General features: G+C 39.2%; 17 protein-coding genes across 31 annotated transcripts; 10 read left to right on the top strand and 7 right to left on the bottom strand.

The window, feature by feature from the left end:
- Positions 1-3,322: 3,322 nt before the first annotated feature.
- LOC116248609 (receptor-like serine/threonine-protein kinase ALE2) lies at positions 3,323-12,546 on the bottom strand. 6 transcript variants are annotated; one of them, XM_031621498.2, is made up of 16 exons: positions 11,767-12,538; positions 9,771-9,902; positions 9,495-9,695; positions 9,231-9,398; positions 9,010-9,156; positions 8,813-8,926; positions 8,578-8,667; positions 8,211-8,477; positions 8,013-8,114; positions 7,860-7,922; positions 7,615-7,725; positions 6,790-7,161; positions 6,425-6,709; positions 5,908-6,297; positions 5,562-5,805; positions 3,323-4,794 (listed from the first exon to the last, which is right to left on the bottom strand). In XM_031621498.2, exons 1-16 carry the CDS (start codon positions 11,876-11,878, stop codon positions 4,095-4,097), a joined length of 3,498 nt encoding a protein of 1,165 aa, XP_031477358.1. In that variant the 5' UTR covers positions 11,879-12,538; the 3' UTR covers positions 3,323-4,094. The 6 variants fall into 6 exon arrangements, with proteins under 6 accessions (XP_031477358.1, XP_049932433.1, XP_031477356.1 ...); XM_050076476.1 differs by having other exon boundaries at positions 5,562-6,297; positions 9,495-9,689; positions 9,771-9,899; positions 11,767-12,546; XM_031621496.2 differs by having other exon boundaries at positions 5,562-6,297; positions 9,771-9,899; positions 11,767-12,545.
- A 4,300-nt stretch (positions 12,547-16,846) lies between these two features.
- On the top strand, positions 16,847-21,286 carry LOC116248728 (protein ASYMMETRIC LEAVES 2-like). Its single transcript, XM_031621683.2, has 2 exons — positions 16,847-17,761; positions 20,896-21,286. Exons 1-2 carry the CDS (start codon positions 16,986-16,988, stop codon positions 20,999-21,001), a joined length of 882 nt encoding a protein of 293 aa, XP_031477543.1. The 5' UTR covers positions 16,847-16,985; the 3' UTR covers positions 21,002-21,286.
- A 673-nt stretch (positions 21,287-21,959) lies between these two features.
- Positions 21,960-30,301, bottom strand: LOC116247624 (uncharacterized). 2 transcript variants are annotated; one of them, XM_050075962.1, is made up of 4 exons: positions 30,123-30,301; positions 26,999-27,073; positions 24,261-26,598; positions 21,960-22,542 (listed from the first exon to the last, which is right to left on the bottom strand). In XM_050075962.1, exons 3-4 carry the CDS (start codon positions 26,594-26,596, stop codon positions 22,533-22,535), a joined length of 2,346 nt encoding a protein of 781 aa, XP_049931919.1. In that variant the 5' UTR covers positions 26,597-26,598; positions 26,999-27,073; positions 30,123-30,301; the 3' UTR covers positions 21,960-22,532. The 2 variants fall into 2 exon arrangements, with proteins under 2 accessions (XP_049931919.1, XP_049931920.1); XM_050075963.1 differs by having other exon boundaries at positions 30,150-30,290.
- Positions 30,302-30,746: 445 nt separating this feature from the next.
- LOC116249135 (developmentally-regulated G-protein 2) lies at positions 30,747-37,013 on the top strand. The gene is made up of 11 exons (XM_031622289.2): positions 30,747-31,020; positions 31,544-31,611; positions 31,752-31,828; positions 32,124-32,304; positions 32,386-32,442; positions 33,097-33,171; positions 34,278-34,397; positions 34,969-35,139; positions 35,395-35,508; positions 35,619-35,789; positions 36,569-37,013. The coding sequence occupies exons 1-11, from the start codon at positions 30,951-30,953 to the stop codon at positions 36,662-36,664; spliced, it is 1,200 nt and encodes a 399-aa protein (XP_031478149.1). The 5' UTR covers positions 30,747-30,950; the 3' UTR covers positions 36,665-37,013.
- Positions 37,014-38,230: 1,217 nt separating this feature from the next.
- LOC116248258 (30S ribosomal protein S20, chloroplastic) lies at positions 38,231-40,348 on the top strand. The gene is made up of 3 exons (XM_031620944.2): positions 38,231-38,433; positions 38,612-38,781; positions 39,958-40,348. The coding sequence occupies exons 1-3, from the start codon at positions 38,283-38,285 to the stop codon at positions 40,177-40,179; spliced, it is 543 nt and encodes a 180-aa protein (XP_031476804.1). The 5' UTR covers positions 38,231-38,282; the 3' UTR covers positions 40,180-40,348.
- Positions 40,349-49,366: 9,018 nt separating this feature from the next.
- On the top strand, positions 49,367-53,304 carry LOC116248440 (zinc finger protein GAI-ASSOCIATED FACTOR 1). 3 transcript variants are annotated; one of them, XR_007572589.1, is made up of 5 exons: positions 49,367-50,409; positions 50,588-50,984; positions 51,266-52,237; positions 52,615-52,816; positions 52,970-53,304. XR_007572589.1 is itself a non-coding variant. In XM_050076247.1 (4 exons), coding segments are annotated over exons 1-4 (1,491 nt in total). In that variant the 5' UTR covers positions 49,368-50,288; the 3' UTR covers positions 52,614-52,708. The 3 variants fall into 3 exon arrangements, 2 of the variants coding, with proteins under 2 accessions (XP_049932204.1, XP_049932203.1); XM_050076247.1 differs by lacking the exon at positions 52,970-53,304 and having other exon boundaries at positions 49,368-50,409; positions 52,613-52,708; XM_050076246.1 differs by lacking the exons at positions 52,615-52,816; positions 52,970-53,304 and having other exon boundaries at positions 49,371-50,409; positions 51,266-52,587.
- A 6,351-nt stretch (positions 53,305-59,655) lies between these two features.
- Positions 59,656-65,814, bottom strand: LOC116247088 (putative hydrolase C777.06c). Of its 3 annotated transcripts, none has more exons than XM_031619043.2 (12): positions 65,341-65,808; positions 64,694-64,821; positions 64,471-64,583; positions 63,987-64,028; positions 63,674-63,729; positions 62,445-62,521; positions 62,071-62,190; positions 61,733-61,809; positions 61,558-61,621; positions 61,382-61,432; positions 61,259-61,307; positions 59,656-59,903 (listed from the first exon to the last, which is right to left on the bottom strand). In XM_031619043.2, exons 1-12 carry the CDS (start codon positions 65,507-65,509, stop codon positions 59,845-59,847), a joined length of 1,005 nt encoding a protein of 334 aa, XP_031474903.1. In that variant the 5' UTR covers positions 65,510-65,808; the 3' UTR covers positions 59,656-59,844. The 3 variants fall into 3 exon arrangements, with proteins under 3 accessions (XP_031474903.1, XP_049931730.1, XP_031474900.1); XM_050075773.1 differs by lacking the exon at positions 59,656-59,903 and adding an exon at positions 60,024-60,302 and having other exon boundaries at positions 64,694-64,826; positions 65,415-65,814; XM_031619040.2 differs by lacking the exon at positions 59,656-59,903 and adding an exon at positions 60,024-60,302 and having other exon boundaries at positions 65,341-65,805.
- A 2,773-nt stretch (positions 65,815-68,587) lies between these two features.
- LOC116247684 (probable phospholipid-transporting ATPase 4) lies at positions 68,588-76,250 on the bottom strand. Its single transcript, XM_031619936.2, has 11 exons — positions 75,854-76,250; positions 72,230-74,203; positions 72,023-72,133; positions 71,447-71,723; positions 71,254-71,342; positions 71,080-71,170; positions 70,764-70,973; positions 70,503-70,628; positions 69,893-69,991; positions 69,618-69,809; positions 68,588-69,506 (listed from the first exon to the last, which is right to left on the bottom strand). Exons 2-11 carry the CDS (start codon positions 74,044-74,046, stop codon positions 68,820-68,822), a joined length of 3,699 nt encoding a protein of 1,232 aa, XP_031475796.1. The 5' UTR covers positions 74,047-74,203; positions 75,854-76,250; the 3' UTR covers positions 68,588-68,819.
- A 6,760-nt stretch (positions 76,251-83,010) lies between these two features.
- LOC116248868 (serine/threonine-protein kinase KIPK2-like) lies at positions 83,011-85,869 on the bottom strand. Of its 2 annotated transcripts, none has more exons than XM_031621876.2 (2): positions 85,561-85,869; positions 83,011-84,075 (listed from the first exon to the last, which is right to left on the bottom strand). In XM_031621876.2, the coding sequence occupies exon 2, from the start codon at positions 83,814-83,816 to the stop codon at positions 83,061-83,063; it is 756 nt and encodes a 251-aa protein (XP_031477736.1). In that variant the 5' UTR covers positions 83,817-84,075; positions 85,561-85,869; the 3' UTR covers positions 83,011-83,060. The 2 variants fall into 2 exon arrangements, with proteins under 2 accessions (XP_031477736.1, XP_031477737.1); XM_031621877.2 differs by having other exon boundaries at positions 83,011-83,993.
- Positions 85,870-86,059: 190 nt separating this feature from the next.
- LOC116248867 (uncharacterized) lies at positions 86,060-87,825 on the top strand. Its single transcript, XM_031621875.2, has one exon. The coding sequence runs from the start codon at positions 86,262-86,264 to the stop codon at positions 87,705-87,707; it is 1,446 nt and encodes a 481-aa protein (XP_031477735.1). The 5' UTR covers positions 86,060-86,261; the 3' UTR covers positions 87,708-87,825.
- Positions 87,826-90,057: 2,232 nt separating this feature from the next.
- Positions 90,058-98,216, top strand: LOC116248234 (uncharacterized). Its single transcript, XM_031620900.2, has 9 exons — positions 90,058-90,583; positions 92,178-92,728; positions 93,075-93,844; positions 93,968-94,126; positions 94,850-94,918; positions 95,130-95,261; positions 95,416-95,466; positions 96,519-96,665; positions 96,759-98,216. The coding sequence occupies exons 2-9, from the start codon at positions 92,359-92,361 to the stop codon at positions 97,470-97,472; spliced, it is 2,412 nt and encodes an 803-aa protein (XP_031476760.1). The 5' UTR covers positions 90,058-90,583; positions 92,178-92,358; the 3' UTR covers positions 97,473-98,216.
- An 8,126-nt stretch (positions 98,217-106,342) lies between these two features.
- LOC116248273 (uncharacterized) lies at positions 106,343-110,924 on the top strand. Its single transcript, XM_031620966.2, has 10 exons — positions 106,343-107,180; positions 107,263-107,357; positions 107,658-107,725; positions 107,836-107,879; positions 108,204-108,281; positions 108,360-108,513; positions 109,364-109,513; positions 109,591-109,704; positions 110,393-110,458; positions 110,552-110,924. Exons 1-10 carry the CDS (start codon positions 106,903-106,905, stop codon positions 110,660-110,662), a joined length of 1,158 nt encoding a protein of 385 aa, XP_031476826.1. The 5' UTR covers positions 106,343-106,902; the 3' UTR covers positions 110,663-110,924.
- Positions 110,925-115,203: 4,279 nt separating this feature from the next.
- On the top strand, positions 115,204-121,473 carry LOC116247277 (BTB/POZ domain and ankyrin repeat-containing protein NPR1-like). The gene is made up of 4 exons (XM_031619344.2): positions 115,204-116,190; positions 116,930-117,671; positions 119,298-119,462; positions 120,979-121,473. The coding sequence occupies exons 1-4, from the start codon at positions 115,672-115,674 to the stop codon at positions 121,242-121,244; spliced, it is 1,692 nt and encodes a 563-aa protein (XP_031475204.1). The 5' UTR covers positions 115,204-115,671; the 3' UTR covers positions 121,245-121,473.
- Positions 121,474-122,907: 1,434 nt separating this feature from the next.
- Positions 122,908-126,031, bottom strand: LOC116247278 (uncharacterized). 2 transcript variants are annotated; one of them, XM_031619345.2, is made up of 3 exons: positions 125,563-126,031; positions 123,463-123,553; positions 122,908-123,385 (listed from the first exon to the last, which is right to left on the bottom strand). In XM_031619345.2, the coding sequence occupies exons 1-3, from the start codon at positions 125,915-125,917 to the stop codon at positions 123,313-123,315; spliced, it is 519 nt and encodes a 172-aa protein (XP_031475205.1). In that variant the 5' UTR covers positions 125,918-126,031; the 3' UTR covers positions 122,908-123,312. The 2 variants fall into 2 exon arrangements, with proteins under 2 accessions (XP_031475205.1, XP_031475206.1); XM_031619346.2 differs by having other exon boundaries at positions 123,463-123,544.
- Positions 126,032-126,698: 667 nt separating this feature from the next.
- LOC116246964 (uncharacterized) lies at positions 126,699-128,500 on the top strand. Its single transcript, XM_031618888.2, has 2 exons — positions 126,699-126,889; positions 127,975-128,500. The coding sequence occupies exons 1-2, from the start codon at positions 126,844-126,846 to the stop codon at positions 128,292-128,294; spliced, it is 366 nt and encodes a 121-aa protein (XP_031474748.1). The 5' UTR covers positions 126,699-126,843; the 3' UTR covers positions 128,295-128,500.
- A 2,793-nt stretch (positions 128,501-131,293) lies between these two features.
- On the top strand, positions 131,294-132,266 carry LOC126409837 (EPIDERMAL PATTERNING FACTOR-like protein 6). The gene is made up of 3 exons (XM_050076353.1): positions 131,294-131,792; positions 131,908-131,978; positions 132,055-132,266. The coding sequence occupies exons 1-3, from the start codon at positions 131,663-131,665 to the stop codon at positions 132,256-132,258; spliced, it is 405 nt and encodes a 134-aa protein (XP_049932310.1). The 5' UTR covers positions 131,294-131,662; the 3' UTR covers positions 132,259-132,266.
- Positions 132,267-132,852: 586 nt separating this feature from the next.
- LOC116248512 (mitochondrial carrier protein CoAc1) lies at positions 132,853-137,125 on the bottom strand. 3 transcript variants are annotated; one of them, XM_031621349.2, is made up of 8 exons: positions 136,598-137,125; positions 136,289-136,507; positions 135,730-135,815; positions 135,435-135,642; positions 135,067-135,184; positions 133,664-133,848; positions 133,455-133,586; positions 132,853-133,285 (listed from the first exon to the last, which is right to left on the bottom strand). In XM_031621349.2, the coding sequence occupies exons 2-8, from the start codon at positions 136,487-136,489 to the stop codon at positions 133,187-133,189; spliced, it is 1,029 nt and encodes a 342-aa protein (XP_031477209.1). In that variant the 5' UTR covers positions 136,490-136,507; positions 136,598-137,125; the 3' UTR covers positions 132,853-133,186. The 3 variants fall into 3 exon arrangements, with proteins under 3 accessions (XP_031477209.1, XP_031477210.1, XP_031477208.1); XM_031621350.2 differs by having other exon boundaries at positions 136,628-137,125; XM_031621348.2 differs by having other exon boundaries at positions 136,289-137,125.
- Positions 137,126-137,830: the final 705 nt, after the last annotated feature.

The following is a 137,830-nucleotide window of genomic DNA, read 5'->3' as shown; positions in this document are numbered from 1 at the left end:
GAGAGAGAGGGGGATTAAGTTATAATCTTTGCTTTTTAGGTTCTCGCGTCTGCTCTTCTCGGCCTGACAGGCTTCACGTGAATCCGTAATTGATGGTGACGTTAAATGCTCCCTGGTAAAACGCCATCGCCGCATAAATGCTTCCCTACTAAGCGGGGATAAGTCTGCTGAATAACGATCTTCCTCATCACTCGCTTCTGCTTTAAAGCAAAGTTGAGTTTTAGTCTACACCCATCCTCTGAATGCTTTCAATGGACGTTTGACAATTTCGAAGGGTTAGATATCTTAATAATACCTTTCCTAACATGATCAGTTTCATTCACCTTGTTAAAGAGGTTGGACATAAATCCTTTGAATAGATCAATACTTGAACTTGGGTGACAGTAAACTGCATTAGAGATCGTCTCTAATGGGGTCGGCGCAACAAACAGGGAAGGGGCTGGCAGGCAGCAGTCTTCGTTTTTAAAACTATGAGGTATCAATGCTTTGTGCTAGAAAACTGGAGTTACCTATACGCAAGTTGAAGTACTAGGAAAAAAGGAGGGGGGAATTCTGGCACTCTGAAACACTAAAAGCAAGCACTATACCCCATGAAACGAGGGGTTTGGTTGGTTTTTTCCTTGGAAGTAGGATGAATACTCATGCTCATCCATGAAACTATATTAGACATCAAACAGAAAGCGGTCCGATGCACTAATAACTAATAGAAAATCTTAGCATCTAGAACACACGACCAATAACTTTAACCCAAAATTTGATTTGGGTTTGTGTACTCCTGAAGTTACAAACTTTGATGCCTTCAACTTGGTCTTGTTCAAAAGTTACTCATATCAAATGGGTAGCAGAATATGTTGAAACAATGGCGGGCTTTGAAGATCACCTTACAAGATATGACGAACACTATGAGTATTTCATGAGTTTTGCTCAAATCTTGGGGCACATTTATGAAACACTTGTTCAAGTGGTAATATTTAGTGCAGATTCATTAAAACACTCATTTAATATTCCTCATGCCAAACGGCCCCTTTGAGATACAAATTCTTCGTTCCAATAAGAACTGCAGAGTGACCCTAATTTCTCCAGCTTCCGTGAGAAGCTAGCTTCTTCATCAGTACAGAGTCTGCAAATTACTACAAGAAGTATAGGGTTTGATTAATGTGGTTGGTAGTACAGAAGGACTAAGGTTATTTAAAGATATCCGACCAGACAGTTCTCTGCAAAAGCTCAACCCCACCTAGCAATGAATATTTAGACGGCACTGTCCAAACGCTCTGATCGTCCTTCAGGTTCTGAGCTGGAATGGGGCTCACTGATGCAGTTCAACCCCCGCCCATGTAGATGCATTCAATCGTTGGATCTGAGACAGGAAAGCTTAGAGCCCTTGTATTTAAGAGTGAATTAGGGAGTTATTGATCTCAAATGCACATCGGTGTCTCTTGGTCCTCGCCATAATGGCAAAAGCTTCAACCGCCAAGTTCACCTTTCAATTTCTTTCAAGACAAATAAGGTCTTTTTCTTAGTTTTTCAACTAAAAGTGCTAAGCAAATTAAAATGATTTTTAACAAAATAAGAGAATCAAAATTCAATCTGAAATGAAACTTTTAAGTGGGTATTAAATGATTTTGTTTTTTTAGTACCATAGAGTGAAGGAGCTCTGAGAAAGAGTACTGCATGCTGTAGTAATTCGTGGAAGACACTTCTTATTTTTTATGATAGGCAACTAAGCAGGCGTTAGAATTGACCCTACCAGATTATGCCAAGTGAGGCAGTGTATCTCATTCTTTTCAAGTTGTGCTTTCTAAAGGAAAACTGTGGTATCTGTCTGCAGAGTAATTGGTAACAATCTGGTCAGGCCAATTACACCGACCGGTTCACAACCTTTAGTCAAGTGATTTATGCGTCACTTCCATTTCCTCTTAGCCGTCCTCATTAATAGGAGTAAAAGAACTATCAAATGCATGGAGATGGATGGAAGCAACCTCTTTTAAGTATATGGGACCTGCCTGCGATCTTGTGTGCAAGTTGAAAATTCTTAAAATACTTCATGAGCATTCGAAAGTAGTGCAAAAATTGTGGGGGGCATTTAATTGTCTAATGGAATAGAGAACGAACAGGACAATAACAGGCACATTGGAACACTCTAATTTGAAAAATGTAGAAGGTAGGTGTTGAACTTACTGAGTTTGGAGGTCCCACTGGGCACCTGATTTAGTGGTTGCATACTTAACATACTGTGCCCTTCACATGCCCGCACAGTCTAAAAACCCAAGTGGGGCGTAAGAGTTCCTGGCTGTCTGCTAGGTGGGTCCTCGTCATGCCTGTTAAGTTGGGGCTCTGTTTGGAGCCAGACCTTTGCTGCCTGCTTCATCTGTTTTTTCAGGAACTAGCACAAAATAGACATATAGAGAGGCCAAATATGCTGAATGAGCTCAGCATTCTTCAATATGAGCCAAGGTTCTTTTACTCCAAACTTCAGATTGAGCATGATCACGACACTGAACCACCTGCCCACCTCAGCTGGATTTGGAAACTAATGAAAAGCTCATCTGAAGATACTAAACCCATGTTAGAAACCTCGTTTTAGCTCCTGAACCGTTAAGAAAGGACTCGTTATGACAATAAAATCAGGTTTAAAACAGCATTTCAGCGTCACCCGCGCAGGTCCAAGTCCTTGGAAGAAGGAAATCAGAAAACTGAGTTGTACTGCAGCTTGTTTTTTATTAATTTCTTTTCTAGGACTTGATAGTGCAAGCCAGCGTGTAATGGAGAAGATGCTGATAATTTGTAGATTTTTGTTCAATAAAATGATAGATGGGGAATAATGATATCCTATCCACTAACTTTAATTTTGTTCACTTCTGTAAAAGCAATTTTTTTTTCCTATGTTGTACAATGCTTAAGTGCGGATCAGCTTGCATCTCAATCCAGTACTTTGAAGGCCTTTGCCATGTTAGACGCCCCAGTGCGTCATGCATCATTCTGATCTCAATCCATAGAAAGATTTACGTCCTTCTTAGAGGTCCGCTGTTATATATTATATTAGACATATCATGGAGGGCCGGATGGGCTTCAAAGTTGTGCCATATAACACACTGTTAACATATCGCACGCTTAAGGCAGATTCTGTCTTCGGCCAAAACCCTTTCGAAGGGACCTGACATCCTCACCAGCACTTGGTCTCAACTAACCATTACCATTGCAAAGTCCCGGTGCAAATAGAGGCGCCTATGACAACTACCTCACTAAGAAATCGTCCCAAAAGAAAAATAACCTCATCAAATAGTGACGACTTCCAAGCCACCAGACAACTGAAGACTGTAAATCTTCCTCAAAATGTTCTTTGGCGGGTCACGCGACCAGCTTTAGTAAAATTATTTTAACTGGACAGCAACTGCTCAAATATTTACATATTCGATGCAGATGTAACATACAATTTCAGAAAGGAGAAAAAAGAAGACAGACATTGGTGAGGTTGGAGGAGAGGACTGGGTGCAAAATATAAACGGCCGCAGTATCTAAGCTATCTCTCTGGCCTTCTAAGAATGATGATCTTCTTTCTCTTCTTCCTCTCTTTTCTGAGATTTTAGAAAAGGCAGTCCATTGTCGGATTACTGCACTGATATGATTTAACCTGGCCATTCCTGTCCAGCAAATTTAACTGACAACATCAAGCCCATCACACATCAACAAAAAAGGCTGCCACTGAAATGAACGCAAGCAGAGACATGTCGTATCTTCAGCCCAAGAAAGGGAGGAACAATGAACCAACTGACTTGAGGCAAGAAGCCATGAACATAACTGCCACGCACTTGAGACGAACATGCCAAGCAGTCCGATTCGAATGGTGCAGGAACATCCTAACAAATGCCCCCATGTATAAGTACCATGAATTAATGACTCTTTCCCTCCAACATTTCCACTGAACAACAGGGCAACGTGGTTTTTATGGTCCCAGATGGCAGTATACATCCCATAAAAGAGACATTTTCATTGCTTTGCAACTTCAACATGCACGGCAGTTTCTTGTGTCTGCACACATTTGAAATCGGCCTTCAGTGACCACCAATTGCAAGTTACCTTCCCACTAATTACAGCTAAAGCTCATCTGAGTGGCTATATAAACCAGGCCACGCTCTTAGTGCAACACCATGTTCACTCACCGTGCCACTTGATAAACCTCTAAGTCTCTGCCAGAATGGCTGCCTTCTACTTGTTCTTAGTGGGCCAGAACTAGAGTGCCTCCTGTAGGAAGTTGTTGGTCGGGAAACCCTTGCTGAGCTACTAAGGACATCTGAAGTAGATAATGCTCTACCAGCTTCCAGATTTTGACTACAATCGTCTGCAATAGGTGAAGTATGTGCCAAATGCACCGATGTCACAGAGCTGGTCTTGGTCTCCAAGTCATGCAGGGAGAGCTGCTCTTGGCTGCAGCTTCCTGATCCTCCATTTTTCTCATCAGTGTCACTGCACACTAGTTTTAAAGCTTGCACTACCTCACCCATAAATGGCCGATGAGAAACTTCAGGCTGAACACACATAGAAGCTATTGCCGCAACTTTGGCCACAGTGTCAAATGGATAACTACCTGACAAGGCCGGATCAACAATGATCTCCAGCCCGTCCTTGCTTGTAAGAAGTGGACGAGCCCAAGCAACCAAGTTTTCTTGCCCTTGTGGCTGTGACATGTCAACAGGCTTTCTTCCTGTAAGTAGCTCAAGAAGGACAACTCCATAGCTGTAAACATCACTCTTTACAAGAAGATGACCTGTCATTGCATATTCAGGAGCAACATATCTGCAGTAATGAAACCAAAATATCATAGTTTGTTAAAAATATGTCCACATATACTCGAGTTATACGAGTATATAGAATCATAGATGTGAATGTTACATGTATATTAGATTTTAATTTGTTCTGCATATAGGATGCTTTTTCTAGAAACTTGAAATGTTCAGATGCAAAGAGGTTGGAATAGTGGGAGTGAGTCATTGTGTGTTAGCCTGTTAGGCAGGCAGTCATGGTTCAAATTACATAGGTGCCACTTCTTGTGCAGGCCGATGCCACAGGTGTACAGGCTGGAGCAGAGAAGGCACACCCACAAGGGGCATGTTGCTCTTAACTCTTAAGAAAGCTCAGATCTAGGTTTCTCTTCAAACTTTTGTTGAAATATGAAAAACTAAACAAACAAAAAAATTTGAAATATTCACCACCCTTGCCTTTTTTACTTCTAGGTATCTTGTAAACTTTAGACAGGCATTGATCTAATGCTTTCTAGCTGTTAGGAGCACCTAATTGCTAGTTCAACTAGCTACTAGGTACTCCACACCCCTAGTGGCTGATCTTCCTTCTCCTGGTGGGTAGATATGCGGCTTAGGCACCCATTGTGGTTATGTATAACTCAATACATTTTTAGAAGGTGAACAAAACTATCTGTTTCATACTTTTGCCCTTATCATAGTGGATAGAATTGCTCTCTAAACACGTTTTCAGAAAACTTCCTGTTTTGATGAAGACGTGACATGGTCCAGACAAATATTGAACTGTGTTGGCACGGTTCATACCCAAAGGTTCCCATAACACGTGTAGAAATATGCTCACTTCCTTCCTCTACTGCTGCTCTAGCTAAGCCAAAGTCAGATACTTTTGGTGTAAAATCATCCTCCAACAATATGTTGCTTGATTTAAAATCCCTATGGATAACACGGGGACTTGAATCTTCATGTAGATATGCAAGACCTCGAGCTGCACCAAGTGCAATCTTCATTCGTGCACCCCAATCAAGTGGAGCGATGTCCTTGTCCACCCCTGTAACACGGTGATTAAAGTTCAGGAAAAGTCCAGCAAGAATCTCAGAGCAGAATGTGTAGAAGTGGTTAACATTATGTGCTATTACTGTACAACTCGTACCATGCAAATGTGATTCCACACTACCATTAGGAACAAGTTCATACACCAAGCAACGGTAATGCTCCTCTGTACATATGCCGATTAACTTCACCAAGTTTCTGTGATGCAGACGACTAAGCATCTCAACTTCAGCCAGGAACTCTCTACCACCTTGTTGATCATCTCGTTTGAGAACCTTTACTGCCACCTTTTTCCCATCTTCAAGACAGCCACTGTACACACGTCCAAAGCCACCCTCTCCAAGGACTCTAGCAGGATCAAAATTATTTGTAGCTCTTTCCATCTCAGCTAACGAAAATGTTTTAGCAGATCCTTTATATGTTGGAACACTAGAGCCAAAGGATAAAGATACCGAACTGGGTCCACTGCCAGATAATGGAGATCCTATGCCTGTGAATTTTCAGCCAAGCAAGTCAATGCATTAATAAGTGACAGGAAGGAAGCTGCCTTTCATTGCTTCATTAAAGATGGCTGAATTAGAAATGAAAGGCTATGCACACTGGATGTGAACATGTACCTGAGGACTTCCTGAAGGTTGAAATCATAACAGGTGGCAATGGCTTGGAACGTTGAGAGCGGTTTCTATGCTTGAAAACGAAGAACCAAAGCACTCCAAGGCATATAACAAAAGCTATAGCGGATGATAGAGCTATGATAGTTAGCAAACTACCTCCCAATTTCTTCTTCCTTTTGCTCACATCAACTCCAATTGGTTTCAATATTGGCGAACCATTTCCAGGAATATATGGCCTGCCATTGACCGCAATATCTGCTTGTGCTGAAGGTGGTGGGGGAGGAAGCCCTGAAAGAAAGGAAGGTTAAGCATGGCAATGCTAAATATTGTTTCACCTAGATAGTAAGTGCAGAGTACATGAATTTTACCTGGATAACGAATATATAATACTTCATAGTCACCAAAAGAGACATTGTTTATAGCAACTTGCTTGTGCCAGAATTTCTCGTAGATTGAGAGTGCTGTATTAGTACTAAACCTTGGGGTAAGAGGTACCAAATTGATCAGCACAACAGTTTTGTCTTGTTGCTGGCTGTCTGCATTAGCACCCATTATGCGGACCTGGCTTGCATTCATCTGAACACCATTTGCTACTTCCAATGCCAGCTCTGAAACTAGAGGGAAAAATGTATAGAGTGCAACACTGAGACGCAAGCCAATCTGCATAGGCAATACACAACCACAAGCTGATCCTGGTGGAGAATTTGTGTAGGGTTCTCTGCACTCAAATTGCTCACAATCTGCACATTTGAACAAATCCCCTGAAACTTATCCTTTAAATTTGAACAGTTTGTCTTAGATCATTAATGAATGTCAAGTATAGCTTGTTTTGGATCATCAAAAGATATCCAATCAAGATCAATATACACACACACACACACATAAACTCATAATATGTACACAGTCACTAATAAACAGTATGTTCCATAAAACAGGTATTAATTACAATTTACAACTCAGTTGTTTCTTCACTATTCTGTGTATCATGTTCTTTATCATGTCTTTTTGTCCCTTCGTCAAGTAGAATCAAACAATTTCAGGAGTAACAATGGAGAAAAAATACAGAAAATTTGTTAAGAAAGCAAATATATATTTCTGCCCTATGATGTTACAGCCAAACTATGTCCCAAGTTCATTCACCAAGGCAACGCCAGAATGGAAATAAATTCTCTGAAGTACACAAACATATGTACCTTGGTTAGGAGGAGGTGGTGGTAATACTCGAGCAGGTAGTGGCACTGCTGGTTTTCTTGGTTTCTCTGAGGGTGATGGAGAAGGAGAAACAACAGAAGGATAACTGGAGCCTGACACATGCAAGTGAAACAAATAATATTACATGTCAATTTAACAAGGCAAAGGAACATTCACAAATTAAACAAAAAAATTCAACCAACATTCCTCATAACTTGAAGAACACTTGCAGCAGTAACTAACAAACCTGAAGGAGATCCTGAACTCTCTATGGAAGGAAGTGGTGATTTAGCAGGGGAATGGGGAAGACCTACAAGAACAGTATAAAGCTTGTGAGCTGCCTTGTGTGGATGGCAAGTGTTCATAATAGAAAAGTCAACTTTAACTTTGTTTGTAGTACCTCTATGTAAGGAAGGGGCAACACGTGGCATGTGTGACCTCCAAACTGGAGATACAGCTGGTGGAAGAGGATTTTGAGAATAAGCTGGCGAGGTAGATGGACCTACAGATAAAAACAGAGAATTTGTATTTGTAAATCCTTAACATTTGAGAATTAGATGAGAACACATAAATAGTTTATGCAGCTCAAAACTAGTACCTCTTTCATTGGGTGGGGAAACTGAAGGTGGAGAAGGAAAATGATTTGTTGTCTCCTTATGATGTTTGGAAGCTGATGGTATGGACCTGTTCACTTGCTGTGGAGCTGGAGCTATAACAGGCAATGGAGAAGGCAACAAATTAGATGGTGCTGACACAGGACTTGAGCCTTCTGTTATAAGGGACTTGGAAGGTGCATTTGGTTGCGGGTGTGTTACACTTGGAGGACTTGCTGTCCTTTTAAATGTAGGATGTGCATGAGGAGTACCTTCAGAAATTCAGAAACAAAATTCAAGTCCATGAAAACCTTTTTCTCCAAAGAATGGTATTGTATTGATAAAAGAAACATATTAATCTAGACGTAATACCTTGCTCAGGGGCAGTTGGAGGCCACGAATGACTGTTGTGTTGCCACCAATCAATAGGAGGAGATACCCAGGGTGGTGAAGCAGCTGGTTCTGTTAACAATAGGTGTCACTGTCCAAACTATGCAAATTGCCTATGATATGAAAATGGTAATATGACAAAGTAGTTTCCCTAATAACTGGATGATGAATTATTGAACATGCATGGTTCCAGATGAGGTCATTCATGCAAGCTTACCTTGTATATTTAACCCAACTGAAGGACTAGCCGCAGAAATAGATGGAGCTGTGTCTTGCATGCTTGAGAGCTTTAATGGTTGCTTTGGTGGTGCAGCCAATGGAGCTGATTCAACTGGATTTCAAACAAACAAAGAAAATAAGCAACACAACCATCTGACAGTATAAAAAATTTGCACCATTCTTTGTCAACCTTACCCATAGGTGGTGGTGCCCTCTCAATCATGGCACCACCAGGGGAAAGTATATGAGTCTTTGGTGCTGTTTCATGGTTTCTTTTGCCAGATACCCGTTTTCTAGCATGGGGAATTGAAGGAGACAAACTTGGCGGAGAAAAAAGGAATCCTGTAAAGGTGCATATTAAGTACAAAAAATTCATTTGATGAAAGCATTTTACAGCCAGAGGTCAGACAAATAACCATTTTCAGCATCCTCAACTGGTGGTAATGCTTTGTTAGGAGGGGAAGCTGTTGCCAAATGTGATCTCTCGCTTCTTACATCCGGTGGTGGGGTTGGGACCATTTGATCCATGGCGACCTGTGGTGCCAAATTGCTATGTGAAACAACTGCAGGAGGAGATGCGATGCCTGGATCACAATCATAAAATGATAAAAATTATATAAGCATGTGAAAGATATATAAAAGGAGGAATATAGACTATAGAAAGCTTATCCAATTGTCACCTTCATGTGTGGTTGACTGAATTGGTGCTTCAGACATTGGAGGTCTTCTCCCATCTACTACTGCTGGATTTGGATGAGGTGGCGCAGATGGACTTATTTGTGGAAGGAATGGATGATAAGCATTATAATGGAATAAGGCATCTGGGGGCAGAGAAGGAACTAGCTGTTGCATAATTCTTGGTGTCGGCTGTTTAGCTGAAACTGTAGCAGAGTCAGCGATTCATAGAAGAGAATCTTTAAAATGCAAAAAAGTTAGGTCAGTAGGTGGAATAAAACCTGTGAGTGCAATGGTGAGGGCTGGCATTTGCAGAATTGGTGATTTCACAAGAGATCCTTCACCAAAACCTCTTTCATCAATATATGGTGGCAGAGATGGATAAGTTTGCCAGGACAGTGTGCCAGTGCCTGCTGAAATTTATACTAGTCTCATCAGCAATAAAAATATATAAACAGGTAAAAAACTTTTGGTAATTGCTACCCATTTTGCAAAAGCCTAAAAGGCATATCAGGGACAAGATTATGTCAGGAGAAGGTGAACCTAATGTCCCCACATCATGCTTTATTGGAAGGAGGAATAAAGATTTTCCTGGGGGATGCTGTTCAAGAAACCACAAGCAAAATAGAAACTCAACGGACTACTGACTATCACAACTGTATTACGTGGCAAATAAATGTATTATGAGTCTATGACTAGTTCCTAACTTCGACATATTGAGAAATTCCTTGCGTCAGTATGACCAAAAAGCTTCTTACTTCATTGAGTTGTTTACTTGCACTATTATTTCCAAATTCTACAACAGAATACATGCATATTCCCATTGATAAGAAAAAGAAATTTGCTGTCAATGCTAGAAACTATTCATTGTGCATCAAAAAGTCAAAGCTGCAAAAAAGGCATTAAATCTGCAATACTTTCAAAGATAGGTCACCATCTCTCATTTTGAATGGCATTAAGCTGAGCAGAATTTTAAATGCTGATGTGCAACAAACGTTTCATCATTATTGTTGTTTAGAAGGTACTACTGTAAAAATGCATTACTGATCTCCTAGATTACAATAAATATTTTTGTTTCCTAAGAGCTATATGCTTGAAATTTGTTTGAATCTAGAAAAGAAGGCATTGGCTCCGCTAGTTCTTCTCATTGTAGGTGGTGGCTTTGACGGATTAAGCTTTTATCCTAAGCCACATGGGTGCGCCAACCATGGTGGTGACCAGCATCCGCATCGGTGCGGGTGCGGGTGTAACCCGACACAGCGTCAAATGAGTTTTGGCTGTTCTGGAAAATATTTTGGCCATTTCATTGGTATATCGATTCAAGGTGACCCACACCCGCACCCAGGTGACATAGCTTTTGTCAATGGGCTGAATTTTGGCTGTAAACATGGAGAGTTTCTTCTTTACCAAGCTAGTAATGACTCCGAAATGAATCAAAAGATTAATAACATAAGCATCACGTTCTGGTTAGGTTGAGAAAATTAGGCACACAATCATCCCAAAAGTCTAAGAGAAAAGTTGAGATATTAACAAGGAGAACTCTCCAGAGCAACCAGAACAAGAAACTGGAGGATGTTAGAACAAGGCATGGCTCAGACCCTCCAGAACAAGAAAGAGGCATAATTCTAGTCTCTTTGCAAGCTTTTGCATTATAGACATTCCAAATCCTCTAATCATGTAACTCTTGCCATTTATTCTGATTGAGAACTTCGGATCAACATATCAGCATAAAGAAATTTTACCACCTATACTGTTATCCATGGTTTATAACACTAATTCCAGACATACTTCGATCACCCTGGACCTCAGACTGCTAGATATCCTAACATCTGTTACATCAAGCTCCTCAATAAGCCAAATGGTTTCTCATGACTTTAAAATCCACCATGTCATGTTGTTCGCATGCACGCATCAACTAGAATTTTTTTCTTTTCTCAGAGGATGGGATCTTTGAAGCTGCTGCATGCGACCCACCCATGCAATGATACTGCAAACACAAGTGCCCAACACGTGAAGAATCGATGCCTTGATCACCCCTTGAGCGGGATCAAGTAAATCTAAACTCAGAAATAAGGTTACATCATAAAAAAGACAAGCTAAATTGCTATTAACTCGATAACCTTTATCCTAATAACAATTAAAAGAAGGAAAAACACACACACACGCACACACAAACAGAAAGGAAAGCAAATCCGGTTCTATTGAGCAAATGAAGATGACCAAAAGTGCATCACCAGCAAAATCGATCAATGAGAAACCAACGAAAGCAACAGTTACCCAATAATCCATGGAATCTCGGAAGAAGAACTGCACATAGGAAACAAACAAGAAGCACGATCACCACGGCAGCCCAGAGAACCCGCTTTCTCACAGAGCTCTCCCCTTCCATAGCCGGATCAAGAACAGCATCCGCAGCCAAGCAAGGCCACCAATTTCACATCATGCAACGCAACTGAACCACCAAACAGGCCAACTCCCACGCCCTTCAACCACCTTGACACCCAACTCTTCCCACAAATCAAAGCCAGGGGCTACCGCCACCACCATTAACCCAGAAAAAAGCAAGCCACCCAAGTCATCAAAAAAGAGAAAGTGGGCACTCGGCCTTGGAACTTCTGCAAGGGATTTCAGAGATTTGGTAGGCAAGCAACTGTCTCAAAGCCATTATTTCGGGCGAAACTGAAGCTCCAGAAGGAGATAAACTTAAAACAAAAGCTGCCCAGTTCGACCTCTTTCTTTTACCATGTAGCAAACTCCTTTGCTGAAGCAACTCACCAGAGGGAATCCTCTTCCGTCTCAGTGGGCGTTCCTCTTTCTGCCTTTTGTTTAAGCAACAAAAAAAGGAAAAAGTAAAAGAGAAAAGGAAAAAAAAAAAAAGCAAAGAGAGGAAGATGATGGTGAAGCAATATGCTTTTTTAGTGGGCAACGCTGCTTGGACTATTAACGGGGCATCGGTTTCAGGCACCACCCTGAACAGAGATGAGCGGACTTCGGCTCGGAGCACCACTAGACGACGCTCTGAAATCAACCCATTTCTTTAATCGCGTCCAAGGATCTGGTCGGCCGACTCGGCCCCCACATGAATGCTGCAGAGTTTTTACCGTTTCACTTCTTACCAACGTCTCCAGGAACTGGAAACGAAAAGAAAATAAGAACATTTTACAAATCGCTGCTCAACATTAGAGTCGTTCGCAGTTAGTACTTAATGTTTGACATTTTACAAGTGAGCGGTTAGGTTAAAGAATTCTCTCTCAAACAATCGACCTCACGTGACAATATATTTTTTCATTTGGTTGCTCTACCTTTCCCTTTTCTAAATGTAGAGAACGACGACTAAAGAGATGTTCTCCCATTAACATGCAGCTTCTAGCATGCCTTCGTGGTGGCGCTAGATTCTTACATTGATTTGATAAGTTTTGTTTCTTAATTTTTCTTATATTTTGCTTTAACGTTTATATAGCATTTAACTTAGTGACATAAATGAGAGAGAGATAAAGGAATCTCCTTCTGCTCAATCTTAGCATTATAAAAAAGCGTAGCGTTTAAGATACTCGAAAGGAAGAAAGTGAAAGAGAGCGCCTAAGCTATAACCATTTAATGGTAGTCAGTTTGATTGCCTTAGGAATGGTTTAAGAGGAAGAAAGATTCTCATTCGATGCTTGTCGTTTGGTTGGCATAAGAAGGGTTTTAGAGAAAAAGCAGGTCGACAAAATGAAAAAATCAATTAAAATTAAGATTAGAAGATGTTGTCAAAGTTTCATAAGACAAAAACAAAGTGGAAAAAAACAAAAGCAGAAAGAGAAAGAGAGAGAGAGAGCCGATAAAATGAGAATATATAACAAAATCTAAGGATAAGAGGTCTCCTACGTACAAAAACAATTCGCAAAAAATAAACAGTAAAAACAAAAACAAAAAGAAGAAATATACAATACACAAATACAGAGGAAGAGAGAGAAACCCCAAAAAATGTTGGCCCTCGACGCCTCGTGCAGAAAAAGTAACGACGTAAACTATCGTTATTGGCAAGCCGGAGCGGGCTGTTTGAGAATTGCCTTCAACTTCCGGTGACTCGTTCGTTAAATTCCTAAAAGTGGAGGTGCTACTCGTAAATGACTGATAAATTGCTCCTTCATTTGTAAAAAGAGAAACGCGGTGGAAGGAGTGGGCCCCACCGAAGCAGGGGGTGTGGGACCCACTCCATGGAAGGAGCGGAAGTGCATGTTCACTTACCACATGTTGACGGCCTTCTTTTTTCAAAGCAGCAGAAGGCAGGTGGGACCCTTCTTCTTCAAATTTACTTTTTCACCCTCCAATTTCGGGTCAGATATCAGATCCACCTCTCTCTCTCGCTCACATGCTGCTGCTAGAGTGGATACAAGCGATGCTGTAAAAATTGGTTTCTAGCTCACGAATTGATTAATTAATTTATTAAACATGTATTTTTTATTAAAAAAATTAAAAATTTTATTAAGAGTACAAAAAAATTAACATATTTAAAAAATAGTTAACATGCAACCCTTAAACCAACCATATAACACGGAAATAGGTGAGGGTTTCATGAAACGTAAAGCATTTTTACAAAACTTGGGTCATGATCAATTGAAAATTTGTTAATTATACTTTTAATGTTCTAATTTTTTTTTTACATAAAATCATTTCTTTGCCGTATCAATTGATTCAGGCTGGTAACGGCAATCTTATTAATAACATAGAATTAAATTATTTAGGTAAGTTTTAAAAAAGACTAAGCTAGGTATTTTACTGACTATGTGTACTATATATATGCTGTTTGGCTTTTACCGGAATTTTTTTTCGGCTCATGCAAAAGGACAAACACTCTTTAACATATGCGCGACGTGAGTTGAAATTGCTCAATAAAGAAACTTATTGAGAGCAACGGTAGAAGAGCCCAAACCACGTGAATATAATTGCTTCAATTATAATTATTCTGTTAATCACGGTACAAAATCTCAGAACAGCTGCAAGGCAAATTGTATATATTAGAAGAGATAAGTGGAGCAACGTACCTTCCATCCACTTCAACTCAAACTCTTGCTGAGAGATTTAAAATTTAAATATATAATCAAGTAGCTGCAACGAATATACCTAGTTGGTCGGATTAAAGGACATATGAAAAGACATGTCTCTAGCTTGATTGGTGAACGTTATATTTATCTATCATAAGTAGTAGTTAAATTGAAAGATACACCATCGCCATCACTGGCTCCACCCATGCAGTATAAAACTATGGAGGGAGGAAGCATGTGAGGTCCTTTGAGCCTTTCTCTTACAAGTTGCACGCGCATTGGGCTGAGCTGGGTCACAGCATGTGATTGTGGCTCGATCCTGTCTCGATACCTGAAACCAAAGCTCAGGCCCATCTCGACCCAGTTCAATTATATTTTTAATATAACATAATATCTAAATACAATTAATTGTAATAAAGTATATAATTATATAATAAATTAATAAAAATATTATTATAAATAACTTATCGAACCGAGTCGGGCCTAACGAGGCTAACTAGATTGGCCTGACAACTTATCAGACCGGTCAAGCGGGTACCACAGCCGATGTTTGAGTCAAAATGTATATAAGAGTGATGAGGGAAGTAAAGAACTAGAGATGCAAAACTTACTTACGACAGAGAAAGCCCCAAACTATTAGGGAGAAAAAAAGCGAAGGCCGGTTGAACTTGTGAAATTACATATAATGCACTTGTGTATATATAAACATATGTACCAATCACATTTTTCTCTTTGTTTTTTTTCCTAATCATCCGTTATGTTAGATTGAACGACTCTAGTTAGATGATTGAATGTTTCAAAAAACGAGAATCACCATTCAGTTTTCTTCTCTCTCTCTATATCTAATATATATATATATATATAATTGGGAGACGTGGATCCAATTCAATCCTATCGTTTCTACAAGTAAATAAATGCTTAATCAGGTAGGGAACAGCGAAGTTAAGGATCCCTACAAAGGCTCATTATTAAATTGTTAAGGAAGCAATATGAGAGTTAATTTGGAGATATTTGGTCTCTCCATTTACACTATTTGAAGAGTTAGTGGCTTCAAATGAGACATCTCATCCCTTGACAGCTTTCACTTCAAGGACGGCCACCATGTTCTCCCTCTTTTTCTTAAGGATAGCAAGAATCTTTGTCCCTTGTCCAACCAACCCCTTACAAACAAACAATGTGTACTTTCTCTCTCTCTCTCCCCATGTCTCTCTCTCTTCTCTTGTTTGTTTCTTCCCCAAAATTTGAAAATGGGTGACAACTTATCACCCAATTGTTTGGTTAATTTAATGTATCTTCTCTTTTTGCTTGACTCACTTGCTTTCTCTCTTCATGTGTATACGTGTCCCTTAATATTTTGCTTCTTCTTTTTTTCTTTAATATTAATATATAGCTGTAGTAAATGAATGATGATTAAGATCATCTCAGTCATCTAATCAGAATTGTTCATTTAAAATAGATAAATGATGTAGAGAAAAACAATAAGAAAAAAACATGAACTAATGCTAGAAGCGACTTTCAAAAACCAAAGTCACTATTTGATTTATATATATATATATAATTTTGTAGCCATCTCTCCATTGTATATCGTGAAATTTCAGTTTAACGAAAAAGAGCAACTTAGGTTCAAAAAAAGAAGAAAGAAATGGCTTTTTATTTCTCTCGTTTCCTTTTTACCCCAGTAACTATTCATCGCACCTATCTTTCAGGCTATTTTTCCGGTAACCGTTCCGTTCCGGTTTGAGGGGCTGTGACCTGGTATGGTATGGTAGAGTACCACTGCAAACCAAACCATCTTCCCACTTACTCCCTTTTCTAAAAACAGACCCCGACGTCGTTAAAAGTCCCACAATGGGTTCCACTCATTGTGGCATTGACCAGCGACCACGTTCCCTCTCTGGGATCAACATCTTATCATCTACTTTCTTAATTCACACTAAATCTTCAACATCGAGACATTAATCTTCAAGAAAACAGAAGCATTTACGTCAGTATGTTCCATCTTAGTGAGTTTCTTTATTAGAAAGGATACAGAACTTGAAGTTGGCTAGTAATTAATGAATGCCTCTGGTTCTGTAAGACATAAACAGTGGTTCATTTGTCCGAATTAACTGCCTTCCCATAAGACTAAAGTCTGCTAGCATGAGAGCAGAGACACTTTGTAAATGAGTTGCACCCGAGAGAGAGCAGAGCAAGATTTGGTTACAAGCAAGGGTGTGCCAGCTTTCCAAAGACATCCCATCCAGCCTTTCACTTCGCCATTTTTTTCTCAGGTCCATCTCTATCTCTCTCAACAGAAAAGGAGGCAGCAACGTCGCAAGCGGGGCTGGCCTTCCGCCACCCTCCCACCAACAGCGCCGTGGGCTCCCCCCCTCTTCCTCCTCCGGCGCCGAGACGCATTCCTCGCAACCCCATCACGTTGTTTCTGCTCCCCTCGCTTATCCCTTTATATCGCAAAATCCGGTGGAGATCATGATGAACAATAGCAAGGCTGGCGGCAATGGCAGCCAGGCCTGCGCCTCGTGCAAGTACCAGCGCAGGAAGTGCAACTCCGACTGCCCCCTAGCCCCTTACTTCCCGCCTGACCAGCAGAAGCAGTTCCTCAACGCCCACCGCCTCTTCGGCGTCAGCAACATCCTCAAGATCCTCAAGAACCTCGACCCCGCCCAGCGCCCCGAGGCCATGAAAACCATCATCTTCCAGGCCAACATGCGCAACAAGGACCCCGTCCGCGGCTGCCTCGGCGTCATCGAGGATCTCAAGAAGCAGATCGACTGGATCAAGGCGGAGCTTGACATCACCCTCGGCCACGTCCACACCATCAAGCAGCAGTTGCAGATCCACAATGGCGCAGCCCCTCCCCACGACGTCGGCATCCCCGCCTCCTTCAGCATGCACCAATTTCACGCCCCTCCTCCTCCGTTTATTCAACCGCAGCAGCAGCAGCACCACCACCCCCACATGGGTGCTGTCGCTGTTGGCCACGTCAATCCGGCTGCCATGGCCATGGCCGGTGGCATGGACGCGGGCTTCGGACCTGCCAACGGCATGAGCTTCGCGGGTGGCTCACCGTGGGTGCAGCAGCCTCAGATGCACGGCGGCGAGTCGTCCGTTAGTCCCAAGCCTGAGCCGGCAGGTCTGTCGTCACCCGGCGTCGGCATTCAGGACTGCGACGAATTCAAGCCTTTCATCGATTTGTTCGACGATCGGCAGCCGTTTGTCAATCCGAAGGAGACATTAGAATGCAGGTACGTACATAATAAACCCACATGTTTCCCTTACATAATAAACCCACACGATTTGTTCGACGAATTCTATGCATGGTTTTTTTTGGTGCAATTTGGCTACAAGGAAATCGACGCAGATCGTTCGTGATGATTTTCAGAAACTATATGTTACACCTCCTTGCACACAAGCAACGATAACTCTGAACATTTAGATCTCAATCGAAACCTAACAGTCAAAGATCTAAGAATTTTGCCGTGCACAAGAAGATGATAATTTGAGGTGAAGATATAGCAAATAAGCAGAAAACTGAAAAAATATTGGCCTGTTGATAATGTAAAGTTCCTATTTTGATCTCTCTCTATATCAAAATAAAAACTAAATCTGTTGGTAGTCAGCTAACAAGAAGTTCCAATTAACCATGACTACAATCTGTTCATGTGGTAGAATGTTGCTACCAAGCTTATATGAATTCATAATCTGAAAGTTCATGACGAGTGTCCTTTGCAGCAACCCTAGGGAGAAAATTAGGATTGCTTTTGATGCACTGAAAGAAAGTTTGGTGGAAGAAAATTTTCTGGATCTTCAAACGGCCCTCCGACCTTGACCGACCAGAAAAACCTTATAAAAGACCTTCAAATTGGAGAACTAACTCCCACGTTTGATTAGACCCTAAATAACCTTCAGCCAAAGTAAAATAAAATTCATGGCATCAAAGATACCTAAAGCATTTAAGTTAGAGCCATATGATGTGCTTTTTGTGATAGAAGGGCCGGGGATCCCCATTAATATTAATTTAAAGGAATTAATTTGTCCTGATAATTGGCGATCGTTTGCTCGAAGGATCTGCCAACTCTGAACCAATCAAGCTTGGCTAAGATGAAGTGGAGTCATTCAAGATTCTGGTAGCCCCATGTAATGCACAGTCATGGAGAAGTTCCAATGAAGGAACAATTTTGTAGGATCTTTGTTCACCCCTTCCGACCACTCATCAGTGTTGATCATGCAATTGAGTTTCAGTAGAAATGTAAAACAGTCGTTATTCATAACGTAGAGTTGGGCAATGTCATTTAGAGTGGTCATTTGGAGGATTTGGAGATTTCACAATGAGGCAACTTTTGAGAACAAGCAAACCCAAACGAAAAGGAATTGGTTAAATGCTTGGTTAGTATCAAGTTTTTCTTGAACAAAACCTTGTCTCATTGAAGAGTCAATAATATCGACTCTGGCAAGAAAAAGATCGAGATGAGTGGGAATCTCCTTCTAGGCATTAACAATGAATATCTGTGGAGTTTTTTCTTATTAATGGAAAGTGTGGTGCACATGGGAGCAACGATGCCAGAATAGGTGGAGCTGGGTTCTAGTCTAACTGTACAGTCTTCAGAAACAGACTTGGATGAACAAACTAAGATCGGAATTCTGGACAACAGAAAGAATGTAGTAGGTGCTTGTTCAGACTCGTTATTGCACTGATTCCAAACGATATCTGTCATTGTTGTAGTTAAATTACATTTGTTGGCCTCTCAAATTACTATTGACACCTTGTTTTCTGTGCAATCAATGAAAGTTCATTGCTAGATCTTTCAATTCATAAAATCATCAACTCATAAATCTCAAAATTTCATCGGAACACGCTAGTCATGTCGTTATTACAGCAAAACTAATTACCTCAACAGATCGTCAGAACTTCATCTGCTTTCACTTTTTCATTCTATTATATCTAAAGCGATGCCTTCAGTCTAATATATACCACAAATTATCACTTCCTCCCTACCCTCTCTCGTCAAGTTGCAACACTCAGATCCCGGATTTTTTTAATGCTTCCACTTGTACCGTGCCAACATGCGTCATTGGAGCCGTAGTAATTCCCTGTACAACAAAGCCCAAACATATTTTAATTTTTTTGTTGGTAAACTAGGTAACAAGCATCTGATATAGTCATCTTTAATCTTATCTTAATCTATGAATCTCTATAGCATGAATTCTCTCTATCTTGCTTCTCAATTAAGTTAATTTCTGCTCCATAAGTACCAGTCTAACCTGTGTACATGGAAGAACTTCACCTGCCCGGATTGTAGAAGAATTGATTAGTATCTACCAGTAGGTTTGAGTCGGAAGCCTGGTGGTTTTATTTCATCTTCTTCGCATCCAGAGCACATACGAAGACGTGGACGATGTAATTTGACATGGTGATAAAACATTTTTACGTAATCAAGTTTCAGGCCTATGCTCTCAGATGTTGGCTAGGATACCCATGATGTTAGAGATAGAGGAGGTTGGAGATCAAGAACTAGTTCTGTTAGAGCTAATGTTTAGATGTTTCGAACCAAGGGATACTTGGTCTAGGCCTTCTCTTTGATGAAATTTTAAAAGTCGAAGATTTACAGTGATGCATCAGGTTAATTGGAAGATGGATTGCTTGGAATTTCATCAACTTTTAGGCTATATGTTGTTCACAATAGAGGGCACGCTTATTAAACTCCAAGAGTGAAGAGAATATGAGTCAAACCCACGAGAGAAGGTCCCTCAAAGGAGGGACTTGGCATACAGAGAGGCCTCTAAAGAGTGTTGTGTTGCTTGGTGTTGAACAATATGGTTTAAAATTTTAGAACTTTTTTCTTTGCTAAGATGATTATTGGAACCACCTAGATCTGCCAATCTTTTATCTGAAAGGCTTTCCTAGTGTTTTAGCCTTGCAGCGTACAACACAAACACACTGCCAAAGTCGAGGCATGGTTCAACGTGAAGGCTTTTCGGTGATCAACAAACAATGGGTGAAACTCCTAGTTGAGATTCACACTTTTGCATTAAGAATTTTTGGACAGTAAAAAAATTTAGTGTGTAACTTAATTTTGATACTGAGAACTTTTTTTTGATAATAATGCTAGACATTTATTTTGCCTTTTACTTCTATTTTGTTGTTAGGTAGAAATTAAGTGGCAAGGAACGCATAATAAGCCGCATCATTTGTTTGCAACCATATTGTCTTTTATTCATCAAGTACTTATGGAACTGGTTGTCTTTATAAAGATTAGTGTGCTTTCAAGTTGTTGAATTACAATATTTTGTACGAAAGGGATGATAATGGCAATCTTTTTCCCTTCTTCTTCAATCTTTACATTCACTAACGAGGGATGTTATATTTTTTTTTACGCAGCGGCGAATCATCGTTTAAAGAGGAGCAGCAAGACCATGAATTAAAACAAGCAGCTCAACTATTTTCTCTCCGAAACAATATAGATAGAGATTCACAACACATGTAAGCTATGAAGATGTAGACGAATGATTCTAGGGCAAGACCATCAAGTGGATGAATTTGATAGCTTGGGAGATCTTAGCACTCAAGTTCAACATTCCAGCGAGGATATGGTGGAGAACCTTCTTGAATCCCTAAATTTTTTTGAGCTCCCTATCTTCTTTCAAGATTACTTACCAATCCTATCACCGCCAGAATATGTGCAACTAAAGGAAAAGCACATATGCTTATTAGATGTCCGGCCAAATTCCAGGAAATTGGAGATTTTTCTTTGTTCTCTCATGAGCCTTTTCTTTTTAATTATAGCTTTTTGTGAATAGAATGAAATACTGCAAGGTACTGATTTTGATAAATGCAAGAGACAATCTCGGACACGATGTTCCGAGGTTAGTACACATCCCGTAATAGTGAAAAACGGAACCCCGTTACAGCGACAAGGAACATGATGATATAGTGGATAAGAGGTGAGCGATATGATGCTCCATCATAAGAACATGACAAAGTGACATGATGCTCCATCATAAGAACATGACAAAATTTGGCCATTTACCAACGGAGATCCGCTTCTAGGGATAGAAAAAAAGTATAGTTTTATTAAAAGGAGACTTTAACTTTTTTATTACTGGAAGCACAAAAGGTAACACAACTTTGAAAATTTTTTCATCTAACTGTTTACTATGTTTGAGGCGTACCTTATTTAAAGTGATTAAATGCAAACATTCAAGCACGAGCAGTTTCTTGTTATTTCCTCAAAATTAAGGCTGCCCTGCAGATAATAAATAAAAATCACTGTACCATGGAGTGGTATCTAGGGTGGTGTGGCGGTTCATCGTCTCTCTCATGAATAGACCATTAACATGTGCGAATAGAGTTGATCAACCTCTTTCTCAAGCAATGCAGTTGCAGCTTTCTCAATATCTCCCTCTACACTCTTGAAAAAGTTCCTAAATTGTGCAAGTACTCTATTAACCTCTAGCAAAATACAAGTTTTCCTTCAGTCTTTTGTTACACTTCCCATCTAAGACTGCAATGAAGCATGGCAGGGATCGATTGCAGCCAATTGTTTGTCATAATTCAAGTACCATTTACAAAACAACTGAAAAACAGAGAGCAGAGGAACCACATGAATGCTTGGCATTAGTTTATCATCGCATGTGCACGAAGGCATACATCCAAAAAATCATTTACACACTGAAAAGGAGAAGCACCAGCATTTGTAAGATGAAACAGTTCTGCAAGATCCACATCGATTTCCGATGACAAGGATTACAGAATCTCCATGCAGGAACAACTCGCTGATAAATCTATCCCTATTTACAGGCTAGTTCTTCTTATTGACTTTACCAGTCTTTGGCATCTGCACAACTGAAGCATATTAGAGGTAAAGGAATAGGTAGAATGTTCCAAGCTTCCAACCTGTCTGGTCACACAATCCTTTAACCACATCTCGGTAACATTCCCCAGAACAATATTGCAGTGTCCGTCAAAAGCATGAATGCGTCCAAGAAGTTTCTTGTTGTTCCGAGTCTTCCGACAGTTTAGCAGTGCCTAACAGCAGACAAAGTTACACTCTCATTTTGCTAAAAGAACAAGGCTTCATATCATTGATTTGAAAGACCTCGTTCACAAAGCCGCTTGACACAAAGAAGAACTACCATTTACAAAGGAAAAAAAAGGCTACAAAATTATGAGCACACTGACCTGTGAGTTGCCCTTAAAATTTATCATTAAAACAGAGAGAGGACCAATATTGAACTTTCCTCCCTCATGACCTCAACAATCAATTGTATCCATGCGTAGGGGTGTGGGTGTGTGTGTGTGTGAGAGAGAGAGAGAGAGAGAGTAAGAGCGAGAGAGAGAGAGAGAGATGATTCAGAACTCATTTCTACAAACAGAATCCTGAAAATCACTTTTTAGAAGGCTTCATATTTGAAAAGTTGAAAAGAAGAATGAAAAGAAATATTTCCTACATATAGGGAAATGCATTCAACCAGTTGAGCGTGGGACTGGGTGAAGCTGCCCCTCCCTCTTTCTCTCTCCCTTCACGTCCTCTCCAATGGGAAGAGAGAGGACAGATGAGAGCCAGTGGCAGAGCTACAAATCCAATTGAGTGGGCACTTAAGTTAGTAGAACAGGTCTAGGGAGGGCATTTCACTACTTGGACCCAGCCCTTCAATGTATTCTTAAGTGTTTCACACCCCTCCAGCTACTTAGCAAGAGGTTTCAACATTAAGGTTTTCAAGGATAAGAAAGGTCAAGAGTTTAATCCAATGCGCAGCTTGTGTACATCAAAAAGAATTTTATATATGACTTTGGATTTCGTTATGTGCGTGACCTAAATCCAATCCATTCACATCTACTCTACAACAACCATTAAGGGATTAAAATTAGACTGTGATCCAAAATGCACATCTTTTCCAGCTTGAACACCATATGGGTGTGTGATTATCCTGGGGCAGAGATTTGAGCGTCACATCGTATGTGGAACCTACTTTATAGTGATTATTTATTAAACTGCGGATTTTCAAGCATGGACTTGCAATCCTTTTTGTCCACTATGTCATGCATCTTTCAAACAAGAGACCTAAGATCCCTTTTCAAATCCATGAATTTGAGATCAGAGGCATGCAAGCATGGTTCATCTGTGTCCGAAGCAGATGAGATTTGCAGGTTGACAGAAGTGCACCATGGTGTTTATTCAATGTGGTAGAGTACTTTACACACACACACACACAGATATATATATATATATATATACATCCTAAGTTTCTAACGAATGCATTTTCTGTAGACTTACTTTTTCAGAAAATGACAGCTTATACTTTGACTTTCTGAAAAAGTATCTTTGGATCACATAATGGAAAAGATGAACCAGGAGAAATTTTTTACGTCTTAAAAAAGAGGTGATGAGCAAAGTCCAAGATCCACATCATGCATGATTCCTTATATTTGTAGCTTTTTACCCATAATGTGGATGGTATTGAGATCAGCCCATATCCAAAGTTTATTTTGCCCTTCTATTTGCCTTCCTAAGATTTGTGCATCACGTCGTTGATTTAAATAATAATTTTATCATGTTGAAAGTTGAAACCAACACCCTGGCCCATTAGTCATCCTCTTGTGTTGTCAACATCTTCTTGTGCTGTCTACAATGGCGGAGAGAGACATTTTTGGTTGGGAAGTGACAACACATACTAAAATAAAATAAACAAAATATACTTATGAATTAAAGTGAAACAAAACAGCTAAAGTCGTGAAACACTTACAATTGGCATCGCCTGCTTTTCATATTCTGAAAATAATTCATGATAGCTTCATTGCTGATGGCGTCACATATATCCTTCTCAACATAAGTAACCAAAGCATCGCTGATCAATTCATCTCCTATCTCATTATCTAGCCGAGTATTGATGTTGCACATGACTGAAAATGCCTTTACAACACTTGTTGTTGCAACTGGTAAAGTTAGTGTCAATCTGATCAACAAATAAACTAAAGGAAATTCTTCATGCTTTTGAGTTGCTACCATCATTTCTGCAAGTTCTGCCAAAGAATTTAAACTTGAAAACTTCACATTATTCTTCATTTCTATAATATATTCATCCAACTGCTTTTCAAGTTTATCCAAGTCAGCTCCACAAAAGTCCTTAGGATAAAGATGAGCAAGATGAACCAACTTATCTTTATCAAAAGTAGAAAAAGAATGCTTGGGACTTAAACATGCCACAGAAATGAGGAACTCCACATTTGATTCAGTGAGATGAGCATTCAATTCCTGAAGTTGCAAATCAATGATAGTGTAAAATACTTCATCGCAATAACGACGCAAACATGTAATTCTGTCAGCCACACGTCTTGGTTGTCCTTTAACTGTGCACAAGTCCTCTAGATCAGGAATTAGAATATCAAATTTCTTGCAAAATATGGATATTTCATTCACAAGAGAGTCCCAACCATTGTCTCTCATATTTTGAAGGCCCTGTTTTGATGCAGCAACCAAACTCATTACATGAACAACTTTTTGATCATTTTCATGCAGTGCTTCTGAAAGCTCATTAGTTAGCCCCAAGACTCTAAACATCAAATGTAAGCAAAACACAAATTCAAAACCTTGCAACCTCTGTAACAACAGAACTGCATTTATCCTTTTTCCTGAAATTGTATTATCTGCAAAGTACTCTAATACCTTGATCACAGAAGAATACATGTTGAGTAAATTGATCAAAGCAACATAATGAGAACCCTGAGTATAACCAGGTTGTTTGAAACTTATCTCTTCATTTAATCCTTGTCCTATTTTAAGTTCACCTAATTCAAGTGCTTTAGCAATTTCCATCAATTCCACTTCTTGAACCAGCTCAAGTCTGCCACACAAAGTAGTAAAAAAGTTAGACAACTCTTCTAATGTGCTGAAAAACATATCAAGTAGCCAATGGGTTCTAAAGGCCGCAACTAATGCCAATTGGAGTTGATGTGCAAAACAATTAATATAAAATGCAGACTCATTTTCATTTAATATAAGGGTCTTCAATCCATTAAAGGCTCCCCTCATACTACTTGTTTCATTGTAACCTTGTCCGCGCAAATTTGATATGCTTAATCCATGCTTAGAGAATGCATCTTCGATTGATGCTTTGAGTGATACAGCATTTGTCTCAAGAACACATATAAGGGCAAGAAATCGTTCCACTACTTGGCCTTCTTCATTAACAAATCGTAAAACAATAGCCATCTGTTCTTCAGTTGATGCATCCCGAGAATCAAGTAATATAGAGAAAAATGTATCCCCAAGCTCATCTACAATAGCATTTCTTGTTTCCATAGCAACAGCTTTGATAATATCCTTATGTATATCAGGATATATCAACTTGTTATTTTCTAAAGCATTTTTCAGTACACCATCATTTATTTCATTGCTAAACTTTGCAAAAAGCTTCAACAAATCAATGAAAATGCCTTCACTAAGAGATTCTTCATCATGTGCAGACAATGCCAATCCTTGCCTCAACAAATATCTCATTGCAATAATTGCCCAAAGATGAATCTTGTATTCATCATTTTGCTTATTAAATATAGTCACAAGATGTTGCATTTGTTGCTTCAATGCTTCACACTTGATTCGTGCTAAATTATGAAAACTGTTAGGGCCTCCAACATGCTTATCAAGCCTCTTTTTCTCTTTCCAGTTATCGAATCCTTTAGATACAAATGCCTCTGTATTGAACTTATTTGTATGCTTTGGCTTGAAGAGGTAACAATATCGACAATATGCTTTGTGTTTAGTTGGACTATACTCCAACCAGTCCTTATACTCATCAAACCAAGCTGGATTAAACTTCCGCTTTTGATGGTTTCGTTGGAATACACAATTACGAGGTTGATAAAGATCTTGCAAAAGATATGCTTTGCGAACACTATCTTGAATATTGGGATGATAATTGTATATAGGAAGACGAAGTGCAGGATCTGTAGGCAAGTTTGCTAGATCAACTTCAATATTAATTGGAACCTCACTTGATTCTCCTTCTTTGCATGATGCATTTTCTTCTTGATTTGCAGAATATTTATCAAAGACAAACCTTTTCATCAAAAACTTGTCCATTCCTACACATTAAAAATAAAAAAAATTGATAAGTATATAATCCACAATGTCTTGTCTAAATTTATAATGATTATATAATCAACAATAGTCAATATATGTCTTTTAACAATTTTATATCAATAGAAATATATCATCATATTGTGTGACAGTAAATAAATAAATAAATGCATAACCAATGACAAAAATACATATTCAACAAAACATTTTCTACCATAAATACATAATGCTATTTATCTCTTGAGACAATATATTATAAACAGAATATTCATTGATCAATATATAATTGACAAGTAATTCCTTATAGCAATATGAAATTGACAATTTATCTCCACTTGCAGTACATAATAAAAAATATTTCCTGGAACAACATATGTACTTAATAATGCATAAATAGTCACTGACCTCAACTGAACCTTAATTTCTTGATAGATCCAAGACGAAAGGCAAGTAGTAAAATGAACTAATTACCCAGGGAACCTGAACAAGTACAAGATATTAGATGTATCATAATTCCAATAACGTACACAAAAAGATCAAGCAGAATCAAGGGACCATTATTTACCCGTTGTTCAAGAGCTATGGGAACATCACAAAGTTTGTGCTAGGAATATTTGTTGGAATATGTAATTGTGGCAGGACTATATTACATTTCACAAAGGAGAATTCCTAACAACCACGTAAGCTACATAACTTTTGGGTGTTCATTGACAACAATGGCATGCCAATCTAGATATTTGAAAGACAACATTACAAAAAAAAAACACCGAACATTTGGCCAAATAACAAATCACCTCTCAACATTGAAAAGTTAACAAATACGTATTTGACTTTTGAAAGATATTCGCAAACAGCCACCTACTGATAAATAGATGAAAATAATGGCTTTTATGATGGATATTTTTGCCATTTTACCTCAAACATATAATGTTTTAATTCAGTGTTGTACGATACGTACGATACTGGGCCGATACGTACGATACGATACGTATCTTTTACAAAATACGATACGATACATGCCCTGTATCTTACGATACGGGCTGATTTCAAAAAATGAGGGCTGGAACCCCCTTTTCGAGTTTTTTTTTTATAAAAACCCGGCCCTTATTCATTTTTAACCTAGAGATTGTGCCGCCGTGAAGGGAAATTATAGATTTCCATTGTTAAATCATCGATTTTCAAAATGAAATCATCGATTAAACCATAGATTTGTGCGTGGGTGGCTGATTCTCGTTGGGAGGAAAGAGGTTTTTTTAAATCATGAAGATTAAAATGAAGAAGAAGATGGAGATGAGGATGAGAATGAATATGATGAAGATTATGAATGAGAGTCGAGAGTGCTTTCATTTTATATGTATTGACATTGAACATTTTCACAATTTCATTATCATCTTGTGATGTAAACATAACATCTAAAACTTGTTTTTTGATGTGGTATCTCATAGACTTATGGACCTTATGACTTATAAATCTATGTGTTTTTTATGAAGAACATATTATTCTTGTTTTTTACTGATTTTTTATGAATTTTTTTATTTTTTTTCCTATTTTTTCTGATTTATTAAAAAAAATGATACGGTTACGATACGTTACGATATTTTACGATACAGCGTATCTTAAAGCCAGACCGATACGGCTTACGATACGCTTTTTACAACATACTTTTATTTTAATAGGCAGATCTTTGAGAATTCCTCCCAAAGTTGAGAACCTATTTGTTAACTTTATAAGTTCAGCGGTGATTTGTTATTTGCCCAATATCAGGCACCCTTTCATAATATTTTATATTCTAAACCACACTAACATGGAGATTAGCATTTTCAAATCACCAGAAGATTTGACGTAGAACAAGGAATTTCTAACTAATTTAGCAAAAAGTTAGTGCCTTCTCAATGCATCCACCAAATATAAGCCCCTAGCATCCCTTGGGATAACTTGTACCCTATGTTTATATTGGACAAAACAGAATCTCTGATTCTCTACATCATTTTGAAGACCAATGGAAAGATACTACCAAGATTATGTACCAAACTTGTTTAAGATTCCTTCATGTTTTAAGGGGTATCCACGATAAGTTCTGTAAAGGGCAAAAATAGGGTTAAAAATATGAAACTAAAACAAATTTTGTTCAAGGCAAGACAACAAAAAAGAATCAGGAGAGAAATACTAACACCTGAAAGCAAATTCAGAAACATAATTTTGTATGTTATTGTTGACCATTAAGAAAGAAAAAGGTAATTTGTCATCAATAGTATAGCCACAAGCAGAGATTTTCATCTAAACCAATGTTTCCTAACTATCGAATAACAGATGGAAATAATAATGTCACTCATGAAGAATGACTAATCAGATGGATTATGGACTAAAAAACAATCCTTTAGAGAGTTTAACCCACTAAAGTATCAGAAAGATAAATGCTATGCCATGATTGACAGTTGAATCAAACCCCAGCCTGGCTTGTTGTCTTATTAACCTTTTAATGTGTTTTAGATGCAAATAAAAATCCATCATTTTTCTTGAAATCATGAAGGATGCACCTAGAAGCAGAAGACAACGGAAAGGTGAAAGCTCAAAAGCTCATCCATAGACTTGAATTTTTTCTTTAAACCAAAAACATGACTGGTTAATCAACATTTAGCTTCATTAAATCGACAACTAATACAATTAGCTCCAGGAGATGAAAGAGAAGGAAAGACTTAAAAGATCTTGAATGCAAAACAAAACAAACGAAGAGCGAGAGAGAGATAACGGTCAGATCCCATATTTTTGTTTCTTACCGTTGATTTAGTTATGCATCAAGTTTAGATCACTGTGTTTCAACAATTCCGCAGGTTTTATAAAATGCTAAAACAGTCAGAGACCAGCAAATTTCTGCGCTATCATACGCATGTCTAGGTGTACAAATTTATAATCTAAGGCATTGCTTTCTTTAAATATTGCCTTTTCTTTCAACGTTAACAATGTAATATCTACTATTCCTCAGAATTAATCAACCTATCTTGACATATTAGGAACTCCCAGCAACAAGAGAAGCTAAGAGCCAAACGTTTAGAGAACTGATATTGGCATCATCAATGGCGGCTAAAATGCAATAAATTAAGAGAATAAACACGTTAATTAGATTTAGGCAACCATTTGAAGGACAACCTGAATTCCGAGAAGCGTAAAAAGTAAGTGACATGAGATAAATGAAACAGACAGATATATTAACTAGAATAATATCAAAAGTCACTAAATCCAAGAAGCAAGAAAGAAATCCAGAACTGCACCGAAAGCTACCAACCAAACGACAGCGATTCATCCTCAACCTGATCGGCGTTCCATTAATCGTCCGCAAAACCAAGCATGCAACTAAACTTTAAAAGGAAACTATTTAAGAACATTTCAGCCTCACAGCTTGGTCACTTGCCCTCACTCATTGAATCACTTTAACCAAGTAAAACCTATACTAATACTCTTTGAAATTGCCAACAAGTCCCTTATCTGACACTTGGGTTCTTGACTTCGAGAAGAATACAAAATTGAATACCATAAATGGAGAGAGAGGGAGGGAGACCGTAAACTCCCCGGCTAGTCCTCCTGCCGGAAAGTGCCTCGCCGGCTCCAACGTCAATGGCAGATCGGGTCAGTCTGGCGCTGAGACAAAAAAGGCAGTGGGGGTTTCTCCGCTGTTTAGGGCATCTTCTCGTCGTATGAGCGTCGGGTCTAGACCTCCGGGATCCGTTTTTCTTTTCCATTTTGATCGAACCTTCAGACAGAAAAAGGACTTCCAGTTTTAGGATCCAAATTCTTCTTTGTCGTCCCATTTTTTATTCTGAATTCAAATTTTGACATAAAAAAGAAAAGAGAAAAATTCCCAGTCATGTAATTTACATGTACATAAGAATTGGGTCATAATTCACATTGTCCAGATTTCTTTTCCATATTATTAAAAAATTATTCATTTTCTAAAGGAAGAATATACTTAATAAATGAAGATGATAAGGCGTTACACATTTAATGTAAGTTATTTAATCTATTAAATAATTTCGGTTGAATATTTCTTGGATATTGCTGATTTTGTCCAGACCCGACTGGACCGATCGGGATTCATATTTTATATCACATAGAGGAGAACTAAACGGGTCCACTGACTCTGGGGCACGTTGTAACGGCGAGGAATCGCGTGGGCTTTATTGGCATAGGGAAAAGGAAGAGGGAGGTTTCCAGCACTCAGCACCACCTTCCATTTGCTGCGAGCGACGTTCGAGCGGCCTCCCTCTGGATCGGTGTAACTTGCCGCGAAAATTTTTGTCGCCGGAGCTAGAAATTCCACCAAAAGGCTTGTTTTTTCCAGTGACTTTCTTGTTGGTCAGGGATGGGTATCATCGAGAGGATAAAGGAGATTGAAGCCGAAATGGCGAGGACCCAAAAGAACAAAGCCACAGGTTTCCTCTTTCTCCCCCTCGTTCTTACTGGCGCTGAATTTGGGATTGTTCATGTTGTTTTTATCGCGTATACTTTCGATAATCTCTGTGGTGGCAAATTTCGTATAACTGATGTCTGTAGTGGTTGTGGCTTCTTATCCGTGAAATCTACAGTGGAACTTTGAAATCTCTAGTGGTTGATTTTCCGGCCTAAAACTCGTAAATTCTCTTCCGATATCCCTATCACGATTCTGCATCATTGTGGTGCCGCCAGATATCCATTTCTAGATTCGTATATTAGCTGTGATCGTCAGTGGCTCTCTTTCGAGGATATTTCATCATTTGCTAATTAAAGCATGATAGATGAGATGTTCTATTCTGGAGCGTGGGCATCGTCATTCGATTACTTTAGCCTTGAAATTTAGACGTGCCCCTTGCCAAAAAGTTGCTCGTGCTCCTGGTGCTTAGTCACCGAATTTATCTGTTTTATTCAAGAACTTCTAAGTAAATGGCTTGACTTCACTTGATGGTGGAACATTTGCAGAGTATCATCTTGGGCAGCTGAAGGCGAAATTAGCTAAATTAAGGACTCAACTTTTAGAGCCTCCAAAGGTATGAAGAATTCCTTATGTCATACATGTCTAGGATAAAAGTTTTGGATACTGTTGAAGGGAAAACATGGTCATCATGTGGACCATTGTTTTGATGTGGCGTTTTAAACTTTTGAGTATACTACATGAACCCTGAAACAGGGATCTACTGGAGCTGGTGAGGGTTTCGAAGTCACCAAATTTGGTCATGGCCGGGTTGCATTAATTGGATTTCCCAGGTACCAAGAATAAATACTACTAGCCTTCTTTGCTTTTCATGCCTAATGGTTTGATATCTCCGCAGCTCTATTGAGTCGACTCTTAATTCTTTTCAAAGCATCGCAAAAGCAATTGAACTTTTTAATAGTTATGGACTTATAGTCCTTCTACCAATTTTCTTTGGTGGTCTGAAAGACTATTTCTGTATGTTTTAACCTGTGCAGGCGCTTTTAGCTTTCTTAGATCCTATCAGCTTCAATTCCATTAAAAAAAAAACTGCCTCCCAATTAACAATGGTTTCTTTCTTTGTGATAGTGTAGGAAAGTCGACGCTCCTAACATTGCTAACAGGAACCCACTCAGAAGCAGCATCGTATGAGTTCACAACGCTTACTTGCATTCCAGGCATTATCCAATACAATGATGCTAAGATACAGCTTCTTGATCTTCCTGGAATCATTGAGGGTGCCTCTGAAGGCAAAGGTCGTGGTAGACAGGTATACCACTTTGTGGTTACGTCATTTTGTTACTTTTCCACCATGTGTGTGGATATTTAATTTTTTACTTCTATCATTCAGGTCATAGCAGTTGCTAAATCATCAGATATTGTGTTGATGGTTCTGGATGCCTCAAAAGTAAGTTTTCCCTGCCATTGGAAATTTCAAACAAATAATTTTGTCTTGTACGCTTTATTGTTTTATATCTCAATCTAATTGAATGTTGCCATGTTAATTGAAGGTTGCATTTCTTCTTTCTTCAAACATCATCCTTGTGCCACAAACCATCTATTGGTGCTGAGAGTTTGGTACCAGTACCACACCATAATAGCATTCTAAATTTCTAATCCAAAGTATGTTCATGTGTTTTGAGAATTGGTTACAATTTTGACTAATGATAATTTTTTTTATTCTTCTGATTCATTAACCAGTGAGATATTATTATTGATTCTGGAGATTTCCGATCAACCCCTTAAATTGCTTCAAGATTTCATAAAGGCCGCGTGGGTAGAGCTTTAAGAATTTGCTGATGTTGTATATTGAAACTTCCCTTGAACTTTATAACCCAACTGATATTTGTATTGTTTAATGTCATAATACTTTATTTATGAGAGGGCACAGCTAATTCTGAAGTACATTCATTTTCATTGATTTTAAAATTGTTTGATAATTTTTAGCAAAAATATATTCCACTCTCATAAGCTTCTTTCTTGGTAAGTTTCTGTAGAATGGTTCCTTGGTGTCTACTGTCCTCTTTGCTGACCATATGAGTTTCCACCTATGATTCTGCAGAGTGAAGGCCATCGACAAATCCTAACAAGGGAGCTAGAAGCTGTAGGCTTGCGTCTAAACAAGAGGCCTCCTCAGGTATGCTCTCCTTTTCTTCTATACTTGATATTTCAAAATCATATGCTTCCTCCTTTTGACATCAGGGCAAGTTCCATTATCTTACTCAAAAGAGTTTAGCAGCACTACATTGTAGTTGGTTGCAAGGACTTCTCCATGGTGGAAAGAAACTGTTCATGGGCTTACTGGCTCTTTCATTCTTAAACTGTAATAGGCGCCTATTTAAAATGGATTAATAGTCTAAATTCAACATGATGTCCCCATGTACCTTTCCAACACAGCACTTGTTGACAATGAGTTTAATCCCTATGTTTAATAGATCATTTCTTATTTGTATGTCTCTTTTTGGTTTGGATTGGTTGGTCACTATGCTGGAAAAGCAGCTGGATATCTCTTCATGCACTGATATATGTGTGTGTGTGTGTGTGTTATTTATTTATATATGTCAGGAGACTGAAAAATTCATTTTCTGGTTTTCATCTTTTGTCCCATTGATATTTCTAGCCTCACTAGTTTTCTTTATTGTCATTTTTTTAGTCATAAGTAGGAACCTCTGGATATCACGCACCATTAGTCCCTTTTAGTCTTCACCCTTTTCATGTCACTACTATGGATTGCTGCAAGTTGACCGTTGGGTTGGGTTTAATCCCCATCTAGGAGAGTCAATCGCCTTTGTTCACAGATTTTATGATGATTTGTCTGTATGTTGCTCAGATCGGAAATATGAGACCCTAAAAAATTTAATGGTCTTTGATGCAGAAAACTGGTGCAAATTTTACAAATGTAGGCATGTAACATGACTTCTATAGCACATAACCCTCGACGGAGCTCCTCCACACCCACACTCCCGCATATCAAATATTTGTTTTATGTTTTTATGTATGATTTAACATTACTTTGCATGTCTATGTATTCCAACATTAGGAAGCCCACTGACATATACATTAGTTTTAAAATGTAGTTCGTTTCTTATTTCTATTTGTTTTATTTTCTTAAAACCAGCCGGACCATCTATCACAAACAACAATAGAAATTGTTGATTGATTTAGAGAAAAGGAAATACATCGTTGACTCTGCTTTTTGTTCTCATATATCATGACCCTTGTACCTTTTCTTGGCTTTTACAGATATATTTCAAGAGGAAAAAGACTGGTGGAATCTCTTTTAACAGCACTCTGGCCTTAACTCATATTGATGAGAAACTTTGCTATCAAATTCTCCATGAGTATAAGATCCACAATGCAGAGGTAGATATATGTCCTCTTTTTTCCTTTCAACAGTTTTAAGTATATTCGATCGCTTTATTATTTGACCTGTCGAGCCCACCTTCTTGGCATGGTAACAATACATCCGAGCCTGAGGCTTCCTCAGGTTTAATTTTGTCTTGAAACATTGCTGCACAGATGTATCTTGGTCGTTTAAATGATGGTATGATACTTCAGTGAGGTTGGATTGTAATGCAATCCTGAGGAGCAGATTTCATCTGTAGATCTGGTGTAATTAATTCTTTCCTTGCGATAAGACAGATGTTGTACAAAGACTTGCCTGACATTGCTTTCCTTGTCTTGATATCTGCTAACCATATTTTGATGGTATGAACTATGAAGTCTTAACAGGTAGCATGCAAATATGTTAAACTGGGGTCTTAATTGTAAATGATCATTTTTTTGTGCCAGATCCCTAAATTTATTTCCCTTTCGCTTTTGAATAACATGATATCTCTGTACAATTCTTCAAAGTTCACGTGATCATGTGGTACCTGGTTCTGGCTTCTGATGAATTAGGTATTGATATTCTCTTCCCTCGTATCATTTACAGGTTCTGTTTAGAGAAGATGCCACTGTTGATGATTTTATTGATGTCATTGAAGGGAATCGGAAATACATGAAATGTATCTATGTCTATAACAAAATCGATGTTATTGGTATCGATGATGTTGACAAACTGGCCCGCCAGCCTAATTCTGTTGTCATCAGTTGCAACTTGAAGGTATGTACCTTAGTTTTCGCAATATCTAATCTTCAATTGTTGTTTAATGTTCTCCATGAGCAACGCATTGTGACTGACAAGTGTTTTATTTGTTGTTGTTATAAAAGCTTACCTCTGTGAAGTTGTGGACAATCTTTGATAAAATCTGTAGAAACCCATATAATAGATTCTAGATTTATTCTTTTGTCTAACAATATCGGTAGTGCTTTTATGTTTCCTTTGTGCCAGCTCTTAGTTGCCTTTTTCTTGTTGCAGCTCAACTTAGACAGGTTGCTTGCTAAGATGTGGGAGGCAATGGGGCTTGTTAGAGTATATTCGAAGCCTCAAGGACAACAGCCTGATTTTGCAGAGCCGTTTGTTCTGTCTACTGTATGTTGAATGTATTTATTTTATTTTACTATTCACTAGTTGCCTGGAATTGAGTTATTGTGATAGTGGCATTAGCATTATTGTTCACTTTCTGTGCTCATAAATTTCAGGACAGAGGAGGCTGCACCGTAGAAGATTTTTGTAATCATATACACAGGAATCTTTTAAAGGAATTGAAGTATGTCCTTGTGTGGGGTACTAGTGCAAGACATTATCCACAACACTGTGGGATTTCACATGCTCTTAATGACGAGGATGTGGTGCAGATTGTAAAGAAGAAGGTAATTGAATGATCTTGTCATATGTGAAATGTAGCAGTTGAATTGAGAGCAAGTTTCAAGGATGAAGTGAATTAAAATGGATGCATTAGAAAGCTTGGAAATGCAGACAACTTTCATATGATTTCTTTCACTTTTTATTTTGAATCTTAATGTTGGTCATTGAAACCTCAAAACAAGTCTTTTGTGTTTCTGTCAGTATTTGCATGTAAATCTAAATTACCGTAACTAATTACCCGTCAACTTTCATATCGTAGACTTGAAGTCTCGTCTACCATTCTTGTAGATGGTATCTGACCTGCTATTTTTAACATGCTTTGTCTGTTATGCAATTTATAAATTTGACAATGAATCTTTTGTTTAAGTTGTATCTTCTGGTAGCTGTAAAGGGCACATCCCATCATGAAGGGAAAAATCTCATGAAAATATGTTTTTGTATAAGTTCTGATATAGGAAACTTTCTTTTCTTTGAGTTCATGTCAGAATCTGATTAGAAAAGGGTGGAATGTAGTATAGAGCACCTCTTCGTATGAACTAGATGAAATTTCTTCACATGGAAAACTTCTGAAAAATATTTCATATGAGAATTTTTCTCTTTAGTCTTTTGGAAACATGAGAAAGGGTGATATTTTTTTCCAGATGCAATTTTATCTCACCAGATGTAATTGACTATGGCCTGACTTCTGACATATTGCTTTAATGTTCGACCAAAGAGATGTTGCTTTGGTACAAAAAGGTTGTTCATGAAAGCTTATTTAATCGGCTTTTTCGGTGCTCTTCAGGAGAAGGAAGAAGGGGCAAGAGGGAGATTCAAGTCACATACGACAGGACCTGCTAGAATATCAGATCGGGTGAAGAAGGCTCCATTGAAGACATGATCTGTTCGAAGTTTGATTTTCCTGTGACCTACTCCATCAATCAGTCTTACTCCTTAGCTGGAGCCATTTGAGATTTCATGCTTTCCCTTCAGTGCTGGCGGTGGCGGACAATCCTTCAGGCATCTCGGAAGCTTTAGCTGTTGAGAAAATATTATTAGTGAGCATGGACTGTAGTCTCTCTTCATATTATGATCAAACAGGGGTTGTTTCGTACCCCTTGTCATTATTGAACTTTCATATGGAGATCGTATGAACACATAATGAGCAGTTTCTGTCTCATTATTTGTGAAGGCTAGTCTGAATCTTTTAGTAATTGAAATGGCAGATGGTGCCAACATTTTTATCAGAAGTTCTTGTGGTGCGTATCTGCTGCCCATTTGCTGGTGGGAGAGGTTTTTTTTTTTTTCAATGGAAAATGCACTCTTGGGAGATCTACTACCCATGCTGGTTTAACGTGTCATATTTAAACCTCAAAATAAACGTCTCTTAAATCTCAAAAACCTTCATACGGGCAAGAAGGAAGGAAGTCTGCCCTACCTGGAGACCATATGAAGCTTGAACCTATGAACTGTCCAGGTATCTGCTAAATGGTGCTATTTAATGTTGGAGTTGTCTTCCAAAGGTGCAGCAATGCTGCTTTGGAGGATAAGGGAAATGAGTTATCGTTGGGCAGGTATGAATAACATCATAATTTCCTGCCTCATAAATTTTGGCCGTATGCAACTAATTGTTTCATCTCTTCAACTAGTTCTTGGAAAAACTTTGAGGGAAATTTCGTCCAGCTTTCGAGGGGGGTCCCCTTGGTTATGTCAAATCCCGCTATAGCTTATTATGAGAGGAACAAATGAGCCTCGAGGGCTGTATAGGCCCAGCCCAGCTCTAGCTCAGTTCAGTTCATATATGGTTCGGCTTGTTCATATATGGCTCAGCTTTAGCTCAAGTCGAGATGTATAAAGTCAACTTGAACTCTACTCAATGGATGGTGTCGGAGCTCAAGGTTGACTTATATGAGCTAGTGAATCAGAACCTAAGTGAACTCGAGCTCAATAATCCTTTAGCTGGATTTAATAACTCGAGCTAAAAAGGTGTATAGAGATCTTCAGTTTAAACAAATTTAGATTTAATAACATGGATTTGGAGGGGTGAGGGAGTGTTTGATCCTAAATCTATGGATTTGGATCACTGCATATCTCATATCCATAATAAAACAAATGCAACGACTCAAGAGAATTGGGTAGGCGATGCAAATCGAAACATAGCAAGTAAGCCCTAGAGAAAGGGGGTTTCTGTTTGTGGATTGTTAATTAATAAATCTACTTTGCGTTGCGCATCCTTCTCATCACGTATTTGATTTGAGTATGTCCTGGGGCTCAGACTCGAATCAGGTGACATCCGATCCTGGATATGTCTTCAGGCAGTTGTCCGATCAACTTGGTGGCCCCAATTTAAAGATCATCTGTTTATAATGCCAAATCTGAAGTAGATCTGGCTAGTTGTTACTTAGGCGGACCCGAGAAAACCATGACCCGACCCAAACCTACCCACTTCACTTTCCTGCCGACTACCGTCTGTGGATAAACCCCCATCCACACAGAAAGAGCGAGAGAGCAGAGAGAAGATGGCTCTGCAGCTACTTCCATCATGCGTTGTAATACCATCTAAGCCCAAACCACTTGGTGGCATCTGCTTGATGCGTTTCCCAAGCAGTTCCCTCTCTTGCCAGTCCCTCAGTTTTGCCGCTAACCTTCAGGGAAGCCCATTCAATCGAGGTGAATTTCTTTTCGCTTCTCTCTGTCGTTTCTTCCTCCTTTCCATGGTTACCCACTGGCCTATGTCAAGTGTAGTGATGTCTTCTTTGAAGACTTCCTCGTTTTTTGCGAAGCCCTCGACGCCTCTCTGTGAGTTTGAGCTGAGGTTGGTCATCTTTTTGTTCTTGTTGTGCCGCAGGCACGTTGTGTTCGCGAGGAATCACTATAGCCCCTCGGAGAATTGCTGTGGTTTGTGCAGCTGGTTCTGGAAAGAAACCCGATTCAGCAGCAAAGAGAGCTCGCCAGGCCGAGAAGAGGCGCATTTACAATAAAGCAAGGAAATCCGAAATGAAAACCAGGATGAAGAAGGTATGGACAAACTTTAGCTGGGTGTTTCTTCCGTGGTTCCTCATTTTTTGGTATGAGCAAAGTCTTTCTGGTTCTCGGTCGTTTCATGTCCTCATCTTGCCTTATTTTGCTGGATGTTTTATTTTCGGTCAATTATGCCACGATTTCAGGCTCTGGTGCCTATGTGGATTATACTGATAGAAGATTATCTTTGTGTTCATGTTTTTTATATGATTGTTGTTTTTCTCAAGTACAATTTTTAATAGCTAATATTTCTCCCTTTGGTAATTAACTTAGTATGACATGGAATTATTTTTAACATTCTGTTTTTAGGATTATGATGATGATCAATATCGGGTGTAAATTGTCTCTTTATTTCGTAAGAATAGTATGAGGATTAGTTGGCAATCACAATTGATGTACTTGATCTATCATTTCTTCAACTTGGGGAGGTCTAACCTGGTACTTACTAAAGGGAATTGTAGTCCTTTGCATCCATTGAATGAGACTGTAGATTGATAGAGGGGTTCAATCACTTGACCAGGCCCCCAGTACATAAGTGAAGTTAGAAAACAATCTACTCAGGCAAATCCTAATGGCTAATCCAGCATCATGAACCCAGAGTACTTGACAAACCGCAGAACAAAATCAAAATCTATTCCATAGTATTTGGTAAAGATCATCTCGATTCCTGAGAGTGCTAGTTTCTAACATGCAAATCCAGCGTGCATGTCCATAAGCACCGAACAATTATGTATACGTTGGAAAGGAAGACTACATTGAGGAAACTGTCTATGAGTGATGTATCACTTCCTGCATACACAATCACTTCTTTGGTTCAGAATACTTTATATTCAATTATGTAATATATCCTCTTCATGCTTCCGAAAGCCTGCTGTTCCCTTGTATTTGAGTATGAAATGAGATTTTTCTGTTTTTCTTGGAACTTGGAAGGAATATAAACGCAAATTGCTTTTTGTTTCAGAAATGGAATTACGAGTGGACTATTAATAATTATGTTATGTTTATGTCTTTATGTAGTTTGAAGTTTCATTTTGTGTGGCATTATTATGCTTTTGAATACCTGATCGAACTGCGAAGTTCCTTGCAGTGAATTTCTATAGTATCCAACTTGATTTAGTCTGTCAGCTGGTCTGGCATTATTTTCCAACACATTTCCTTTTACATGTTATACAGGTGTTTGATGCACTTGATGAACTCTATAAGAAGACTGATGCACAGTTTGAAGAAATCCTTCCTGTTGAGAAACTGATGGCTGAAGCATATTCAACAATTGATAAGGCTGTGAAGGTTGGTACTCTCCACAGGAACACTGGAGCTAACAGGAAATCTCGGCTGGCAAGGAGGAAGAAGGCTGTTGAGATCCATCACGGATGGTATACCCCGGCAGCAGCTTGACAATTGCTCATGCACCAAATTGGAAGAGTGATCATGAACATGCATCTGTTTTTTTCTCTCCTCTGTAATTCATCTAAAGTTTACACTATTTTGTCTCGTTAGCTTGAATGTGCATTCAAAATGGGTAGGTCCTAGATCATTTAAATTAATTCAAAGAATTTTGAGTATATATACCAGGAGTCTCGACAAATTTAATCACCTGACGACAGAACATTAATCCTACAGCTATTACTGACTTTTGGCTGGTTAAAAAAATATGATTGCTAATTAAGTTTGCATATCATTGAGTTGGACAGTGTCAGCAAACGTTGAAGCCCAACTGAGAAAAAGACAACTTTGTGACTTTTCATTGTTCAGCTGCCTTGGTCCATGAGTTTCAAGATATGGTTGTCATTTTGGTACTACTAGATTGAGTCTGTCTGACCCCAAATGGGATGTGTGCCCTGCTATCAGTTGAATCATGTGTTGATGAACCAAGAATACTCGGCTCACTGAGGTCTAACGCAGAAAAAATTGTATGGCTGCCTCTCTCATGGATGTTTTAGTTCGCAACATACCATAGGACAGAAGGGATTTGAAATCGCAGGTGCAAATCTGATTTTATTGTATATACCTCTAGTTTTAGTCCATGGCAGGATGGCACTTGGATTCAGATCCAACAACAGTCCCTCGTTCCTCCGGTGTAATTGGACGGGATCTAGCCTGCAACTCTGCCGATGGGATCATTTTGCATCCGGAATGATCGATGCTGCATTCCCAGCACACATGATCTTCGTGTTCTTTCCTCTAAAGCTACTGACAACTTCAAATTGTTCAGGGAAGTTTCTTTGTTCCTTCCAATCTGGAATGCATGTCTGAATGTGGGAATTTGGTGGAATCATGGCTAACCAAAAAGAAAGAATTATCATTTTTCTCCATTGTTTGACCAGAAAATGTTAAGAAATGGCAAATATGCGAAGTCTTCTGCATTATCATACTGGTGAACAAGGATTTCACGTAAGTTGCTCTCTTTGACTCTTTTCTGCCCCGTTTCCGATGTGAAAACATCATTTGAGATAAGGAATCAGTTTTGTCAATGATGGAGAAGATTATTTCCCCTTGCCCCTGCCTTCCGATCCCCTGTGCCCAATAATCTGCTTCCACTGATACACCAGTACAGGGCAAATCACACCGCCTGTATTCATCACTGCTAGTGGCCACCATTAATGCTGTTTCTCATATGCATCGTTGGCTCTTCTTTTTAAACCATCTCATCTTCGGGTTTGCGTGGTCGATTCCGTCCTCCACAACGAATGGATTGCAAGGAGAAATCACATACAGAAAAAAAGGGAAAGAACTAGACCTTTTTTGCGTTTAGTATATTCTGGCGGACTTCAAAACAATTATGTTAGGAACCAAAAAGAAACAAAGTTAAAAATCTCCAATGCTAAAAGATTACACAGCACCGAGGAGACTGCCTTCTTAATAAAGACATCGGAAAAGTAATTCAGTTCCATTCAGGTGACTAGCCAGTCCTTGAAAACGCACCCTGTCATCTATTTAGATTCAGAAAAAAAGCAAAAAGGATCGATGAGGGAAAACTGTTAGTCTACTGTAAAATGAGCAAGAATCTGAACATTCCGTCACCACCAACAGCAAAAGAACGTTTGGTGGAGCCAGATTTCAGGCACAAGGTAGCACGGGCCATTAGATTCTGATGATGAACGCCCCGCATTCAAGGCTTGTGATTGCTCATGCATTCATCAGCGTCCTTGAACAGATTCAGATTGCTTCCTCGTGAGAGTTGCTCCCATCGGTGGCAAGCTTGACGTTCCAAGTAGCTCTGCTGCTTCATCGAGATAGACGGTAAGAATAGCCGCTGCAGAGTCAAGGTCTGAGATGGCTTAGGCTTAGGCCTTAAACTTGAGCTCTGGGCCAGCCCAAGTCGTAGGTAGGCCGACTCCTTATCCGGCTGGCCCAACCTTAATCATGGCTGTCATCCAAGCGAGATAGAGATAGAGGTGTCTCAAGCAACCAATCAGATTGTGCTTTTGATCGTCATAGAATCAATTGGTCTCTCCCTCTCTCTCGAAGGCAATCTTGAGCTCCGGCTGCCCGATGCCATGGTTGTGATTAAACACCCTGTTTTATGCATTGCATCCAGCAATGTGCCCGGAGAATTTCTCCGACCAAACCGGCCGGAGAATTTCTCCGTCCAAACCGGGACAAAGATGTGTGTGTAGATGCATAATGCATGTGAGGTGTTGCTCTCAAAGACGTGGCTGTGACAATGACAAACCACAAGCCCACTGCAGCCGTGCTTTTTTTGTCTCGCAGGTGTACACATCTCTCTCGCTAAGCAAAAGGGCCCGAAAGTGAAAAGTGAGAGAGGAGAATATTCCTGGAGAAGAGAGAGAGATCAGCCATGTATACTGTACAATGAGATGAGTTTCTTCTTCCTTCTGCTATCCTTAACTTTTATTTATCTTTGAAGATTAAACAAATGGAATGTTGGGGGGCCAGGAGCCCGCACACACACACACACACATGCAGCGCAATCCTCATCCTAAGAAAAGAGAAGAACACCACATGGAGTACTGTTGTTAGAGAGAGAGTTGAGGGGACAAGAAAGATATTGCCTGGCTGTAAGAATCAGAAAAAATCTAAGTTGTGACCCGAGAGCTCTTCTCCAACAATCGATGCCTCTACTGCTTTTGGACTGTGTAGATATAAGAGTTCCTACTGCTATTCCATTCCTTTTCTCTCTTTCTTACATGACAGCAACCACAGCCTATCTTGCTACCTTAGATCAAGTTGTTCCATTGAAAACAAAATTGAACCTACTCTTTAAGGGCAGATTATAACACCCGTATGCATTGCATGAAAAGACTTGAAAATAATATATGAGAGGTTTGAAAACTTCTTTTAAAAAATTATCCACTTGCATTTTATATTATATATAGGTTGCCTTGGTTGATAATCCTTTTTTCAGTTACAGATTGAAGGAACATAAGGAGCAATTAAATAAATGAAATGATATGATTGGAGAAGATAAGTTTTTTTCTTCTTTCAACCATATATATCATTATCAAACGCTACCATTTTGTATTGTTGTAATTTCAATTAGAAAAACTCATTGTTGATTTTGTTTTTTCAAAATCATATAGCTGCAATATAGATGTGGGCATCTCTTGCATGCATTCAAAACTAGAAAATTCATCCTTACGTGAGCTACTTAAACATGTAAGTAAGAATTTGTTTGTAAGGATCCAAAAACTAAATTACTCAAACCCTGTGAGTAACAGAGTTTTACTTCTTTAATTAAGCATCAAGAACAGATAACAAGAATATGTTATGCTTCATTGCGTTATGAGGCTGAAACTCGTAAGTGAAAGCATAAAAGCTGAGTTTTTGAAATATTGTCCCAGACCACTAAGATCGGGGATAAACCCAGACCACTTAAATGCTTGTCAAAATTTATTTTTTAAACAAAATATGAACACTGTGGACTGTTTAAAGACAAAAGTTTAGCATAGAACAATTCTTAATTCAAGTTATTTTTACGAAAAATATTCAATGTTTCGAGGAGCGAAATCTTGATGTTGTAAGAATCGTTCACTTTCCTATTGCTATGAAAACATTATTCGACTCGAACAGCATTAACTTAATATATGTTTCTCATGATAATATTCTTAAGGTGCACGGTTCGATTGTGCAGAAAAGTGTTTTTGACAATCAATTTTAAGGGATATATATATATATATATATATATATATAATAGTTGACGCCCATTAAAGAGGCCCAGAGCTCAGTGCATGGCGTGGCCAACTGAACGGGTTTAGAGGGCCCCAAAAAAAGCTTGTCCAAAGGGTTGGATGCCTTTACCATATAGAACCCAGCAGACCTGCCCATACCCCTCTCTCTCTCTCTCTCTCTCCTCAATTATCTTCTTACGGCTTACGCATTTCTCTCTAGACAAAAATTTAAGTCATTCTTCATGTGCCCATATTTTTTTCGTATAACGATAAAAAAAAGCTTTGCAAATGCGTTCAAGGTGGGCTAATTAACATCGTTAACAAGAGCTTTTTTTCATCTAAAAAGAGGAATGGGCTAAAGATTTCCCAAAACAAAAGTGGTAAAAATTTCAAAAATTCAATGCTCAGAATGCCTGTTACAAATTGTTAAGAACCTGCCTCTTTCCAAGTTGTCTTGCATAAACGGAAGAGACGAACGACGATTTTGGTTCTCTTTTTCTTGTCTTTCTTGATAAGTGTGCAACATATATATGACAAATAATATGGTTGCATGATAATATTGGATATATATATATATGTATATAACCATTCAGTTTTACTAAAGTTAGATGTTGTTGAATGATTAAAAATTAAATTTTATTGATTAAAAACAATCACTATATTTGACATTAGTGATGGTTTAAGATGGAACAGCAATTTATGGTGGCTTTAGTGATTATTTATGGTCTTTTTAAAAACAAATTTTTAAAATTTAACATTTCAGCAACTATCTGGCATTGGCAACATTGACCTTACTCACACATATATATACAACTCACAAATATATATATACAAGTTATAGATTGCTTAGTTTGCCATTTATCTCAAACATTATGGGGATCTCTTGAATTCAAAAGAGATGCGGAGACCTTTATCGTTGTCGAAAACCTATTCCTATATGAGTGATTAATAAATACCAATGGCCTCTTAAATTTGTGTTAAAAAGTACTTTAAATAAAATGTGAACCTTCTAATGCATTTATAAACACTAATTCAATATAAAACATGCTTTAGTTTAAGTCATTTTTATGAAAAAAAAATATCTTTCTACTACCAAAATTTTGATATTTTAAAGACAATTCATTTTTTATTATTAAAATGACATTACTTACGTAGGAAAATGACCAACTTAATATATGTTTGTCAAGAAATTACTCTTAAGATCATGTCTATTAGGTTAGATTGTAAAAACAATGTTGTTTTTATCTCTTACTCAAGTGGAATGGTATTATATTACAGCCATCTAATCAAGGTTGTTTGATCCAACATGATGGATGATTAAGAAAAAAAAAACAATGAGAAAAAGATTACGAGCATTTTCATCGTTTAATTTACATCTTTTTCTCCTTATTTTTTTTTCTCAGCAATCCTTCTGCTTAAAATAGATGGCCCTAGTTAGATGGTTGGGTGAGCTTAGATAACTATAGTCATCTTTTACTTACTATATATATTATCTTACTTTCATAACTTTATATACTAATAAATGAATCATTAACAGAAATAACCAAGATTATTTGTGTCTTTTAAGCACTTGAACCTACCAAGAATGGTAGGAACTGAACCGTAGTAGTTGGATCGCGCATCCTTCATTTTTATATAAGTTCACGTTCTTGTTTTAGAAAGTTTGTAATATTTGTCGCATAATGAGTGCAAATGATGGTTTCTCCTTGAATAGTAGACCGTCCAAGTTCCACATCGTCGGTGTAACGGAATTTCCTGAACTTTGGTGTTTTAAAATTTAATTGGTCCAGGAAATTTTTAACTTGTGAATTTTTATTTGTTAGAATCCAGTTCTCGGTATAGCGGAAACCCAATTATTTTTTTTGCCACGTGTAGGCATTCAACGTATTGTACCACATGCAACCCTAAAAAAAAAAAATCTTTTCCTGCATGGGATTCCTTCAAAGGATTGGTTGTCAAAGTTATCAACAACTACGGTGATGAATTTCTGTAGTATAATACGACAAAATTGTATATCTTGGGAACATCTTGGTGAATTTTTTTAAAATTTAAAACATTTAATAAATCTTGAAAATTATAAAAAAATAAAATTTAATAAAAAAAAGGCAAAAACAGGTATAATACGGGTCTTATACCCGTTTTTTGTTTTTTTTTGTCCTTTAAAAAAAAATGTGTTTTTTTCACGCTTTATACGACTGACTTGTTTTTCACGTTTTATATGCGGTTTTTTTTTTCGAATAAAACACGTTTTTTGTAACAATGAACTTAATTTAATTTAACCAATCAAATCAATTATTAATGTACAGATATTGTGCTATACATGCTAAGGTTCTCATACGAATTAATTCTTCATTACAAACAAACCTTACCTCAAAGAACTTAGCATAATTGGTTGGGTAAGTAGCTACTTAGAATACATGTTAATTTGATTTCTGTGAGTGTTATTCTCTCATACCATAAAAGGTGAGATCGTAACACTGCAGTTGATGAGTGTGCCAGTTGATGAGTGTGCCGCATTGCTGATTGTTTGGTTGTTGCTGATTGTTCAATAATTAAGAGAAAAAGAGAGAAAAAAAATCAGAGTTTATCATGTCGGTATGTCCAAACTTTTTTTTTTTTGGTGTTTCTTTAAGAAGAAACCACACTTGGGTCGAGAGACTTTATAGCTTGTCTGTAAAATCCCGAGGCTCCTTGAGCAAGGGTTAGCGACCATGCTACTTAGGAGACTGGGCGCCTACCAATATATTGAAACATAATTGCATGAGCTACTTGCTTAATGGTTAATGCTTTGAGATGAAATTTTTAATTGGTAGAATGAGCAGTGGGAGCATATATGTAAAGGCCCACTTTTAGATGAATAAAATAGAAAATGCAGGTGAGCCGAAGAAAACGCCAAGGCATGTACTATTTTTTACATGATTTTCAGCACAATAATGCCCGAATTTTTTATCTTCCATCTTATTATATTCGGTTATTCAAAAATGTGGACCAGAGGAAAGCGAGATTGCAGATTGCTTTTAAGGTTTAGATTCCCTTCATTGGCAGGCCAATAGCCAGAAAAGGTGACCGCCATTTACACATCTACACATACAGACACACATAGGCATGCACGCAAGCAGCAGCACTCCTGGTGTGGTAGATGCAATTATTTTACTGTTACATGTTTAATTTAAGTTCCACTTTGAAGTAGAATAATTGTCTTTGTGTATGTACTGCATGACAGGAGATGGTGCACATGTGAACATTGATAATGGAAAATTTATCTCGCTATCATGTTCGTGTTCATCATCCCCTGTTGGCTGACACGCATTGTGTTGTGTTGGGGCTCTTTACTTAAAATGTGATCGTGTGTGTGTGCGTGTGTATAGGAAAGTTCACATTCGTTGGATGTTGATGTTGTCGGACGACTAAAAATTAAAAATATATCATTAAATAATATTCAACGGTATCGGTATATGGCGCAGAAATGGTTCATAATGTTTTAGCAATGAGTTATAATGAGTTATAACTCTTGTACTGGTTTGAACTTTTTTACTCTTAGCCATTTGATCATGTTTAGCAAACAACAAACAAAAACCATACCTCTTAAATTCTCACTAAAATATATTTTAAATAATACATAAACATGTTCAAATGTTTACAAATGCTCATTTGACATAAAACAAGCCTTAATTGAAGTTGTTTTTATAAAAAATTATTGGTTTTTCTAGTAGTAAAATTATTTGCCGTTATCATAAGAACATTATTCAACTAAGAAAGAGATTAACGTAATATATATTTCTCATCAAAACATTCTTAACATCATATTTCTACAGTTGTGTTGTACCAAAATAAGTTTTAACAATCATCTTTGAGGGGTTTGGTTTTTATCCCTATGTGACTGTTTTCATCAAAGTTTATTTATTTTATGACAAGAAATTTGAAGCATCAAGAAGCAAGCTTTACAAGGACAACGTACACTGTGGGAAGGTTCAGGGTGATTCTTGAAGTTCATGAACTCGAGAATTCACCCCAAACGCGCCAGGTCCGGACAAGCAGGCACTGTTTTAGTAATTCATGAGAAACCCTTAAAGATAAAATATTTGCAGACGACACATGCTGAATTTTGGACTGCCAATCTTCCTAAAATAGTTCGGAGTTATGTCCACGTACAAAATGACTAATCTGTCCTTACATGATTGACCTCTTTATACATATTGGCTATAATTCTAAGACCTACCGAGATGTTCAATAAAGAAGGAAGATATAGCAGTAAAAAAAAAAAAAAAGAAAAAGAAAGAAAACTCCCAGGTGGTCTTCTGTCAAAAGCTAATAAGTTTGGTCGCTTTTGCGAATTACCCGATGGGACAAATTCACATTTTTGCACCTTAATAGCGGGGTGCATACAAAACCAGGAGCGAGGACGACACCTGAGGGCAGGCATCCATTGTCAAGTACAAGTCCAGTCATGATAATAGAGACATACCCTATAGGATGAAAAAAGCCAACAGCCTACATGTGGGGAACCCTAGAAATAATTTTTACTTTATAATAATAAAATAAAAGTAATTTCAATTGATTGCAAGAAAATTAATCTTTTATGTGTAAATTAAAGCTGTGTCTGCTTTTATGGTTAATCACATATACACCTAGCTACATAAATTTATAATCTAAATGAAGATTACACAGTCTTACCTACTCTTTCAACCGCAGTTAGTAGATTCAAGACCATACTTTGTTATTCTTCATGTACCAACAAAAAAAGTTTAGTTGGCGTGCAGCCACAAAATTTCTAATACCACTCTGATCAAAGTTTTGGATGTTTTTACTGAATAACTAGAGAAAATAAGAGCAAGAAAAGCATCAAACGCAAAGAGTTCAGTTCAACCTCAGGAGTGTCTCAACCTTTCTCAAGATATTCCAGATCTTTCAAGATGCTCAAGATGCCACAATCTTTTCCTTTGTGCACGTGGCATCAGCATTAATGTAAAGGCAGCCTGTAGTTATATGTAGATACATATATATTCAATGGGTTGTAAAGAAAACCTAAATTAAATTAAAGCCAATGGAAACCCCTCCGGATAGCTTTCTTATCCGGATCTCAAGTTATGCACCTATAGAATTGCATATACAAAGAGGAGATGATAGTTGGGGCCTACTTCACTTTGGTAAGCCATTCATCTCTAGAATTACTATCACTTTTATGAAAGAAGCGCCCTGCACCCAAGAAATTAAACAACTCATAGTTCATAATCAAACAGTAGTTTCAGTGTAAAAATGAAAACAATCATCAGTGTGTTCTTCCCGATAGAACGTATTGGTAAAGCCAGTGATCATGATCAAGTGGATGATTCGTCCCTTGCCAACATATATGAATCTTTATTATAATCATTACCGAAAGCTGATAACAGTTGATCAATCATGGAGGTGACGATAATGGTATTCTACAGAGAGCGTAGAAATTAATCAGAAAATGAAGCTTGGTTGTTCTTTTCGTTTTTACCTTTAACCTACACAAAGGTCGTAAAATTTAGGCCGTAAGAGTTCCTTGGAATCATCAAAAGAAAAAAGTTTGAATAAAATTATCTTCAATGTTTCCTTTCTTCTCAGTCACTATAATAAGGAAAAGTGAAATTCGGAAGAGAAAAATAACTGGGTTGTGTAGGGAACGAAGGAAAAGACAGAAAGTGAGACGTCAGAATGAGCCCTGTAGAAGGGAAGGGAAGTGGGGAAGGGGGGGTGCGTTGAATGAGTGGATGATCACAGAGCTAGGAGACGGTGTCCTCATCCACATCTCTCCTTCCTTCCTCCCTCTGCAGAATTACTCCTTACTCTTCCTCTCTTTCTCCTCTTCTCTTGTTGCCTAGTTCCTCCCATCAGGAATGGAATTGCTTTTATGATATGATGCCGCTGTTGAATCATCGCGGCCTTCTCACGGGGCTTGATTCTTTATGTTGGCAATAGAGAGGGAAGCCAGAGAGATAAAGAGAGCGATCCATGGTGGTTCAGGTTCTTCTATTGGTACAAGAGACTTTTTCACGTCTAAGGTGAAATTTGTCCTTGGAATATGGCCCTGGAGGATTCATGAAATCATGGAGTCTTGAAGGCATCTGGATTCATGATGGCAGCCACCCCCTTGGATCTGGTGAGGACAATAGATTCCGCAGCTGGATGTGTCATGTGATGAGTGGCTGGAATCTCTTCTGTCTGTGTGTTGCTTGGTGTTATTGGTTACCGGAGCTCGCTTAGCAGTGGCGGAAAATCATGGAGTCCCAATTTTCTTTCTTCCTGTGCAGCTGATGGAAATCCTTCATCCTCATCTTTTCCCTTGATTGTCACTCGAGTCAAGTGTTGGGCAGCATCTGATCGGTAGTCACCCCCTGGATCAAGAAAATCATGTCGAATTTAACTTCAGCTTCTGGTGAGGCCAGTGTTTCGTCGGGCAATAAAACCAACCAGTATCAGTCAACAAATCCAGCTCCAGCAAAGAAGAAGAGAAACCTCCCAGGAAATCCAGGTCAAAAAAAGAAACAAAAAGATCCAGGAAAAAAGAAAAATCTTTGCTCTCTATTTCCTCTTCAAAATCATGAAACTGATCTATCCTCATCAGACAAAGAGAAGTTCATGTTGCTTTGTTCCTTTTTCTTGTCTGTCTATCGTTCTCTGAAGCTTGTTGTTTCTGCAAATTCGTTCAGATCCAGATGCAGAAGTAGTAGCTCTGTCGCCCAAGACTCTGCTGGCCACAAACAGATTCGTATGTGAGATTTGCAACAAGGGGTTTCAAAGAGACCAAAACCTTCAGCTCCACAGAAGAGGTCACAACCTTCCATGGAAGCTCAGACAAAGGACAAGCAAAGAGGTAAAGAAGAAGGTCTACATATGCCCAGAGCCTTCATGTGTCCACCATGATCCATCAAGAGCACTTGGGGACCTCACCGGCATCAAGAAGCACTTCTGCAGGAAGCATGGCGAGAAGAAGTGGAAATGTGAAAAGTGCTCAAAGAAATACGCGGTTCAGTCAGACTGGAAGGCTCACTCCAAAACTTGTGGCACCAGGGAGTACCGATGTGACTGTGGCACTCTCTTCTCAAGGTAAAAGCACAAATAAACTAATGAGACACCCGCAAATCCTTGATATCTTCATGCTTATTTGCTCCCCATAAGGCAACTAATAGTCCATTCACCATCCAACTATTAAATTCCAGCCCTCCACAGACGGTCCATGCTGCATTTATTTTAGTATGTTAGCAACTTCTGCAACTGGAAATTAATGTACTTGCACGTTCATATGGGAAGCCATGTGCTTGCAGCGAGGTAGTCAAATAAAAAGAGCCTTTATGATTTTAACCATGGCCGCATAATGCTTCTTTCAGGAGGGACAGCTTCATCACTCACAGAGCCTTCTGTGATGCCTTAGCAGAAGAAAGTGCAAGGGTGACAGCAGTGTCAATGAACTCCCTCCTACCAAACCAAGCAACTACCGCCTCATCAATGGGGCATGGACCTACCGCCATGCCCGGCCTAACAGGACCATCCCCGCCCACACTGCAGTCGACCCAATTTCCACTTGACCTTCAATCATCAGGACTAACCCTAAAAAGAGAAGAGGACTTCAGCACGAGGCCCATGGAGGTTCCGCTGTGGCTGGCGGCAGGACCGCCATCAACCCTGAACCAATTGGAGGCGTCTTCTCCACTGTTGTCTACGCGCCTGAGCCATGACTATTCGAGCTCCCAGCTCACACAAGAACCAAGAGGCTCCTGTAGCGCTGCTGCTCACATGTCAGCGACGGCACTGTTGCAGAAAGCAGCTCAGATGGGTGCAACTGTGAGCAAACCTTCGTCCATGCTGAGAGCCGCTTCTCATATCCCCATCGGTGGACTACCACCTACGAGATCCGGCTTCGGGTTGGGCCTCTCTTCGTGGCTAGACGCAGCTGGTTCTTCAGCTGCCACGTCTGCTGTTAGCTCCACTTCTGCTGCTGCTGCCGCCGCCGCAGAAGCTTCAAGCTTGCAAGAGATGATGAGTTCCTTGACAGGAGGGCCTGGTTTTGGCTCTTATGAAGAGGCACTTGGTGGGTACTTGAGTTCAAGAAGGGAGGAACAAGGAGGAAACGAAGGCTTGACGAGGGACTTCTTGGGTGTTGGGGGTCCTTCTGGAGTTTCCGGTCTTAGGGGTCTCTCTCAGCGAGACATGTTCACCATGGCTGCTGCCTCTGGTATGGGCGGTGCCGGTCAGTGTGTGAATCCGCCGTTAGGTGTGAGCGCAGCTGCCACCAACAGTAATTCTAGCTTTAAAAATGACGCCGCTTCCACTGCCCACTTCTCTAGTCCAAGACAATATTGGTAAGGCAATCAACCCATTATCCTCTCTCTCTATCTATCTTTCTCTCTCTTATTTCTGATAAATTTTCAGTTTTGTTTGCCAGCAACCAAAAGTTTAGACAAGTGGTTACTTTCTCTTTCTTTCTTTCTTTCTTTCTTTTCTTTTTGTTCTTTACCTCGCCATCCCTAGCTCCCTTCTTTGATCATTAGCTTTGTTTTCATTCTCCCAAGGAGAAAGTTTCACTTTCTTTCTCTCTTTTTTCCTGTTTCTGTTGTTCCCCATTATACTGTATCTTACCGATAGCCCTCTTTTGCCTCTTGATTTGTTGCACCCAAAACTGGATAATAATGAAATTTTTATGCCTTGTGTATGTGGCTTTCGTCGTTACGCTCTAGAGGCATTTTTGGAATCTGGGTACCAATCTGTGGTGGAAATAAATTCATGTATTGCGGAGGGAGGGAATTCTTGATCAGTGTCTTCATTCAACAATCCAATAACAACAAGAAGAAAAATCCAAAGTAGCTTCCTTTTGTCAACATCAGGTCGAATATTTGCTTACAACATAACACTGCAATCCTTCGCTTCATTCATACTCATGCGTAAGTACTAAATTTCTAAAGTTCAACACATATACAGCTCCTGCTTATCATTTCTTGCCGGATACTTTGGATTTTAAAAGATGGCTTGCATTAGGCTTTCGAGAATCGGATTAATCAGCTTAGTTGAATTTGATTCAACCCATTTGAATTCAGATCGAATTCTAGCTGGGAGGAAATTAAAGCCAGAAAAGAAAAACTCGAAATCCGATTAAAACATGGGGCTGCTTCAAATCTGTCACAGCAAAATGGCAAAAGCAAATGTATCTGTGCCACTGAGACAGCTGCACGGGAGGGCCGGTCGTAATCTGTGTCACAGAACAATAGACGGTGGTGGAGTTCACGTGATAAAGTAATTGGTTTCTGCATTAGAATCTAAGCTCGAATGTCAAGTCCAATTAGATTGCATTAGCTGATCAAACTTAATATAACCCGGCCGTAAATGAATTCATGTCTGCCAAACATGAGAGAGAGAGAGAGAGAGAGAGAGAGATTCTGTATCAGTACGTCAGAGCCAAATGCATCGGAACGAGTGTTTGTTTATTTTAGAAAAAAATCGCTTAATCGGATTGGAAATGAAGTACAGAATGTCTTGCATGGTTTTTTTGTCTCGGCTTTCCGGAGAGGAAAGATTTGCATTAATTATCTGATCTGTATATGTAATTCATGCTACGGTACGAGGTCCGATCTGACAGCAACCGGACCGGTCCTCTCTCTCTAGACAGAGGGATCACGGGTCCGATTTTGAATGCCACCAGGCAATTCCCAGCCTTGTGCTTATCAGGAAAAATATTCTCTACGTGATAAGGCCCATATATCATTATCTCTTCTTTGACAATGTCTTCCCTTCAACATCCAATTATTTTCAAAGAGAGAGAGAGAAAAAGATTATTTTTTATAAAGCACGTCTGTTTCAAGTGTCACCCCAAAAATTCACGGCTCCGCTGAGCACGCGAGGACCCCGCTGCTTATGCAAGAGACAGACCTAGGTGAACTTATAGTTATTAGTTCTTTCATATCCCATGGTGAAGCAGGAAAGAAGGGAGGTGTATAGTTGGTGCACCTATGCATGAGTGTTGATTCTAGTCACAGGTCGAACAGCAACAAGCGGAGGATTTTTTATCCCATGATTGTTCATAGGCTAGGTGTAGTCACCGGCCCGAGATTAACAATCAATATTTTATATCAGGTGCCGTCTTCCAATTTTTGTTTTTCTTACTTGTGATGATTTTTTCGGTGTATTGTAGCAACTTGTCGTAATTAAGAAATTACGGCAGAAACAAATGCTAGATTGTCCTCATTATTAATTATGGGAGAAAGAAATTTTCCTCATTGTTGCTTGGAAACAAGGCAATCCCAGTCAAAAAAGGAACAGGAGAAGGCAAATAATATACCAACGAAGTTATATATATTTGAACCCATTTGACCAAATCTAGTAAAAATCTAGATACAATTAGTAATCAGATTTGAAGTTGGTATCCAATCTCATAATTGAATCTGAATCTGAACTTGATATCTGATTGAGATCAGATAAAAATTCGACCCAAATTAATGCGAACGTTAGATCTTATGCTAGTTATATATTGACTCAGTTCTAATCTGAATCTGATCTCTCTCTCTCTCTCTCTCTCTCTACATGAAAACTTTTGCTTGTAGGCGATAGTAGTCTAAAAACGAAAGGTTACATGAGAAATCAGAAAGTAGATTCCGAACATTTTCTGATAATGATCCAATTGAACGCATGAATATTGTATAACCATGCCAATGTGATCATGTCATGGATCAAAGAAACTCATTTTAATAACAATTTTTATTGTTCACCAAGTTTTAATCTTTCATCTTTAAATATGTTTTATCATGCATAGTGTTGTTGATTTCCAAAATTAAGGCTTGCTGATTTATTCAATTGTCCTCTTACCCTCTGCGTCTATGCAAGCCTACAAAAACTTATCCCGTTATCTGCAAGATGTGCCGAAACATCTTCAAGTTGAAGTTGAACAAGGTCAAGAGTTCAATACCCCGCGAAGAGTACTACTGCTACTGAGAAAGTGAAAGTGAAGGGTTCAAAAGACTTCGGATACTCCGTTGGCATAGTCTGGCAGCTGCACTGGATCTTCCTCCACATGTTCTGACGACGTTCTCCAGTTATTAAAACAACTTTATGACATGTCCAGTAGAATAATTGAGTCCGCAAGGAACATGAGCTGCCCCCGAACATTCCCCACAAAAATTAAGTGAATAAATTTCAAAAATCTGATATCATATTAGACACTGGGGTATGGAGGTAAGTTAAGATGGGGTAGGAGTAGAACACTGTCGGCACACAAAAGATGCAGAAATGACATGAAATTTCATCCACCTACCTTCAATTATTTAGTGATGCTTACCTCTCAATTGATGCGTCTCCGAATTAATAATGTTCTATTTGAAGCTACCAGAGAATCAAAGCTAACTTTGTCTGCTAATAAATGTAACCCTTCGAAACATTGAGATATTCCACATTAAAATATACATGTGATGTAGGCTCATCGTGATCATTTACGTGGATGCTTTACAGGAAGATGTCTGCTGTTTAGTGATATAGCAAAAACATGCTCGAGTTTTTAAGAAATTTGCAGTTTGACTGTCTTCGTAGGCGACTAATGGTAACCTGATCATAAGCAAACATCGTTTTTTCTCAGACGGCAGCAAGAGTGAGTACTGCTGTAAACTTTGGTTGGTAGTCGTTAGAAAGACTCCAGCTATATCAAAATTAAAACCAGAAGCATGAGTCTCGTTTTGGAAACTAGAGGCAGAGAAAGTTGGACCTGAAAAGAAATTTTCCGGCAAGCCCAAACCTTATCCCACTGCAAACGATGAGAAAAAAATTGAATATCAGCATAGTAAGATTTAGGATATTGAGATATGATTGTTCAAAACGCAAAACGGAAGCAAAATCCCAAAACCATACATATAATTCTCTCACTCACATATCTACCCTTTTTTTCCTTCTACCTAATATCTAAGTATATAGTTATCTGCCACTCTCTCTCTCTCTCTCTCTCTCTCTATCTCTCTCTACTATATATATGTATATATATAGGTGTACATCTTGTTTTGAAAATATTGTCAATGTTTAAGGAACCAGATTCCATTTCAGTTCGGCTTTTTCAATGCACTTCTTTTCGTACCAGCTTTGATCCATTTTCGAGCCCATGGGTAGTTCTTGAAGCAGTTGAGAAATCGCTTCCCCTTATGGTAAAAAAAAAAAGAAAAGCAAGTTCCCGAATTAACGGAAAACTGTCCTTCCTGTCCTCAAACCAAAGAGAAACCCGCTTCCCATGTCCAGAAAACACGCTTCCCATGTGACTCTTTTCAACTTCTTTGGGATTTTTTTGTAGGTTTTTCTAAAAAGTACTACAGCAAAAAAAAAGAAATGGAAGGACGAGTCGCCTTCGTCCTTCCTAGTTTGTAGCAAAATGCAGTACTACGATGTTCTCACCGGAATCCAAATTCAACTCAAACGCCTAATAAGATTCAAGATGAGACATTTATTTAAAAATAGTTAGATGTAATTAATTACCTAATTCTTGTATATCTTGTTTGATTTCTTCCTTGATTTTAAAGCTGCACCCAACATTATCTTCACAGCAACAGAAGTAGCAGCTGCTTTTCAAACCCATTTTCTGCAGAAAAGTTTCAAGTTCTCATTGGCTACTTTCTTCTTACTTTTTACATAATGAAGGGTTTGAATGTGTACACTAACATCTGCTGTGATTCAAAAATGAGCCCAACTCCAAAATCCGTATTCGAAAATCACAGCGATCGAATTTCTTCCTCACGCCGAGTCTCCAACACAGAACCAAATGAAAGTAAAAGGTTATGTATCAAAATGAGAGAGTACTACATATATGAAGGATGAAGGCTGTATTAATTTTTGTTTGTGGTGAAGCTATGATAGGCCTGTAAAGAGAAGAAGAAGAAGAAGAAGAAGAAGAAGAAGAAGAAGGCAGAAGTTCGGGAGATCATGATATCATCGAGCTATGGGCACGAAGTGTTCGGGAGGGAAGGGGAAAATTACCTGGTGGGGACATGTAAGAAACAAAGTCTTTTTCTCGTGAAGAAAGCCAACTGCATTGTACATCACCTTTTCTTTTTGTTGTGCTACAAGGAACATTCACGTCCTCAGATTTTTAGACCATGTGACAATTGTCATGCTTTTTGAGCTCCATTCTTTTCGCTTTCTGCCATTAAAAGGAAACAGCAGAAGAAGTCACAGAGAGGGAATACTCCAGTGATATAATCATTCTCCCAAAGACCGCAATGCATGTCAACGGCTTGTCAACGGCTTGGATTGGCCGAAAAGATTTTCAAACAATTCCATACCATCGCTTTGTTACCTGCAGACTTTCTCTCTCTAAGAAATTTTCACCTGAAGTCTTAGTACTGTGTTTTTTTTCCTTAACAGCAGCCTCAGTTCTGCCGACAACTACCAAAGAATAGCCTTGTTGCAGATTAATTATGTCAATGTGGACACTGTCCCCTTGAAAAGTTCTTTCACCTCAGTTCGAGCCATATACAGTAATCTTGATGGCAGAATCTTATAATTCTATAATTGCCATGTGAAGTGAATCATGTATGAGGAAAATCACAAAAACCAACCTCGTGTTGAAAATTATGGACTAAAAGACGAGGCCCCGGATTGAAAAAAGGACAGAAAACAAACAAAAAAACAAAAAAAAAATGTCTTAAAAAGACAAAGAAAAAGGAATAAAACGAGAGGGCACGCAGATTGAAACAGCAGGGTCACGAGGGGAGGCAACAAAAAAGCAAAGGGAAAGAGAGAGAGGATGAGAAGAAAAGGCAAAGTTACCTGTGGGGGCGTGCGGTCACCACCACTCCCCACCTCCCCTCGTGATCGCTGCCACCCCTCCTGTCCTCTTACGTCACCTCCTCCTCATCCTTCTTACTTCTGATCTTCTTCTTCTTCTTACCTTAATAATTCATCAGTGGACATTCAACCGATATCGGAACGCAACAGTTGATTGGAGAACAGCATATCAGAGAAGAAGGCCCTCTTCTGCCTATTTTGAAACCAGCGAACTAAGCACACTCCCAAGTTTAAAGCTCATGCTGATGATCAACCGACATTAACCAGGCATGGCAAATGTCAGCCGAACCAAGTAGCGGGTTGTTCCGCTTGGTTCAACTCATTACAAGTGTTTTGGCAAGAAAACAGTCAAGGTGAACGAGAAGAATGCACACAATAAGCCAGGGTACAAGCTTAGAATAGGGATGCCAATATATTCAATTTGAATCACATATCCTATCCAATCGAACTGTTTCAAAAAAATCAGCTATGAAAAAAAAAAGAAGATAAATATCCAATTAAGAACTCCGATCGGATCCAGATTTAAGCAATAACATCCGATCGGATTCAGATTCACAAATGCAGAAATCTCAGTTTGAATTCGAATTTGGATGGGATCTAGTTTTTAAATAAATAACTTATGTTCAATTCTCTTACCTTTTGAAAATCAGTTGGTTCAAAATTCGGATTTGGATTCATATATAAATGTCACAATCAGATTTTGATTATGAAATTTGATTTTGGGGTTGAATTTAAATTTGGATATGACTTGTTTTGTTTATATTCAAATCCGAATATATGAATATCTGAAAAAGTATTTACCGTTAAATTATGAAAAAGTATTTACCGTTAAATTATCGACGAGTTGTTCTTCTACGCAACAAACTCACAACTTGGATTTGTTTATTCGCAAGTCCCAACCTTCTTCCTGACAAAATGAAAGCCAATCTTGATATGTTTAGTGCAGGCATGAAAGACAAGATTGGCCGAAAGATAAGTGGCTCCCGGATTGTCACATTTTATAACAAGTTTTCCTTGCACGTCAATTTGAAGCTCTTTAAGAAGTCTCATAAACAGCACCCATAGGAGGCTTGGATTTGGCTTCCGTACCCGATCGATTGCTTGTTTGATCACAACATTTCTTCCAAGTAAGGTGACGAAGCCACTGGTCATCTGCACACCCAGCCCAATCTGCATCAGCAAATGCCTCAAGTTTCATGCTTGTGCTTGTGCTCTTATGAATTCTCATACTATAAGTTTTGGTGCCTTGTAAATAATGAAGGATGTGTTTGACATGGCCCCAATGAACATCAGTAGGATAAATAACCCAACTCATTAGAAGTACTTCATTCATGATTACTTTGCCAAGAAAACAAGCCGCGCTCGAGCTTCTTACTGTTCGTCAATAACCCAACTTTGCACTGTTAAACATCGACTGTTAGCGCATATACTAGCTAGCACGAACAATTTACATTATATCATTTGTAAACTTGCATTAATATGATACAAAGAGACTGTGAAAGCCCAAGAGCGAACCAGGGATTTTCTCTCACCTCGTATGCAGCTATATAGATTCATTAATCATACAAATGGCTCGGACATGCTTGGAGTGAGGCTCAGCTGGATACTAATTCCAGTTTCCTCAAGGACCAATGTTATAGTTTTGGTATTTGAAATTGAAATAGTGATTTCACAGAAAATGGAAGTACTAAAGAGTCAACGAATTGAATTAAGAAAATTTAGATTGCACTCAGCACCTGGTACTACACACCATTAGAGAGAGAGAGAGAGAGAGAGAGAGAGAGAGAGAGAGAGAGAGAGTAATTGGGTTTGGCTTAGGATCGAGATAGACGCAATTACAATTTTCTACACATCGCTTCACAATCGGCTATATCCAATGTTAAAATCTTTGATTTAAGGATGCATCCAAAATTTGAATCATTAAGATAACTTTGTTTAGTTGATTTTCTTGTTCTTTGGACGCTCAGGGTGGGGTTAGCCAATTGCTAAATGCTGGATCCGGCACCATCCATGTGCTCCATTTTTCTTAAGATTGTCCATCAATTTGTTAAACCCCTCATTGCCACAGCTCCTCCTCTTGTTTTGTGTCAGCTGAATTCAGACCAAGTGGAGCAGAAAGTTGATCGGGTCCAAGGCGCTTCAAACAGAAATCTCAGGATAGCTATTTCCCCTTCATCTTTAAGACGAGCGGCTTCCAGGTCTCAATTACACCGTTCTTACCTGGATGGGCCCTCAGATCGATGGCATCAAAGGCCAAAATGTGGAAAGTAGGGACATGGCAAGTTAATGTTCAAAGAAAGAAAAATACAGACAACTATGATTTACACTAATTCTGCAAACTTCAGATAGAAGAAGACCTCCACAAATTGAAACATTATGTCATGGCAAGGACATGATATTGTACAACGATAAATTTATACTCATTTTTCCCTGGTCGATTCAGGGCTAATAAAAAGGTCCACCATGAAGGTGGAAAGAATAAATGCACATGACAAGTAACTTAAAGTTTTATAGGGACTCGGAGGCCGTCATAGCTTAATTGAACATCTAAGCCTTCTGTTTCCATCAATTTAGCAAGATCTTCATTCACCTTGTCATGATCCATCAAATGCATCATTCCTTTAAGCACCAAAAAACATTCATTAGTAGACTCACTTTCATCTTTTTGTACTATCAGAGGCCTGTCATCCTATTGATCTTGTTGGTGGGCATGTTGCCAACATCCAGATGCATGTTTCACTATAATGTTTCCACAATGAAAAACTCTACGATGATGATCATGACAAGTCCTTGACTAGACTATATAATTGGGCAGAGACCTCATAGAGAATTCAATCCTGAATATAACTCATCTAACATACCTTATGAGGAAAAATTATTAGAAAATATTTAGGGTGCACACTGGCAGTCTGGCAGGATTAGAAATGGGCATCTTTAGACGCTTCACAAAGCTAGCTATTTGACTTTCCTTAAAGCCCTCAGCTATAGAGGAACCACCAAGAAAAAGCATGGTAAGCACCGCAACTCCCAGGCTGGTGAATCTGGAATATCCAGAAAACTAGGTGTTTTCCTTTACCAACCAAAGAAAAGAGGGGAAGAAATAAAGAAAGGAAAACTGTTGCAAATTGGCATGGCTAAATTTGTCTAGATGATTCTCAGATGGGTTCAATGAGAATCCTGCTGAGGCTAGATCCATCTTTCTTAACTCAAAGTTGGCATATGTCCCAAAACGGCTTATGCTAATAAGGATTTTTTTAAAGAACAATCTTCTATAGAGTAGAAATAAAACAAAGTGGGTCACAACGGCATATATACAATATAATAATAATAATAACAATTTAAGTTGGAGATGGAAATCCTTACAATCTGGAGTTGTTTGAAATTTTGAATTTGGAAATCCTTACATTAGATGGTTTAACTTTTTAAAACAATAGACATGCAGGTATGAGGTATCCAACAGCAAACCCAGATTTTCTATATAATATGAAAAATAGTCAAAGAAGCCTTTCAGTTTTTTTATTGTTTTTTAAAGAAGTTGAGAGAAATACAAGTCAAATCTATGAATTAAAGGATACCTGTGAAAAATGTCCTCCTCGGTTGAATTCTTCGGACTTCATCTAATGCCTGGTAAACAATCAAGATGATTCATGCCAGTACAATATAAACCAAACTAATAATGGATCTTTGAAATAGCTTACTCTTGGTAGCCCAAAATGTGTTGCGGATGACCGATCCGGTCTCAGTGCGTCCTGAAAAAAGCACAGCACAACCTTATATCCTAATGTTAATGGAAAAAACATCTACAGTGCCTACATTGTATTGCTGCTGCCTGCTGCACTTAAATTCTGATGCAAACAGGAGGAGGGAACTGTACCATAATCAAGATTTCACAGTCCTTGAGCAGCAGATATGTTTCCTCTGGAATCTCACTAACATCACTGCAGAGATAAAATTAAACTGATGATGGGATCGTACATTTTTCATATAGAAAGAAATCTAGGCAACATTACTCCAAACCATTGCATGTAGTATTGAATAATATCAATTACCTAATGTAACAAATGTTTCCAAAACGAAAACCAAGGGAACGATAACCTTTTCCATGCCATACAGGTAAAGGAGTCACCTGGAAGAAACTCAAAGATTCACTAAGTTAGAAATTCAATTACATCTCCTAAGAAAATTCCAGAAAGTTCAGATGGACTTGCACATATTCTCAATGATAAACCTAGCTGCACATATCTAAATAAAATCCCTTGTCTACAATGCTAAAGCTGGATCATCAGGGATATATGTGTGTGCATGTATGTGTGCTTTGTCTGTAAGGGTGTGTGTTTGTGTGTGTGTGCAAGTATAACCTTCAAAAGGAAAAAATACATTATCAAACCTTCAGATCATGGACAATAAAGGGTTCTTCGTTTATAATGTTAAACTGCAACTCTGAAACAGCAGCTCCCGGTATAATTACACTTGTATCCACTAAATAGTAATGTGTCTTCTTCATTACCTATCATGATGAAGAGAATATGATAAATTGCTTTTTATGGTGGTAAGCTAAAGAGAAATTTCTTCAATGTCCTTGACTAGGACAAAATAAGGATCTAAAAAGAACAGCAGATTTTTAAATCATTCTAATTACTGAACCAGCTTCCTCAATATGAGGATATCAAAATCTATCACATTCGTTCCCCATTGAAATAAGCTGATGCCTCTGCTTAATAAAGCCAATCTAATTTAGAATAAGAAAAATAAAATTTGAACCTCAAAATCACGCTTTGCTACATATATTGGTATGCAGGCATGGACATTGTTTGTCCAATCCCGAAGATCGTCAAGACCTGCAGAAAGGACAAATGTGCACCTGTAAAGAAGATTGTAATTTCTTGAGCAGGTATGCCTACTTTGCAATTAGTTTGCCAGTTATCTAAAATTTTTAAAAGCATAACAGGCACAACAATTAGCATTATCCGTACCAAGATGGGATGTCAAATGTCCCACTAGCTCACTCTTCAAGAAGAAACAGATTTGCCAGTCAAAATTTGAATATACAATCCGGTTAATTTATGGAAGTCTATTAGTAGCAATATGAGCAAAACTTTTTTATTGCTGAAAAAAATGTGATCTGTCATGTGCATATAGCCATGAGTTCAGCAATGCAAGTCCATTGTGGTGATAGTCATTTGTTCGCTACTACACATGAGTAACGCAGAAGGTACTTCTTGTTATTTCTTAGCTCACCATGAAATGGAGGATCACTTAAGCATAATAATGTATTGTAGCATAGATATGAACAATATCATCCATCCGATCAGCATATACATAAGATAACTAAGAAAACAGCAGAAAAATTCTCCAAAAGGAATATTTTATATATAGTAAACATGAGGGACCACAATTGTGCATATCATGAGTAGTTGCATGTAGAAATAGATTGACCACACGAACCACATGTGCATTATCTAGTGTGATAATAATTAAGCAGTACAACCCAGATCAGTCATCTAAATACTGTACCAGAAGCAGTTTTTTCTTTTATATTCCTTGTCATTATATTTAGTTCATATTATCAACAAAGAGAAGGACAATAATACCAGCAGAAGTTAATTGTTCACATATAACAGCATCAATATAACAAGGTTTAAACATGAGTCTGCCTCCTTAAGCTCACACCAGTGCCTAGATATTATTTATTATAGGAGGATCAACAATTACTTTTACAATCCATATTCATGGTATGGATCATCACACATTTGAATGACATATACCTGCCCTGTAGGCAATATAAAAATGACACTCTTCATTGAATCATGCACACAAACATAACTTGGTTACCAATAATAATTTATGCCGTCTGAAATATTGCATAAACAAAATAAAAGTGAGACACCAAATACTCTAGTAATATCTGACAATATGGTATTTCCTACAGCTATGCTGATCATCCACCGGAGCACATAGAACAAATCAGTATTAGGGAGCAAGCACGGTACCTCCAATTGCGTCCGCATGTGAGTGGGTAATAATGACAGCATCAATATTTCTAAGTCTGACAGACAAGGTAATAATTATAATAGGAAAAGGCAAGACATTTGAAATGCACATGGAAAGGTGCTTCTTCTAAATGAAACATTACTAGAGAAACAGAAAAATCACAGAACCATTGTGCCTATATGTTCTACCATCTAAAGCTTCAAAAAGGAGAGTGGAAAGACTGGCTTCTTTTTTTCTCGTCTTCAAGAAAAGAGAAATGGAATGTTTAAAAAAGAAAAAAAAATATGGAACAACCAAAGGATAGGAAATTACCCAAACTGAGGGAACCACCTAAGTGCACTGTGATAGAAGAATCTGCAAACAGAATCAGAATATTATTACTTCACCCAACACTCAAAGGAGAGCAAGGAACACATATAGAAATGACTAAAATCATGCCCTTAAAAATGGCAGCAATGCAGTTCAAGATACCGCACAGGGAAAAAAGAAATCGTCTAAAAATGTTTTACTGTGAAATGGTCCAAAAAAAAAAGGATTACATGCTTGACCTAGTCAAGCATCCTTTCCATATAAAAAATATTGCATCGCATAAATAGACTTGGGCCTGATAACGTAGTTGCTTCCAGCTAACGTAAGAAGCTAACCAATTTGCAGCAGCTAATGACGATAATAGCCAGCGGGAAAGAAACAAACTCGTGTCAATACAATAGCTAACTGATTTAATAATTTATCACTGTATACATTTCACGCAAAAAGAAAGAACATTATCAGCAAAATTTGATAAATTCTTACATACTTGCCAACGTCGATAAGAATGTTCCTGTTTCCAGAAGAATTAGAATAGCGAATGAGAATGCTTGTATTGAGCCGTCTATTTTTATTGTTTGGTTCCATCGCCTTTGAACACACCTGTAAATCCAATTGGGAGTTTTCTTCAGCATATTGAAGCTGGCTGCATTAGCAATAAAACATGCAATGGCCATAGAGAAATCAATAGCCTGTGGAGGTAGTCACCGTACAGGACATGTCTTCAGTGGATCCGTGAGACAACTAACTCGTGGGATGCCTTCACTAGTTCCCGTTCCGATAAATATGATTTCCGAGAGCTCGTCGGGCACTCGTCTCGGAGTATCAATTGCTGAGCATCCTGCACTGCTTAGCAACAATCAATCAGAACGTTCAAGAAGCAAAACATAGAAGGCAATTCACTATATATAAGTCTATATAAGTGCCTAACTAGCAAACTGAATAATGCACTCTAGAGCTTTTAGACGCTTTCCTCTATGTTCCACGCAGTGAACAGCAGAAAGAAGAGTTGAAATACGGTTCTAAATTGAAATTAGTTCACCATCCAGGTACGTTTCCTTTTTTATCAACATTGCATGAATCGGAACGCAAGAATTTGAAATCCCCACACTGGTAATCCGGCGAAATCAAAATAACAAATTCAAGAAATCATCAAACGTATCGAAAAGAAAACAAAAGCATGAAAACCCCAAATAAATATCCAAAAAATGAAAAGGGAAAAATTTTGATGGGTGAATCGAAATCCACACTATCGCCAACATCAAGCCCAAAGGTTGGTTTTCATTTTGTACGAAGTAGTAAGATGGTATGAATCACAAACTCTCTGTTTGTCTTCTGAGAGAGAGAATGACAGACTCACTTGACTGAAACCTCACTTGCAGGAAGAGTTTGAGCCGAGGGAGGCCATTTGTACGAAGACTAAGCGATGCCCACCTCATCTGAAGCGACGAACCATGCCAGAGCCAAGCCGGGGAAGAAGAAAACGGTATGGCAGCCAGGTTTCTCATGGGAATACTGTAGCCAATCATGGGAGCAGAGTAGTAGCGGCCGCAGAGTGGTTGGTGGTGCTTCCGTTAGTGGCTTAGTGCGTCCAGATCAGTTGGAGAAAAGCTGCAGTACCGCAATTTTGGTGCCAATTGTAGGCCGACCCGGTCCAGAAACAGAATCCTCCCTGCTACTCTGTTGATCCCTTGCCAGTCAACCAATTAGCTTGAGCTCAGGTAGGACTGGTCATCGAACCAAGTTGCTTCAAACTGCTTGATTTGGTTTGTCATTGAGCTCAGTTCGATCTTGTTCACTCCTCGTGTTTGGAAAAATCATGATCGGATCACTTCAACTTCACAATGAAAAAAAGAAGTAATATTCGAGCCACTTACAATGGCTTGTCTTTTGAGCGAGTAGTAGGATTCAGGATAGCAGTGTGAAGAGGAAAGTGAATCAGAAGCGCAACTTCTGAGTTTTGTTGTTATCTATGACTGAAGCACGCTGAAAAGAAAAATAATGTTATTGAGAAACTTGCAACTGGAATTACTTTTTTCGAAATTCTAAATTGGTGATGACAAACTTATACTGATTTCGGGATTGTGGTTTATGTTCTTTTATCGACCGAGGTAACTGGATGTTCAAAACTATGGAATAGATTTTTAGGCGCTTTGTCATTCCCATGCTAACATTAAGTAAAAGGTCAGAAAGCGGATCTGAAATATGCACATTTATGAACGGACATGCATCGTGCATGTGAATATGTTTGTGATTGTTGATTCTAATGCTGTTATTATTCCCCTTGTGTAGCGTAGCCGGTCAGGCACTTGATCATCAATTTGATTTCTATGGGCGCTATTTTTCTACATTTAAATGGTAGATACATTGTACTCCATTTGACGGGTGTCTTGCTTCTTGCCCAGGTCCAAACAGCTCTACATCCTAAGGCAGCAGGAAGGGGGGCGATTTCTACATCTCAACAAATCACTAGCTAGAATTATATGCCTGTAATGAATTCAGACTTGCTCATAGATTTTAAGCCAAATACTCTATTCTCTTTTGGTGTTTGAGTTCAAAGCATAGCCAAGCTCAACTTTGGTACTCAAGAAAAAGGAAAACAAAGTTGGGATTGGATAATATAGACAAATTAGAAATTATACTTGTTTTTGGTATGAGAAGAAACAAATATGTTTTCCCCAAGTACATCTTTGATTTCTGGGACAAGTCTCTCTGCCATTGGCATTTTCAAGACAAATCTGTCTTCTGTTTTACTTTAATCATAGCTAGCAGCTTACCATAGTCATAATATGAAAGCAGTTACTGCCTTTCAATTGACTTAAGTTCATTCTTTTATAGATGAACTAGGAGAAAATGAAACGAAAGAAATCCCAGCAAACCAATACTAGATATTTTTCCGAGCTTGCATGAACTTGGGCTTATGATAATGCTCGCACTTTTTCTTTCGAGCCAACCTGCCTGAAGTCATCATTCATGTTACGAAGAATGGTACCGGCACCTTAAACAGTTTGCTCACTGACATAGTATATCAGTCGGTACATATCGTCATGTATAAGCTCATGTCGTTTTTATTATGAATTTAAAAAAATACTATTGAACATTTTAAATTGTCTTTAAAATGACAAATAAAAATATATGAACTCGCATCGGCCTTGTATTGCACCGCTGCTGATACGCTCCGATAAGGAGGTGAAATTGATAACGTTGCATCTTTCTCAACAAAATGAAGTTTGATGAAGGTCATTATGCCGCTTTGATATATAAAGTCAAAAAGGTAGCAAGGATGGAGTTTTCTTTGCTGACATAAATGCAATTTGTAATTTTAATGAAGTGGTAAGAATCAGAAATTTCAGAGGATTTTTTTCTCCGTATTTGTCTTTTTTTTTATCCTACCTTTACTAATGAGTAATCAGGAAAACTCCGGCTGTGGAGTTCCCCAGTTTTTAACCTTTACTAGTGAACAATCAAATCAGGATGGACCCTTCAGCAACAGAGCAGGATAAAAGATCAGAGTAGTGTCTTTTTCCTTACGAGGAAACCAAATTAGAGCAATCCAGAAAAGGTCACCTTGAAGAAACTTTTGAAACTTTCACGACAACAAACAACCTTTCACATTTTTGTATTGGGATAACTGTTCGTCGCTTTCGGCAGATTGGCAACTTAAAAAATGCAGTTACATACGCATGGAAATGGGTTTATGTTACATGCAGAAATACATGTGTACCGTTTTATCAAAATCATGTTTGGCATTATTTCATTCCAAACAAATAAAGGTCTTCTCAACAAATTCATGGACCGATTTGAAACGTAAGCCAGAAAAGAGGGATATGTGCTGTAGTGGGGTGATGAATATGGCGGATACTGAAGAAAGAATCAAGAACTTGCAGCGTCTTGTGGTAGACAGGGAGAGAGACAGAGAGAGAGTCCCTATCGTTCCTCTAGATAGTCTGTAATCAAAATAGAAGCACTCCAGAATGCTTCGTCGCCATCTTCTTCATCATCTGTAGGCCTTGGTCGGATGGGTCAATTATCGCCTCAGTGAATGACTATCCTTTGATAATCATATTAAGGTTCACGTCACTGTTGTAGAACTTCGTATTTCTTTTGTGGATATTCGTTTCCTTTATCTAGTCCTAAAGGAACGTAGGTTCCGTTGTATTTCTTTTTCCGATAAACTAAATGCAGAAACATAAGCGGGTAATCTTTTTTCTGCATAACGTTAGAGGAAGAAAAGTGACGAGAAGCCACAAGATAGCGGATAATTAAGTTTTTTCACGTTTTTTGATCTTCTGCCTCCAGCATGGGCTGAGACGGCGGATAACAATACAGAGACAAAGAATAAAAATGGCTCGCCAAGTATGAAAGTTGGAGAAGAAGATGATAGAGGGCCGCATGTGAAAGGCTTAACAAATATTTGCAAAGATTGATTTTCTTTTTTCCCCGTTTTTGTACTTTATCTATACACGAGGCCCATAGCATGATGATACACGTTGGCAGTGTATCTTCTCTAAGCCATCTGTGCTATCTCTCTCTCTCTCTCTTTTAGTCTCCATTTGAATAATTTCTGTCGGCCAGATCAAGAAGCAAAAGCGAAAAGACTATGAAGGTAAATCAAAATAAGCCAGAAGGGCCAGAACCATGAAAATAGGATTCATGAGACAATCTTATGATGTGCAAGAGCTCTGTATAGAAAGAAAAATATAATACATACATTCACAGCATTATAGTGGGGACTGACACAACCCCAGATCAAAATAAATGTATAAAATGAATATGTAGACCAAAAAGCAAAAAGAATTACAAGGACTAAAAAAAATCGAAAATGAGAGAAGGCATGTATCATGCGCCTGACATTGGAGAAGATGGAAATTCTGATTGCGGACCCGAAGAAGTCTGCTTCTTATGCATTTTCACTCTCAAGTGTCTGATTTTGGCCTCTACCCTTGCTGTAAATCCAATCTTTGTTTTCTCCCGAGCCTTTGATCTTTCCCTTCTCCACATGTTCTCATCCTCAATATCCTTCTTGTAATATTTTATCTCTTGTATGATATGGTGATCCATGGGGTGGAATGCCCTCTGGAATGCGATATGGGAAAAGTAGGGGAAGTTGCAGGCAGCAGTGATCAGAAATGTCACAATCCAGTAGATGGGTGCAGGGGCTACAACATCTATGAAAATTCGGGAGGAGTTTCCTGTGATGGATGGTGATAACATGCCATAGAGGAGTAGGAAGAGGTACCAAGTGCAGATGCTTCCCCACACAAAGAGATGTTGGATCCACGTGAAATGGCTCATGGTAAGAGCAATTTGACAATTCACCGCCCAGATGATACAGGTAAACATGATTGCTCCAACAGCAGCCATGTCTGCAGTCTCACCCCCATCACGGAATGCTTGTGGGCCGAGGATGAAAACAGTGATGAAGAAAATTATGATCGAAGAATATAAACCATTTACCATCCAACCAATTATGCGATACCAGTCAAAGAAGAGATTCTTTGGTCCTTGCTGATAGAGTGCGGGAAACTAGAGACAAAAAGCAAGCCAATAGAGCAAGGTTGAGTCAGGGACCCAGATATGCATAGCTCTTTTTGTCAGCATTAGAAAGTCGATGCAAAGGAGAACGTGGGAACCTACCTGTAAGCAGACCTCAGAAGGAACATCTTGCTCAAAAACTCCCAAGGATATAACTGGTAATGAAGTTAGAATGACATTGAATAGAAGCATGTACCAATCATCATAAACTGACTGGCCTGAAAATCCCGTGAATGCCTCGAAGTAGAAAATGGTGAGCCCAAAGGCAATATTTTTGTAAAAGAAATAGCAAATCTGAAACAGTTAAGATGAAATATTGAGTTCTCAACCATTTAACTGCTAAAGACGAGTTGATAATTAATTGGGAAATGCCTCACCATCTGAGCAATTCGCTTATAGCACCAATGCCCATGAACCACAAGAAGCCTTTCCAGAAAACGAAACTGAGAAATGGAGAAGTCACTAGCCATCACTGCCTGCAGAAAAATAATACTGTGAGCACATCTAAATACATTGAGCAAGTAGTCTGAGAGCACTTATTTGCTTCATATACCAGCATCTTCCATCTGCACTCAAGTCAGTATCTAAAATAGACTATATCAGCACATTTATCTTGCCAGTTAGAACTAAAAGTCCAACCAACTACATGGTTTAAATTACAGAAGATCTCATAATATGTAATACTAATTGCTTAAACATAGCTTCCGCATGAGGTCTCGTACTTTTGCATCTCAGTACAGAAAATAAAAATTGTTGAGGTCAAAGATGCACCAAATATTGGTTCCTTGGTCCTTGTACCTCCTACTGATATTTATTCCTCAGAAACCTTTAAAATCAAAAGATTGATTATATACAAGGGAAGACAATTCATTCATTTTAGTGAAACAGTTTTCTTTTTAATTCAAGTTGCAAGCATCGATCATGAATTTTAATGTTTACAAACCAGCCTGAAATAAACCAGAAACATGTGTTATTTTACTGCTTTACCTGCATTCCCTCTACCCCGCTAATCCCAACACCAATATCTGCCTCCTGAATCATGCCAACATCATTCGCTCCATCTCCAATAGCCAAGGTTGTTTTACGAGTCCCCTCTTTCACAAGTCTTGTTACCTAGACAGAGAATCACAATAGCAAAGATCAAGCTGAAATAACACTCTATGTGGCTACAATAATGTTTAGAAACTTGAAGGCTAATAAGCTTACACTGAGATATTATGAAAGAATCAAGGTTCATTAAATTCATACCAGTGCCTTTTGCTTTGGGGATACTCGACAACAAATTACAGATGCACATTCAACCGCCAAACTCAGGAATTGATGCTTCAGGTCATCCTCCAGGGCATAAGACAAAGCCTTTCCATCAATTACCAAAGCAAATGCAGCATGAGGATCTTTCTCAAGCTTGATCATTTGTGTAGCATTTGTTATTTGTAATAAAATGCTTTCCTTGACAGCCTAATTTTGGCAAAAGTAAATGAATAAATCTTCACATAAAAATATCCTCTAGTCTGCAAAAGTGAAACTGAATCATCTCTTTCAAGCATATAACAATCAGTCTAACCTTTTTGTGGTCCTGGTTCCGTAATTCTGTGTTAATAATTGCACTTAAGCAGATCCTTTTCATGCCTTGACGAAGCAAACTGCAAGCATATCTGCAAGAGAAGTATGTTAAGCTAGAAGTAGACAACCAGGCAACTAGAATAACATATCCCATGTTTTAATTATAGAAGCATACCCAATATTGATTGCAGTCTCCATTTTGTCACCCGTCAGTACCCATATTTTTAGACCGGCTTGAGCAAGTTTATCTATGCACTGAGGAACCTGCCGTATGAAATGAGTGGAGTGGTATATCATGTTGGAGTTAATGCATACACAGCACACATAAACAGAGAGAGAGAGGGAGAGAGAAAGAGAGAGAGATTTACCCCCTTCTGCAGTTTATCTTCAACAGCAGTTGCACCAACCAGAACCAAGTCTTTTTCCATCAAATCCGCTACCCGCTCAAGTAGATGATCTCTATCCGGCCCTATAGTAGTCTTTGCTTTGAGAAATTCTGCATTCCAAGCCAAATACTCAGACTCTTCGAGTTTCTTGTAAGCCAGAGCCAATGTACGGAGTCCTGCCTCCCCATATTCATTTAGATGCTTGCTTGTATCATGTTCATATGTTCTCCCAGTTTTTGCCAGTCTTTCAAATATTATGCTGCAAGTTTAAGGTAAGAAGTAAAGATCACAAATTGACTCACATGAGTTTTCTTTGGAGGGCTTGCAACTTGTTCTTTGAAAAGATTAGCACACCATAACCATAGGAATCAGCAAACCAATTGGTCAACAAAATATTTGTAACCAGCATCTTTACCTAAATTGCTCTACTAGATTGATTAAGTGGTTCATTTATATCAAGATGGAAACATTAATTATAAGAGGTAATAAGCTTATTAATGACCACAATTCTGAGGTGAACAACGAAGAATATGCCAGCAAGAGAATCAGCAGGCAGACCTGTCAGCACCCTTGCATAAAAGGAGAATTTCACCCTCCTCATTTTGGATAATTACAGACATCCGCTTCCTTTTGCTGCTAAACTCCAGTAAGTTAAGTACCTTGTACTCTCTACAAACATATCAATGAAAAGCAAGATAACATCATTTCAGGAAATCAGGATGCAGGTTAACTTTTTGAAACTGCAAATGTAAATAAATTTCAGACCTCTCGATTGGATGGGCAGGAGAAGGATAACGCTCTCGAACAAAGACGCTTGTTTGGGTTCTCTTACAGAATTCAAAGCCAAACTCTCTTGCAGCAACAAGAAATGCACCTTCATCTGGAGACTCTGCTTCATAATTGAAGCTACCAGTTTCAGGGTTCAGCTCAGGGATGGCAGTGTGACAAAGTGCTAATATGCGAAAGAACAATAAAATGCTATTAGCATTGGCTTCATTCAACCAGTTTCCATTCATAAGCCGATCATCTTCAAAGCTAAATCCTTTTATCGATGGCTTTTTGCCATTCCCAAATCTGGGAGTAGTCATAGGCTCCAATTCTATTTCTGGCGAATGGAGATTTCCTTCATCATTTTCTGATGAATAATGGATATCATGATTGCCTGCAGGGTCAGCCTTTTGTCGATTATGATCAACAGCCATATGCTTAGCTGCAGCAATCTCTACTTCACTAGAACCAACACCATATGATACACCAGCAATCGAGCATTTCAGGAAGTCCATTTGGTTGCAGGTGAGGGTACCAGTCTTGTCTGATAAAATGGTATCAACCTGACCAAGTTCCTCATTCAAATTTGAAGTCCGTGCCTGAGCTGTGTTTCCAGTTTCTTCATCATACATTTGAAGATCTTGGTTGATAAATGTTGCTTGCAAAACCTTCACAATTTCAATAGAAACATAAAGTGAAATTGGAATCAGGTAGCCATACAGGATTAGAGCTGTAACCAGATGAAAAACCCCAGATAGAGAAGCATTTTTGGGGTCATACAAGTTGGTTGTATTGTCAGGTTGCAGGTACCACCATTTTGGCATCAAAAACTTTGTCTTCACAGCAAAGCCAATGGAGCTGATTAGTGATATCAAAACAAGAACAGTGAAAAGGAGATATATGATATAATCCATCTTCTTTTCAATAGTGCTCCTTTTGGATGGAGATCTTGTTGCATTCTGCATGACTTTGCTATCATGACCAGTAAAAATCACAACACCATAAACATATTGAGTATTCCGAAGCTTTGAGTCCCTAAGAAGCACCTGACTCGGATCAATAGGGAAGACCTGTTGCTCATATTCCAAATTGCCAACAAAAGTGTACAGGTTAGGGTTGGGATCTTCACACCTAATTGTCGCTGTGAAATCTGCAAATGCTGCATCATTATCCAATGGCAGGGTTGTTTCCAAGGCTCTTTTGACCTTTAAATTTGTCTCTCCGTCTAGATTCATGGTTTCAACATAGCAAATCCCATCTTCGTAACTGGATGAGAGTAACAAAAGATCAGCTGGAAAAAATTGATCCTTCTCCACCTTCACAACATCTCCAACTCGGAGGTTTTGCCAGCTCTTGTTACCAAACTTCCCTTCCCCTGTATGAACACTTACCTTCCTGCTGTTAACCTTCATGTCCTGCATAAACCGTCGCCAGTCTTCCAATGCTTCCTTTAACATACTCAACCCCACAACAAAAACCAGTGGAGCTATCATACTGACAGCAGAAAAGGGAGTTACAGGGGTAAGGGACAGAGCAGCAGCCAAAAGAAAATATAGATTAGCAACTCGCCGGAACTGCTCAAAAGTTGCTTTTGGTAAAAAGGTAAGGGCATTGTATTTGGTGGTTGATATATAATTGTTTGGATACTTAAAAGGCTTCTTCTTGTGCATTTGAGAGCGATTACAATGGACAACCCGTGAAAAACCAGGACTTGGGAGGGGGCCATCCGACTCTAAAACGCTTGGTCGGATACAAGAGAAGGTGTAGAGTTTGCTCCATCTGATTTTCCCCCTTTTCCTGCCCTCTGGTGCCATCTTCTCTACTCAGATTACTCCCAATAGAATAGATTCTGCCTATCCCAGTCATAAATGCCCATACGGCTGCAAATCAAGAGACATTGTGGTTCCTCAAGAACCATACAGCTGAATCAAAAGTCAAGACTTAGGGCTAAAGTGCTGAAGCACGGAGTATCTGAAAATCAATAGAAGGAAGAACAATGTTAGGAATTTCTCTTACAGAAGACAATCTAAAATACCTATACCATTTTTATGATTGACCACATCAGAAGAGAAGACACATATGTAGTTTTCCGGTGCTGTGGTCTAAGTCAAATCACCAAACACAAACATTCTGTAATTCTTATCTTCCCCCTTGGACAAAATAGTATATTTCAACTAAAGAAATATAAACGTCAAAATGTGATGGTCTTAGCCTACAATCAAACCTCCAAACTAACCCCTACCATTATGAAACAAAAAGAGAAACAAATTTGGTCATTTTCTTTCTTAAGTTGCTCGATTCAGGTGAGCAAAAATTCAGGCATCAGTGAAATTGGACTACAAACCAAATGGAATTAGTGCAGCTGAAAGCTTCCAGAGCAAGAACGAAAGATCATATGAAAAAGCTCGTAGAAAGATAACTCGTACACAGTATCCAGCTACTTATCACTCAGCCTCCCAAAGTAGCTATCAGCTTCCTAACAATAGTATTACTTTCTACGTTAATTCAAGAAAACACAACTGCTGGAGGTTGGCCTCCTACCTATTATGCATAGACAAGATTACAAAAAACAAAATTCTACGCTAATTCACAGACTATTTAATTCAATGATGCATGTTTATTTATCAAGAAGACCATGCAGAGACCTAATTTATATCAACTCTACTTCGTTGTAAAGGAACGCATTACACGTTTCAATTAGCAATTCCCGAAACATAGCAGCATAATGCTTTTGTAACTCCAAGCAAGTCTCCCCTCATTTGTTTTTTCTTGGTCCCCTTCTTCGTTCTCTCTGTTGCCATTCTACCCCTTTCTTCGTTAGGCGCTCCTATTCTTCTTTCCTTTCTACAATCACAAGGGAAACAGCCTGCAGTTTCTAAGATTTTCATCTTTGATTTGGCTTTCGGATGCGAGCAACATCCAAAACATCTCTAGCGTGAATTTTGTGGTCTGCCTTTCGCCCTCCCATTTTGCTCATTTCTTGGTGTTCTTTTTTTTTCTGCCCTCCTCTTCAACTAATACCTCCACATCCAGGCAATCGCTCTTTTGGAAATTGAATCACACTTATTCCTGGTTTTGTAAATCGGTATTTGGCGTCGGATCTTAAGAATCAATTTCTATGTTTGCTTCGGCACCCGATAGCTCAAATCTGAGGTCACGACAACCATATCTTGAGCTTGGCGTGCATCTACTCGAAAACGGAGCTCAATCCGCATTTCGCAAATGACGAACAGAACCCCAGTCAAAATTGGCAGCCAATGCGTGACTCAGTAGACCAGACCACGAAAATAAGGACAAGATGCAGAAATTGGCCGCAATCGCATCCCAGATACCTCCACTCTAAGCCGAATTCAAGAGCAAGAATCGGCACGATAAAGCTGAAATCTCGGAAGTTTGTCTTCCTTCCCGAGTTTCCGAGCACCGACCACTCAAATCAGCAGGACAGACTGATTACTATGAGTTGCAATTCCAGACTCGTTGCGCCTACCAGATTTCACATCAACATACCATTAAAGAGAAAGCGCGATATTAGAATCTTGATTGGAACTAGAACTATCAACACCCACCCTGTTCCCCACTTTTTTCCAGCACCGGAACCCAATCTGAGCTTTGATTACTTACCTTTCTGGCGCCGGGTTGACCCGCCCCTCAGCTTCTCCGCATTCCACGCAAAGAAGGCGATGGAAGGCGATAAAAAGAAAATAATCGATAAGGATATACAATGAACGTCACCGTCCCCGTCCCCGTCTCCGTCTCCCCTGCACACAGACACACACTCTCTCTCTATCTCTCTCTCTCTCTCGCACAGGAGAACGGAATCAAGCAGAGGGTCAACAAGGAAGAGCAAGGAAGCGCGTAGCTTGAGAGAGAGACGGAGAGAGAGAGAGAGGAAGGGAGATTTGTTTGTGACTTCTCAACGACGGCGACGTAAGGATCACCCAGCTCTTGCTGTCCCACAGAGACCGGCCTTCGCTGTGCAAAGAATCCGCAGGCTCCTGGGAAGACTTTCCAGCAAATCTGAGAATTATGGAGGTACCGGTACGTAAATAACGAGGAAAAATCGGTACGGCGGACGTAAAGATCTTGAGAGCGACTCGGAGGAGAGAGAGAGAGCTGCGCGACTGCAAGGAAGTCTTCGACCCCTCTCACTCGTCTGACGTGGCGTTTGAGATCAGTCATCAAATGACCAACTACTCCGCTTCTTTTACCCTATTCACTAACATGTCCCCATTGCCTTCAATTTAAATAAATAAAAGAAAAAGAAAAAAAAACTTGAAAATTTTAGGCGCCCCCGTCCGCGGATCCAGGAGCCCACCCCTCGGATCGGGTCTGATATGAGATCTTTCTCTTGTTTGGTCAAATCGGGTTCTCGTTAAAAAGGCAACCCAAATCCGGTGGACGCGGGTCTGATGGTGATCTCGTTGATCCAGATTCAAAACGAAACCTGGACATAGATTGGGTGACGGATCAAGAACCGGATCCAACCACATGTCGAAGACTCAAACTTGAATGGCGCTGGATATAGTAAATATCCAAATTATTATGAATTCAATAACCACAAGCTACAATTGTCAATATTTCATGTACATGATGAAGGTTACAGGATCCGGTACTGGGGGCTGATGGTTTTGGACCGGGTCCAATCAGCGGCCCCATGGTGCCAGCCGCCTCTGTCATGAAAGCTTGGAAGCTTGTAAGAAGCTGCAGGTTAGGTGGGACCATTTCTTTTTTCGGGTCAAAGATCAAACCGGTTCCCCATTCAAAACCAAACCAGCATTGAATTTGGTCCATCCGATTCGTCCTTTATATATTTAATGGCAACATTCCAACGCAGAAACTGCCAGTTAACTTCCAACACGTCTGAACGAAAACCCAGTTCATTGACAACTCCCTTTTTCTTTTCTTTTTTTCATATAAATAAAAATTTATTAATATCATTAATCCGGATCGTTGCTCTTGAGTTTGGATCTTAAAGCAACATGGGAACTGGATCAGTGTTCAAGTCAGCATGGTCCAACCGCGCCCGATCCGTTTCTATACTCGAGGCTTGTGGTTTCAGGACCGGTGAGTAATAAATTAGAATATCATGTTCGTTGGAAATGTAGATGCAATGCATAGAAAAATATCAAGGGAATGGCCCCCATGTTCTGTTTGAATATGATTTATGCATTTATTTTTTTGTATCCGTCGCTTTCGTCTTATTTATTAGACTGAGCAAGGAGACACCTTCGCCATGTGGAATTCCACTAGGTGTCTTTTCCCTTTTTTCTTCCATTTGATATCCAGATCTCCACACATCCGATTCTGCGAGATCATTCCGGTGCAGGTCCCTACGGTTGTGTCTCATAATATAAACGGTTTGGAAATCGGATCTGGATCTGATTCGGAACCCCCGCACCGTCTCATATTGGATAAGCAATTTTACTGATTCCTGGTGGCTTTGGATTCAAAAAAAATGTCATTTTCCGTCCCGGATCTAGTACTTCCGATCCAGATCAGGCTGGTTTACTCACAACCTTGTGCTGGCAAGCACGAAAATTCCATCTCAAAATTTGTCTTCGTCGTCGTTTCAGTTGGAGTCCAAATGTTCTCGCCTATTTCGAGAATAGGGTCGTCCTTTCGAGTTTTTTTTTTTTTTAAGGAAAGTTCAGCGATATCATCCGCCACCGAATCAAAGGCCTTCTTTGCGCCAGCTGGAATTAGGCGGAACAGTGTCCCGACCGTTCCGGAAATTGAATGTTGAAGCCTCTATTGACTAAGCAAACAGGTATTCTTTCGACTCTCAAGGGCAAATATGAAGGTAATTGCTTCGTGTATTAATTTTTCAACTATTTTACATGGTTTTTATTCTAAAACTATGACCCTTATATTGTTAGAAAATTAGTTTTTAAAATATCTTTGGCCCGATTTACATCTGATTCAGCTGAATCGGGAAAGCAGCCGATTCACCGATGGTCTCAGTAGCTACTCAAATTAAAGGCATAACAAAGAACCCTTTTAATATGGTTTCACGCTGCTTCCTGAATTGGGTTGCTTGGAGACGTCCGTTGCTTCACACAAAGAGCATAAAACAACAGTTTGCAGCAAAAAGTTGTTGCCTTTTAGGCTTGATTGGAATTGTGGAATTGAAGAAAAGGACATATTCTAGAGGCAGACAGACTTTATTGTGCCCACTGCCCAGTTAATGAACTTGGGATTTGGCTTTATTTGGACTCCCAGATCACATCTTGATTTGAATAAAAGTAATGCTAAACTATACTTAAGTTCATCATTTGCACAATTGTAATAAAAGCATTGTGTTTTCAAAACATATGTGTCATATATGTGTCATGTTTAAAAAAATAGTCTGTAATTAGATCCAACATTTTAATCACGACCGGACGTCACCTTGGGTTGCTGGAAGTCGTCACCATCGCCCGCCATCGCTGCTGACTCTCTGATGCGTAAACCCTAACAGGAGACCTCGTCAGGTGAAAGGGAGAAAATCTCGACCAAACTTAAAATCGGGTTTTTGAGTTTGAATCGGGTCAATGTATCCATTTCGTACCTATGTCCGAATTCTCGTATCGGCGTATCGATACAGATACTTGGGCTAACGTGTGACTTAGCACATCCATTATCTTGTGGTTTTTAAACATCTGTCTTGTGTCTTTCTAAAACCACAATATGTGGAAAGTCTTGAAACCATAGCATGATGGATGTGAAAATTTTAGACCTACTAACAAAGAAAGACACAAGAGCAGGCATGATGTTTACGTAGGGGTCGGTTAACAACCAGAAGTGAACACTTGCTTGCTTTGATCTGCAACAATGGCCTGCCTAGTCCACAGTGCATCGCAATAGCTCTTCTCTAGGGCTCTCTGTTCCTTCTCCTTGCGCTCAATGTTCTTCTTTACGAACTCGGAATATTGGAGCTTCATAGAGTCCAAAAGAATCGCACCACCCTCATCCTCCACAATCTCGCAATTCTGATCGCGCCTCGCTTCCTCCATGAGCTGCTTGAACGATTCGTAATCTCTGAACGACTGCGGGACCTTGAATTCCTTCCTGCCAGGGGCCAACGTACAACGTTGCCGCCTGAACAATATCTGACGTTGTACGTTGGTCCTGGCAGGAAGGAATTCAAGGTCCCGCAGTCGTTCAGAGATTACGAATCGTTCAAGCAGCTCATGGAGGAAGCGATGCGCGATCAGAATTGCGATATTGTGGAGGATGAGGGCGGTGCGATTCTTTTGGACTCTAGGAAGCTCCAATGTTCCGAGTTCGGAAAGAAGAACATTGAGCGCAAGGAGAAGGAGCAGAGAGCCCTAGAGAAGAGCTATTGGGATGCACTGTGGACTAGGCAGAAAGTAGGAAGGTCCCAAGCATGAAGACCAGATCGATCGATACAAATACGAAGAAGCAAGCAAATCAACGTTTTGAATGTAACAAAAATTCAGCGAAAGCAAATACGAACCATGTCATTCTATAGAGCAACTCAGATCCAGTAAAATTCAGTTCCGCAATTCCAACCAAGCATAAAAAGCAACAACTTTTTGCTGCAAACTGTTGTTTTATGCTCTTTGTGTGAAGCAACGGACGTCTCCAAGCAACCCAATTCAGGAAGCAGCGTGAAACCATATTAAAAGGGTTCTTTGTTATGCCTTTAATTTGAGTAGCTACTGAGGCCATCAATGGGTATGAGAACCAAATCAGGAGAGCTACTGATTCCGTGAATCGGCTGCTTTCCCGATTCAGCTGAACCAGATGTAAATCGGGCCAAAGATATTTTAAAAATTAATTTTCTAACAATATAAGGGTCATATTTTTAGAATAAAAACCATTTAAAATAGTTGAAAAATTAATACACGAAGAAATTACTGCTAAATATGGACCTGAATTGTATTTGTCATGGACTTGATTTCCCCCTTTCTCTCTTCATATTTGCCCTTGAGAGTCGAACGCCTACCTGTTTGCTTCGTCAATGCAGGCTTCAACTTTCAATTTCCGGAACACTCGGGACACTGTTCCGCCCAATTCCAGCTTGCTTGCACAAAGAACGCCTTTGATTTGGTGGCGGATGATATCCCTGAACTTTACTTAAAAAAGAATAACTGGAAAGGATGACCCTATTCTCGAAATAGGCGTGAACATTTGGACTCCAACTGAAACGATGAGGAAGACAAATTTTGAGATGGAATTTTCGTGCTTGCCAGCACAACGTTGTGAGTAAACCAGCCTGATTTGGATCCGAAGTACTAGATCCGGGACGGAAAATGACATTTTTTGAATCCAAAGCCACCAGGAATCCTGATCCAGATCCGGATCTGAATATGGACTTATGAGACGGTGAGGGGGTTCCGAATCAGATCCATATCTAATCTCCCAACTGTTTATATTCTGAGACACAACTGTAGAGACCTGCACCGGAATGAACTGGCTGAATGGGATGTGTCGAGATCTGGATATCAAATGAAAGAAAGAAAAAAAAATGACACCTAGTGGAATTCCAAATGGCGATGATGTCTCCTTGCTCAGTCTAATAAGAAAATAATACTGAATAAGAAATCTTAAGAACAGAACTAATGGACCACCATCACAAATAGTTGATTATTTCAAAACTAGTTGATTCATGAGACACTTGTGGAAAAAGACTAATAATAGACATATCACATTGATAATGGTTTTTGTTTCATTCTTGTTACGCTCGAGCAACGTTTTGCTGCACCGTGTTTGCATGAAAAGATGGATGGTCATAGAAACTTTGCATACAAAAACCCTTACGTACTACCAATGAAAACGGGAAATGAAAATGATGTCACTGCAAAGAAAGAAATTTGTGTGAAGGACAAGCCACGCCACAATGAGAAGGCTAAAAGCTAATGTTTCAAGTGAAAGGAATTTGAAAAACCACTTGTTCCAAGAATGTAAGCAACGAGGCCATGCAACTTTGCACTCACATATATATAAATATATATATGTATAGCCTTATGATTTATAGATTTTTTCATCAAGGTTAGCTATATTATATATATATATATATATATATATATATATATATATATATATATATATATATATATATATATATATATATATGATTTACATATTTATCCAATCTCAATTTAGACTGACAATCTTCTGCCCTCAGCACACCACCCGATACACTTACGTGTACACTCATTTTCTGTTTTTAACTAGTGTACAAAGAAGGCATATGTTAAACAAATTAATAGCCCAGGCATGAGAAAATTGAAATAATAACAGTGTATCTAGTAATTCTCCAACCAGCCACTCTTCCAAAAGGAAAATAAAGACGCAAAATAAAAATTATCTTGACTTTAAAAATAAAAAATGAAAAAGGAGAGCAGGAATTTCTAATTTCTTTCCAAAAACTTCGATCTTTAGACTAAAAGTAAGCAAATGAGCATCAATGCCACAGCTTGGCCCCCTTGAATAGACCATGTATACTATATGTATACTATAAGCTAAAATCAATTAGAGGTGCTTCTTTCCTCTATTTTGCTTAAGTAAACTACACTATAAACTAAAGTTGTCTGACAATTAGGTGTACTAAAATGCAACCTCCACGTATTCCATCCAAGGCTTCTACTACCATCACTAACATACAATTTGGAAAAAATACTTTTTTTTTCCTTTTAATTATGTAGAAGACTTAAGAAAAAAGAAAGAAAGAGCAACTCAACAGTGTTGAAGAAGAGGTAATGTAGATAGACAAGTATTGCTTAATATATATTTTTCAACCAATAAATCATTTCTTTGCCATTGAAATGAAGAAGTGCGAAGGACTAGAAATCATAAACAACTTTTAACAAACAAACATGAGAAAAATACACCACTTTGTTTTGAAGTATGACCTTAAGTTCTTGGCAACTCTAATTCGTCAATGTGTTTCATGAGCCTATCTCAACGAATGAAGTAGGTTAATGAGACAATTAAACATGAACTTACTCCATTCATTGGAACAGATTCATGAGACGCTGACAAAGTGTTCTTATTGTCAAACAACCTTTGAAGTTTCAAGATATAAGTCATTAATTTTGATTTATATGTTCATTGAACATTACTTTTGGCCAGCAGGATGCAGAAATGATATCTACGTCTATCCTGATCAAATAATATTGGTACGGATCTTGATGTTGGCTGGTTTTGAGCAGACTGACTTATGGCAACTATAGCTGTTGCTGGGTTTGACGGAGCAGGTTCTCTAGGAAGGCAAGCAGTAGATGGAAGAATGGTAGAAAGTAGCCTGGCTGTCTGTTTCTTCCCCTCTTTCTCTATAATTCGCTTCTTTATAGCGTGAGTAGTTTCTCATTACTTTTTCTTTAGTATCTATCATCCTACGGAGAGGTCGTATCATTCCAATCAGACCCCATATCTTTTATTAGGTTTAAAAATATGAAAGATTTTGTGACTTTAGAACTTGTTGTCTGCGAGGAAATAAAATAAGGTTGGATGAATTGAAAAACATATTGGTTATGAAAAGACGAATGTCATAGGCTGGAGCTCGATCTGGGGATCGAGACAATAAACCATTAATTTGGTATCAGGATGTTCTTATTAATATATTTTCGTGAATAATGATTCGTGTCAGGCAGTAAATATTATTGTTATGAGCGCAGGCAAGTTTTAGACATTATTCGATGCAAACCTACTGACATTGACTCGACCCCAAGTTGATTTGACTTCTGGCGTACGCCAGTACTAATATTTATAATATTGATGTTAATGCCGTAAAGCTGCTTTTTTGAATATACAGTCCTGATCTTTAGTTGTATCTCTCATCTGATCTAGTTTATTATTGCATAATAATTTATGATTTTCGCTTTTATATACACGTACATTTTTCTCTGTCGTTCTTATTACTTACTGTAAGAAGAGGACAGCTGCTGAACAAATTAATAGCACATGCTGCATCCGAAGATGTAGACTCACATTTATTTAAAGTGGAAGACAATCTAAGTTCCCTTGTAGATCCAGTGTCCGGGACAAGGCTGATCTCTTCCGAACAGCTTTTGTCCGATGTCTTGTCCGCATTGCACATTTTGAAGGCATCTATGGTAGCATTGCCCAGAAAAGTATTCGCTACTGTGGAATTTCCAGCCTTTGTAGATTCACCTGCCTGAATAACAAGTTTACCATGTGGCCTCTTAGGGGTGGAAGTATCAAATGGATTAGATATTCCATCGGATCTTAGCCTCCTCTTCATAGAGGCCATCTCTGAAGCCTGAGAAATGCATAACCCTCTCAATGCCTGCTTCAAAGTTACTGATTCAGAAGTATCAATTCCTGATGTACGTGACAGTCCACCCCTGATTGGTCTTTTCGAGGCATTTTTCCATGGAGGACCAGCCGCGGACCGTTGACAATGACCAAATTCCTTTGATATATTTTCAGAATCCAAAGCTTCAAATAGTTGATTAATTTTGCTTTCTACTGCATAGTCTCGCGATATGATTGACATCAACTGCTTTCCAGCCTTGTTTCCAGGCTTTGAGATGCAGCATTCTGAGCTACTTTTTTTAGAAGCATGAACAGCGCTCATCAATTCTTCGATTTCAGAGATATCAGAAACTGAACCCATCTCCTATATTTCGTGCACGAGCAGTGTTACTCTCGTTCAAGTCTGCAAGAAGAACGTGCTGAACAAGAAACAGCAGCATTGCTTGAAACTAGCCTATCTCCAAAGCATCCCCTTGCAAGTAAATCATGTCGACAAATTCAGCTATATGGTGGGGTTTCTCTTTGGGTTCCATGGTCTCTGCGAGCACATAAAAAAGAAACTTTCATAGGTCTGCATGGGGCATGCGGCACCATTAACAGTAAAATTTATCAGCACATTCCTGCAATAGGTAATTATTCACATTAAAATAGGACGCAGTAACTTGCTTCTATAAAGAAAAAGAACAGAGAGGAAATGAATGAGTCCAAATGACAAGCATTTAAACCTGAAAATCACCACTTAGATTAGGCATTCACTTAATCTAAGCCAAATTAACCAATAGAGAAAAAGAAGCAGCAAAACAAAAAAGGGGGAAGAATTCACTACCCAGTTCCATACACATTACTAGATTTACTGGATGTGAGAAATTCATTGCAGCCACCGGATAGTCATTGATTTTCCCCAATCAAATATGTAATCTTCTGATTATTCAATTTAACATATATGTTAAACTTCATAAGCTTTTACACAAATACATCAAAAAGGAAATTTCTCAATCGCTGGCTACTAATCTCCAAGTTGGGGTCCATAAAAGTATTGAACAATAAAAATATCAAAACTAATTCAATTGTAATTTTTCAGACTTTTGACGTGCTTCTATACAATCTAAACTCTTATCGTGACAAAAACTTCAACTACAAAAAGAAACCTAGCTTGGGAAACGGTCTCCAAAATCAACCTTCTCCATCTCAAAAGAAAAGCAAAGAGAATGGTCCAAAAAATGCGGAATTTTTCAGTTCAATGTGTTCATGCCAATCTAACAGAATTTCTAGAGGGTGAAAGGCGTTCGTGTGTATCTAACCACATAATACATCCAATATAAGAAAGAAAAATATCACAATTGGGATGGTTATTTGCCCCTCTATTTCGAAAAATTTCAAGCAGAAAAGGAAAAAAGGAAAGAAGCAAGAAAAACCGCAAAGGAACCAAAAAAATCAATCCTCATAGAAAAAATGCATCAATGGTTCCGATAAAGTTCAAACCGCTCCTTTGCAAGCACGAACCTCAACCTCTACCACATAATACAGAAAACTAAAGCCATCAAACAAGAGAAAATACAGCACAACTTCATGCATAAGAAGCCTTTAGGTTCCCCAAAAATTTGAAATTCAGATGATACACCAGAATCATTCATCACAATGTCGTTAATGCTAACACAAGAAATCGAATCAATTAATCCAAATAAAGAAAGGAAAAAGAAAACGTACAAATACAACCAGAATATTTGTCGATAATCGTCACAGCCACAAGTTCAAATTAATAGATAAACACGCACAACTGCTTCGCAGAGAAAAAGACAAAGCATATAAACTTCACAAAGAAGACCAAACGACAACCTTCGACTTCACTCCTACGGTACAAGCAATTCAACTACAGATCTACCTAAAACTAGATCCAGAAAACACTCCACCAGGGAAAAAAAAAAAAAAGAACCAAACAAACCACACGAATATCGCCAAAAGGTCCCGACTAAGAACAGGGGACATCTCAAAAATGGCTACGGTACCTATTCCAAACGCCGACGAACTGAAACAGCATAATGAAAAATCAAAAGACAACGAACAGAAATTGGAAGCAACAAAATGAACCTCCCAAGAAACCCTACCTGGACTCGACTTCTCCGGTCAATGACGTCAAAAGATCATCGCCGGACGGTAGGAAAAGAAACAAGCTGCTTGAAGAAGACGAGAGGAAAGGGAAGGGCGTTTTATGAAGAATGCAGGAAAACAGAAGGGGGGAGGTAGAGAGAGAGAGAGTGAAGGAGGAGGAGGAGGAAGGAGAGAAATAAATGAGGGGAGAGGGGGAAATGCCGCCACGAGAAGCGAACGCTTCTTTCCTTCCTCCTTTCTCGCTCTCTCACCCTCTCTCTTTTCTTTTCGCTACCGCAGAAGCAGAAATCTCTCCGTATTAACTCTCAGACGTCCCCTTCTAAACTAAAGCGTCGGCGCTCTCCCTCCGTCACGGCCACGGTGTGGACGCCGGAGCCTGAGAGCCGATTGGACCAAAATACCCTTGGAGAATCCAGAAGGTCACGAATGCACCGGCACCGATCTATTCGGATGAACAAACGATCCGCCACATGTTTGGATCTTACGTTACATGAACTGGATCCGGACGCCTGGTTGTATCATTTACAGCTCTAACGGCGACAGGCAGACCTCGGAGCCTCCTAGTTTGGAGAAGAAAGATCCAAATCCCAGGCGTTTTGAGAGAGAGAGAGGCTCAATCCCAGACGGAAGCCATGGTTGAATCCAAGCCCTAATTTCCACACGGCTCTACAGAAGAAGAGAGGGAAAGAAGCCGAAGATGGAAGAGCTCGCGGCAGAGGTAAGGGACCTCAACATCTCCGGTTCCGGCGCCGCTCCGCCTCCTCCTTCGGGTGGGAGCTCCCTCTCCGGTCTCTGCTACGACGCCGACTCCCTCCAAGAGCTCGCCCGCCAGGGCTCATGGCGGTCCCTTCTGGAGAAGATCGACCGCGCCCGCAAACTCTCCCTCCTTAAGGCCCCCCACGAGCATCTCGCTTACCACGCCTTCTCCGTCCTTGCCCTCGCCAAGATCAGGAAGTTCCAAGAGGCGTTCGACGAGATCGACGGCCTCGGCGACCTCAACGCGGAGAAATACCGGTACGAGGCGTACCCGGAGCATTACCATGGCAAGTCGGGGTCAATGGTCCCCTTCAGCCTCCGCTGGCTGCACGCCCAGTTGCCGGAGAGGTTGGGGAATAGGCAGGAGACCGTCGATAGATTGTATTTGTTGCTCGATTTCGTCAGGAAGAAATTGAAATCTTTCTCCGATCGGGTTGAATTGTCTGCTAAATCGTGTTCCGTAGGCGGTTCTCATGGAGAGGCGGTGATTTCAGAATCCGATGGGGCGACGGGTGGAAGGATCGGATTGTCGGGAAAGTCTTTGGATGTTGGAGATGGCGCTGATGAACCTAAGGTCTCTGGATCCGATGGCGGAATTATTGAGGACTTGTCGCCTGGCGTGAATCAGGAGGCTCCGGAAGCAAGTAAAAATACCGGTGTTTTTCCGTCGGAAATGGCCGCTGAATCACACGGCGAATCGACCTCTGCAGGCGATGAATTTGGGGAATGGAAATCTGCTGTTGCTGACGAGAGCATTGACGCGGCCACAGTTTGTCGACAACTGTGGCAAAGAAGAGAGACGATTGTGATTAGCACGATTATTAGCCACCATTTAAGCCAGAAAGAATTCGACGCCTGCATAGCATTGCTTCATCACTTGTTGCGGCAGAACCCTTCTGATCCCGTGCTGCTTGCCAAGGTCGGTTATGTGCAAATGCAGCTTGGCGACTTGAATGGCGCCACGGCAACATTTGCTCATATCGAGAGCTTGTCGAAATCTGGTTCTTCTAACCAGTTAATGGACGAGATGAAGCTCAAGAATCTTGTTAATCGAAATAGGGCACTAATGTATTTGGTTGCGAAGGATTATGCTTCTGCAATCAGGGAGTACGAGGAAGCCATAGAAAGAGATCCCACGGACATGATTGCAATCAATAACAAGGCGTTGTGTCTAATGTATTCAAGGGATCTCTCTGACTCTATCAAAGTATTGGAGAGTGCACTGGAAAGAATGCCATCAGTTGCTTTAGACGAGACTGTCGTCGTCAACCTCTGCAGTATGTATGAATTGGCGTACGTGAATCATTCTGAGATAAAAAAGACTCTCAGTAATTGGATTGCTAGAGTTGCACCTGATGATTTTGATTCTTCATGTATAAGAATGTGATTTTGTTTCTCCTGTTCAAGTTAATTTTTTTTTTGTGGCAATTGTATTTTGTTGGGGGATTTTGGTATAACCTCTCTTACCTACAGTAATGGCTCAATGGCATTTTTTCTTATGTTCAGCATGAATGATTTTTTTTTCTGGAATCTGGAATTAGCTGATCTTCTTGTTGTTTTCCACTCTTTTTTTTGCGGTCTATTGTCTCGACTTTCATTTTCTCCTCTTCCGGAATGTAGTTAAGTTTTTCTTTCGTTGGTTTTAATGTCTGCGATGTGCAAGCTCGTGCGTCAATTCATGTTTCTTGTTGGGGCTCCATTTAAAGTGATCAAGCTTAGATGCTTTGTGATGTCACTACGGTTATGGGTGTACAACTTGCGAATGTGCTTTTGGTTCTCTTGCATATGGTAATTTGAAGATCTTGATTTGTAATTCAAGTGACTTTTCTCGTTAAAATTGTCGCTGCTTTTTGGGAACTTCTCCCTGCAGTGACAACTTATGACAGATTTCTATGATATGCACCTGCAAAATTGCAGGTTATCTCTCCTGATTTTGAATCATCTGTCAGAGACAGTTTGTCCCCATTTGGCGTTTCCAAAATCATGACAAGGAAGACATGATTAAAAGCTTTTATACTTCTGAACTGGAACAGTTTCATTGGGCTACAAGAATACACCGCCATCTTGGGGCTTCTGGGACATCTCCCCTACCATCCTTGTGTTGAGCTGGGTCTGTTCTGCAGTTTCTCTTTGCCATCATGAATAATCAGCCAGGGCTTGGTTGTGGCCATTGCGCGCTAGCATTTTCACGTGTTACGACAAGATGACATCACAAACTTGAAGTACATCGGTAGCGAAAGAGAAGATGCTTTGTGTTTACAGAGGGCATGCTGTCATTATACTGAACGCCGTTGAACAGGGATTCAATAACGTTATTTACATCGGCATGCACTACTACATGTACTTTGCTTTTTTCTGATCGACTGTCATCTCCTACGCTCGAGGGATTTCATTCTTTGGGAATCGAGAGGAGTGCTTTAGCAGTTGCGCTTGTGTCTCCTCAAAAAATTGATTTTGCTCAACGAGGCTTCTAATGGCCAGTCGATCCTTTGTATATATTTTTTTAAAATTTCTTCCGCAAAGGAAAGGTATTGTTTTCAAGTGGCCAAATATAGCCCACTAACAGTAGCATTGGTTGGTAATGAATAATGATCCCGTAAAACTGGAAAAAACAAATAATGAAATTTGTTGCATGGGCTGCCCACATTCGACTTGAGTTTGTGCCCCATAGGTTGGAGAATGCAGTCATAGTCTCAAATAATGAATGTGATCTGAGTTTCTCTCTCTCTCTTTTCCTCTATCTTCTCTTCTTCTTCTTCCTTACTCTTCATTTTTTGTTCCTTTTCTAGAGCGGCGCTTTCCCCTTGTCATCGCCGGAGCTCGTGGTTGCTGATTGTCTGAAAGGCGATAATCTCTCTCTCTTTTCTTCTTCTTCTTTTGATTTCCGCATTTTTATTACAGATTTCGAGCTTTAAACTTGGACATTTAGGTTTGGTGGTTCCCCTTTAATACGTTTGCAGCTTTGCCGGATTGCTAACCACTAGCTCTGTGCAGCTGTGCTTGTTCTAAAGGCTTTCTTTGTTTTTTTCTTTTTCCGACCATGGTTGATTAGCAGGCTGGTTTTCTCACACTTTCTTTCTTGTGTGACGTCCTTTAATTGAATCTGGTGGGGACTTGGGATTTAAGAATTTGAGTTTCAGTTTCTAGCAAGATTGTAGAATCTCGTGACTGAATATTTTTGTACCCAACTTGTTTGAGAAATTCACTGATGGACATGGTACGTGAATTTTAAGCAACAAAGGAGTGAGCACTAGCACATTTGAACACGTTTGTTGCATAACTTTGTACCAAACTTGCTAAAACATGTTGGATATAAGAGACTGATTGCTAATTGTTGTTGGGATGACTCCGTTGCAAACTTTAATTTTTCTACAGATATAAAGTATGTTGGCATAAGAGCTTAAAAGTCCATGTGAATTTTACAGTCCTTTTGGATATAGTTTGATCTCTTGGAAATATGGAAATGGAATGAAGTTTCCAGAATTTTAATTCCATGAATTGGTAGACTGGAAACAAAATCCAGATTTTCAAAACCTCTTCTGTTTGTTGGACTTCGATTTATGTTTCTCTGTTTGATAAGCATCAAGGACGGAATATCAGAAACATTGGAAATTAAGCATTTCTTTGCAATTTTGTCAAAAAGTAAGTCATTTTGTTAAAAGGCGGAAAGCCATTTTAAAAGATACATATAAATTTTGGGGCTGAATTGAAAATTATCAATAAAAACAGGTTTCGACTGACTTTCGCCGCCTTTTCTCCGCCACACCTCTTCCTCGCACCCCTCTTCTTCAGCGTGTCTGTGTGAGTGAAATTGAGCCGACGACCGGCGACCGGCAACCGTCAACCACCGACTCTCTCATTTGCAGGTGGGACTCGTTCAGCGCACCCCCCCTCTCTCTCTCTTCGTTTTCTCTAAAACCCTCTGCCTCTCTCTGAAACCGTTACAAGTTGAAACCCTTTGCCTCGAAGCGGAGGTTGAAATCACGGCTTCAACAAGCCTGCCCTGCTGCACCATGTCCGAAGCCACGGCACGGTGCCAAGGACCAGATGGGATGACTGGACGGTCGAGGTGTGCGGCCGGCGATGCTCACCAGGAAGTAGCTGGTGGAGGAGTTACCCGCTGGGGAGCCCGTCATGCTCGTCCGCAGCGTCTCCACTAGCGTCTGGTACGGCCCCAGGCTCTGCGGCGTCCTCAGGCTGTGCGGCATCCTCAGCAGCCGTATGGGCGTGCTCAATGTCCGCTTCGAGGGGTGCGAAGGACTGGTAGGTTTCTTATCGGCCTTAAACGGCCATTTTTTGAGTCCCGGAATTTTTGTCCGACCCATTCCAGAAATTTCGTTTCAGAATCTCATTCAACGGTATTACTTTTTATCTCTAGTTTGATAAAACTGGGATGGAGTACCCACTTTTGAATTTTATTTCCTTTACTACAGTAAATTTCCAGGCATTCAAACGGGAAGATGGGGTTAGTTGTGGTTAACCATTGTTTTCTATCTTTGTAGATTGTGAGAAACTGTTCTTTCATTTCATTTTATTCAGTTATTTATAGATTGGCAGATGACTTAGGCACCATGTATGCTCATCATACTCTTAGGGTAGCCCTCTTCCTTTTATCTGTCTGGGCAAATGTGACTAGAACAGACTATTTCTCATATTGAAAACTACTAGTTAGTTGGAACGGTGCAAACTTAGTATCTTGCATTATCCTTTCCTATGCCAAGCTATCTCCGAAGTCCCATGCTTCTAACCTGTCATATAGACTCACTCTTTTAGTCTATTGTGCCTTAACACAATCGCAAGTTGCAATTTCTCCGTGAAGTTCTTCAAAATTTGCGGTCTTCCTAGGGAAACTACCAGCAATTCGAAATTTTTGAAAAACTATTCAAAAAATAATTGAAAATTTAGAAATTATGACTATCTTGTTGTTGTTCCTTTTACAACAAAAGTCTTGAGAAAAATTCATAAAAGTTTTATTCATTCTAGAGAAACTAGATATACGTTTCTATTGTAGATCCAGCCAATGATCATAATTGAAATTAAGGTTTACTAAGTCTCTCTCTAGTTGCATAATCATGTTTCTTGGATGTCCTTAGAGATGAATAACAAACTGTTGTTTAATCAGTTTTTTTTGTAGTGACAATTGTTTTATAGTTTCTCTAACAAGTATCTTAATGAGATGCTTATTTTAAGTCCTAATATGTATTTTGTCTTCCACATCGAGTAGGACGTTTTAGGTCTCCATAGTACTTTTTTTAAATCTTTATTTAGGAGAAATCACTTCTAACATAAAACTCCTAAAGTCATACCCTTATGCCTCCAAGGTTTTGGCTTGCTTCAGTGCATGGGTGGATTTATGGTATACATCTTTCAACTTGAGTGTTACATTTGCTACTGTTTGTAGCTCAGAATTGTCATAGATCGGAGCGTGACAATAACCACATGATTCGAACCTTGGATTGCTTGAGTGTGAGCTGCCTTGCTGGCCTGTTGCGTTACACCCCTTAAGGTGTAAGATAGCAATTTTTGAGATTTCCTTTTTGAAGTGTCCAAGATATTAAACACATTGTTCCATATTTTTTATATGCTTATCATGAAAAATTATGTTTGCTTTTATAAAAGGTAATTGTTTATACACCAGATAATTGAGACAAACCGAAAGCTTACAATGACACTCTTACTTGCCTAGGGTGTCATGAAAAATTATGTTTTTACATGACTTGACAAAATCTAGTTATTTATTGCAGGGGATAATAAGTTTGATTTTTCCATGAAAGATTCAGAAAGTTGGTTTACGATTCCAATTTTTTTGGATCAAGCTATTTAAAGTTTGGTGGACTCAAATCCGATCTTTTTGCAGTCTCCATGTAGGTCGGTTTGTTCTGGCTGCAAAGGTGGGATCTCTCCCTTGTGCGCTTAAAAGATCACCATCATTTTGGAGCTCTCCATTTCTTTCTCTCTTCATCTTGACGATGCCCATCTTCTTCTGATTCTGATACAACATACAAGAGGAGCTCTCTTGCAGTACTGCTTCATTTATCATGATGGATTTTCATGAGGAGCCATCGTTGGTAACGGGCCCGATGGTTAACAACCTTAAAGAGCCATCGCCTGCTACAGGATTCTGTTTGAGAGGCCCCTTCTTCAATTCCCTCATTCGCATCCTCTCGCTGAGTGAAGACGATAGTGGTAGTGGTTTTAACTCCAGGAGCTCTCCCACCTGCGGCTTCAATTCAACATGGACTCCCATCAATTTTGAGACATCATCAGTTAGGTGTCCAAGAGCCTTGAATCTTCTAAAGGGCCGGTTCTTCTCGGCTATCAGTGGCTCATCTTTGGACCCTCCTCTTTGTCCTGTCGATACCCCTGGATGCATTTGCAGAAAAGGTGCTGCCTCTTCTTCTGATTCAGGTAATTGTTAAGTGTTCATATCTTTCTTCTTGTCTTTTTGATGCTTTTTGGATGGCAAACTCTTTCAAAGGAACCAACCACCTGTTATGGATAATGATGTCGTAAAAGAGTTTACCATTCTTAGGACATCATTCATGAGCAATATAGTCAGAGGAGCTCAACCTGTAACATGGAAAAAAATATTGATGCGGAGTTGTTATTTGCTGCAAGTTGCTATGACGAAAATTTTTGTGTTTTTGTGGTTACATTTTAAATCCTTTGTTGCGTTGGATTGCATCTCTTATTGTTGCATTTGTCTTGCAAGCTGGTAATTCTTTGTTCTTTTGCTGCTTGTTTTTTTATCCAGGTTTTTCACGGAGCTCTACAACCCCCTACCTGGAAGTTGGTATCCTTTTACCTCCTTCACCAAAGCTTGGAATGCAGGATAGAGCTATAGAAACTGCATTTCATTCAGGTTCAGTGGATGGTGAGGTTGGTGTTGAATGCTCAGATTTTCAGGGAAGGTCCTTGAAGCTACTCCCAGTTGCTTCTGTGGACAAAGATGTTACCACTGAAATGGAAAATTCGCATACTGAAGAGGCTGATAGGAATCAATTAGCACATATTGAAGGATTTGAAGATGTTGCCGATGCGGTTCGTGATGAAGACTTGGGGCTTCCCTTTGACGGCGGTCAAAGAAAGCAAGAAGAGCGGGAGGATGGCAGACTTGTTTCTTTGGATGCAAATCCATCTTCTTCCATGACGGAGGAGTTTGACAGAGTGGTTGTTAACGAGCTACCCACAGATTCTACTATTCCGATGCTAATAACAGAGCTCGAAGAAGGAGAAATTTCAGATAATGAGATGCAGATTCCAATGAATGATAGTTTAGATTTACTACCAAAAGAAATTTGCGTCCTTTCAGAGACAAACTTTTGCAATAACACCAGATACCATCAGGGCCCTATTAATGTTCCGGTTCCTAAGGATCTTATCTATTCTAACATTTGTCTAGAGGTCCCCGAGAATCTAGCATCAACAGATTGCCCTGTTCGTGCCAGTTTCAGGGATAATAATTCTGACGTTCCTAAAGGAAATGCAGGTGGATGGGATTCTCTCAAAATAAAGGCTAATCTGGTAATCAGCGATGCTTCTATTTCTTTGCTTTCTCCGATTAATAATTTCTCTCTCGTCATTCTTTCTCATTTCTTACTTAATTTCCCATGAACAAATTCCTGATTAGTTCCATTCTTTGAGCAGCCAACCGACAAGGCAGGAGTCATTGGTGAGCTAGAAAGTCAAAAGGGAAAAGAACATGGTGGTGGAGCTGAAAAACCTGACTCGAATGTCTTGGTACCAGAAGAAAACATTTTAGCTGGAGATTTAGCTCAAGATTATAAAACAGTATCAGACAGGAAGGTATACTATTTTATCACTTTATGATGTGCGTAACCTTTCTCTGTGTGTGTGTGTGTGTGTGCGTGTGCACGCGCTTTTTAAGCAGATCCTTAAAAAATTGGGAGAGGTCGTCCTACGATTGGATGAATTTTGTAGAACTTCAGAAAGTCGTGAGCTGACTAGTGGTGTGTACCTCTTATTATCATTGAGAGGCAATGAGGGACTTCCTAAAAGGATGTACTAATGATAGGGCTTAAATGAAGTCGGTGGTAGTAGGAACTGTCCACTTCACTTGTTTTGCAACTCCAGCATTCTATTTCTCCATGTATTGTAGTCAAGGTTTTTTTCAAAAAGCTGTAGGTTTTCCTTTATAATAGGAGTCCAAACTCCAAAGTAGTTTTATTAGATTTAACGTAAGATCTTTATTGAATGAAATAAAAATATGAAGACAGCAGAATTTCAAAATCAAGATATGACTTTGATGTTACAAGAAGGTAAGAAAATTGGTATGCAAAACGTCTAAAATGTTCATATCCATCTGTGTGGTAAAATCAAAACCTGGATATTTGTCTGTTGAATGCAACTAATTGATTTGTGTGAAGTTCTTAAAGCAAAAGACTGTTAATGCAGCGTAAATGATCCATGTATGAAGCAAATGCTACTAGGCTAAGTTTGTCATTTCCTTTTCTTTTAACATTATTTAAGATGCTTATTTGGCTAAAACATACTGATATGCTGATGCAGGATGTTGAGCTCCACAAAGGCAAGAAAAAGAGGGGCCCTATAACTGATAAAGCCAAAGCGCGGAGACAGGTATACACTATCTTAAGTCATGGATATTAATTGAATGGATTTCATCCTGAGCCTGCGAGTTCATCTCATCACGTTTTTATATCTTGACTTCCTGAATGCTGGAATCCTTTTGCATAAATAGTACTGTTAGCTCATTCCTATATTTAAAAATCTTTTTATGGGCATTTTCTTGCTAGTCATCTTTTATGAACCAATATTTTCTCTCTTCCAGGAGAGGAAAAAGCAGAAAAGAGCTGAGATGAATAAAAAACTTGGCGTGAAGAAGCTGAAACTTCCAATTTCAGTTCCAAAACCAAAACCGGTGTCTCTCTGTAGGTTTTACATGCATGGACAGTGTCGACAGGTTGGTTATTTTTACAGTTTCTTCTGGAAATTTAAGGTTGCTGGGTCCTTTTCCCCCCATGGGGTAGGGGCTGCTGGTTGAGTTGAAGTTTGGAATGTATGTGTCTTGTGAGTGGCTGGTATCTCTTAGATACCTGATTCCTGTGTTTGTGCAGGGTAAAGAGTGCAAGTTTTCACATGATGCCGTTCCCCTGACAAAGTCCCAGGTATGACATTCTTAGCATGAGTATGTTAAACCTGAGATTGTATTTTTCACTAGCAAGTCTTGTAAGATCTTAGTTTAGCCAGCATTTCATCCAACGACCATCATATGTTTGTGTAAGGATAACCATCCCTCACAGCACACATGCATGCGTGCTCTCAGGTTCTGTATCATAAACAGTTTCCAAACTGACAATATATTGTATCCCTGGAAGGGAAGCAAAGGAAAAAACAGCACATCTAGATGCACTGTCTGGTGGTGTGTCAAGTACAGCTTTAAAGCTGATTGTACATTGTAAATGGCTGGATCATTAGATGTGTCATTGATGCCTAATTTCTTGTAGGTCTAGGACTGTGATTATAGTATGTCATTAAAAATTGAATCACCCTTTGGGTTGTGATTGTGCAAACTATTGGTTGTTCTGTTGTGTGATTGTTTGTCCAAACCAATTGGTGAACACCTAGCTATGCCCTCCTTAAATTTTAAATTTCCTCTAGATCATGAGTGCACCTTACAATTTATTTTCTTTCTTTTTTTCTTTTTTTCTAGAGATGCAATTTTTGCTTTAGTTTTACCCTGTCTGATGCAAGACTCTTGATCAGAAAAAAAAAAGATGCCCATTTTGGTGTAGTATAGTTGATGTGCGAGTTTGCCCGAACCAATTATTGTTTGGACAATTTGTCTTGTAATTGCCTTATTTCTTACCATTTATCTCCAAGTTAGTCTCAAATAAGAAGCTCACTCTCTTTCTCTCATGAAGATATAAATGTACATGCACTTAGGTCTAGAAAAAATGTCACTATACCGTTCAAGTTTTTTAATTGATGTAGCTTGTCTATAAGATAAGGGACTAGGAATTTGCAAATTCTCGACAAAAATATATCTGATACCTGTCCTGTCCTGAAGCGTAGTCTCCTGTCAAGAAATTCATATTGGTTAATCTTAATCATGTCAAGAAATTCATAGCCTCAATGTTTTGGTCCTTATTTTGTCTTAGGCTTAGTGTCATTATCCACCATTATTTTCTTGTTTACTTCTGACATGACTTTGTTGCAGCCATGTGTATATTTTGCGAGTCGATCTCAACCATGCTTGAAAGGAGATGCATGCCCTTTTGATCACGATCTCTCCAAATATCCTTGTCATAAGTTCGTCCAAACTGGTTTCTGTATCAGAGGAGATAACTGTCTTTTCTCGCATAAGGTGAGGTGTTTTTATCGTCGATCATATGTATTTTGGCAAATATTACTTCATCCATTATTATCTTTTTCTAATTGTCACTTTTACGTACTCAAGCTGCCACCTAATGGAGATGCTTCTGTCAACACAAAAGAGACCTGCATAGAACATGAGAAGCGTGCTGAAAAATCAATTATGAAAAAGTCCACGAACGTCATCAGCAACAAGAGGATGGCTCCTCAAGTTCTGATGGTGCAGCAGCAGTCGGAAAAGCCTTGGATGCTTCCTTCTAGAGTACCTGAAGGCATAAGCTTTTTGTCATTTGAGAAGCCGTCTGTAGGTGATGGCAACAAGCTCCAAGTTCACAATGTGCCTCCCCCGAATGCGGAAGACAAGACTCCAGTGGGAAAGCAGAATCAGAACACAGAGCAGAGCTCAGTGGAGACACCATCCGTGTCCCAGGGGTCTGCTTGTCCTTCACTGCCTTATATCAAATCTACAGAGCAAAGCTCAGTGGAGACACCATCCGTGTCCCAGGGGTCTGCTTGTCCTTCACTGCCTTATATCAAATCTACAGAGCAAGAGTACAAGAATGCACCATCCTCCACTCGCAGGGCGATCTCTAATGCACTTGCCTTTGCTTCCAAATATCAATCAGAACTTAGGAGAACTTCAATTGCAACATCTGCTTCATGCCTGCAGACCAGCACTCCGAAGAATGACTCACATATTGGTCCCAGTTTAGCAATTAGTGGTAGTGGGTCAAGTGATAGACCTAAGACTGCAACTATGATACTGGAAGAATTCTTGTTTGGTGGTGCTAAGACCTGAGGTTTGCTTTTGTTATACACACAAGGAAGCAGATTCATCTCGCGAGCCTGGAAGCCAGCGTTTTGAAAGCATTGCCCCGGCTGCAAGCAAGGGAATTGTTGTGGTGGTTGGTGCATCAGATTGTCATATTATGCATTCCGGTTTCCCAGCTATTGAGAAAAGATAAAAAGGGTTCAACATTGGTTTCAAGATGGTGGTGTGGAAACAACTGGATGATGCAACCTGACGTCTACTTTAACGTATAAGGGTTTACGAATTGCTGCATTTTGGATAGTCGAGGCTGATTATCCGCCAAATCCATTTGAAGTGGCGAGCCTCACCAAGAATACATTATATCAATGCTTGTGCATCCTCAATAGATGGGCAATAAAGATCGTAGATCCCTTTGGAATGTGATTTAGTAAATATGTACCTGTGATTTTTTTGACAATAGTGTGAGGGCCTAAGCCAGTTGGTTTTGAGTGGGAATCATATAAACTGCTCCAGTAATTGCCAACCACGATCACACCAGGAACGCCTTTGGTCAAGTTGATAAAGTCTAATGAAGGCGAATAACCTTGCTGGGGTCCGAGGAAATACGATCAACACAGCCTTCTGCTATTATCGAGACCTGCAAAGCTTGCCAACCTCAGGGGAGACATTTTCTAGTTTACCAGCATAAATGGTATGGTAACTTTTGAGTTCTTAGCACTGAAGATCAGACCTGATGCATTTAATGCTTCAAAAGGAATTTATTTCACTGTAGTCGAATTTGATGGCCCTAGACTATATCTTGAAAAGATTCGAAGAAAAAATTTGGACCAAAAACTTGACATTGGAAAATCGGCAAGACCAAAGTAGTTACATCATCAAATGGTGAAAAGTTTTGAAGAATATCTTTTTTTTTTTGAAAGGAAATGCAATCCAAAAAGAAACTTGTAAATTCTACCCCTTAGAGTGAGAGCTGAAACCTCCTCTCCTTCCTTCTCTTCTTGCTGTCAGGATTTTGAAATCTCCTCTCCCCCTTCTCTTTTTCCTTGCATTCAGGGTTTAGAGTTGTGTCTGTTAATCATTGGTTTTAGACGTGTGCCATATGCATAAAATGCCTAAAGGTTTCTACAGGAAGATTTCATGCATAATTTTACAACAGAGTCTAATTTTCAAAAAATTTCTAGGATAATAAAAAGGTTCAGCTCCAGTAAAAGGGACAGGCTATGTCACAAGAGAGTTGGTATGGGCCCGGACATGGAGGAAGGTGCAAAGCATTTTCTAAAAATTGGGTGTGGAGACGCACCCAATACACACACACACACACACACCCCAGAGAGAGAGAGAGAGAGAGAGAGAGAGAGAGAGAGAGAGAGCAACAATAAGATTTTGAGCAAAAAAACAAAGAAATACATATATTGATTATTTTTAGTCATAAAATATAATCACTAAATAAAAAAATACAAAATATGAGTCTGAAGCTTTTGCACCCCTCAAGGTAAAAAGTTTTTGTTATCAAATGCACATCAAATGAAGCGATAAAATTTCATGCAAGAAATGAAAGAAAAAGGAGAGCGAAGGACTTGGTGACAATAGCAATGGATCATTTCTTCTCAATGCGCTGGCCGGTTAATTTGTCCGGCCCTTGGAGGGTTCTCCCTCGTGGAAAAAAGAAAGAGAGAGCTTTGCTGAAAAGAATGTCTGGTGAAAGATTTGATGCCCGAATAACTTCTCCTAAATTGAACGATCATAGAAAAGCATTCATCTTGCCAGGTGACAGGCTCAAAAACTTCAAGCTAAAAAAGGTGACGACTTTGAAGGAAAAGAAAAAAAATCTCTTCTTGATTGATAATCCACACAATATTATTGATCCTGAAAGCAATCAAATGAAGATGATCTCCCTTCCCATACAGTTCAATTAGCATAGGCATTTACCAGAGAAGATTTGCTTCTCTGATTTCAAATTCATGGCATGCCTTCATCAGTGCATTGGCTTTGCTTTACACATTTAGCTTCCCTTTCACCGTCCTTTCATTCACTGGTCAGTAAAAAGAAACAGACGTGAAGGTGCTTGCACAGTTGAATAGAGTAATCGCCTTCTCCTGGAATTTCCTTCTACTCATTCCGAAAAAGAAGAAAAAAGAGTAAAAGGGTAGTTGGTGCTCTTAAATCTATCAGCCGACGGTTCGCCAATGCTTCCTTTGGTTACGTCGGCACCTAACAAGGAAGGCATAGACTTGATGGTTCATGAGAGTACAATAAATACTTCAGAAACGACGGCCGTTGTCATCGCAGTATTTTCCTAAAGGCTGCAAAGACGAGAAATAATGGTAGATGGTGACCGTGGTGATGATGATGATGGTGGTGGTGGAGATGATGATGATGATAGTGAAAAATAGTTCCCAATCGAATTAAAGGGCAGTACAACCTGCTGTGACATCAGGGTTGGTGCCAGGAGAGAGAAGGAGAAAGAAAAACTTGGTCAATCTTTTCTTTTCCGGTGCAGTAAAATCTTAACTGGCCGAGTTTATTTTTTCACTTTTTTACTGGTCGGTGCTGTGAAATCTGATAGAAGATTCAGATCTACTAGCTTGGCAGTTCTCATTGTGATGATTTCTTGCCTGTAATTGAAACCCTGAACCTATGGAGTCTGGACCACTAACATAGCCACCAACATAAAAGCCCGAGGCCTCATGGCAATACTCCATCAATGGTAGTTTACAGGTTGCAGGCTGTGCCTAGTCCTGCCAGCAAACGTGGTCTAATGAAGATCTAATTTTTGGATTTTATGAAACACCACTAGATTCAAGGCATCTAAATATTGAAATTGGGCAAGATTATAAGCTTCACTAAGATTCCACTTATATTTCCCAAGGCGAATTTTACCCGCAAAGGTTGATGTGCTTATCTTTCTGCAAAGCCAAAGGGACAGAGACTTTTTGTGAAAAAAAGGGCCATGGTGCTCGAGTTTATACCGGGGGACAACAACAAAAAAAAAAGAGAAAAAAGAGCTAATCTCACCTTTTGTGGGAATTTGATTGCCTCCTATTTTGATATGAGACTTTGAGATTCTTGAGATTTCAGATCATTGATTTGTAGTAAGAACCTGAGATTCTTTGTTCGAAAGGTATACGAAAACATCATGCATTTATAAGATCTATGAAACTCAAATTAGATTCATCTATTTCTGCCTTAATATTCATGAACTTGAGGCATAATGGGGTTTTAAATATGCAGTTTGCCAAACCATAATTTAAAGCGGACACTTAAGTCAGACCCTCAAAACTAAAATCCGTGGTAATCAAACTTCGCTCTAACTGCTGGCTATCCTCAAGGTGCCAGTGAAACTCGAAAGTTCAAAAAAGAGAGCTCAAGGTTCATGTGACAGGAAAAATGACCTTTAGATGATGAGTCTGGATATTTTGACATGTGAACTCTTTTCATGTGAAAAAAGTACTCTTCTTTTTTATTCCAAAGAAGTATTTTTCTTTTTGATGCGACGAACCTGCTGATGTAGGACCTTCATATTTTACTATGCTCTGTTCTGGTTGTCACCTGCTGTAAAACTACCATTACTCCTTTGCACACTAGAAAAGTCTGCCTGTTCATACTTCAGCCTTTTGTAAAGGGTGCATACCCCACATACTAAAGGCGGGTGGACCTATTGTAATGTGAACTCCTTTTTTACGCTTGAATGGAAGAACTTTATTCTTACTTTGGTGGTTTTTTTATCTTTTAGCTGCTCGATTAATTGCCGCTACGCCGGCACCTTAATCTGTTCTGAGAATGCCTGAAAAGCAGTTTATGGATGGGAACACTGTAAAACTGAAAATTTTGACTGGTAAGAGGTGGCAATTATAGTGGAAAAAGAAAAAGGGAACTTTTACCATATGGAAGTAAGGACTGAAGTGGGATGGAGAACATGTTAGATCATCCTGTTCCAGGAAGAACAGATGAGCCAAAATATGATGGTACACTCTGAAACCAATGGGTGGACAAAGGAACACGTGAATAGCAACATATCATGGTGAAATTGAGTCAAATGATGGGAGTTGTTGATTTACTTTCCATGATTTTGCCTCCCCTCAACCCCCATTCCCGACCCGACCCCCTCCAAAAAAAGCCTAGTCACTTAAGTCACATCAACCGATGCCCTTCAATGTAACAAGGGAGGAGGTAGCTAATTTATACAGTGCATACAACGTTATGCTTGAGCAAGAACTCAAAAATATTCATAAAGAACATTTCTCAGATGGTGCGTGCACCGTATGCAATAATGCAACCTATATTGAAGTTTAGTATTAGCAACTTAGATCCTATAACCATAATTACTTTTCACTGCTTGTTTAGATCTGCAGCTCATTAATTCAGAAAGAGCTTCTGCTGTTAGTAGAAAGAAATATCAGTCCATCTTATGGTAGTCAAAAATAAAAATTTCTAACTAATGACATGAAAAAGGAAATGCCCTTCCTCTCAATACCAGGAAAAGGGAAAAGGTATTTCCAACTAATATATTGCAGAAAAGCATGTGGTACACTGTGTAAAGTCTGTTGGAGTTTTATTTGATTGGTATTACTTTAGGTCCAGGGCACATTGTCCAAAAGTAAGAGTGAGCCTGTCAGGCCTAGGTGCTTCGGAGTCTGACCTCCTGGTAAGACCATGAATCTAGGACAGATTATCATGCTCTTTTGCAGATATCTTCACCAAAAGAGAAAAGTGCACATGATGACCTAGTCCCACAACTGCACCCATATAATTGAGTTAGTCCTTACTTGGCATCTTTGATTGATCGCAAAGTGGTATTTCCTAGATAAGTAATCATAGATTTTCTAATAAGATACATGTAAGATCAACACCAGCATTGGCTTTGTAATAATTTCTAAATATTTTCCTGATGTATTGAATCTGCGGTGCATGTTGACCATATTCCGTTGGTTCACTTAGTGGAGAGAAGTTACAGTAATCAAACTGAGTATGATTAATCCTTTCTCTATAAATTGCAGTAAAATACAGACAGGTTTAATCAATTATCCTAAGCAGCTTGGCAATGCCTTCATGGAAGCCAGGCATTCTTTACCTACCCATCACTGTGTTGGAAAAATGCCAACGGCCTGTTAGTTGCAAATTGAAGCCATGGACCCCCAACAGCATCACTGCAATTATGAATTCATTATACTTATCAGTTGCTTATTTATTCCAAGACGTCAGATCATAAAGAATTTTACCAGAATAATTCCAAAGTCAACTCCCAACATGCATATGCAGCTTAACTGCAGCTAAAACATTCAGATTCAGTTAGACAACAAAAGAATTGTCCCAATGATTTTTTGCAATTTGAAGTATTGTCTTTTTCAAGGTAAGAAGCAGGAAGTGACTGATTGGTGCACTATTTTCGGGCCCCTACTAGATTTGGTTTTATTGCTAACTCCTTCCTTTGGATGCAGCTTCCCAAAGGCTCTTTAGAATGTCTTTGTTGTACCTTTGCTTAGATCTTGATCAATGGCGTCGGAGATTTTGGGCGTAAACAGAAGAGGAAAAGACCAAAGGCAATAAGCTATTGAAAGCGAAGATGGGGGCGAGTACCCATCCAATACATTTTCGAGAGGCATTACATATGGTGAATAGAAAGAAATGAAGTTGTTTCATGAGACAACTCCAGCAACTGTTTCTCTCTTCAATAAACAGTTAATGAAAAGAGAAACTGAGAGTTGATATATAAGTGTTTATGCAAACGCACATAAGAAAACTAAGAAAACTTGACAATGTTGGTTTGATATGTTGTACTCAATGTCGTCTCTCTAATCAGTAAAACTGCCAGAAGAATGCCCTCAACGCTCATAAGAGGATTTCCATATCGACTTAACAACAAAAAAAAAAAAAAAAGCCAGCAGCTCTGCCACAAAGAATAGTTCAACCCAATTTCTTACATTATCTAGTTTTCAGTAAAATATCAGGAAATAGTCTTATCTCATTTACTGGAAAAAAAAAATTAAAGGTTCAACTTTAACTAAGAAGCCAAGCCCCAACAACCCAACGCCACAGTTACAGTAACTGTTGGCTACAATACGAAGGTAAAAATTCTGGCAAAGGAGAAGGTAACCGTGGAACTTAAGATCCTATTCAGGGTCAACAAAAGGAAGGGTAACCAAAAAGTGACTTTTTCTGTGCTGCACAACAAAAACTTTTATCCGTATCTCAGAGAACCAAAAGATGGTCAGTGGGTCGGACAATCGATAAGCCCAGAAGCACGCGCATCCCAAGATACTTGCAAGAACTTGATCGATATGTTACATGCACAACATTGCACTATCTATCTATTACCCACTTAGTAAGGCTATTTATGAATGGTAATTTTAGGTAAAAAGTAAGATCACCTATATATATATATATATATATATATATATATAAAGCAGAAGAAACGGACGTAATTGTAAAAATTCAAAGGCTGATTCTGCGCCGCACGTCAAGTCATGGCCGTACCAAATAGGACATATCACAAGCTCACAAACCTGTTCTCACTTCTCACAGCGTCCCCACACCACATGGTAAGTTGTAACTGGTAACGGGAGAAAATGAGAAGAAAGAAAAAGGTGCAGATAATAGACGGAGACAATTAGTTCGCCTGCAGTAACGTGTTTGAAAGGCTGTTCCAAGCGTTTATAAATGTATTTATAAGGTCGAATTCACTCATGGGACACTCTGTCTCTAACCTATTGCAGCTCTTTCAAACACGTGGACCGGTGTTTATTGACGCCTCGTTTTATTATTTTTGTCAGATCAAATATAACGCACTATGGCAGTCCGTGACACGCATCTAATATATACAATCAAACGGATTCAACTCATGTGTCGGTCGGTGGACAAATTTTTTTATCATTTTTTGTTTGTTTTTCTTTCAATTATTTATTTTGATAGACTAAACTACCCTCGTATGTAAGTTGGATGTTTCAAAAAAGTTAAAATCACCATTCATTATTTATGTGTATGCATTTTTTTTCTCAAATTACTTTACAAAAACCACCTGGTGCTGAGAGACTTCCTTATTTGGTTCATGCATTGCCAATGCCATTTCGGCATGATTCAAAATCCAAATCGGATATATTGACATCCTTAACTGACATGTGTCGACATTGCAAGGGCCGTCACCACTAAGATTTGAACCAGCAAACTTGCTAGGTGTGCTGAACCCCTCTGGACACCTAAACATATCAAGTGGCTAAGCCTCATTTAAATGAAAAAGTCGTTGCACGTGACCATTAATAGTGTGTCCAAATAAATGCTTATAGCAAAGGAAATTAAATTAATGAAAAGTTATGAAACAATAAAAACAAGAAAATTAATGTGGCAATAGCTCGATTTATATGGCAAACTTAACTTAGGTCAAATTTTAGCAATAAAGTAAATTATTCCTTTATTTATATAAAAAGTTTCAATACTTTTATTAGTTGCCAATTTAATAGGATACCCCTGCCCTAAAACTTATGTTGAACAAGGAGAGGATGGTACTTTAAAAAAAAAAAAATCATGGGAGATACCTCAAAAAAAGCCAAAGATTCTCCCATTCCCCCTTCTAATAGGATTCAGGTTGTTTCGAGGCCTGGGTGAACTTAAGTTTGTTTCCTATAACTTAACTCGAAAATAGTGTCTACCGTCACTTGTAGTTTAGAAGAACAACATCCACGAGAATATACACTTTAGAAATCTTGTCCACATGTTCATATTCTTTCTTATTTAAATATGAAATTAATTTAAATCATTTTAAATTATTTTAAACTCAAAAGCTGAAAGTCGGCCAATACATCTGCATCTCAAAAGTTTTCCAACTTGGTTGCACCATGAAAACAGCTAATCTTATTTACCTTGAAAGAGTAAGCCATGGACGCCTCAATAGAAAAGTGGAAGTTGGGTTTTCTACCGCGTTGCTGATACGGACTTGCATAATAGGCTGAGTGCCGGCAATTAATTGCACTAAATGAGAGCATTATAATGAAGGTGCTGCCAGACCAATTCCATATTCACACGCCGTTGTTGCCAATGGCTGAAAGGACTGAACCAGATCTAAATGCCTCTGCACTATGTTGAGCCCACAAAAAGATGAACCTATTTCTTCCCAACTTGGGCCAACATCATCAAAGCATGAATATATGCAAAACTACATGCATTCATGTAGACATACATAAGATGCACTACTGTAATTCTATCTTTCTTTTCATTGAATATATTTATATATATAGGGAGTTCAATGCTATGGTTAAAACTTAAAATTTAAAGATGTCTCTAAAAAGTAGTTGTTATATTTGTATTAACCATAGTTTATGATCCAACAATAGTTTATGATAGCTTGAGCAACAATTTATGGTTGTTTTAGTAACAGACTTTAAAATTTTAGCTATGTAGCAACTATCCCACTTTTAGACATTCGATAACTATTCAACATGGTCTCTCCAATGCTTATAATTACACTTCAATCTCATGAAAGCGTAGCAATATTTTTATATGTTCAAAGTCGACCTGAGTGAAATGGTTCAAGTTTCATTTGCTGGCCGATTTAAGGGCGCCACATATAAGCTTTTAAAATTATTTTATGAAGTTTCTTATGTTAAGTATTTTATGATTTTTACTTTTTTTTTTTCAACAAATTCACAAATGATTCACAGTGAATTGGTGAATCGGCCAAATCGGCAGATCTGCAAAATATATTCAGATGTCCATAAGAAAGAAAGAAAAACAACTGATAAAGTCGTGAGTCATATAAAAGTGAAAAATAAGCAAAAAAAAAAATGGTCTTATGTTGCCTTTGCTGATAGTGAAGTTCTTTTCCGGTACTAATATATTGAAAGTTTATATTTCTTTTGGAACATCGGTCGATCCTCGAGAGTACCATTATAAGCAATGCAGCTCAAAGTTCGCAGTGACAGATCTTTCCTCAGCAAAATCTCATACAGGGAATCCTGTGACATGTTATTCATCATATTTTTTGGAAAGTCTTTGCTTGATACCGCTAAAATAAATATACATAGCATGAAAAACCAACAAAAATGGACTATCTTAAAGCATGATATTTTCAAAGATTTGATTTCATAAACCTATGGTCGTTTTCCGAGGACTCGGTGGCACATTTAAAATCCGCGCTATGGAGTGCCCGGGTTTTCGTTTTTGCTAGGCTTAAAATCCGCAAGAACTATACATGATCTTGAATCGAAGGAAATTTTTTGATTCACAAAGCTCCTGCTGGCCTGCATTGCACGAGACCATCCGCAGATCCTTCACTAAATATAGAGATTCAGAACCCATCCTCGACTTCCCGCGTGGGTGCCTCGAATCCTAACGCAATCTCCTCTTTCTCGAAGTGGCTTGTCGATTTCTGGTCGAAAGGAATCGTGGGTACTGCGGATTTCTTCCTCCATCTTCATTTTTCCCTCGTCTGCCTCGCCCTCTTTCTCTCTCTGTCTGTGGAAGTAGGATGACGTCGGTGAAGAACACTTTGCTGCCTCCGTCTCTCGTCTCGAATCTGCAGGACGTTTTGATGAATAGGAATGGCAGGGAAGACGCGGGGGGGTCGAAGTTAGAGGAAGGAACCGAGGGGTGTGTGGGAACGAATGAGGAGAGGGAGTATCAAGAAGGCAAACCCATCGTTCTCGTCACTAATGGTGATGGTATCGGCTCTCCAGGGCTCACAGAGCTCGTCGACGCGCTTGTCCGCAGCAGGCAGTACGTCGTTCACGTCTGCGCGCCGGAATCGTAAACTTCTTCTTCTTTCTTCCTTGGTTTGCCTTTGTGCGTGCTTTGAGTTGGCTCTAATTGAAATGCTGCCGGGATTAAGGGATAAATCGGCGTCCGGGCATTCAGTGACGTTGCGGGAGACGGTTTCTGTTAGCTCTGTAGAAGTCCATGGGGCTTCGGCATATGAAGTTTCTGGTATGATTAGTCCCGTGCACTGCATGATTCCTGTTTTAATTTGTGAAACTTCCGACCTTACCTATACCGTTTGATGTTAAGTTTCTTCTGCTGCTTCAGGACGATTGCATGAGCTGAGAGAGTGAGACTAATTTCATTGAAACGATCATATTTTCTACTTCTGTTTTGAAAACAAACGATTGATTTGTGATATTTTCTGACGTCTAACCTTTAACTAATTTTATTATTCACATATATTTTCCTTGGCCGTGGATTGTGAAAATGGTGATGCTTCATTTAATTCATGGAGTTTCTCTGCAGGAACTCCTGTTGATTGCGTCTCTTTAGCATTGTCAGGGTCATTGTTCTCTTGGTCTAAGCCTGCCATGGTATGATGGTCTTCTAAATTTCTAATCCATAACATTGGCTTCTCCAGATGCGTTAAGATCTATTAGTCGAGTACTAAAGGAAGTGTGGCTGCGTTTTTTTCTTAATGTAGGTGATCAGTGGAATTAATAAGGGCTCGAGTTGTGGTAACCACATGTAAGTATGGAATTTTTTTTTGTATGCCTTATACAACTTTGTTTCTGTCCAATATCCATCGTCATATACTCACGACCTTTATATTTGTCACTTCATACAACAACCGAGTTCTTAGTGACTACAGTACTTCACCTTTAAAATTTGTTCCATCTTCATCTTTTTCCCATAGAAGTGTAAAGCTTCCCATTCTGGGAGTCCTTTCAAATTCCATGTGACCATGGTTGCCTTTTCTGCCTCTTAGATAGACACGTCTTTAATAAAATTCTTGTTTCTATGGATAAGATTGTATTTCAAATATTTATTTTCCTTTGTAAATTCTTGCAGCTTCTACTCAGGTGCTGTTGCAGGAGCCAGAGAGGCCTTACTATGTGCTGTGCCTTCCTTGTCAATTTCACTGAACTGGTGAGTTATCTGCTTGGCTTTTAGAGCTTCAATGCAAGATCTACTGCTTATCATGCTTCAACAACAAATGTTTCCCAGGAATAAGGATGAAAGTCAAGAAAGTGAGTTTAAGGAGGCTGTTGATGTCTGTTTGCCATTAATAAATGCAGCTATCCGAGACATTAAGAAAGGAATCTTCCCAAAAAGATGCTTTTTCAATGTCGAGGTCCCTTCTACTCCTGCTGCAAACAAGGTAGGTTTCCTTTGAATTTGCTAGTCGTGATTAGTTGTTAGAATGTCCACCTTGATGGTAGGCTTTAGTCGATGAAGATCTGTTCCAATATATTCTTCTCTGTTCATATGTTTTGCTTTTAAAACCATGTAAAGATAACACATATGTTTTGCTATGGGAAACGTAACTCAATGTGAAGATCCAGCTGCAGAAACACTTACGGAAGAAGTCTTTCTTCGTGATGTGCTATGTTTTTGACTTTCACTCACCAAATGATTATCAGAGTTCCACTCACCAAATGGCTCAGGATTTTAAAAGTTTTTTCACCATATCACTTAGATGTGTAAATGTAATGGAATTAAAAGTTCAATGTCCTATCCCATAGCAGTGACAAACACCAACATCCAGGTTAGCATATCTCTGTTTCTATGACCTGCAAATTGAAATGTTTTTGGCATGGTCCAACTCATGATAGGGTCTGATTGCAGTAATACGTGAACTGTTTAATCCATCAGAGTTTAGGACTTAGAGGATTGAGCACCTTTCAAAAGTTATTTGGTTTGTCTTTAAAAAATAATATGTGATGAATCATTCTCAAGCTCTTAGCTATTCGGTTCTCAAGAATCACATTGTTATGCAAATTGAGTTTATGTTATGCTGTGCCTGTGGTTTTTACATAATCTTTTTCTTAGTGATGTCCTCCACTTGGATATGTCACAGAAGGTCTATTTGAATGCTCATTTCTAAAGATAGAGTGTCAAGTTTGAGAGTGTGGCCAGTTCAATATGGACATACTTCCTCCTAAGTTCTGTGGTTGTGCCTCTCCATTGGTTAACTACTATGTCACAGTTATTGTACTCATCATGCTCAGGGTTTCAAAATCACAAGGCACAGTCAGTACCGATCTGTTTTGAGTTGGCAAGCTGTGTCATCAAGCAGGTACCCAGCTGGACATTTCATGTCCAAGCAACAAAGCCTAGGCATCCAGCTTGCACAACTTGGAAGGGATGCCTCTGCAGCAGTAAGCTTTCAAGAAAACCTCCACTCAGATTTATAAAATGAATAGAGATGTTAATGTTAGTTGAGCTTATTATTCAGGCAGCTGTTCGTCGCCTAAATGCCCAAAAGAAGACTGTGGAGATTGAATCAGTTGCAGAACATGGGAAACCTGAACCTCAACGAGGAACTGCTAGAAAGTACTACCGTCTAGAGGTAAACAAGTTTCATGTCATTATTCTCACCTATTTTTTCTATGGGTTACCTATGAAGAAAGTGGCACAGATGTTCTCCCACTCCTGTTTCTTAAAGCCAACCAAGTTGTTAGTCGCTAGCTAATTTGACCATGAAACTCTCACGGTTGTGCATAAGATAAAACACTGCTACTAGTGTTATGGTGGTTTCTTGTTCGTGCAGTAATTGACTTTATTAATTTTGTCAAATTAGGCATTCTTTTGGGAAGAAATAACCATGAGACGGCAGATATGCCTAATGTTACCTCTTAAAGGGAGATATTTCTCCTTACCTCTTGTGCCTTTCTAGTTTTCAGGCATTCTGTGGTATCTTCTGGTAGTACAAGCTTCCCACTAGTTCACATCAGATTCATGGCCTTGCCAATTTTTTCTGATTTTCTCTTTTTTCCCTTTCGTTTTCATCAAGGCCAAAGTTATCTGGGCAGAGTTTCATTGTTGGGAAAGCTGTTTGTGGCGAATAATTATGTCTTTGCATTATTATCTGAAGGATTTCTTTGCAGTTGTCAATATTTGTCCAAGTACTTTGAAACCTGTAACCTGTTTCTTTGTAAAAAATATTGTCTCATCTTTAGGATGCCTTTGTAGTTGCAAAGATTTTTGAGTAATTTGAAGCCATAAATAAATTTCATCCGTTAAATTTGTCAATGCAGTTTACAGAGAAAGACCAGGAAGCTGCCGATGAAGACTTAGATTTCAGGGCAGTGGAGAATGGCTTTGTGAGTTCTGCTTGTTCCTTCCTTTGCTTCTTGCAGTATTTGAACTTTGAAAACCACAATGACTGATAGACTTGGTTTTGTGTTCCTGCACAGATATCGGTGACTCCTTTAGACTTGCTAGTGCAGTGCGAGACGGAAATGTACAATTCTGCATCAGATTGGCTTGCTGCTGCACTTGCTCCCAGTGATGTGCAAACATCATGACTAGATGGTCCATTATTGTGTATAAATTAAGCGGGATAATTGAGGAAAGAGGCATTGTAATTGGTCCTCTTTTCAGCTTCTTATATGGCAAATGCATGCCGATTTATTTTTTCTCGGTTGTGTATTTTAGGAATGCTTTCTTTGTTTGTTTTCCTAGATTTGACATGCTGTACAATTTTTGGGTGTCTGGTATCCAGCATGCAAATGTGGGATTCGTTTTCTGAAGCAGAAAATATATTCAATAGTTGCTATTTTAATCTTCCTTCTGGTTATGCTCCTCTCCCTGTCTTGCTGTGTGAAAGAATCAGCCTTCTAGAAGAAGGTATTCTGTACTCTCTTTCCTTTTCCTAGTAGGGCATCGGGAGAATCCGGTCCTATAAAGGAGAAAAAGTTCTATCTGACCCGGTCTTCGCTCTTTTTTCTTCATTCATGAAACCAACTTTCTGCTGGAGCTTGTGGGAATTCTGTCTACTGAAACGGGAGAATTCCTGATATCATAAAAATTGTCATATATATATATATATATATATATATATATATATATATATATATATATATATTTGCTTTTCAGGAACTTGGATAAAAGAACTGTCAATGATGGGGCTTGGTGTCTCATTCCCCAGTGTTTCCTTACAGTTTCTGAAAAGCATGTGCCTTTTTGTGCCTGTGTTGGACTAGTGGGAAACACTCCAACACCACGCATTCATTGGCATGTCTCCAGTTGGTGGAAGCTAGCGTTGCAAGTGGTCAGTATCTGGTATGAGAGCATTGCCAATTTTCTAATGTATCCTCCTCTAATGAATGCATTTCCGAATTCGATCAAATTTGTTATCTTGGGGCTAAATTTTCAAGTCCCCTTGGGTTTTCAGGATAGGAGCAATGAAGGAGCAGTTCACCTTCTTGAATCTTGACTTGACCAGCTTATTATATACTTGTTTATCTATTTGAAAGTGACTGTTGGCAGTGAATATATATCAAGAACAAAGCAAGAGTTCTTTTCAGAATTAATTCTGCTGATGAAGTGATAAGAGTTGTCTGCAACTGTGGGTGGGGAATGTATTCTGCACCAAAGACAGGCCACCGGTTCATGGTCAACAATGGGGTTCCACAGTTACTTATTGGGTATAATTACCTCATTAAGTAACCCATCATAACATTCCGCTGCTGATTGTAAAGCCTTTTACGAATGAAGCGCTTTTGACAAAAGAAAAAAATGGTCGGTGTATATGCGCATGCAGAAAGTCGGCCACTCTCTGGACGGTTGTGTGAAAAAGTACACCGTGGGAGAGTTGCTTTATTTTGTCATCGATTATCATCACCTGATTCCGAAGCTTCGAAATTTCCTCAAGTTAAATTCTTATTAGAAAACTTGACGTTAAAATTTTGATGATTAACAAAGCACATTCAAACTTAAAAATTGATTAGCTTAATATATACTTCCCATTCAACCACCTCAACTCACATACCAAATTCTGATGAGAATCCTCTGAGCCGTCCATTCTAAGGAAATCAAATGATCAAACTTATGTTACAAAAACAGAAGACATTTTATAAAGGAACTCAAATGGTGAAAATTAAGTTACAAAATTAGATAACATTTTATTTTTTTAAAGAATCCAACATACCCTTCAAAAGAAGGAAATTATGAGCTTCTTCTTTAAATGAAACCTTCTGTTTTCCTTTGAAGGGCATTTTCGATTCTTAAAAAAATAACTTGGCTTTGGTATCTGCAACTTAATCTTTACTGTTTATTTTCAGATCGACTGTTGAAATGATTCTCATCCAGTCTGGTGCACACACACACACACACACATATATATATATATATATAGTGAAGAACGAAACTGTGCTTTCATATATGTCAAACATCTCCCTCGTGGACAGTCAAAATACTGGATTGATCTACAACTTATAAGAGAGCCTGTCCATGTATTTTATGAGAGGCTTTGTAGGTTATTTCTTAAAAAATTACCCTGGCTTTTTTTTTTTGGGAATCCAAGCCTCACGACACCAAAAGCGAGTGGCACCATTCTGAGCAGTGAGTATTAATTAACAAGGCGTTGGTTTGGAGCTGCTTCAAAAGCTTCTTTAATGCTTTAAAATAAGAGAACCAGAAGCGATGTTTCCGTGACATCTCGTAGTCGCAGGGTCAGCAACCTCATAAATTTCCATAAATTTGAAAGTTCGTGCATGGTTCGGTCTCTTTTTTAAAAAGAGATTTATTAATGACTCTTCACTTTCCGGTTGAGGACTTCTTCAAGATTTGAGCGAGACTTTCAGTTGAGTTGAGAAACAAGCAAGTGTTTAGGATCCGAGTATTCGATGTTAAAATGCACTTGGAATGTTCAAAAAAATGTATTTTAATATTAAAAAATCAAATGTTTTTGAAAATAAAAAAAATTAACATATAAATATTAATTAAAACAACAAGTCTTAGAAAATAAGTGAAAGCTAACAGATGACGGTTCTTGAACCAGCCGTCACACGCAATAGGTTTCCCACGGATTTGATTCAAAGGCGGCCGATTCTGTTGTGCCTGGATGACCATAGGCAAATCCAATTATTGGGATGCTTTGACACGTGGCACAATATGAGGAGGGTAGCTATGAATGCCACCGTATGAAAGTCAAAGAGGGGCAAAAGAGTCATTATCATTCAAAACCCTAATGAATCACGTATGCACGTCATACTTGTGACTGTTTGTTTTTTTCTTTGAATTTTATATTTTTGAAAATGATGGAATTTTTGGTCTGACATATGGGGTTTCAATTTGCATTTGAAAAAAATGTAAGGACGAGGATCAAAGCACTTAATGGGCAAATCAGGCAAGTGCTAAAAGGACAGAGGCAGGATTCGGTGTCGGATAAAAAAGTTTTACAGCAATTCTGGATCTTACTTAACCAGAATTTGGATTGGGAAATCTAGTCTCCAGTGTAAAATATGAAAATAGAATGATCATATAACCGGGTTTGATGGCATCCGAGTCCGGACCTATAAACCCCAACCTTTTGTTTGAAAACGACATCTGCACCCAATATGTTTTTTTGCTTTTAAGTACCTTGGTGGGTCGGTGAAAGTTTAACCCAAGTCCCGAAACAGCTCTAAGTCTAGACCTTAGAACAAGAAAAAAAGAAAAGACCTCTTTCTCAAATTGTTTTTTGGCTTTGAACTAGAGTTGTACATTGTGGATACACAAAACCCTAATTAGTAGGTGTACTGCTCCTTACCCAAGTTCCGAAACTACTTTGAACCCTAGAATTCCGCCTCTTTAATGTATCTCTCCCCTCTTTCAACCTGTTTTCCGGCACCATCTACCTTGAATTTTAACATTTTCTTTTAACGTACAGAGAAGTTCTGCACGCTGAGTTTCACTTAGATTGCGTTTGTCTGGGACCTCAGATCCGCAGTGCACCTAAACCGCCTGTGGGACACGTTAAGAGTTGACTTAAGCCTGGTCTACCACCAGGAAATTTCGAAGCCATGCCTGGAAACTATGAACAGATAGATGTGATCACCATAGGTCTCTTCAGTTTGATTTGTAAGTAAGATTTTTAACCATTGGTAGTAAAATTTTGAAACCTTTCAATTTTTTTTTTGTTAAAAAAAAAAAAAAATCCCAGTTGCAGTTTCTAACGAGAGCATGATCCAAGAGCTGGTTTCTAAGTTGTAAACCATGAATCTCGTAAGAAAAAAACTCAAAACATTTGCACGGTGAAGTGCAATTTGAGGAAATTTTTTCAGTCACAACATGTTTCAATTCTTGTGTTAAAAAGACAAGTGAGACATCCTTAATTCTTGTTCGGGCTCGCTTGGCCTATAATATAGTAAAAACTTTGATGTCGAGGTTCAACGCCGTCGTTGAAGGGAACCCCTTGATGCCACAGAAGCTCCTTTCCGGAAGTGAAACACCATCCTTCTGCCGCACTCGGAAGGTAATGAGCAGCCGACCTGTTAAAACTGAAAGCTTTGCTTTCACTGGACCAAGATCACAAATTTTATTGGTAGAAAGAATTTAAGTGATGGAAGACGTCTCCACTTTTTTCTTGGTTTTTGAAGACGGGCGCTCAAATGCAGTGGGAAAAGTCCAAGTTCATTTGATTCTGCAACTTTCTATGCAACTGAACTGCAATTCCATTCCTTAAAAAACTTTTTTCTCCAAATGCTTGATATACAGATGTATCTTTTTAAAGTTTCAATACCAATGGATTTGATGTATAAATAAGATTTCATGAGGTATGAAATTACCGAAGTTGTAATCAATTCGTTGCTTGATGTGTGAGAGCATCGTGGAGATAATTTTCCAACGAATGCACTTTGAAATATTCTTTATTATTCATAAAAAGGTTACTGCGATCGGGCAGCGATTTTCTAGTCATCCTTGAAGTCGAGTCGCTTGACCAGAGACGAGAGTACTTGTTTCCGACCAGCGACGAAAAGTACTCGGGACGTAATTGTGGTTCCATGAGCTTCCACGTTCCACTAAATTTATACGCGCCCAGATCTAGCGAAGATTGTCGACTGAGTCAAGTGTTCCTTTTTTTGGGTAGGACCATGTTCAGACGAACGCGTATCGGTATCCACATGGGAAAACTTTCAAGGTTGGGGAAAGGGCAGCGGGCTCTTCTCTGAAGTCTGAAACTTGTGCTCAAATTTTGGTCGGCGAAAGAGAGAGAGAGAGAGAGATGGTCAACCATGCAGTTTCCATGAACTCGATAAATCTCCAAAATTTTGTTCTTCTTTAATGGTTTCTGGCTCTTGGGATATGTCATTCATGGGGTATTCTTGGCCCCAAGATGTCATCTGCTGATGTGGGTGACGATGATGGATCAGGTCTTAGGCCACAAGCTTGTCACCTTCTTCATACCAATATGACCTCACCTTGAGCTCGTCTTCTCTCTCTCCCTCTCTCTCTCTCTCTCTCGAAATTCCTCTCTTTCCTCAGAATCATGGTGTATTCTCTACCTCCTTAAGGTACCCGTTCGTCAAATTCTGTCGATTTTCAGGTGCCTATGGCAGGTCCCGAGAAACCCATCTTGTCATGTCTTGATTCTTCTCCGAATACGAGCTCCTGTCTCTCAAATAGTGAGACTCTTTTTCCGGAATTCACTCCACCCGAGATTTCATCGTTGAAGAAGCTCAGCGAGAATCTCGATTCGCTGTTTCAATCGCCTGATTTCGATCTCTACAGCGACGCGAAATTAGTTTCTGGTGACGAGCGGGAAATCCGTGTTCACCGCTGTATTCTTGCGGCAAGAAGTCTGTTTTTCAGGCAACTTTTTGCGGGGAAAGAGAAGAATAGATATGAAGTAAAGGAGCTTGCTAAGGATTATGTCGTGAGTTTTGATGCTCTGGTGTCCGTTCTGGAGTATATGTACAGTGGCAAGGTGAAGCCCCTTCCTTCCAAGATCTGCGAGTGCGTCGATGAGGACTGCGGTCATGAAGCGTGCAGGCCCGTTATTGATTTCTCTGTTCAGGCTCTTTATGCATCTCACCTCTTCCAGATTACCGATCTAATTGACGTTTGGATGGTAAGGTCCTTACTCCCTTTTCTTGGAAAAATACCGTTTCTTAATTTTGTCATTTACTATGAACGATTATCAAAGATTAAGCTTCGATACTAATTCATCTAAAGTACTGCTGAATTTGGATGGGTGTATGACATTCGGTATGAAGGTGTTAATGGGTATGCTGATGGAATTCAGTTTCTGGCTACATAGATGGACTTAGATGAAGATGACCAATTATCAATTCTGGTTTATTCTTGGAAAGCCGTCCTGGATTACAGGAGAAACGTCTTAGGAATAAGTGATCTAGTGCTTTTATTATAATTTTCTGTTCTTCCCTCCGACCTATATTCTCGATTTGCATCATGTATAAAATAGATGAATGATTGAAGCTTGAAGGACAGCGATTGGAGATTGGAGGCTTTCTGCAAACCATCCAATTAGCTTTTAATTTTTGGTGTATATATGTACACTTTCACTTCGTAAGAGCAATCATCGTTCTTTCATAGGTTTTTTAAACATATGTGCAGGTATGGACCATAGTCCGTGTTTCGTGATTAACCACTGGCACCATACTCTTGTCTCAATCTTTTTAATTATATTTTGGGAAGGCTACTGCCTTCTTTAGTCATCTACCGATCAAGACTCTTGATTATTCCAATCTTGGTAACTTCCTCTTTCAAATGGGAGTCTGCAGAATCAGTGATTGGTTCAACAGTTATGTGTTCCTAGATTCCTGAGATGTCGAATTGTCCTTTTGCAGGTTCGTCTTCTCGAAATTCTAGATAAGGTTGCGAAGGATGACATACTAATAATTTTATTGGTAGCCAACATGTGTGACAAAGGAAGTGGGAGGTTGCTGACCGCATGCATTGACATTGTGGTTAAGTCAGATATTGATATTACGACTCTTGAGAAATCACTGCCTCATGACCTTGTCAAGTTAATTGTGGAGACACGGGAAAATCTGGGTTTAGCTACCGAACATAATGCACCACCTGACAAACATGTAAGAAGGATACACCGGGCTCTTGACTCAGATGACGTTGAACTAGTAAGACTGTTGCTAAAAGAAGGGCATACGACCCTGGACGATGCATATGCACTGCATTATGCAGTAGCCTACTGTGATTCCAAGACTACTACTGAACTCTTGGATATCGGACTTGCTGATGTTAATCTTAGGAATCCCAGGGGTTATACTGTGCTCCATGTTGCTGCTTTGCGAAGAGAGCCTAAGATTATAGTCTCTCTTTTGACCAAGGGAGCTCGGCCGGCTGACCTCACAGTGGATGGAAGAAAAGCATTGCAGATATCAAAGAGGCTAACCAAGTCTTCTCTATATGAAACAACTGAAGAAGGAAATGCAAGTCCAAAAGAAAGGCTATGCATAGAGATATTAGAGCAGGCTGAAAGAAGAGACCCACTACTTGGAGAGGCTTCTGTATCTCTCGCTATGGCAGGAGAGGATCTGCGCTCTAAATTGTTGTACCTTGAAACTAGAGGTGAGTATTTTTAGAACAATTCAAGAACTGACTCCTTGCTAAAAAACAGACTTTGTTTTTCTTTGAATGTTGATCTGGAAGTTTGTGCTCTCTGGGTAGATATACTTTTAGCTTAGTGTTTACTCTCCTTTTGCACATGTTGATACAGTCGGATGCATTTTCTCCAAATATGGATGAGAGGCTTAAATTTCTTCTAAGCAGCATTTTTATCTCCTTAAAATTTTCACACCGTTGCACTTTTAAACGTGAATAAATTCTGAAGGAGTTTAGATTAATAATAAAGTGTAATGTTCGAGAACAAGTTGGACACATGAATCTAGATTTTTGTGAGGATTCTTGCAGAACCTTTATGGTACAGTATTAATTGAAGTTTAGATACTCGTTTTAGCTTTGTGGCTTATTTTGCAATTTTTGGTAAATCTAAGTTTGGAATTTTAGTCATTATAATCAGAAAAATCATTCAGCTTATATATATAGATAGCAATATTAAAAATTTAAAACCTTATTTCATCAACATCCATAGAAGATGTATGTATTTCTTTGGAGTGGGAAAATTTGTTCTTCATGTTTGAGTTGCTTTGCCCTGTTCATCAACATCTGTGTTCTCTTTTATTGACCTTTGTGGTGGTCCCCTCTAGAAAGTTATTCATGAACAAATTTAATGTGTTTATGGCCATCTATTGACATTCCTGGACACCCGCTTTAACTTCAGTGGTACCAAGATTGAGGGCTGTATTGAATGGTTTCACATGGCTATTTTTTACAGTGGAAACCACTGTAGGAAAATGTGCAACAATGGAGCATACTGCTGTTTGAAAAATTCCATTCCAATCCCCTAGATAAGAAAATGTTTCACAACAAGCCACTTGACAGTCAGGGATGACAACAGAGAAGATTTAAAATTAACTACCGTTTTATCCTTTAAGCATTTACAATCAACTGTGCACATTTCCGTGTCTTCCTCATTGATTTCTGCTTGAGAATTATTGCTTCTTAAATGATTGAGTTGTTTAGGAGTAGTGCTACCGTGTGAGAAGATGTTCTTGGTTCACTTTTTCAACATCGCGAAGGAAGCTTCACCATATATCTGCTTCTCTGAGACTGACCTTGTGTAAACAACTTAGGTTAATATTGCTATTGCATCATGGGACGAACCCTATTTAATTCTTTTCTCATTGTTTAGATGCCCATTATGGTATATTAGTCTTGATGTAAAACACCAAGTAGACCATTGGTCTTGATGGTAACAGCCCAAGTATGATCTATTTTGATGAGAAATCTGAGCTTTGTTTGCATGTTCAGCATGACTGTCATGTGATGCGTGTTATGAGTAACATGCTTGATCTATTATATGAAGGAGTCCTTATTAAGCTTCAAATGTTTTTTTCTTCAGTAGCAGTTCGTTAGAAATTTAGTGTTTATCTTCTTTAAAGTAAATACTAGACAAAATTTCCATAAAAAGAGGTGTGATCGACTCTCACTTCTGTTTGTGCATCTAGAGTCTCACCTCTGTTTCTTTGCTTTCTGTCATTGGCTTGGAGATAAAATTGGATTCAATGTAATTTGTACCTGGATAACTTTTTGGCATTCTTTTCCATTTTGTTAATTTGTTTTTTGGTGTTACAGTTGCTCTTGCAAAACTGTTGTTTCCGACGGAGGCCAAAGTTGCCATGGATATTGCACATGTGGAAGGTACCCCAGAGTTCTCACTAGCGAAAGTGGACTTGAATGAATCTCCTTTTATCATGAAAGAGGAGCATTTGGCCAGGTTGCGAGCACTCTCAAAAACAGGTAAGCGATTCAAGACCAATTGCATTCTCATTAGTAAAAGAATCATTTATATTATGAACTACTATAAAGCTTTATCCATATTTTTAGGAGTGCAATTGTTTATCCTAAATGTGAGGGATAGGAAAAGTAAATAAAGATAAGGTTGCGGAAGTTCATCTTTGGGTACTAAAGTTGAGCTGTTTCAGAACTACTAATCTAGGATACAGTGTTTGTTGTACCTTATAGATAATGAGGAAATATAGTTAAACACCCGAATGGACTTCTGAACACCACGGAGGATTGTTATGTGGTTTTAAAATGTAAAGTGATGTCTCCTTTTCTCCGTGCTGAAAACTAATAGGTTTGAGATAATATCTCTTGTTTGTTATGCCGGTGGTAAGTGATGATGCATCCACAATCAATAACCGTAAAATCCAATATGAAGGCATTAGTACATGATAAAGGTGCTATGATATACAGTGACTCTAGTTGTGAGCTCTAACTTGGTTCCTCAAATTTTCCACCAGCGTTAAGGTTTGCAATGATGAGCACCTCATTACTGCTCATCTCTTCATGATTTCCAGCCCAAAAAATGGAAACTATGCTGATAGCGATAGTGCTCCACACAATTGGGCCTGTAGTGATGGTTCTTTTTATTTGAATTATGGGGATATTCAGCTATTTAATTTAGTCAAACCATCACAACTCTAGCTTCAGCCACATCCCGATTCTCAGCTGATCCTTTGCCTAATGTCTTTGTCTATTTCAGCTCATTGTCTAGACTCTTCAGAATGCAGTGCGGAATAATTCCCTTAATAGTCTATTAGCCAATAATTTTCATCTTGCTGCAGCATCTATTTTGTCCCCTATACAGCAATGCTGATAAATAAATATTTCTTGAAGAATTTAATGGTAACAATACTCTTAACATGCAGTTCCACGACATGCTTCTGCTTCCTTCATATAGGAGCATTGTTAAATAACTGCCTATCTTTTGAATTGATGGTAATGATACTCTCTAACATGCATCACATATAAACCTCTCATGCTCATATAGTCAGTAATACCCTTACATATGGACCACTTTTATTATCTTAAGGCGACATTGCATTCGGTATTTTAATATGCCGTGGTGGGCATGAACCTAGCTGAACCCAAATCTAAGGTTGTTAAAGGGCAACCCAGTAGTCAGCATCCAGCATCCAGCATCCAGCATCCAAAAGTGGATGGTCAACCCTATCGGTGCTTCATTTCATGTAAAATGTGTTACTTTTTCCATTGCTGTTCAAAGGAAAAGCAAATGAAATTTGAAACCCACCTGTGTTTGAAATGCATGGCAAGTGACATGCATAGTGGGTTCTCTTTTCTGCACAGAAAATTCAAGGCGTTCTTATGAACCTCGATTTTTCTGCAATCTGGCTATGCAAAATCCGGCCTTCAAAACCTTTCATGTGGATGTGTGTGTCCCTTGACCTGGTTACTTGTTCTTCCATATGCATGTCTGGAAGTTTATTTGCTTTGTTGATGCTCTTCATAGTTGAGTTGGGGAAGCGCTTCTTTCCAAGATGCTCGGATGTCCTCAACAAGATTGTGGATGACGATGGCTTGGGTGAGCTAGCTTGCCTGTCAACAGGCACGTCAGATGAGCAAGTGAGAAAGAGGAGGAGATACATGGAGCTTCAGGAACAGCTATCAAAAGCATTTACTGAAGACAAAGAGGAGCGTGACAGGACCGCCATGTCGTCATGCTCATCATCCACATCTGTAGCAGAACGAGGGCGGCCTAGAATGCCTAGAAGGTAACTGTGGGACACACTTGACCTCCAGGGAAACTCAGCCGAGGAACGTAGCTTACTGAATTTGTAATTTTTGTTCGAGATGTGTTCGCTGTTGTAATCTATTGTACCTTATGTTAACAGGCTTTTGGACTTATAAAGGTTCTTGTATGACCCTGCAAAGTGTTGTACTTCCCAAAGAAACTTTGGGCTTCTACCTGTAGTAGTGGTCATGAAATTTTCCAAGTTCCATCTCATATCTGGGCATCATGGATGGATGATGTTACCTCCGTTCATGCACACAACGAATGGTGTTTGTGCGCTCATCTCATGTCAGGTGTTTGGGATGGAGGTCGGCCCTTTTCTCGTCAGCAAATTCTAACTCTGGTACGAAAACTTGTGGTTCTTCATTGGAAAAAGGACAAGGACAAACTCCACCGTCAAAATTTCTGAATTGCCTTCTAACGTCTCCGCATGTGCCAGATCCAGTCCAAAGCTCCACATTCAAGTCTGAAATCTGAATCTGTCAAACATATAAATGCCATTAAACTTGGACATATCTGAAACTGAACGGATATTGCCTGTGGCACAAATTTGATTTGAATCACACAGCGATATAAGAAACATCCAATTATAGACGACAGAAAGTGCGTGAGTTTCGGTTCGTGTTCCTGTGTCTTTGCCTGTGCCAAGGCTGAAATGCCCAGCTAATTTTGAATAAGATGTCAAATGGAAATAGAATCAATAATAATAGTTGTTTCGATGGCTGCTCCATCCTGACCAATAAATATTGAGATTTGAGAAGACCTAATTTACTAAAACTCAATACCGTTATTAGAATCGAATGACTTCTAAAAAGAATCAGAAAACCAGCCGAATGGAATTGGATCAGAAAAATTAAGATTTGATATGTTTCATCCGCGAACAAATATATAGATGCAAGAATAGAAGTGCAAAAGGTAACATCCTAGAGTTTTATTACTATAACATCATACTTAATTTACACGAATGAATTAATAGGAAAACAAATAATACTTATTAGAAAACATTAACTAGTAATAACATGATCAAACGATGGCGCCCGAGCGGGGACTCCTACTGGATCATTTTTTTCATTGACATGCCGATTTAAATTGATCTTTAACGCCACTTGAAGCCTACCTGATCAGCCCTACCCACTGTAACCCACCCACAGCTTCTGCTCAACAGAGCAATACCTGTGGCGCTAAAATCATAAGATGCGGTCACCTCGGGTTATAAAACAAGTTCGACAAGTGCCCGCTAAGGGAAAGTCACTGCTTCATTGTTAATGGCTTCAACAAACAAATTTCCTCCAGTTTGTGAGAAGTCATATCGACGCCTTTGTAGCACTCACCGTGTTGGCTAACCAATTTACAGATGATTCCTTGGGAATAGCCAGGGATTTCTTATTACAACAGCATATATGTTCATCAACTCTGGAAAGAGAACTGTTGATACCACCTGCATTATTCTTCTCCCACGTCAGGCATAGTTAGCGCTACAACCGTGGCCAACAAGCATGTCCGTTAGCAGACTAGTATGTGCGTTGTCTATAGTCTTAGTTTGGTAGGGAAAGGAGCATGCTTGGAACCATGCATCAGAATGGCGAAAGCTTCAAACACGAAAAGGCTATGTCATTTCTCATCGCGTATACTGCCAGAGTTTGGAAGTAGAATGCAGGAGCCATAGATCGCTGGATTAGGCATTTTTACCAGTGGAGTACAGAATCCTGTGTTTGATGAACTACAGATCTATTGTCATAATAAAAGTTATTAGATGGTCGATCCAGACAAGAGGATGATCGACAGAAACGCAGAACATCGAAGCAGGAAACCAGGCTGCCCAAAGCGATGAACATTTGGCAACCCACTGGCATCATAATCATCACAAAATAAGCAAAAATTTAGTTGGAGCTCAGAGGCTTGCTTGGTAAGAGTAGAAACTTCTAGTGCAGAAACCCCTTCGATTTTGGAACAGGAAAATTTGTTGTAAACAGAAAAAAATAGTTCACATTCATATGGGGTCTCTGCATTTCCAATGGCACATAAATAGTTCCGGTATCCTTTGCTGCCTTGTCAAGGAGTAATTCTGTGTCGGCCTTTTGCCACCCGTCTGGAAATGACTCTCCGACCTCCTTTCGTCTCCTTTCTGTATACGAAACCCATTTATGTCATTGAGTACTCTAGGCCACAAGCTGAATGCAACATTGCTTTGAAAAAACATACCGTGCAAAAAATCCATGAGTTCTCTTGCGCTTAATGTTGCTAGGCTGGTATGTTCTTTTTGGCAGCAGTAGCATTCCTTCATCTGAGTCACCTACAAGAGCACATACAACCATTACCAGGGAATAGTTCATCAAGAAGATGATATGGGAGAAGAGAAATCTAATTCAGAGGTACTTATATCTCTAAGTTCAGAACAGAGTTGAAAGATGACTCCAACAGAGTAAAATCTGAAGCCTGGTGAGAAACACTTAGAACAATGCAAAAGCATTCGCAAGAGAGCTTTCTGGGAGCAGCAAAATATGCCTCAGAGCGACCAATGGAACCAAAGAACATTTGGATCCCCTCCTACCAAGTACTAGTTTCCATATGGTGCCTTCATCATTTCATATGACTGTTGGTTCAGGAATATTTTGGTCATCAGCAACCTCAGATGGAGTTTTAATTACTGGTTTATCTATGCTGCTGTATTTTGTGCAGCGTGCTTACAGTCAATGTTTTGTCTGCTCTATTTGTGCATACAATATATCAGGTGACCCTTCTTGTAGTGTGGTCTGCTAGAGTTTACAAGTTAATCTAGCACGCATTCCTCTTTTGTTTTCCCTATTTCTCTTCTCTTTCCTTTTCGCCTCTTCTTTTTCTTTCCCATTCTTTCTTCCCTTAGCTTCTGCACATTTTTTCTTTTCAATTTCCTTTTCCTCTCCTGGAGAAAATAGTAGTTGTATTATTTAAAATTATACACGTATACAGTGTTGATACAAACAACTAAGCATTGCTAGGCAGAAAGCTTCCAGTTGCCATCTATTGTAGTATAAATCCAATAGGTTCACCCACTTGACAGCACACTTTGGTAACAAATTTTTATTCAGAAGTAAGATCTTCCAAAGTTGAAAGACAAACAATTGATGGAGGCCATGATTCCAATAAATATCATTTTCGCCTGCACTCCCCAGACACAATACCAGGGTAGTTTCTAAAGGATGAAAATTACCAGGGTAATACCCCAAAGTTTCCTGCTTAGCCGTTCAGTCCCAATCACTTATCTGAGCAGATATCCCCTTCTTCCTCGTGAAATGGTGAATTCTATCTCCACCCAGAATCATTGCATTATATGCAGTCTGTTCAGTAACTCGGATAACTAAAGAGCTTATCATCACTGCAGGACTAGATAGAATAATTTGAGGCTGTTCATATTTGCTATCTTCTTCAATGTCAGCAACATGTCTAGCATGTGCAGAGAAGATACCATTAGTGGTAATGAATTAATCCTGCATATCTCTCTACAAAACACCCTGCCATGTTGGCATATCATACATTCTCTCCCCCTTGTCATAAAGGCGTATAAGGGTTTTAGCATGTAGGATTGATTTTCCCCTATTATTGGTGAAATATTTTTTGCTCTGCATTTCATGCATAGCAAGCCAGCACGTCATTCTAGTGAAATGCTTCGGATGCTTGTTATAGCTGCAGGCCGCCAAGACTATATTCTCCACAACCCAGTGTTGTTCATACTCCTAAGCACAGAGCAAAAAAATGACGCACAGCTATTAACAAGCATCACTTAAAAAAGGAACAAATGACAACACACGGTAGGTAGCGGTATTCACATCTGCCTTATGTTTGAACAAACTGAAGCACCCTCCATATTCCTTAACACTGCTGAAACATAACAATATATCACCACATGAACTAGCATCTGGTTAGAGATCATGTGTCCTTATAGCATTCTAAATCTGATCCAATCTTCAGCAAACCACAGCAAGCTGGCGGTCGGTTTGGCCCAACCTACAAATTATGAACATTTGAAGCCTCTTCACCAAGTAGAACCATTATTTGTTTCCAGATTAAAAGAGAAAAGGAAAATAGAACCAGCAGCATTATTAGATATTAGAAGACGTAATGAGTCTAAACCACAGCAACTGAAACGATCTAGCAAAAAGCAAACCATCCTATTCCAAATCATCACAGAAACGCCAAAGAAACACATTAGAGAACTTGTAGCATGAGAGGAAACTACAAATTCAAATACGAAGATTCGAAGCCACGTCGGGACAAGCATGCGATAAAGTAGATAACCAGATAAGGGCGTGTGGAAAAAAAGACCTTCATCGTTCAGAAAGAACCGCAAGTCCGGGACGCCATAAGGATGAAAAAGCTCATCGACTGCAGGAAAATTAAGAAAAGCATCGACTGCTGGAGAAGCAGCACCCATCTCGCAAATACGCCCAGGGGACCACAAATCTTTGTGGAGATCGCTATGAATCTGAAGACATGACAGGGAAAGCGAGTCGAAGACGCCCGAGATATCTCGGGGAGAGCCTTCCTTCGAACGGAGGAAGGAATGGGGACGGAGGGATGAGAGAGAAGGAGGAGGCGTCGACAAAGAAGACGACGGAAGGGGTCTCAGGAACCGGCGGATAAGAGTTGAAGCTGGGGATGCTATGCTTTTAGATGACATCCTCCAGAAGCCGCTTAAACCCTAGCAGAAGCACACGCAGAAGCAGAGGAGGAAGAAGAAGACGACACCAAAGTGGGAAGCAGACGCCGAGAGACATCGCGCTTTCCCTGAACGGGTCAGATATTGAGCAAAGAAATGAATCAGATCCATATCTTTTCCAACTACCTCAAGGGGATTTTTTTTTTTTTTTCAAAAGATTTTAATGTCAGATCCTAAAACAAATATAAAAATAAAGAAATAAATAAAAATATGGATTAAGTGTCATTAACCTTCTGTTAGGTTTGTTTATATCATGATACTGAATAAATAAAAAGTGCTTCACATTTTTCCATCAAAGAATGCATTTAAAGAAGCCAATCTAAATAGCCCAATGAAAATTACGTGAGGAAGATTGTTTAGATGAGCAAAGGTATTTCGTATGGTTGCATGTGAGAAAAATTCATATGGTTTTTCTTTCTTAACTACTTCTAATGTTTTAAAAATGTGTCGTGTAAAATATGATATAGGATAGCGTTTATAAGGAAGATTAAAATATGTCGCAGCCAAATGTTCTCGTATGATTAAATATTTTGAACTTTGTGGTTAAATGTAACATAAGCTATTATTAAAAGTATTGTTATACTATAAATTGTTGCTAGTGTTTTTAATAACTGTTTTAAATATTTTGTTATTTAATGACATCCGCAACTGATTTCTTGAACTGAGACGGAGACCTTGTGTTCATACTGTGAAGTTATGGTCGGGTTCTTATTAGTGAATACTCAGGAGCTCATGGTAACTCGTTTCCTTAAGCACGATTAAGCGCCACGCACTGGTTGGGTCCGGTCTTAGCGTGGGCACGACGCGGGGTTTACTTTAAAATAGGGAAGCGTGGTTGTTTGATCGATCTTCATTCAGAGCCTGCAGAAAATCGATCGTCAGTTGTCATGGAGGAACCGAGGCAAACAGAGGACGGCCACCCTGGGATCAAAGGTATGCTCTGTCGTGGTTTATCTGGTTCTTTTTTGGCGATCTATTCGGCCAATGTATCGGTTCTCTTTAGTTTTCCTTTTCCTTGTGTCTTATATTTCTGTTCTCCATCGTCGTTGTTGTTGCTGTCATCGTCATCATCATAGCCGTCTGTGTCGACGTCGAACTTTGGTACCATTTCTTGGGTCTTCGTGCGAGTCGTGATTATAGGTATTTAGCCAGTCTGGGGCAGTATTATGCCTAGAAAACAAAGTGAAACCAGAGCTTTGGTCATGCTTACAGGGAGAAATTCAATTTCTGGACGAGATCACTTTTTATTGGGCCGTGTCAATTGGGGCATTTTTCATGAGCCAACAATTTCGGATTTGATTTTCGTTTTTTTTTTTGTGGCTTTCGCGCATATGGGTCAGATTTTGATATTGTAGATCCTGTTTCTCGAATTTCATGTGCTTTCTTGTTGATGGTATGGAGATTTCTTGTATAAAAACCAGCAACCTTTCCCCTTTTCTTCATTTTTAACGGGCATATGCAGAAGAGCATCTAGAGATATGGATGTCGAAGTTGCCTTTAAGCAACTAAGCAAATGTTAGTAATGAAAATGAATGTCGTAAATATTTGAGAAATTTTCAGATTGTTGTTCAGACATCTTGTATCTATTTGTCAGATTCGGGGGTTTACATTTTGGGTACACTTTTTATTAGTTTGTTTTGAAAAAAGCAGCTGTTTATTGTTCCATGTTTTTCATCTCTTGGTTGTTATTAGATGAAATCTCTGCAAACAGATATTTTAGGCCAAAGGGTTTTGGAAATAAAGGAAAATAATTAATGTGTCAAGTGGTTCTGCCCGTTGGGAAATCTTGTGTTTCCAGTACCTGTGACTTCATCAAAAGCATTCATTTTTCTTCCTCAAACGTGTAAATGACATTCTTCTGGAAATGAATGGTGCAAAGGTAACTCTGGAGGAGTTCTGACGACCCTTTCATTGTCATCCCTTTGGTGGGGAAGATCGAAATGTTTCCAAGTATTTCTACTGATTTGATAATTTGCTAGTCGTCGAGGTTTCTCGTACATCCTTATTCATCAATGCAGGAAAAGATGTAAAGGCACCAAATATCATTGAGAGGGCGAAGGAAGAAATTGAGGCGGTTATTCACAGTGGCAAGAAGACGCATCACAAGGAAACTCATGGGACCAGTGGTGACATTGATGAGAATACACCCGTGGACGCGGTGAAAGCCCCTAACGTATTCGAACGTGCAAAGGAAGAAGTAGAAGCGCTCGTTGAGGCTATCCACCCACCTAAACAAGAACCCAAACACGACTCACCGTCAAAGCAAAGCGGAGGATGTTTTGGTTCTCTGGGGAGAAGGTTGGAGCACTTCTGTCAGCCGCATAGGAAGGAAAGCTAGTCTCTGTTCTTTTTTATGCTCCAATTTCTTCATGTTTCTGTGTTCTTTTCCCCTCGTGGCCTTGTTATACATTTAGTTCTGTGCGTTGTCGCCTGTTGGTGGATGGGGGTGAGTGTCCACACATAATTGTAACTTTTTGTAGAGGTTCAATCTCTCTCTTTTCCTCCATGGTTTGGTATATTTCAGCAGTTCTCTTTCTTTCTTAACTGTTTCATTATGTTCTGAGTGGAAATAATATTTCATAAATATTACTTGAAATAACATCTTCAAGTTTATGATGCGAAAGATGGTCCAGAGTGTTCTCAGTTCACCAAGTTTGTGACAAATCTACAGGAGATGAGTCTTCTGGCCGGCGTTGGGGAACTAACCAGATAGACCAAGCTTGGGGAACTAATCAGATGTTTTTGAGGATCTAATCCGATAATCGGACATGTGTTTGCTGGATGTTCTGAAGCTACTTTTGGTAGGAAAATGTTTTGGCTCAAGGTGCATGGCATGTTAAGGAACATAAACTACCTGTGATCCGTAGTGGAACATACCGAAATTGCAGTGTCTTTGTTATCACTTTAAAAGTGAAACATATTTATTGTGAAATAATTGATTTCAATTCCGTAATGCAAACAGTAAGTCATAAAACCCCAGAGAGGTTGTTCCGTCGTCCATAACAGTCCAAGCCAGTAGTGAATGAACTTGTGTGAAACAACAAAACAACGAGAACATCTACTTCCTTTTTATTCTTCTTTTCGTTTTACTTATTATGCAAGTTTAGTGCTAACATGTAACAGGAAGATTTAGCTTCGGTAGTGTAGAGCAAGATTTTGTAAAGCTACATGAGCTTTGGCACCTTGACTCACAGGGGGCGACTCCATTTCTCACTCAGTTTCAGTAATCCCTACCCTTACATACTACGTATGGCAAACTTCTTACAATTAGTGGGTATTACACATCCAAAGGTAGGCGGTCTGGTTAGTAGTCAAATGCTTCACCTTGAAGAAGACTTGAGTTTGTGTGGACTTGTTTGGTTCTTCAACTTGGAGTCTACAATTTCAAGCTCTGATTACAGGTCCAGTATGAGAACTGGAATTCTAACAACCACCCCATGAGACAACAGAGATTTGTTCCTCTTTTCTAGTACAAGCTCCCCTCCACTGGTTCCCTGCAATTGCCGACAGAAATTTCCCAAGGATGGCGATAGTGGTGAAAAGATTCTAAAAGAAAACTACCTGTCAAGCAGCTTCACATTTAAACATTTATGCTTAACACGGAATTTCTTTCTGCTACGCGAGCATGCCAAGATGTAACGTCTTGTCCGACAACATAAGGTCGTTTACATAAAAAGGACCTTGCTAAAAGACTTGTATCTGTTCGTTCATCAACATTGCAGTACATTGGAGATCAGGCGAATAGTGGCTGGCATGTGAAAATGGGAAATTGGAGGGAAAGAAAAGGCACAAGGAAAGCCACAGTTTCTGCTGCGTTCTCTACGAGTGCCGTATTATTTCAAAGGTTTCCACCTTTTCTGGTGATTTTTCTACACCATTATCTATAAGCATGACAACGCGATAATAGGAGGGCCCGATTTTAGATTCTTGTCAGGTGTACATGCACTAAATAGAGCGTCTTTACTACTGAGTTCACATATTCCAACTACGGACTACTGAAATGCATATACAGTCTGTTGACTATTTGCAGTTTACAGATAAACAGCATTACTAGCGGGTCTATATCCAATATCTTCACAAATGGTCTTCCGTCAAGAAGACGTGTAAATCTGAAATATGTTTAATAAACTTTTGAGTTTAAAGTCTGGGAGGTACCTCTGGTTAAGTTAAACAGAAGAGAGAAATGATATGGTTGGTGAGTATATCGGAAAGGGAAACAAGGTAGACTGAAAACTTCCAAGCCGAGTTAAATGATACTAAATAAGCCTATACCTCGAGTCAATGGAACGGCAGGCTGACTTGGTCGTATGCAGCAGGAGAGAGAGAGGGTAAAACTGAAAAAGCCGCAACGCAGGCTTAACGCTGAAAGAAAAAGCAAAGATGGGAAAGATGTGCACAACTCCAAAGCAGAACCTCTCAGGCAGCGGGTCTCAAGAATCTAGGCATCTACTAAAATGTGGCAGCATGATTTAAGCCGATCGCCTCTTCAGCCTGGCATTCCCAATCACCGCACCAAATACTCGATTAGAATGCAGGAGTAAATCGTGGCATGTTAATAGGAGACAAAACCAACGGTTTATCAATTGGAGTTTTAATGACAGATGAGAATGCAGGAGCTAAATCATGGGATGCTAATGAGAGACAAAACCGACTGTTTATCAATTGGAGTTTGAATGACAGAAACACATCATTCGTTCATACCGTACTGCGCTGTCTGCCTGTCTGTCTTTTCCTCTTTGGGACTGTAGGACAAGGACAGTAGGGGTGCAAGGCAGGGGCTCAGATATGCGTGCTTTCTTTGTGATAGCAGGTGAGAGATGACGTACAATAGGGCTGGCTGATTGAGCTTCTTCATGACTTAACTATGCATATTACAGACGTGAAATAGGAAAAGCATCAGCTGCACGTGGCACTCGAAAGAGACGGTTTGAAAGCCAAAATACGCTACCCATTGCCAAAACTTCGAACCAAGTATCGATTCTCAGGAGATTCAGTGTGATAGTGGCATCTGGTCAGGGTAGAGTTCAAGTCACCCGCTACCCGTTGGTGGCATATGCAGAAAATATGCAAGTATCCTTCGTTGGCCTTTCATTGTGAAGCTTATAAGATGCTGACTAAATCCTGCGAAATACTGTTGGCGTTGCACGTTAAACCAAGTCGCCGACCGGTCAAGGTCTAAGCCCCGTTTAAAGATATGCCTGAACCTCGTTTACTGTCTGTGTTGCAGGTAAATGTCGTAAATGTCGCTGTCCTCATATTTACTGTCTTGTGGCAGCGGATTCATGAAGTGACCTGCTTCACACCATTAAGAAAGGCAAGTATGACCGTACTGGGTGATAAATCACGCTTCCTGCCCAGGTAAACCAGCCGCAGCTCCATATCTTATATATATAAGAGGACAGCAGAATCGTATTTTTTCAGCTCTAATTTTAGAGACCCGATAACCCGAGGTAGGGTGAGGTGGGATGGAGGGAGAGAGCAAAACGGACCAACAACGACAGGAGTTTCCACTGTGTTGTCAATCAAGACGTTGACATGGAAAGTGTCGCTTGCCTTCACGGCCCTCCAAGGTGCACGGAAAAATTGGACTTTGAAAGACGAATATACATCTACAGTATATGAAAGAAGTCTGCCATCCTCCCCATATTTCAGGCTCCCACCGGAAGAAAAACATCGGAGCATCGGTGGTCTCCCTCAACGATCATCATGCTGCTGCAGTCCAAGATTTTGGCTTGGTATGTTACCATCAGCATCCTTGTCGTCATAATGACCATCCTGCAAATCGTGGTCTGCCTTCCTGTTTCTTGCAGACTCAAGTTTCTCGCCCACGACAATGGTGAGTACTACACTGAGAAGTCCCCACTTTCGTTTTGGCATTGACTAATAATACCTTTGATAGAAACAACCGTTATATCGTTAGGCTTACAATGTCATATTCATATTTCATACAGCTCAACGTTCAGATACCACTTTCATCCAAAAAGGTTCATATACCACTAAAACAAGCAGATTGTCTGGCGATGTGAGCATCTCTCTCCCTCTCTCTCTATCTATCTATCTATCTACATATGCTTGGGTTGTTGATGATTATGATGCAGGAACATTGGAGAAGAAATAAGCTTGTGGTAGTGTATGGTGTTAGTGCTCTTGGCTCTAGACCACCACGGTGTTTGAACAAGTGTGGGGAATGCAGGCCATGTGACGCCTTCCAAGTACCTGCACCAGGAACAGTGCTGCAGTACTCAAACTACGAGCCTGAGGAGTGGAAATGCAAATGTGGTGCTAATGTTTTCGATCCGTAGAATCATATGCAGAACTGCTTCTACCTGGTGGTTCATCTCCAGCGTCAACTGTCATGTAAAATGCACGAGACTTTGCGTGTTCATGTTATGACGCAGGGCCGAAGCCCGTGAGAACGATGATGTTGACAAGACTTTAGTTGGCATTGCAGTGCTCTTGGTGTCTCAGTTTTGTCCGCTCATATCCTGCCTATTGAGTCCCCTTTCTTGTTTGATCGTGGCTTTTAAGATCGATAATCTCCATGATAGAAGGAAAAAAACAAACTAAATCACCAACAAATACATAGATCCATTTGTTGAATGTGGCAAACATTTTCAGAATTAGCCGTCATAGCGTATCATTTACTGTAGCTCATAGAAATACCAGTCTCCAAAATATTCTCTATCTCTAGAAATCCATTTGATTGTTAATGTGTTCATACCGTGACTGATGAAGTGAGAAACTATCATAACATTTCATAAATCAAATAACGACAGAAAAGCGATCCTAAATATTCAAATTCAGTTTCCAACACTTTTGGGATAGCAAGAAGGATAAATTTTTAGAAAAGGATACTTGCAAAACCAAATCCAAGGCAAATCGGCAAGATACAGGCATAACATAATAGAGGCTATACTGTCCAATTCTGTAGATGGCACGACATAAGCGCATATTGTCGTATAACTGTTTTACAGATGAACGGTTGACAAACAAGCAATATCATAATTTGATATGTTTTTGATATTGTATAACCTGTAATTTCTTTTCCTGCAGTAGCTACAGGAAAGCTGCAACCTATCTTTGTGCCCGTGAAGATGACAAAAATTTGTCAGAAATAAGTTAATACGAAGCCCTCCTCATATCCCAAATGCCTGAACTCCCGAGAAACAGGGCCATACAGGTCCTTCAGATGCAGATAGAAAACTTGTCCTCCTGTTTCACCAATTGGAATTACGTGCTCACTGTTCGAATTCTCTCCCGCGGTGGTACCCCAAGCCAAACTTTCATCACATCATATGTGGCAAAGCCAATTGCCACTGATGGAACCACCTGCAGAGTTAGTCCATCAGATTAGACATTTGAATGTACGGGTGATGCAGAAACCAAACAACGAACCATATTAGTGTAGAGGAAAAAATCAAGCACTTGACTTTGACCACAAATGGTTGATTACACTCAATACAGTGAAAAGCTATTGACTTATTGAAGTTTACAATACCTTGACGTAGTTTATGCTCAGGCCAGCAAATAGCTGTCTCCAACCTTGCTTGTGAATAATAGTTGTGAGCCCTTCCATTGTGCTTCTAAAGCCAGGATTTCTAGGTTCAGATGACGGTTGCATATTCTGAACCTGAAGATCGATCTCAAAATGGGTCAACATGATCGAAAGAGGGAAAATCCAGAACATTGTCGCATGATGAAGCTTACTTGCATCTGTCGGCGAACCACATCTAATGGGTATGTGAAAGTTTGGCCCAGTAGGCCAGCAAGAGCTCCACATGACAAACGCATGATCACAGACTTTTGATATTCGTCAGGTACATGTCTCTTGAGTTCCTCGTATACATAAAACTTCAGACCAGCATAAGGGAGGATACCTATCAATGTCGGCCCTGCATAAAAACAAATGCATAGAAACAAATACTAAGTAGGGAAACAAAAAATGGAGCTAGGGATACTGGATGCTATTTTGTGAGCTATGTCACACAAGTGAAGGGTGTAGGTGTGAGATTTTTTCGAAAAAAACACGAGAAACAAGAAAACCAGTAACTAACAATTAATAAGCAATTCTGGCAATGATTTGACAAAAAAGAAAAAGCAAATTAACCATCACTGCACCCGCACCCCGTTTCTGTTGACTTGGGTGCCACAACTCTTTTGAAGAGTCCATTTTTTTACTTCAAGAGCTGCTGCCTGTGGACAAATTGTCTATGGAGAATAACTGAAAAAATTAAGAGCGAGATTTCAAATATAGCAGCAGTTCGGGATAACGGCGTACATATACAAACCATGAACATGCACCAACGTAAGTCATGGCTATATCTCTACGGCACATTTCTCTTGATACAGTAGATATCCCCAAGTGTCGCAAGATAACCCCAAGTAGACCAAGGTGTTTCGGAAAAGAGATCGTTACCATGGAAGAACAGAGAAAATGAAGAGTGCAGACAACATTTTTGTTACCAAAGCATCACAAAAAGGTAATTTTCCAAGTTCAAGAAGAGGAAATGTTTCATGTTGGTTGCCTGGGGGATATGTCGATAAGGTGTCTTTATTATCCAGGCCACAAAGAATAGAAAATTTGCAATCCCCATTTTCTCAAACTACAAGCTCCTTTAACAGATTAGAAGTAATGAATATTGTGACTAGGCGTGTCTAACAACCTTTATCTGCCAAAATTTAACTCTCAAACGAGCCAAAAGTTCCTAGCTTAGGGAAGTCAAGAGAAAATTGATCTATTTCTTTTCCCTTTTTTGCTGAATTGCAAATGGTCATGGCTCTAACTTCCAAGTACATTCTAACCACTGTATAGCAGCTCGCTCGGTCTGTTGTCCCTCGAGTTATCCAAACATGACCCTTTCAAAATAATTATTGACTTAACCTACATCTTAGGCAAGCCTTCAGATTAATAAAGTTTTAATACTTATGGAAGTTCAACGAAGAACAAAACTAAGTGTATTATGTGATGTTTCTGTACAGTATATTGCAGAGAAATTAATTAACCTCAGACGAAGAAGCCAAAGATATACAAAAGGGCTGGCCAAATTCTGCGTAAATAACATTCAACATCAGACACCAGCAAAATGAAAAACAAGGTAGTAAGCACATACCAACTCCCCGATACAAAGATCTAACTCCACCCTCAGCATAGACCTTCTGGAAGACATCTTTAATGCCAGTGTAAGTGGGATTCATATGAACACCACCAACACCACTCCTATATGCCACCTGAGCAACAAGATGTGATCAAGCTTCATTGAAGGACAGTCTTTATGATGTTGCAACACTAAACCTTTATATCCAGAAGTCACTAACTTCTCAAAACTATGGTGCATAAGCAGAAAAAACAACAATGATTTTATTTGGCAGTAAACACATGATTTCAGAACATTAAAAGACAAGCATGATATAACAAACTTGGAGGAATCTTGAGAAGAAAGGTCAACAAATTGAGAAGAGAAAACAATAAAAGGTGTACCTGATAAGCAAGTTTGGTTCTAGCCAAATCCAATGGATAGGTGCATAAAACTGCAGTCCCGCCAGCAGCTGATCCAGCCAAAAGGTCTACAACAGGTCCAGTTCCAAGACTCGCTACATTATTAAGAATCCAGCATCTATATTGCTCATACGTCATGAAGTGCAAAGCGGCATATGGAACAATCCGAAGGACACTGGCGCCATTCCCCCTGATAAAAGGAAAACATAGATTAACTTTCCGGGTCAAAACTCGTAAAGAGAGTCAGGTTTATGACATTCTTAAGACAAGATCTTACCTGTAGAAACCAAGAACTCCCTCGTGCCTCAACAACTTTCTCAAAGACTGGAAGATCCCAAGGGAATGAAATCCTTCACTCCTTGTCTGTAGATAACCATCGCAAAAACAGGGTTAAGGAAGGACCATCGTCAATCTACCGAGAATATATATCTGAGATACACAAAGAGAGAGGGGGGAAAAAAAAAGATAAATATAATCGAATCCGCATCTTACTCCTGAAGGCAGAAAGCTAATAATTGGTTCCTAAAGATACATAATAGAAGCTCTACAATAAGTCGATGGTACGTATCTCTATGCTCCCATACAAAATGGTCTATATATGAAATTAAAGACTATCAGTAACACAATGTTACAAATTACTAATTACATAATATTAATTGACAAATATATAGCTGACCTTGGAGAATCTTTTATGTGTAGTCACACATCTGGTTGGATGCATAGGACCATCAGATCGGTAAAATTGATCAAGTTCAGTAGGAATACATGCATATACAAACTAATGAACCTAAATCTGATAATACACGAAAGTCGGGCCAACGGAGAGCAATACCAACCTGAAAAAGTATCTTGATCCTTTCCAGAGGCGCAACTGCAGTCTTCGCAAATCCTCCTGCCGCGCCTCCAGCAATCAATTCCTTAACATAAACAGGACAATTGTCAAGAAGATAAGAACTCCGTGGAGTTGATGAATCCAACGATTGTTTGGTGAATTCGGCCACATTAGCCGTCAAGGTGGAGCCTTGAGAAGAACCCATTTCCTTGTAACCCAAATCCTAGAAAATCCAAATACACTTTTTCCTAATAAGTAATAACCACAACCCCGCGATAAATGAAAATAAATCAAGAATTTCCGAATTCCAAACCGGCCGAATAAACGCGCTATCTTCGATTACCCAGCCTGCAGTTTCGCGAACTCCTTATCCCATCTGTCTCTGGGGAGGCAGAAGGAGAATTTCGCTTGTGGGCACGGGAAACTTAAGACCCCTCGAGTGCTCATCAACAGGAACAAATCCCCATTGCTCTCTTCTTCCCTATGAGTCATCAACGCCTTGTGTCCCAACCGAAGCCTGCTAGAATCCTCCAACGTTTCACCGCTAGCCGTTCACTCCCACGGATCTATGATGAAATCATCGATACCCATGTTCCTATTTCACGATTCTGAACAATAATCCAGAGAGAGAGAGAGAGAGAGGATGGTGTCTTCGAGAGCTTTGCCGGACGAGCTTTCCGTGACCGGATGGGTTTCTCGTGGGAAAAGTCGATCACCCAGGAAAGCCCACCGGTTTCTCTCTTCTCTCTTGCCGTTCAATCTCTTGCAGAGAGAGGAAGTTTCTCTCTGTCTCTTGCCGTTCAATAGGAGTTGGCTTTGAAATTGATCTTCCGGGCTACTTTTTAGGGCTTTTATTTGGATTTTAAGGCATTCATTAACAGAATCGTCAAAGCCAAATAGCGGTTTAACGATCTCCTATTCTAATTCCTTCAAATGTTCCTTAGACGGATAGCAGACCAATGGTACTCGGACACATATATAAAATATGAAAACTTTTTAAAACAAGAAGAATATTCGTGAAAATTGTTCTTACCTATATGCGTCCGGCAATACAAAATTCCAGTTATAATGATCAAACCTTTTCTTCTTGTCTACACTTGGATCTTACTATTAAGGTGCGTTTGATTGATTGCCTCAGACCTTAGATTTGAGACTGATCTAAGATCCTTTTATGTGGCCAGCAGTGGAAACAAACACTGAATTTTACCACTATATAGAAAAGAGCATTTGAGATTCTTTATTTATAGCAAAAACCTCAAATTAGAGATGTGATAGTAGAATGTCAGTGGATTTGAGATTCCCAGTAATCTCAAATCACCTCTGATCTCAAATCCAAAACTATCAAAGGCCTCCTTAATGGGACCGAGTCCATGATTAGTCATTCAAGTGTTGCCAACACACCATTAAGCATCATTAACCTTGGTGATTAGCCCGCATCTTCTACATCTTCAATAGTAATTATAATAATAAAATTGAAAAAAAAAAGAAAGAGAAATAAATAATTGTTCTATGTTTAGTATAAAGACCAAAACTCAAGCAAGCTGTT

Source organism: Nymphaea colorata, chromosome 2 (genome assembly GCF_008831285.2).
Source record: "Nymphaea colorata isolate Beijing-Zhang1983 chromosome 2, ASM883128v2, whole genome shotgun sequence".
Taxonomy (NCBI): Eukaryota; Viridiplantae; Streptophyta; class Magnoliopsida; order Nymphaeales; family Nymphaeaceae; genus Nymphaea; species Nymphaea colorata.
Note: the sequence above shows the minus strand (reverse complement) of the source record. Positions and strands in the feature narration are given on the sequence as shown.

Coding starts and splice junctions, on each gene's coding strand:
- LOC116248609 (XM_031621495.2), bottom strand. CDS start 11,878: ATGGAAGGGGAGAGCTCTGTGAGAAAGCGGGTTCTCTGGGCTGCCGTG. Junction 9,399..9,494: donor TCAGTCAACCACACATGAAG/GTGACAATTGGA, acceptor ATTGTGATCCAG/GCATCGCATCTCCTCCTGCA. Junction 7,923..8,012: donor TGCCCCTTCCTTACATAGAG/GTACTACAAACA, acceptor CTGTTCTTGTAG/GTCTTCCCCATTCCCCTGCT.
- LOC116248728 (XM_031621683.2), top strand. CDS start 16,986: ATGATGAACAATAGCAAGGCTGGCGGCAATGGCAGCCAGGCCTGCGCC. Junction 17,762..20,895: donor AAGGAGACATTAGAATGCAG/GTACGTACATAA, acceptor TTTTTTACGCAG/CGGCGAATCATCGTTTAAAG.
- LOC116247624 (XM_050075962.1), bottom strand. CDS start 26,596: ATGGACAAGTTTTTGATGAAAAGGTTTGTCTTTGATAAATATTCTGCA.
- LOC116249135 (XM_031622289.2), top strand. CDS start 30,951: ATGGGTATCATCGAGAGGATAAAGGAGATTGAAGCCGAAATGGCGAGG. Junction 34,398..34,968: donor ATAAGATCCACAATGCAGAG/GTAGATATATGT, acceptor TATCATTTACAG/GTTCTGTTTAGAGAAGATGC. Junction 35,790..36,568: donor TGCAGATTGTAAAGAAGAAG/GTAATTGAATGA, acceptor GGTGCTCTTCAG/GAGAAGGAAGAAGGGGCAAG.
- LOC116248258 (XM_031620944.2), top strand. CDS start 38,283: ATGGCTCTGCAGCTACTTCCATCATGCGTTGTAATACCATCTAAGCCC. Junction 38,434..38,611: donor GGGAAGCCCATTCAATCGAG/GTGAATTTCTTT, acceptor GTTGTGCCGCAG/GCACGTTGTGTTCGCGAGGA. Junction 38,782..39,957: donor TGAAAACCAGGATGAAGAAG/GTATGGACAAAC, acceptor CATGTTATACAG/GTGTTTGATGCACTTGATGA.
- LOC116248440 (XM_050076246.1), top strand. CDS start 50,289: ATGTCGAATTTAACTTCAGCTTCTGGTGAGGCCAGTGTTTCGTCGGGC. Junction 50,410..50,587: donor AAACCTCCCAGGAAATCCAG/GTCAAAAAAAGA, acceptor AAATTCGTTCAG/ATCCAGATGCAGAAGTAGTA. Junction 50,985..51,265: donor TGTGGCACTCTCTTCTCAAG/GTAAAAGCACAA, acceptor TGCTTCTTTCAG/GAGGGACAGCTTCATCACTC.
- LOC116247088 (XM_031619040.2), bottom strand. CDS start 65,509: ATGATTGGCTACAGTATTCCCATGAGAAACCTGGCTGCCATACCGTTT. Junction 62,522..63,673: donor ACATGCGGACGCAATTGGAG/GTACCGTGCTTG, acceptor TCCTTTCTGCAG/GTCTTGACGATCTTCGGGAT. Junction 61,433..61,557: donor ACTGTGAAATCTTGATTATG/GTACAGTTCCCT, acceptor TGCTTTTTTCAG/GACGCACTGAGACCGGATCG.
- LOC116247684 (XM_031619936.2), bottom strand. CDS start 74,046: ATGGCACCAGAGGGCAGGAAAAGGGGGAAAATCAGATGGAGCAAACTC. Junction 72,134..72,229: donor CCTGCCCATCCAATCGAGAG/GTCTGAAATTTA, acceptor ATATGTTTGTAG/AGAGTACAAGGTACTTAACT. Junction 71,724..72,022: donor TTATGCAAGGGTGCTGACAG/GTCTGCCTGCTG, acceptor TTAAACTTGCAG/CATAATATTTGAAAGACTGG.
- LOC116248868 (XM_031621876.2), bottom strand. CDS start 83,816: ATGGGTTCAGTTTCTGATATCTCTGAAATCGAAGAATTGATGAGCGCT.
- LOC116248867 (XM_031621875.2), top strand. CDS start 86,262: ATGGAAGAGCTCGCGGCAGAGGTAAGGGACCTCAACATCTCCGGTTCC.
- LOC116248234 (XM_031620900.2), top strand. CDS start 92,359: ATGATGGATTTTCATGAGGAGCCATCGTTGGTAACGGGCCCGATGGTT. Junction 93,845..93,967: donor TCAAAATAAAGGCTAATCTG/GTAATCAGCGAT, acceptor TTCTTTGAGCAG/CCAACCGACAAGGCAGGAGT. Junction 94,127..94,849: donor AAACAGTATCAGACAGGAAG/GTATACTATTTT, acceptor ATGCTGATGCAG/GATGTTGAGCTCCACAAAGG.
- LOC116248273 (XM_031620966.2), top strand. CDS start 106,903: ATGACGTCGGTGAAGAACACTTTGCTGCCTCCGTCTCTCGTCTCGAAT. Junction 107,181..107,262: donor CACGTCTGCGCGCCGGAATC/GTAAACTTCTTC, acceptor GCCGGGATTAAG/GGATAAATCGGCGTCCGGGC. Junction 108,514..109,363: donor CTACTCCTGCTGCAAACAAG/GTAGGTTTCCTT, acceptor CATCATGCTCAG/GGTTTCAAAATCACAAGGCA.
- LOC116247277 (XM_031619344.2), top strand. CDS start 115,672: ATGGCAGGTCCCGAGAAACCCATCTTGTCATGTCTTGATTCTTCTCCG. Junction 117,672..119,297: donor GTTGTACCTTGAAACTAGAG/GTGAGTATTTTT, acceptor TTGGTGTTACAG/TTGCTCTTGCAAAACTGTTG. Junction 119,463..120,978: donor GCGAGCACTCTCAAAAACAG/GTAAGCGATTCA, acceptor TGCTCTTCATAG/TTGAGTTGGGGAAGCGCTTC.
- LOC116247278 (XM_031619345.2), bottom strand. CDS start 125,917: ATGTCATCTAAAAGCATAGCATCCCCAGCTTCAACTCTTATCCGCCGG. Junction 123,554..125,562: donor GTTCTTTCTGAACGATGAAG/GTCTTTTTTTCC, acceptor GTGCTCTTGTAG/GTGACTCAGATGAAGGAATG. Junction 123,386..123,462: donor ACTCATGGATTTTTTGCACG/GTATGTTTTTTC, acceptor TTTCGTATACAG/AAAGGAGACGAAAGGAGGTC.
- LOC116246964 (XM_031618888.2), top strand. CDS start 126,844: ATGGAGGAACCGAGGCAAACAGAGGACGGCCACCCTGGGATCAAAG. Junction 126,890..127,974: donor CGGCCACCCTGGGATCAAAG/GTATGCTCTGTC, acceptor TCATCAATGCAG/GAAAAGATGTAAAGGCACCA.
- LOC126409837 (XM_050076353.1), top strand. CDS start 131,663: ATGCTGCTGCAGTCCAAGATTTTGGCTTGGTATGTTACCATCAGCATC. Junction 131,793..131,907: donor GTTTCTCGCCCACGACAATG/GTGAGTACTACA, acceptor TATTTCATACAG/CTCAACGTTCAGATACCACT. Junction 131,979..132,054: donor CAAGCAGATTGTCTGGCGAT/GTGAGCATCTCT, acceptor ATTATGATGCAG/GAACATTGGAGAAGAAATAA.
- LOC116248512 (XM_031621348.2), bottom strand. CDS start 136,489: ATGGGTTCTTCTCAAGGCTCCACCTTGACGGCTAATGTGGCCGAATTC. Junction 135,185..135,434: donor GAACCAAACTTGCTTATCAG/GTACACCTTTTA, acceptor CTTGTTGCTCAG/GTGGCATATAGGAGTGGTGT. Junction 133,286..133,454: donor TGAGCATAAACTACGTCAAG/GTATTGTAAACT, acceptor CTAACTCTGCAG/GTGGTTCCATCAGTGGCAAT.